Source organism: Leucoraja erinacea, chromosome 1 (genome assembly GCF_028641065.1).
Source record: "Leucoraja erinacea ecotype New England chromosome 1, Leri_hhj_1, whole genome shotgun sequence".
Lineage (NCBI taxonomy): Eukaryota > Metazoa > Chordata > Chondrichthyes > Rajiformes > Rajidae > Leucoraja > Leucoraja erinaceus.
Window position 1 is genome coordinate 136,135,975 of NC_073377.1, and position 144,179 is coordinate 136,280,153.

At 45.4% G+C, this 144,179-nt stretch overlaps 1 protein-coding gene across 2 annotated transcripts; it reads left to right on the forward strand.

Annotated features, from left to right (window-relative positions):
* The first annotated feature begins 328 nt into the window (after positions 1-328).
* Positions 329-66,029, forward strand: LOC129702248 (ubiquitin-conjugating enzyme E2 D3-like). 2 transcript variants are annotated; one of them, XM_055643924.1, is made up of 7 exons: positions 329-617; positions 11,971-12,034; positions 30,531-30,562; positions 30,643-30,720; positions 31,744-31,849; positions 36,068-36,161; positions 65,144-66,029. In XM_055643924.1, the coding sequence occupies exons 1-7, from the start codon at positions 594-596 to the stop codon at positions 65,187-65,189; spliced, it is 444 nt and encodes a 147-aa protein (XP_055499899.1). In that variant the 5' UTR covers positions 329-593; the 3' UTR covers positions 65,190-66,029. The 2 variants fall into 2 exon arrangements, with proteins under 2 accessions (XP_055499899.1, XP_055499908.1); XM_055643933.1 differs by lacking the exon at positions 65,144-66,029 and having other exon boundaries at positions 36,068-36,165.
* Positions 66,030-144,179: the final 78,150 nt, after the last annotated feature.

Sequence of the window (144,179 nt, forward strand, 5' to 3'; positions counted from 1 at the left end):
TTGGTCTTCGGGAACTGATGGACATCTCCAGAGGGACGGGTGGACATCTCCAGGGGGGGACATCTCCTCCATTGCTGCCAACGACCGACCACCCGCCGGTTTCTCGAGCCACCGGTTACTTTGACCACTTCTGGCCAGCGGGCGGCGCTCGGGCGTAGCGCCTGCGCATTGGGGTTTGTCGCCAGTCCCGGCCGCAGCGGCGGCGGGCGGAGTGCTGTGGCGGAGGGGTACAGCCCGTGTGCGGAGTGCGGCGGCGGCCGGGCGGTTTCCCCCCAGCCCGATGGGTGCGCGCGCAGCCTAGGCGGGAAGTAGTTCCGGCGGCCGCCATCTTGTGGTGAGGAGCAGCGGCGGCGCTGAAGCGAGTGCGGGGACCGAGTGACCGACGGACAGACAGAGACGGAGTGTGGCCTCGGGCCGCCCGACCCCGGCCGCCGGACAGCGCAGCGGAGCCGCCGCCGCCCAAGCCCGGCACGTCCCGCCCGCCGCGGCTCAGGCCGCTCAACATACGCACACACAAACGCACACACTGAGCAGCAGACGCCCGCTTTCAACACATCAACCCCGAGCCTGAGCGGGAGGCGCCGGCCCGCGGGATGGCGATGAAGCGGATTAACAAGGTAGCGAGTGAGTGGGGCGCGGCCGCGGGCCACAGGCCTGGGATCGGGGAGGTGGGCCCGGGCCTCGCCGGGGGAGGGGGGGGAATGACGGAGTGCCAAGCCCACGCCGGAGGGCGCGGCCGGAACCGCCGTCGGGCCCAGAGGAGCGAGTACCCCTCTCCCCTCCCGGTACCAGGCCCGCTAAACACCCCCCCCCCCCCCCCCGTGTCTTCTCCCCCGCCCCCAGGGCTGCCTGTCCCCTTCTCCCCCCTTACGAACAGACTCACCTTCACACACACCCCTCCCATCCTCACTCACGGGCTCCTCTCACCCTTCACCCCGAACCCATACATCCTCATCCACGGGCCCCTTTCACCTTCACACCGCAACCATCACCCACAGCCCCTCTCACCTTCACCCCCCCCCCCAATCCTCGCCCACCCCACAATCCTCACCCATGGGCCCCTCTCAGTTTAACCCCCCCAACCCTCACCCACCCCCATCTTCACCCACGGGCTCCTCTCGCCTTCACTTCACCCCCAACCCTCACCCTATGCTCATCCTCACCCACAGGCTACTCTCACTTTCACCCCCTCCCCGGGGTCCTCTCTTGCTTCAGGCCAATTCTCTCACCATCTCTTCCCCCACCCACCCATGGCATGACCTGTCTTTGTCACATATCTCTAGTGAACAGGAAATGTCATGACCCTGAGATGTTAACTTTCTTTCTCTCTCCACAGATGCTGCTTGACTTACTATGTATTTCCAACATTTTATTTCTTCCATATTTCTGGCATCTGTGGCATGTTAGGGAATCCTTTTGTAGTAATAACCAGACTGAAACAACACATTATTATATCGGAGCCAATCATATAAATCTTCAAACTTCCTCTTACATCAGGGCTGAAGTATAGAGTTCAAATGTGAAGTGAGATGATATCTCAGTTTGTGGAACTTGTTCCTGCTGCTTTTGGTTGCTCAGTGTTAAGGACTATGATTAGGTGCTGAGAGTGTTTGTGGATGACATGCAAGGATGGGTTCAGTATGATCAGTACATTGACCCCAAGTCTACCTGCCTGCCTATGAATGCTTGAACATTATTTGTAGGGGGACAGGTTTCAATTTCTCTTTGGTGTAGTCTGCCGGAAGGTTTTCTAAAGATTGTATGAGATCTTGTATCTTAATTTAATCTTTCTTTAAAGTTGGAAATGTCAATTTTTATGGAATGCTAGGTTATAAACCCTTGCAAATTGGTTACAGTTTGAAATTCTATTTGATAATTGTGGAAGAGCCATTTAAATTGTTTTATTGCAAGTTTTTAATCTAACATGGAAGCTAGGATTTTGAGGGATAATATAGCAAATATTTTGATTTCTCATTCTGTAGTGAATTTTGCCTGTTACATCAAGAATAAAAACACCAGAGGGTGTGCCAGATTGTTCAGTTCGATCATGGCTGATATTTTTCGTCTGTGCTGCTTCCATGACTAATATGTCCTCTAATTTCTTCCTCAACATTTCAAGGAGCTGGCTTGAGTAAACTCAATGACATGCTTCTTGTAGTGGAGGGTTGAAGGGGGAAATTCTGAAAATTCACGACCCTCTGGAAAGTAGAAAAATGTTTTTTGATCTCGGCGCCAAAAAACTATTATTTTAAAGTGACCCCCGACTATAGGGGCAATAATGGCAAAAGTCAGTGTATCTATTCGAAGCCTGCTATGAATTTATATTCCCCCGAGAACACCTCTCAGTTTTGTGCAAAGTATAGAGCTATATCTCAGCTTATCCACGGTTTCCTCAACAAGTATATACAGTGAACCCTTGTTTTAACAGACCCCTTTATAACTGATTTTGGATATAGTGGACAGACTTGTTGACACGATGCCGGCTCCCTGGTTGTTTAGAGCCCAAGCATCAACCCCATCCTCGACTCGCAAGGTACACCAGCGTGCCCTTCTTTGTCCACAGCACGGTCTGCTGACACGGCTATTGTTACAGCTCACGTTGTAGCCCCTGGGGACTGCGCTTTCTTTGGGCCACTATCAATGACAGACGTGCTCGGTCACCGTGGAGCTCCTGCCTTTCTTGATGCCGATGGTGGCTTTGTCACCACTCGCTCCCCGCTGCCGCCACCTACCGTCGCTCTGTCCACTTGGCCTCATACCCCCCCTGAAGTCGCTGACGTACTCCGCCTTGTAAGTGGCAGCTGGTAAGAGTGGAGAAAGCATCACTGTGACAAAGTGTCATGTCATTGGCAGCGGCCTGAAGAAAGCGCTGGCCCTGGGCTTACGGCGCCGCAACAACAGTCATGTGAAAGGGTGAAGCGCCCATTTTAAATGAGCCTTTGGCTCCTAGTTTTAAACGTGCTGGAGTTACTCGGCAGACTGAAGAAGAAATGTCCAATCATCACCTATCCATGTCTTCCAGAGATGCTGCCTGACCTGAGTTACTCTAGCGCTTTGTGTCTCTTATGTATTTACCAACATTTGCAGTTGGTGTTCCAGGCAGTAACGTACTCGGCTATAATGGACGATTCCCCCCCCCCCCACCCCCCCATGGTCCCTTATAAAAAGTGTTTACTGTAAATACTTAAAGGAACGGTGAAAGAAAAAGCAAAGTGTAATGGATGTTTAAAAACAGGACTCTCTGGAAATATTCTGACTGATTAAAGAAGTAAAGAGAATGAGGAAGTAGCATTTATACTGCACTACAATTAGCTGAAAAAAACACGTTGAACAAGTATTATCATTCCAAAGTATTGGAGTATAGGTAAGGTATTTGGGCCTTTGTCCTGCTTCGCTTTCCCCAAATCACTTGATTTAGTCAGATAGAGCTCTAGGGACTAGTGGAATCAAGGGATATGTGGAGAAGGCAGGCACGGGTTATTGATTGGGGGCGATCAGCTATGATCACAATGAATGGCGGTGCTGGCTCGAAGGGCAGAATGGCCTCCTGCACCTATTTTCTATTTCCTTCAGTTGCAATCTTGCCACTGCACACAGCTGAGACTATACAGGCTACTGTAGTAGTGTTCCAGACATTTGCAGCCCATCAGGGTACTGGGTATGTTTTCAAGCAGGGTATGAAAACATTTGCTTTCCTTGCATGGTTTAGGTTTATTATTTTCACGTATACTGAGGTACAGTGAAAATCTGTTTTGATACTACATAAAGACCATCAAGTCAAACGAGTATTGTACGTAGAGAGAAGAGGAAAATATAGTCCTCAGCATTAGCACAACAGTTCCAGAGACAGTCCAATGTCTGCAATGGGGTAGTGGTGAATCAGATAGTACCCTAGCTTATGAAGGGACCGTTCAGAAACAAACTGTGATGCAACCCAACAGTAAATTTTCTGCAGTCAGACCCGTGTGATGTGAGGCTCACAGTCACGGGAAGCTGACGCAGCTGTTGCCGATGCTACCTTTCTATTTTCATGTCCACCTTCAAGTAAAAAAGTACCCCCTTCACCTTGTACCTAATCCCTCTAGTTTTAGATACCCTCGTCTGGCTATTCACCTTTTCTCTCATGCCACTCGGGAATTTATAAATCTCTACAAGGTCACTCCTCAAGCTCCTATGGAAAAATGTCCTCGCTTGTCCAGCCTCTACTTATAACACATACCCTCCAGCCTTTGGTTACTAAAACATTATTTGTACCTTTTTCAGTTCAATGACATCCTTGTATAGCAAGGTGACCTGAACTATACATAGTACACCAAATGTAGCCTTCCCCACATGTTGTACAGCTAAACCCTGGCTTCCCAAATCCTGTTCCAATACCCCCACAAATGAGGCAAGTGGGACTGGGTAGCTGGGATATTGTTATCCGGTGTGGGCGAGTTGGGCCGAAGGGCCTGTTTCCACACTAACTCCATGACTCTCTAAAGCAAAATCTTGCACCGCATTCAGCTGTAGATGAATAAGAACACTTGCATCAGAATACTATTCGTTGATTATGTTTTGGATGAAAATGTGTTTGGCATAGAGTGATACAGTGTGGAACAGGCTCTTCGGCCCAACTTGCCCACACTGGCCAACAATGTCCCAGCTACACTAGTCCCACTAACTGGCGCTTGGTCCATATACCTCCAAATCTGTCCTATCCATGTACCTGTCCCTCAACTGTTTCTTAAATGATGGCATAGTCCCAGCCTCAACTACCTCCTCTGGCAGCTTGTTCCATACACCCACCACCCTTTGTGTGAAAAAGTTACCCCTCGGATTCCTATTAAATATTTTCCCCTTCACCCTGAACCTATGTCTTTGATTCCCCTACTCTGGGCAAGAGACTATGCATCTACCCGATCTATTCCCCTCACGATTATATACACCTCTATAAGATCACCCCTCATCCTTCTGTGTTCCATGGAATAGAGACCCAGCCTACTCAACCTCTCCATGTAGCTCACACCCTCTAGTCCTGGCAACATCCTCGTCAATCTTTTCTGAACCCTTTCAAGCTTGAAATATATCTTTCCTATAACATGGTGCCCAGAAGTGAACACAATATTCTAAATGCGGTCTCAGCAACGTCTTATACAACTGCAACGTGATCTCCCAACTTCTGTACTCAATAATCTGACTGATGATGGCCAAAGTGCCAAAAGCCTTTTTGTTCACCTTATCCACCTGCGACTCAACCTTCAAGGAACCATTCACCTGTACTCCTGTTAACTTCAAATAGCCCTTGCTTTCCTTCTCTATCCTCTCCCCCTTCCCAGTTCTCCCACCAGTCTCACTGTCTCTGAGTACATTCTATCTTTGTCCCACCCACTCTCATGACATCAGCCTGAAGAAGAGTCTCGACCCGAAACATCACCCATTTCTTCTCTGCCTGTCCCGCTGAGTTACTCCACCATTTTGTGTCCACATGTACTCTGGGATCCCTCTCTACAGCGCTATCTAGAGGCCTACATTTTACTGCCCTTGTTCGATGTCACAAAATGCGACACCTCACGATGTTCCTTTCCCCTCAAATAACCTGCTCAAGTCAACTTGAGCGAGAACTCTTATACCCTCAAAGCTGGCCTTACCCCAGTTGAGCATTATTAACACGTGGATCCTCTCCGTCCCTATCCATAACTATCCAACTGTGGTCAGTGATCCCAAAAGGCTCTTCCACAGACACTGCATTAACTTGCCCTTCCCAATACTAGATCCAGCGTTGCCCTCTCACATGTGGGGGCCTCTACATACCGGTTAAAAAAACTCCTGAATACTTTTGAGGAATTGCACCCCATTTAAACCCTTCACATTATGATTTTCCCAGTCTATATTGGGAAAGTTAAAATCCCCCACTACAACAACCTTATTTGACTTGCAGCTGTGTATAATCTCCTGGCACATTTGTTCTTCTAATTCCTATTGACTATTCGGGGGTCTGTTGTACGCCCCAACAAGGAGATCATCCCCTTTTTGTTCCTCAGCTCCACCCATAAACCTGAACCGTCTGAATTTTGTAGTCGGCAGGGCAGTACTCTGCATATCGCCAACTTGGACAATTTTACTTTTTTTTTTATCAAGCCAATTAAGCTACAAACCTGTACGTCTTTGGAGTGTGGGAGGAAACTGAAGATCTCGGAGAAAACCCATGCAGATCATGGGGAGAACGTACAAACTCCATACAGACAGCACCCGTAGTCGGGATCGAACCCAGGTCTCTGGTGCTGCATTTTGCTGTAAGGCAGCAACTCTACTGCTGTGCCACCGTGACCACCTCACTAGACGAACCGTCCGTAATGTCACCTCTGATCACTGCCGTAACATCCTCCTTAACCAACAATACAACCCCATCCTCTTTTTCCCTCACCCCTGCCTCTCCTGAAGCTCCTGTACCCTGGAATATTGAGCTGCCAGTCCTGCACCTCCCTTAACCAGGTTTCAGTCATGGCTACAATGTCCCAGTCGCTCGTACCTATCCATGCCCTGAGCTCATCTGCCTTACCCGTCAGGCACCTTGCATTAAAATATGTGCAGTTGAAACCAAACCTCCTTGCCTTTCATCTGCCTTTTCTGTCCACCAACCTTACCCACACCACCCTCCATGCCAAGCTCTAGCCTCTCAAGTGCCTCTGTCCTGTACAAGATCTCACCCCCCTGCCAATCTAGTTTAAACCCACATTCCAGCATTCTGGCAGGCAGGTTTGCCACTGCTACACGGGTGGTTTTAAACTGAATAAGGGGGGTGGGGTGTCGAATGGGATAGTGGAGGATGGAGTTAAAGGGAAAGGGTTTCTTAAATGTGTGAGTGTAGAGACAGAGGGGTGTAAAATGAGGGTAGAAGCAATAGGTAGCAAGGTGAAAAGTAAAAATGACAGGGCAAAAATCAAAAAGGGCCACTTTTCAGCATAGTAGTATAAGGGGTAAGAGTGTTGTAAAAACAAGCCTGAAGGCTTTGTGTCTCAATGCAAGGAGCATTCGTAATAAGGTGGATGAGTTGAATGTGCAGATAGCTATTAATGACTATGATATAGTTGGGATCACGGAGACATGGCTCCAGGGTGACCAAGGCTGGGAGCTGAACATCCAGGGATATTCAATATTCAGGCGGGATAGACAGAAAGGGAAAGGAGGTAGGGTAGCGTTGCTGGTTAGAGAGCAGATTAACGCAATAGAAAGGAAGGACATTAGCTTGGAGGATGTGGAATCGATATGGGCAGAGCTGCGAAACACTAAGGGGCAGAAAACGATAGTGGGAGTTGTGTACAGGCCACCTAACAGTAGTAGTGGAGTTGGGGATGGCATCAAACAGGAAATTAGAAATGCGTGCAACAAAGGTTAAACAGTTATAATGGGTGACTTCAATCTACATATAGATTGGGTGAATCAAATTGGCAAGGGTGCTGAGGAAGAGGATTTCTTGGAATGTATGCGGGATAGTTTTCTAAACCAACATGTAGAGGAACCAACGAGAGAGCAGGCTATTCTAGACTGGGTATTGAGTAATGAGGAAGTGTTAGTTAGCAGTCTTGTGCGTGGCCCCTCGGGCAATAGTGACCATAATATGGTTGAATTCTTCATTAGGATGGAGAGTGACATCGTTAATTCAGAAACAAGGGTCCTGAACTTAAAGAAAGGTAACTTTGAGGGTATAAGACGTGAATTGGCCAAGGTAGACTGGCGATTGATTCTTAAGGGGTTGACGGTGGATATGCAATGGAAGGCATTTAAAGACTGCATGGATGAACTACAACAATTGTTCATCACAGTTTGGCAAAAAAGTAAATCAGGGAAGGTAGTGCATCCGTGGATAACAAGAGAAATCAGGGATAGTATCAAAACAAAAGATGAAGCGTACAAATTAGCCAGAAAAAGCAGCCTACCAGAGGACTGGGAGAAATTCAGAGACCAGCAGAGATCGGACAAAGGGCTTAATTAGGAAAGGGAACATAGATTATGAAAGAAAACTGGCAGGGAACATAAAAGCTGACTGCAAAAGCTTTTATAGATATGTGAAGAGAAAAAGATTAGTTAAAACAAATGTAGGTCCCTTGCAGTCAGAAACAGGTGAATTGATCATGGGGAACAAGGACATGGCAGACCAATTGAATAACTACTTTGGTTCTGTCTTCACTAAGGAAGACATAAATAATCTGCCGGAAATAGCAGGGGACCAGGGGTCAAATGAGATGGAGGAACTGAGTGAAATCCAGGTTAGTCGGGAAGTGGTGTTAGGTAAATTGAATGGATTAAAGGCTGATAAATCCCCAGGGCCAGATAGGCTGCATCCCAGAGTACTTAAGGAAGTATCCCCAGAAATAGTGGATGCATTAGTGATAATTTTTCAAAACTCTTTAGATTCTGGAGTAGTTCCTGAGGATTGGAGGGTAGCTAATGTAACCCTACTTTTTAAAAAGGCAGGGAGAGAGAAAACAGGGAATTACAGACCAGTTAGTCTAAAGTCGGTAGTGGGGAAACTGCTAGAATCAGTTATTAAAGATGGGATAGCAGCACATTTGGAAAGTGGTGAAATCATTGGACAAAGTCAGCATGGATTTATGAAAGGTAAATCATGTCTGACGAATCTTATAGAATTTTTCGAGGATGTAACTAGTAGAGTGGATAAGGGCGAACCAGTGGATGTGTTATATCTGGACTTTCAGAAGGCTTTCAACAAGGTCCCACATAAGAGATTAGTATACAAAGTTAAAGCACACGGTTTTGGGGGTTCAGTATTGATATGGATAGAGAACTGGCTGGCAGACAGGAAGTAAAGAGTAGGAGTAAACGGGTCCTTTTCACAATGGCAGGCAGTGACTAGTGGGGTTCCGCAAGGCTCAGTTCTGGGACCCCAGCTATTTACGATATAAATGATTTGGACGAGGGAATTGAATACAACATCACCAAGTTTGCGGATGACACGAAGCTGGGGGGCAGTGTTAGCTGTGAGGAGGATGCTAGGAGGCTGCAAGGTAACTTGGATAGGCTGGGTGAGTGGGCAAATGCATGGCAGATGCAGTATAATGTGGATAAATGTGAGGTTATCCACTTTGGTGGCAAAAACAGGAAAGTAAAGATTATTATCTGAATGGTGGCCGATTAGGAAAGGGGGAGATGCCACGAGACCTGGGTGTCATGATACGCCAGTCATTAAAAGTAGACATGCAGGTGCAGCAGGCAGTGAAGAAAGCGAATGGTATGTTAGCATTCATAGCAAAAGGATTTGAGTATAGGAGCAGGGAGGTTCTACTGCAGTTGTACAGGGTCTTGGTGAGACCACACCTGGAGTATTGCGTACAGTTTTGGTCTCCTAATCTGAGGAAATACATTCTTGCCATAGAGGGAGTACAGAGAAGGTTCACCAGACTGATTCCTGGGATGTCAGGACTTTTATATGAAGAAAGACTGGATAGACTCGGTTTGTACTCGCTAGAATTTAGACGATTGAGGGGGGATCTTATAGAAACGTACAAAATTCTTAAGGGGACGGTCAAGCTAGATGCAGGAAGATTGTTCCCGATGTTGGGTAAGTCCAGAACAAGGGGTCACAGTTTAAGGATAAAGGGGAAATCTTTTAGGACCGAGATGGGGAAAACTTTTTTCACACAGAGAGTGGTGAATCTCTGGAATTCTCTCCCGCAGAAGGTAGTTGAAGCCAGTTCATTGGATATATTTAAGAAAGAGTTAGATGTGGCCCTTGTGGCTAAAGGGATCAGGGGATATGGCGAGAAGGCAGGTACAGGATACTGAGTTGGATGATCAGCCATGAACATATTGAATGGGCCGAAGGGCCGAATGGCCTACTCTTGCACCTATTTTTCTATGTTTCTAAACCCTCCCATGTAGCATTAGCAAGCCTGCCTGCTAGGATGTTGGTCCCGCTCCAGTTAAGGTGCAGCCCGTCCTTTTTGTACAGGTCACCTTTGCCCCACTGATGAGAGCAAATGTACTAAAGTCCAGGTTCACCACACAGTGTCACCACTTTCGAGAAATTACGCACATGCACCCCTTGGTTTCTCTGTTCTACAATACCCCCCAGGGCCTTGCCATTAAATGTGTAAGTCCTGCTCTAGTTTCTCTCGCCAAAATACAATACCGTACATTTATCTGAACATAAACTCCATTTACAATTCCTCCGCCCACTGACACCTTCACAGTCCACTCAGTGTATCACCAATTGTAGTGTCATCTGCAAACTTATGAACTATGCCACCTACATTCTCATCCAAATTGAGAATATATGTAATATCGGTAAATCAAAACTGCACAACACTTGTTACAGGCCTCCAGTCTGAAAACCATCCTCTACCATAACTCTTTCCTGCTTTCAAGCCAATTTTGTATCATTTGGCTGGCTCACCCTGGGTTACATGTGATCTAACCTTCCAACGCAGTCTGTCATGTGGTACTTTGTCAAAAGCCTTGCTGAAGTGTAACGTCCATTGTACTGCCCTCATTAATCTTTGTAATCTCTTCAAAAAAAAACCTCAAATCAATTTTGAGAGACACAATTTCCCACGCTGACTATCCCTATTTAGTGCGTGCCTTTCCAAATGCATGTAAATCGTGTCACTCAGAATCCCCTCCATTAACTTTTTCACCACTGATAACCGTGCTGTGATTCCCAGGCTTTTCTCTGTAACATTTTTTAATAAATCGGTTAGCCGCGGTTCAGTCTTTCTCACTTCATTTGTAGCTATCGATGATCAAATGTCTCTGAAAATCACACAAATGCTGAACGAACTCATCGGGTCAAGCAGCATCTCTGGAGTACATGGATAAATGACGTTTTGTGTTGCGAACCTTCTTCTGATGGAAATGTTCTCTGATCCATGTTCTCCCGAGATGCTGCCTGAGTTACTTTAACACTTTGTGTCCTTTTTTGTAAACTAACATCTGCAGTTTTTTTGTTTCTGCTATTATACTTCTGCTTTGGCCAGCACTCATTTTCTAGTTTTCCTTTATATCCTGGGATAAACTTGATCATGTTCCAGGAATTGATCTACCTTTATTTGTTTTGAGCCCTCCAGCTTCCCCTTCTGCTATATGGACATCACAATTAACATTCCGTTGTGAATTTTGAGTTTTGCAAGCAGATCTTGGAAGTTTTTGAATCTGCCTTATTGCCCTTCCAGGTCGTGGTTTTTGCAGTTTAGAATCAATGTACAAGTGTACATTGTATGGTTTTATATAATGGATATTTTTCTCAAATCCTGAAGGTTGAGTGGAGTCTTGATAGAAGTGTATTAAATTATGGGAGACAATCAAAAACTTTTTTCCAAGATGGAAATGTCCAACACTAGCCTTAAGGTGAGAGGGGCAAAGTTTATAGATGTGTGGGGCAAGCTTTTTTACACAGAGGGTGGTGAGTGCCTGGAACACTGCCAGGTGGTGGAGGCAGATATGATATTGGATTTGAGGATTTTAGATGGGCACACGGTTGTGTTGGGGTATGGGGTCAAATGCAGGCCGTTTATCTTAGCATCATATTCAGTGCTGACATGGGTGGAAGAGCCAGTTCTTGTGTTGTACTGTTTTCCATGTTCTAAAGGCAACATTTTGTATTTATTCTGCAGTAAATATATTCCACATACCTTTTGCTATTCATGTCACATTTGCTCACATACCTGTCTATCCATTTGCCTAAGTTACCACATGTCGTCATGCACAGGATAACTAAGCATGCACCACGTGTATATCAAGGGGTAAATAATGCCTGGAGAGCAGCACTCCTATAGGAAAAATAACCTGGTGTGGCTCAAAAGTGACCACGAAACTGGCAGAACCTGTGTTTCACTAACTGTTTTATATTAATGTTGATCGATTTTTACTGTATTATGTTAAAAATATGTAACGTGTAAGGTAATGTCCACCAACTACTTTTGACGATTCTTTTTAATTCCTGAAACCAATTGTTTTCATTGTTGAATTTAGGAGCTTCTAGACTTGGCTCGTGATCCGCCAGCACAGTGTTCTGCAGGTCCAGTTGGAGATGATTGTGAGTATTTAAAATGAACTTTTAAAACAAAAGACTGCATTAATTTGTCATCTTATAAATGTATGATCATACATCGTGCAGTAATTGAAGTTGATTTGGAAATGGGAAACTTCTCAATGGATATATCCCATACTTAAAGTGCCCTGATTTCATCAGGTATTGTTCACTCATCTTTCACACTTGGGCTCACTTAGAATCCTCACCAAGTGTGTGGCTGAGATGAACACCCTAACTACTGACCTTCCCTGAAGAATAAACAGCTTTTGCTCTTGAAGATGTAGCATTTTTGAAAAAACATTGGTCAATGCTGACTGGTTTTTTAAAAAGATCTCCAAATATAATGCATGCAGGGACATTTTGAAATGAAGAAGGCGTTGGTATTGTGGTCTCTTGAAGAACATTGAGGGAGGCAAGAGAAGAGATTGTGGGAGCCTTGACAGAGATCTTTACATCTTCTCTAGACACAGGCAAGGTCCCAGAGGACTGGAGAGTAGCTAATGTTCCTTTATTTAAGAAGAGAAGTCTAGCATCATGTCAGTGGTAGGGAAGCTAATGGAGAGGATTCTTCAGAATGGGAGTTACTCCCATTTGGAAGAGAATGAGTTAATTAGGGACAGTCAGCATGGCTTTGTACATAGTATGTTGTGCCATACCAACTTAATTGAATTTTTTGAGGAATGACGGGTGATTGGTAAGGATAGGGTGATGGATTTTGTTTGTAAGGATTTTAGTAAGGCATTTGATAAATCCCCCATGGTAGACTGATCCACAATATCAAGATGCGCACGGCATTAACAGTGACGTGGTTGTATGGATTCGGAACTGGCTTACTGGCAGAGGTTTGTGGTGGATCATCAATATTTAAGCTGGAGGTCTGACTAGTGGAGTTCCGCAGAATCCGTGCTGGAACCTCCTGTGTTGGGAGAGTGGGCAGAGAAATGGCAGATGCAGAGCTGCCAAGTAGTACGGATTTTATGTATTTTGTACAGAAACGCGATAAGAATACGGATGTACGATTTTGCGTTGTTAAATATGGAGTTTCAGGCCAGGGTTCTTCTTCAACAGGAAGGAACTGAAGATCTGGCATGATATTCTTCCGATTTAAATCGACATTGCGATTTTTTTTTTGTTTTCCTATTTGTCAATTTTTTGTTGCCCGATTATTTGGCGGCCAATCAACCGCTGTCCCTAAGTGGGTAGCATCCAATCACCAACCGGCTTCCCTTAAAATCCCCGTCCAACCAGCCACTGTCTCCAAGGGCTTTGTGTCCAGTCACATAATGGGCTGTTCACTCGGCGGCCAATCAGACGCAGTCTCCGAGGGACGTTGCGGCCAATCACTGACCAGCTTCCCTTGCTGAAGCAGAAGATGGCTGCAGCCAACGCTATTTCTCTGCTATTTCTCTGCTGTTGCCACACAGTGCTAGGCAAAGAGGCATTTCAGGTAACATTCTTTGTAAAGATTTGTTTACCTGTATGTAGTTATTTATTTCATGAAATATTATCTTTTGGGGGTTATTTTACTTGTTATGTGTTAAAAAAATTCTAAGCTTCTGTTAAGTAAACTACCAGCAGAAAGCTTTGAGAATCTCTTTCAATTTATTGAAAATGCAGGAGCCCCCCTGAACCCACACTGGGGGGGGGGGGGGGGGGGGGGGGGGGGGGGGAGGGGAGAGGGGGGAGAGGGGGAGAGAGAGGAGAGGGAGAGAGAGAAAGAACGAGATATAGAGAGATTCCAGCCTCTTAACGTTTCCCCAGGCCATGGGGAAACGTTGCTACCTAAAGACTTTCAATGATAAACGTCTGGACAAATGCAAGAAAGCAGCTATGACATATAATACACAGTAAACTATTACAAATACACAATAAACAAGTTATGCATTCTTGTATTCTTACATTGGTATGACCGCACATTACATTTTAAACATATTTCAGCAAAATGGCACCGTGTAAAAATACTGATTTCCTCAGCAAAATACTGATTTTCAGGGACCAGATTAATGAAATGCTCTGACCAAACTTGATGAACAGTGTAGCAAAGTGTGGAGTCATGCATTTTGGTAGTAGGAACAAAGGTGTATATTATTTTCTAAATGTAGCAACATTACAAAATTTTGAGATTTTAAAAATCAAGTCTGCAATTTATCCCATCAGATAAAGCATAAAAAGAAGTTTAATTTGACCCCTAATTCACTTTCATATCTTCAGTATTAAAAAAGTTATGGCCATTTCCATACTCGGAAATTAGCATCTTATTCCCTATTCCTTTTCCATTGACATAACACAAAAACTGTGATCGAGGACAGTCAAAAGCCCATAACTTTCTTAAAAATTAAAAAAACTGAATGAAATGCTCAGTTATTATAGATTGAGGCATTCTGAAATCAATATAAAACATCTTACTTGTATGACCTGAAATTAAAGCATATAATTAGTTAACCTAATTGGAGCTAATTACAAAATTGACTGTTGTGACGGAAAGAGTAATAAACTCACAGACTGCCTTGAAAATTCAAAAATGTGATATTCTCAAGATCAGAACTTTAATATTATTGTATTATATGCTATAAGTCCGTAACATAGGTAAATATATTACAATTTCTAGCAATAGGCCAAGTCTTTATGGAGAAGATCAGTTGCTAGCTGGCACATTGGCATATCATAATCAGTAGCCAGGGCTCTCACTTAACTTTTTTTCCCTGTTGCCAGCTTCCACTTCAGAATTAACGTAAAAATTTCAACTGAAATATCTCCAGACCAAATTTGTGATGTATATGACTGACTGTAGAAGTAAAACCTGAAAAAATCCAACGTACAGTTGTGAATGTTGCTCATTAAATAACTACAGTACTGATACTCCATATAAAGAGCATTGATTTGCTGTTAAAATGAATTCTGTAATAGCATGTCAACGGCAGCAGTGACAATCGAACACTGCGGTTTAGAGTTTCACGTGTTCACAATTTAATCCATCTTTATGGATTAAAACAAATAATAACATTGGGATTTAAAACACATTTGATTGCAATCCGTTCTCAAACATAGGCAATTTTCGCTCTGAAGACATTTCCAGCACAGTAGGGGAGGCTGTGAATCAGTGCGGGTTGTAGGGGGGGGGGGGTGTGAGAAGGCAATCGGTGCGGGATGGATGGATTGAGGCTGGGGAATTAGTGCGTGTTGGTTGGAATAGGTAAAATTGTGAGGGAAGAGCACGGGGGATGTCTGTGGTGTTGAATGGGGGGATCAGTACGGGATTGACGGGAGAGGGATCAGTAGAGGATTAATGGGGGGATCGGTACAGGATGACTGGGGGCAGACAAATGCTGGAGAAACTCAGCGGGTGAGGCAGCACCCTATGGAGCGGCAACGTTTCGGGTCGACCCTTCAGACTGAACACCCATTCTTCTTTCTTGAATGGGGGGATTAGTACAGGATGGATGGGGGGGACAGTACAGGATGAATGGGGGGGATTAGTACAGGATGAATTGGGGGCGGTTAGTACAGGATGGATGAGTGGATCAGTACAGGATAAATGGGGGGGATGAGTACAGGATGAATGGATGGATCAGTACAGGATGAATGGGGGGGTCAGTACAGAATGAATGGGCGGAGGGATCAGTACAGTATGGATGGGGGGGGGGGGGATCAGAACTGGATGAAAGGGGGAATCACTACAGGATGAATGGGGGATCAGTACCGGATGAATGGGAGGGGCAGTACAGTGTGGATTGGAGGGTCTGTTCAGGATGAATGGGTGTGATCACTACAAGATGGATGGGATCAGTGCAGGATGAATGGGTGGGGTCAGTGCAGTGTGGATCGGACGGTCTGCCGGATGAATGAGGGGGAATACTACAGGATGAATGGGTGAATCATGTAAAAGATGAATGGGGGGGATCAGGACACGATGGATGGGGGGGGGGGGTTCAGTACATGATGGATGGGGGGGAGACAGTGCAGGATGGATGGGAAGGGAGTACAGGATGAATTGGGGGACCAGTGTAGGATGGATGGGGAGCGGCAGGAGAATCAATGCGAGGTGGATAGGGAGATCAGTGCAGGATGAATAGAGATGGGGGGGGGGGGGGGAGCCACAGAGGATGTCAGTGAGGATTGAATAGAGGCGGGAATGGGGGTCAGTGTGGGATGGACAGGTCTGACGATAAGAGGGGTGGAGGGGGAGGAAGGAAGAGAGGGGAGGTGGGGAGGAAGGAAGGTCAGCGCTCATCGGACATGGACCGCTGCCTTGGCCGTCCCTGTCCACCGCCAAGTGCCGCCGCCAAAGAGGGAGGCAGTTGGGAGCTCCTCGCCACCTCCTCTCCTTCTCCGCCAGCCAACAGGAAGGTGCGGGGTCGAGCGGTGCAGCTGCTTTAGATGGCAGAAGGAGGCCTCCTACTTACTCCCTCCCTCCTCCCAGCCTCGCAGTGCAGGAGGGTTTGTTTTGAAAGCAGCGGCCGCTATCAGGGAGGAGAAGGAGGAGCCGCCGCTGCTGCTGTGTGGGGCCCGTCATTCACTCTGACCCTCCGTCAACCTGCACCCCGTATCTTTGCCCCGCACGACATGATCGCTGACGACAAGAAACGTCACACTCCTTTTCTCCTGAGATGCTGCCTGACCCGCTGAGTTACTCCTGCTTTTTGTTTCGGTATAAACCAGTATCTGCAGTGCCAAGCCGGGCATAATGACTCGGCATTTAGGTTGCCCGGCAGCCCTTTGGGTGGTCATTGGCACCCGGGCAACCGCTAATTTCGAGCACTGGTAGCATCATCATCCTCAGATTGTAACCAATAAGCAACTCTGTACACCTTGTTTTTCCTCAACTTTTCAATTTTGGCATTGTAAACACAAGTATTTGCTCTTCAAACCACGCATGACAAGCCTTTGTGCCCACTACTTTCCCATTAAGAATGTCCTGTAGATCATCACATTTGGAGTAGTACAAATTCGGATAATCTCTGTGAATGCTGTCTAAATCAGTCTCTTTTGCTGGGCATTTGGATTGACAATTTTGCATTTCTTCTTCGGAGACTTTTGTTTAAAATGTAAAGGGGAAAAAAAAACACTCAACAGCTTTAACAGAAACAAGTTATTATTTGCAGTTTTAGAAAAAGTTAGAAATGATAAAGTTAAACGCTAAAACAAATAGTGAATTTAGAGATAATATATATAAGCATCTGGATAAACAGGGTCTGATTAGGAACAGTCAACATGGATTTGTGCCTGGAAGGTCATGTTTGACTAATCTTCTTGAATTTTTTGAAGAGGTTACTAGGGAAATTGACGAGGGTAAAGCAGTGGATGTTGTCTATATGGACTTTAGTAAGGCCTTTGACAAGGTTCCTCATGGAAGGTTGGTTAAGAAGGTTCAACTGTAGGGTATAAATGCAGGAATAGCAAGATGTTTCAGCAGTGGCTGAATGGGAGAAGCCAGAGGGTAATGGTGGATGGCTGTTTATCGGGTTGGAGGCAGGTGACTAGTGGGGTGCCTCAGGGATCTGTGCTGGGTCCTTTGTTGTTTGTCATGTACATCAATGACCTGGATGAAGGTGTGGTAAATTGGATTAGTAAGTATGCAGATGATACCAAGATAGGGGGTTGTGGATAATGAAGAGGATTTCCAAAGTCTACAGAGTGATTTAGGCCATTTGGAAAAATGGGCTGAAAGATGGCAGATGGAGTTTAATGCTGATAAATGTGAGGTGCTACACCTTGGCAGGACAAATCAAAATAGGACATACATGGTAAATGGTAGGGAATTGAAGAATACAGTTGAACAGGGGGATCTGGGAATAACCGTGCATAGTTCCTTAAAGGTGGAATCTCATATAGATAGGGTGGTAAAGAAAGCTTTTGGTATGCTAGCCTTTATAAATCAGAGCATTGAGTATAGAAGCTGGGATGTAATGTTAAAATTGTACAAGGCATTGGTGAGACCAAATCTGGAGTATGGTGTACAATTTTGGTCGCCCAATTATAGGAAGGATGTCAACAAAATAGAGAGAGTACAGAGGAGATTTACTAGAATGTTGCCTGGGTTTCAACAACTAAGTTACAGAGATAAGTTAGGTCTTTATTTTCTGGAGCGCAGAAGGTTAAGGGGGGACTTGATAGAGGTCTTTAAAATGATGAGAGGGATAGACAGAGTTGATGTGGACAAGCTTTTCCCTTTGAGAATAGGGAAGATTCAAACAAGAGGACATGACTTCAGAATTAAGGGACAGAAGTTTAGGGGTAACATGCGGGGGAACTTCTTTACTCAGAGAGTGGTAGCGGTGTGAAATGAGCTTCCAGTGGAAGTGGTGGTATCATTTAAAAATAAATTGGATAGGCATATGGATGGGAAGGGAATGGAGGGTTATGGTATGAGTGCAGGCAGGTGGGACTAAGGGAAAAAAAGTTGTGTCGGCACGGACTTGTAGGGCCGAGATGGCCTGTTTCCGTGCTGTAATTGTTATATGGTTATATGGTTAAATACCCAACAAAAAATTCATATTCATCAGTTTCATCTAATCAATCTAAATTCAATTACTAGATCTAAACATCTATCCATTTCTTAAGAAAAGGATATATTTTTTTAATAACCTAAGTATCCAAATAACAAACTAATCCCATTCACAAAAGAATTCACAATATAACATGATTTTTAAATCTCACTGTCATGAACATATATGCCAAATGGAAGGAATTAAATTAATCTAGAAACATCCACTCTCAATATAATCAAAATTATTATTTTTTGCACAATGCATCTGGCTAAAACTGTGGTGAATATTGACTATGGATAGACGATTACACAAAATATTGACAATTTAGATGCTCGTATGACATGATTGTCCCCAAAAAATGAGGATTTAAATCACCTTGCGAGTGGGTGTTTCTGGAATGCGATCGATTGGAACGTTGCCGTGAATTTAAACCCCATATCGACAGGAAAGACACTGCCGGTTCGTATGGGGCCCAAATAATATTTTCGCGTCGTAAAATTAGATAAAAGCCACCCCAAGAAGCAAGATTATATGTGAAATAAACGACTTGGCTTTTATTTTGTCCTGATATTACGATCCGTCACGTTGTAGGCGTTGAGGGCGTTCGAAGTCGCCTTTTATAACTATTAAATTGTCCAGCGCTTTTTTAATTAAAAAAACCGGGAACGGAAGTCCGATAAATTTTTCTTCATCGACTAGCAGCCCGAGGAAATCCCTCTCCGACAAATAATACAAACCTTCATTTTTATCCCGCCCCCCCCCCCACCTCAAAGGCCAAATGGCCAGTGGCAGATCTGCAGCGCCGCTGAAGGTAGGTTTTGTAACATCGCTACTAAATGGGGGTGAGAATCCAGAAATCGGTGCAACGGAACTTGGGAGTGCTGGTGCAGGATTCCCAAAAAGGTAATAGGTAGTAAGGAAGGTAAACACAATGCTAGCATTTATTGCAAGAGGACCAGAATACAAAATCCAAAACAAAAAAAAAGAATACAAATACCAAAAAAATGCAAAAGAATGGATGGGTGGGAACAGTGCAGGATGAATGGGTTGTGGCAGGAGAATCAATGTGTGGTGGATAAGGATATCAGTGCAGGATGAATAAATGGGGGGAGGGGGGTAAATGGGGAGAGGAGCACAGGGGATGTCAATGAGGACTGAATAGAGGCGGGAATGGGGATCAGTGTGAGATTGAGAGGAGGGGGGTCCCAGGATAAAATGGGGGGGGGGGGGAGAGAGAGAGAGAGAGAGACAGAGAGAGAGAGAGACAGAGAGAGACAGAGAGAGAGAGGGACAGAGGGGGAGAGGGAGATGTATAGAGGGAGAGGGACAGATGGGGAGACGGGGTGGGGAGGAAGGAAGGTCAGTGCTTCTCAGACAACACCGGCATTATTGCCCCACTGCCTTTCCTTCCCTGCCCACCGTCAAATGCCGCCGCCAAAGGGGGAGGCAGTTGGGATCTCCTCGCCACCGCCTCCCCTTCTCCGCCAGCCAACAGGAAGGTGCGGGGCCGAGCGGTGCAGACGCTTCAGACGGCGGAAGGGGGTCACCTGCTCTCCTGCACTCGCTTCCTCTCTCCCTCCTGGCCTCGGCGTGCGGGAGGGGCAATTTTGAAAGCGCCGCTGGCGGAGTAGCAAGCGGCGGCCGTTATCAGGATGGGTGGGGGACGGGAGGAGGAGCCGCTGTTGCTGCTCCGATTCTCCATCACCCCGCACCTAGTATCTTTGACCCGCACTACAGCTTGTTGCCGTCGTCGACACGAAATGTCACGTTCCTTTTCTCCAGCTGCCTGACCCGCTGAGTTACTCCAGTTTTTTGTATCTATCTTCGGTATAAACCAGCATCTACAGTGCCAAGCCGGGCAAAATGACTCGCCGTTTAGATTGCCTGGCGGCACTTTAGGTGGTCATTGGCATCCGTTAATTTCGAGCCCTGCATCGTATCTGAGGAAGGATGTGCTGGCTCTGGAGAGGGTTCAGTGGTTACTGTGCAGCCGTTTTACCTCCATCTTCATCGCGCAGACAGCGCTCCTCCGCTTTCCGCTCGAGGGAAGTTCCCGAATACTCGCTAGATAGCGGAAATTTTTTCAGCGTATTGAAAAGTTTTCCGCGGGTAAAATTTGGTCAGCATGGGTCTTACCTCTTAGTGCAATGGTGTGGTTCGCTATTTACAGGCAATCGAGGGCAGCCGTAGGCAATCTCTTTCGCAGACCGGGCATTTTGATTGGCTCATTGGAGTTTTCAGGACCGGTAGGGAAATGCCCGCAAACTTTATTACACTTCTTAAAAGTGTGTCCACTCATTCTCCTCCCCCCCCCCCCCCCACGTTCTCTAAAGGATTTACCGTTACTGTGCAGCCGTTTTACCTTCATCTTCATCGCGCAGACAACTCTCCTCTGTTTTCCCTGGCCCCTGTCTTTGCGATGTGTTTGTGTGCGGTCGGTCGATGCAGCTTGCGGTTTCAATGTGGATGGGTTGATTCAGCTCACGGTTTCACCCCGGATGGTCGATCAAGCTCGAGGCTTTCCAGGTGAGTGCCCTCGAGTTGGAAGGTCGAAGACACTCTTTTTAACACGCTGATTAGGTCTTCCAAGTTGGACAGGCCCTTTATTCTATTCCTATGACCTTATGATCTACTGTTTGTGATATATATATAAATGACTTGGCCATAAATATAGAGGGTGTGGTAAGTAAGTTTGCAGATGCCACCAAGATTGCTGGGGTCATGAATTGTGAGGAAGGCTGTCGTATACAGTGGCTTATAGATCAGCTACAGAAATGGGCAAGGAAATGTGAGATGGAATTTAATCCGAACAAGTATGGGGTGTTGCACTTTGGGAGGTCAAATGTAAGGAGAAACTATAAAATTAATGGCATCACCCTTAAAAACATTGATGTACAGACGGATCTTGGGATCCAAGTCCATAAATCCCTGAAGATGGCAACACATGTAGATAGAGCGGTAAAGAATGCTTATGGTATGCTTGCTTGTAACAGTCAGGAAGTCGTGATGCAGCTTTATCGGACTTTGGTTAGGCCACGTTTGGAGTTGTGTGCAGTTCCGGTCATCCAATTACAGGAAGATGTGGAGGCTTTGAAAAGGGTACAGAGGAGTTTTACCGGAAAAATGCTTGGTTTGGGGGGTATTAGCACTTTGGGAGGTCAAATGTAAGTAGAAACTATGCAATTAATGGCATCGCCCTTAAAATAATTGATGGAGAGGCTGGACTTGGATTGTTTTCTCTGGAACGCCAGAGGTTACAGGGAGACTTGATAGAAGGACATAAAATTATGGGCAGCATAGATAGGGTAGACAATCAGAACCTTTTCCCCGGGATGGAAAAATTAAATACTAGAGGGCATAGCTTTAAGCTGATAGAGGCAAATTTTAAAGAAGTGCAGGGCAAGTGTTTTTACACAGTGGGTATTTGGGATGTGCTATCGAAGGTGGTAGTGGAGGGAGAAACGATAGTGGCATTTAAGAGATGTTTGGATGGGCAGGTGGATATGCAGGCAATTAAGGAAAATGCATTATGTGCTCATTGATTTTATGTTCGGCGCTCATTGTCGGTCAAAGGACCTGTTCTTGCGGTGTCCTATGTTCTATAAAAACTGCTTACAAATTGCTAACTGGCCATTGTTCCGTGATTTGGTGCCCAGTATTACTAATTTTTAAATATTTGACTCCTGTTAAGCCAAATCAGTCCTATCTAATCTTCCAGAGCAGACTACCATGTGGAATCTAATCAAAGGCCTGGCTGAAGTTAATGCAGTCACTGCCCTCATCAACCTCCTTGGTTACTTCGAGAAATTTGTGAGACGCAATTCCCCATGTGCAAAACCATGCTGACTATCACTTATCACCCCCTGGCCTTTCAAATGCAAATAGATATCCTTCAGAATCCACTCTTGCAACCTTCTTAACACAGATGTTAGGCTAGTAGGTCCCAGGTTTTCTTTGCAAACCTTCTTAAATAGAGGTGCAAACTAGGACATACTGGCCCAATAAATGGTGGAGCCCCGAGAGTGTTTTAGAACAGAGACATCCAGAAGTGTAGGTCCTTGGTTCCATGAAAGTGCTGAGTCAGATGGATAGTGTGGTGAAGAAGGCATTTATCTTGCATGCCTTCATGGAGATGGGTATAAAAGTTGAGACATCATGATGCAGCAAGTCGTTGATGAGAGTACTATGTAGTTTGGTTATCCAGCTTTTGGAAGAATGATATTAAGTTGGAAAAGATGCAGAAAACATTTACCAGGTTGTTACTAGACATAGGAGCTTGAGTTATAGGTTGGATGGGCTGGGACTTTATTCTTTGGAGCGTAGGAGGCTAATGGGGTGATTTTATTGAGGTGTACAAGATCATGAAGGGTGTGGATAAAGTGAACGCTCTTCACACTCTGGGTGTTTTTCCCAGGGTAGAGTAATCTAAAACTAGAAAGCATCAGGTGGCGCCAGCAATGGCTGCCTCGTCAACAGTCTGCCTACCCTTTCCTTCTTTGTATGTTAAATGTATGTTTTTAGTGTTCTTTAGCATGTTTTATGCGGGGTGTGGGGGGAGTTGGGGGAAACTTTTTCCAATCTCTTACACCAACGGAGATGTGATTTTTTTTCCCATATCGTTTCACCGTCCGCACTGCGGCCGAACACGTAACAATAAAAGACCTTTAAACCTTTGACCTTTGAAGTGAGAGGGAAGAGATTTAAGAGAGACCTGCACAGCTTTTTCCACTCGGAGGGCAGTCCATCTCTGGAAAGAGCTGCCAGAGGGAACAATAGAAGCAGATCCAATTATGACGTTTTAAAAGACATTTGGACAGACATACAGTGCCCTCCATAATATTTGGTACAAAGACCCGTCATTTATTTATTTGCCTCTATTCCACAATTTGAGACTTGTAATTGAAAAAATCACATGCGGTTAAAGTGCACATTGTCAGATTTTAATAAAGGCCATTTTTAAACATCTCGGTTTCACCATGTAGAAATTACAGCAATGTTTATACATAGTCTCCCCCATTTCAGGGCACCGTTATATTTGGGACACAGCAATGTCATGTAAATGAAAGTAGTCATGTTTAGTATTTTGATGCATATCCTTTGCATGCAATGACTGCTTGAAATCTGCAATTCATGGACATCACCAGTTGCTGGGTGTCTTCTCTGGTGATGCTCTGCCAGGCCTGTATTGCAGCCATCTTTAGTGTATGCATGTTTTGGGGGCTTGTCTGCTTCAGTTTTCTGTTCAGCATATAAAAGGCATGCTCAATTAGGTTCAGATCAGGTGATTGACTTGGCCACTCAAGTATTGACCGTTTTTTACTTTTGAAAAACTCCTTTGTTGCTTTACCATATGTTTGGGATCATTGGCTAGCTGCAGAATGAACCGCCGGCCAATGAGTTTTGAGGCATTTGTTTGAACTTGAGCAGATAGGATGTGTCTATACACTTCAGAATTCATTATGCTACTACCATCAGCAGTTATATCATCAATGAAGATAAGTATGCCAGTACCTTCAGCAGCCATACATGCCCAGGCCATAACACATAGTAACATAGAAAATAGGTGCAGGAGTAGGCCATTCTGCCCTTCGAGCCTGCACCACCATTCAATATGATCATGGCTGATCATCCAACTCGGTATCCTGTACCTGCTTTCTCTCCATACCCCATGATCCCTTTAGCCACAAGGGCCACATCCTTAAAGTTACTCTTAAATATAGCCAATGAACTGGCCTCAACTACATTCTGTGGCAGAGAATTCTAGAGATTCTACATTCTGAGGGACTTGGGACTTCCACACTCCACCTGTACGTGGATAAATAGCTTCCTGTCGGGTCGCAGCCAGAGAGTCAGAGTGGGCCATCATACATCCACGGCCCTCCGCCTCAGTACCGGCTCTCCACAGGGCTGCGTACTGAGCCCCCTGCTCTACACCATCTACACACATGACTGCACCCCCGCCCACCACAGCAACACCATTGTCAAATTTGCGGATGACACTACGGTGGTGGGACTCATCTCCGGGGGGGGGACAAGTACGCCTACCGGGATGAGGTGGAGCAGCTGACAGTGTGGTGTGAAGAAAATAACCTGCTCCTCAACACCTTAAAGACATAGGAATTAATAATAGACTTTAAGAAGAATAAAATGGACATGGTACCATTGACTATCAGAGGGGACTGTGTGGAGAGGATGGCGGATTTCCGCTTCCTGGGAATCCATATTGAGGAGGACCTGACGTGGAGCGTGAACACCACTGCGCTGCTGAAAAAGGTCCAGCAGAGACTGCACTTCCTGAGGGTGCTCAGGAAGAATGACATCACTCAGAGACTGCTGCTGTCCTTTTATCGGTGCTCCATTGAGAGTATACTAACATACTGTGTATGCGTGTGGTACACCAGCTGCACAGCGGCTCAGAGGAAAGCGCTCCAGAGGGCCATTGACAACGCCCAGAGGATTGTCGGCTGCCCTCTCCTTACCTTGGAGGACTTACACAGTTCCCGCTGCACCAAAAAAATCCCAGAGTATCATAAAGGACATTTCCCACTCCGGACACTCCCTGTTTGAACTGTTGCCGTCAGGCAGACGGTACAGATCTACAAGGACAAGGACGAACAGACTAAAAAACAGTTTTTACCCCACTGCTATAAAAGCACTAAATGTAGCCGCCAAGGAACGCAGGGGCGAGACATACTAAGGGACTGTGGTACACTGTGAAATCGACAGAAGGATGGAGGGTTGGGTGTTTATGCGTGCTATTTTCGTGATATTTATTTAGTTTATCTTTTAATATTTTACCTTGTATGCATCGTTAGCTTTTAGAAATGTTTGAATGGTGCACTGACTGGCTGACATTTTTAAATTTTGTTGTACATGGTTCATGTTACAATGACAATAAAGAAACTATTCTATTCTATTCTAGATTCACTACTCTCTGTGTAAAAAATGTTTTTCTCATCTCAGTCCTAAAAGATTTCCCCTTTATCCTTAAACTGTGACCCCTTGTTCTGGACTTCCCCAACATCGGGAACAATCTTCCTGCATATAGCCTGTCCCTTAAGAATTTTGTACGGTTCTATAAGACCCCCCCTTAATCTTCTAAATTCTAGCGAGTACAAGCTGAGTCTATCCAGTCTTTCTTCATATGGAAGTCCTGACATCCCAGGAATCAGTCTGGTGAACCTTCTCTGTACTCCCTCTATGGCAAGAATGTCGTTCCTCAGATTAGGAGACCAAAACTGTACAATCCAGGTGTGGTCTCACCTAGGTTAACACCCTTACTACCGTGTTTCATAGATGTGGTATGCTTTGGATCTTGGGCAGTTCCTTCTCTCCTCCAAACGTTGCTCTTGCCGTCACTGATATGTTAATCTTCGTCTCATCTGTCCACAAGTTCTTTTTCCAGAACTGTGGTTGCTCTTTTAAGCACTTCTTAACAAACTGTAATCTGGCCATCCTATTTTTGCTGCTAACCAGTGGTTTGCATCCTGCAGTGTAGCCTCTGCAGGGCTCTCACTTAACTTTTTTTCCTATGTTGCCAGCCAGGCAACCTAGGCAGCTTTTTAGGTTGCCAAATGACAGTTTAGGTGGTCATTTAAGACGGATTGCATGACGTGTGAGATAATGTGCTCAGACGAAGTGCGTAGTTACCAGTCAGAATTATGCTCAATGAAGCATTCGCATATTATTTCTGCTTCAAATAAAGTCACAAACTAAATGTATTCACCAATCAAGACATGATATATACCACATGACATGCAGCAAAATTATAATACAGTATCTCAACTCTTTTTATATATTGCAATGAATGCAATTTATTTTATTTCTTTCCACTTTCAAATAAAAATGTGGTTGGATTATTCAGCGCATGATCAACCTCGGTGAGACCAAGCGCAGGCTTAGCAATCGCTTCGCACAACACCTCTACTCAGTTCGCTCTAATCAGTCAGAAGAAGGGTCTCAACCCGAATGGTCGCCTATTCCTTTGCTCCATAGATGCTGCCTCACCTGATTTTCTCCACCTTTTTTGTCTACCAACTTGATCTCCCGGTGGCTCAACACTTCAACTCCCCCTCCCATTCCGAATATCAAACCTTTCTGTCCTGGGCCTCCTCCATGGTCAGAGTGAGGCCCACCACAAATTGGGGGAACAACACCTCATATTTCGCTTGGGTAGTTTACACCCCAGCGGTATGAACATTGGTTTCTCCAATTTCAGGTAGTCCTTGCTTTCTCCCTCCTTCCCCTCCTGTTCCCAGCTCTCTCACAACCTACTGTCTCCGCCTCTTCCTTTTTCCTGCACACCACACCCCCCCCCCCCCCCCCGACATCAGTCAGAAGAAGGGTCTCAACCCGAATGGTGGCCTATTCCTTTGCTCCATAGATGCTGCCTCACCTGATTTTCTCCACATTTTTTTGTCTAGAATAGCCTGAGTATAGAAGTTGGGATGTAATGTTAAAATTGTACAAGGCATTGGTGAGGCCAATTCTGGAGTATGGTGTACAGTTTTGATCGCCTAATTATAGGAAGGATGTCAACAAAATAGAGAGAGTACAGAGGAGATTTACTAGAATGTTGCCTGGGTTTCAGCAACTAAGTTACAGAGAAAGGTTGAACAAGTTAGGGCTTTATTCTTTGGAGCGCAGAAGGTTAAGGGGGGACTTGATAGAGGTTTTTAAAATGATGAGAGGGATAGACAGAGTTGACGTGGAAAAGCTTTTCCCACTGAGAGTAGGGAAGATTCAAACAAGGGGACATGACATGAGAATTAAGGGACTGAAGTTTAGGGGTAACATGAGGGGTAACTTCTTTACTCAGAGAGTGGTGGCTGTGTGGAATGAGCTACCAGTGAAGGTGGTGGAGGCAGGTTCGTTTTTATCATTTAAAAATAAATTGGATAGTTATATGGATGGGAAGGGAATGGAGGGTTATGGTCTGAGCGCAGGTATATGGGACTAGGGGAGATTATGTGTTCGGGACGGACTAGAAGGGTCGAGATGGCCTGTTTCCGTGCTGTAATTGTTATATGGTTATTATATGGTTATATGGTCTACCAACGGGGTCCCATCACTGGCCACATCTTCCCATCTCCTCCCCTGTCGGCTTTCGCAAGGGACCGCTCCCTCCGTACCTCCCTGGTCAATTCGTCCCAAACCACCCCCCTCCTGGCACTTTCCCTTGCAACCGCAGGAAATGCTACACCTCCCCCCCCCTTGACTCCATTCAAGGACCCAAGCAGTCTTTCCATGTGCGGCAGAGGTTCACCTGCACCTCCTCCAACCTCATCTATTGCATCCGCTGCTCTAGGTGTCAGCAGCTCTACATCGGTGAAACCAAGCGTAGGCCTATTTCGTCACCAAACGTCACCTATTTCCTTCGCTGGAGGAGGATGCGCAGGCCGTGGGAATGCGCATGAGCAAGGCAGCTGGCAATGCCGGCGGATGAGGAGCGGTCGGAGAGTGGAGAACCGGCGACCCGGATACGGATTGGCACCTGGGCAACCGTTAATTTCGAGCCCTGCTCTGTATTTCCGTTCATGAAGTCTTCTGTGGACAGTGGTCATTGACAAATCCACACCTGTCTCCTAAGAGCTTTTCTGATCTGTCGGACAGGTGTTTGGGGATTTTTCTTTATTGTAGCGAGAATTCTATTGTCATCAGCTGTGGAGGTCTTCTTTGGCCTGGCAGTCCCTTTGTGATTAGTAAGCTCACCAGTGCTCTCTTTCTTATTAATATGTTCCAAATAGTTGATTTTGGTAAGCCTAAGGTTTGGCTGACATCTCTTAACAGTTTTATTCTTGTCCCTCAGTCTCATAATGGCTTCTTTGACTTTCATTGGCACAACTTTGGTCATCATGTTGATAAACAGCAATAAAGGTTTCCAAAGGTGATGGAAAGACTGGAGGAAAGACTAGGTGCTGAGAGCTCTCTTATACCTGCATTAAGGAGGCAATTTAACACACCTGAGCAATTACAAATGCCTGTGAAGACATGTGTCCCAAACATCATGGTGCCCTGAAATGGGGGGACTATACACTGCTGTAATTTCTACATGGTGAAACCAAAATGTTTAAAAATGGCCTTTATTAAAATCTGACAATGTGCACTTTAACCACATGTGATTTTTTTCTATTACAAATCTCAAATTGTGGGAGTACAGAGGGAAATAAATAAATGATGGGTCTTTGACCCAAACATCATGGAGGGCACTGTATGTATGGGATTGGATTAGAGGGCTATGGGCCAAATGCAGGCAAATGGGACTGGCCTGGTATGCCAACTTGATTAGTAGGGATAAGATGTGCTGAAGGGCCTGTTTCCTTGCTGTACAACTCTTACTGTACAGGCAGATTTCTGTTTGGGTATGTTCAGAATTATTAAGTCTGGCATACATTTACCTGTATTATTGTATACATAAAATATGAATACATTATTTGTCCAGTTTGGGAGTCCATTACCTTTGAAGATAACTCCCTCCATTGTGGGCATCAATATGTGTACAAATATAGTGTTTTGGTCTTGGTGACAGAATAATTCACATGACTCCTGCTGTTCCCTATCCACCAAACCTAGTTCATATTAATTTTATGAAGTACAAGGAACTGCAGATGCTGGAATCTTGAGCAAAGCACTGGTGGAACTCAGTGGGTCAGGCAGCATCTGTGAAGGGAATGAATAGGTGATGTTTCAGGGTGGGATCCTTTCTCATGAATGTCACCAGCAAAGATTATAGAGGAGCTTTGGTCACCAGTCCATTCCCTCCACAGATACTGCCTGACCTGCTGAGTTCCTCCAGTGCTTTGTTTTAATTTAATCTTATTTTCCATAGAGGCTTTAGACGTATTGTTTTGTCCTTTGTCCACCCATCAAACAATCAACCCCCCCCCCCCTCACCTGTGACTACCTGTCACTTGCTAGGCTTTGTCCTGCCTTGCCTCCCAGCTTTTTAGCTGTCAGAAGAACTGCTCTGACCCCAAAACGTCACCTATCTATGTTCTCCAGAGATACTGTCTGACCCGCTGTTAATCCACTTTTTTTTTGTAAACCAGCATCTACAGTAGCTTATGTCTATATGATATATGGATATGGTCTTGCATTTTCTGTGCTTCAGATGTTCAACAGAAACATTTTTCATTTCTATCATAATGATTCTTTGTACATAAGGCTAATTAAAACCCTCGAGGGAGCAATGGTATCTTGACATGGGTAATTTAGAACTGTGATGCCAGTTCACAAGATCAGACTTTGGAAAGACTACCTGATGCAGTCTTTGGTCCTAGCTTCTGCACTGTACGTGGATTTCACAAACATAAATTTGCCTCGATAGTACACCGAGTTACATTATGGAGATTGATTTGTAAAATTGCGGCTTTGAAATTAAATAAATAATGTTGCAGCTGTTGGCATTATTTTTTAACCTGGTGACAGGTCTGTGCTTCCTATACTGGGCAGTCAGTGGTGTCCTTGGAAATGTTCTTATATTTTTCTCAATGTGTGTTTGCTGGATTGGCCTTGGAATTTGTTCCATTGTAAGGCTTCAGTCTTAAAATTATCCATTCAATTACAGAACATTCCTGTATTCTGGCAATGACTTTGTTAGACATTGATTGTGCTGTGTTGAGTGGTTACTTAAGGTGGCTCCTGTTGGGCCATGTGGAGAAGAGAACATTGTAGAACCCTGTAGAACATTGTCTGGGATGAAGTTTGTCAGCATGGCTTTTGACCAGAATAAAAGCAGGAACTCAGCCGATCAGACAACATTTGTGGAAAGGGATACAGAGTTAACATTTTAGGTTGAAATTTCTTCATCCCTTTCTACAGATGTTGGGTGTTTCAAATTTTCCTCAGCATTTTTTCATTTCAGCTGCCTGTAGACTAAGCTTTAACTGTAGGATGCAATTGTACAAACACATTCATTTGTTTTTAGTTTACCTGTTGTGGATCTGGAGTTTGTAATAGTCCAGGCTTATTTGTATTTCATACTAATGATCCCTTTTTTTTCTCTTTATTAGTATTTCACTGGCAAGCAACAATCATGGGACCTGTAAGTATTCGTTCAAAGTTTGATATATAAATGCTATTTGTTCAGGGATTGTATAATTAATTGTATTTACCTCTCTGTAGAATGACAGTCCGTATCAGGGTGGAGTCTTTTTCTTGACAATTCATTTTCCTACGGACTATCCTTTTAAACCACCTAAGGCAAGTATGGTTATTGTCATCTATTAAAATTAATCGTCAAAGTGTTAGCTTTTTAAAAACTATTTAAGCACTGACAGATTGAATGTTTTAAATGTAAGCAGTTTGGGGACTAATGGTTCTCCTGGGCATGGGAAACCCCTCCCGCTAGACACTGACTCACACCTGAATACCTGCCCCTTGGACATTTTTATAAATTAAAAAATTACATTCTGCGTGTTACCGTTTCCTTCATGGAAGCACGAGCTATAAAACTAACGTTGTGGTAGCATACTATTACATAATTTGCATCTACCTTTTCAAATCATTTCTAGATACAGTAAAACTGCGAGCCCAACACCCTTTGGACCTGGGAGACACTTTCTTAATTATGTTTTGCAGTATTATACATTTTCCAGTCAAACTGTTGAGTTTAAAGGGGATGTGGGAGTTTCTGGCCAACCAAATATTGGATTATTGAAGCTTACAACTGTTGGTTGTAATTGTTTTGTTTTAACATGGTCAAACAATAGGCATCTCAACAAGAGTAAGGTGATTGACTAATCTGTTGTGGAGCTGAGGTGTGTTTGTTTGGACACCAGAACCTTCCTCACCTCTTCACTCTATTGATGGTTAATTGTAAGTTTACAGTTACTTGCTCAATTCTTCAGAATCACCAGATCAGCTCAGATTCAAAAATGTATATTTTTGAAGTTGTAGCAATTGAGTTTTGCATGGTTTTGGTGTTTGACTGGTTAAAGTCAATTATATTGACTCTATTATACTGAATCATGTTCAATTGGTTATTTCAATAAAATTAGGTAAACCATGTGCATAGTGAGGTGCAAGGAATTGTAGGTACTGCTTACAGAAGAAAAGTTTGCCTGAATCTGAAGAAAGATCCAGACCCGAAACATTGCTGATCCATGTTCTACATAGATTCTGCTGAACTCACTGAGTTACTTTGTTTTTCTTGTGTTTGGGCATTGTGATGTACATTAGTACCAATGGAATATTATTCTGTTTTTTTGTTTTTTTTGCTTTCAGGTTGCATTTACAACAAGAATTTATCACCCAAATATTAACAGTAACGGCAGCATCTGCCTTGATATTCTCCGGTCGCAATGGTCCCCTGCGTTAACTATTTCTAAAGGTACAGTGACATTTTAATTTGTTTGAAGTTCTTCATCTGTTTTGCACATGCCAAATCAAGGGAGTGTCTTCTAAGATCCTCACAGATTTTGGGATATAAAATTGATCATGTGGTAGTCATCCAGGCCATTGGCTATGTTCTGTGTTTTGGTTCATTGCGTATGGTTGTTGCTGCAGGGCTAGATTGTATTGTCCGTCACTATTTGCTCTTGCAAGGGTAGTGGTGACCCTGCACGTGGAACCGTACCAGTCCATTGCTGCGGTTTTGATAGCAATACAAGTCTCACAGAAGTCTAAAGAAGGGTCTCGACCCAAAATGTCACCCATTCCTTCTCTCCAGAGATGCTACCTGTCTCGCTGAATTACACCAGCTTTTTGTGTCTTATCTTTGGTTTAAACCTGCATCTGCAGTTCCTTCTTACACAAGTCTCATAGTCCTTGCTCAGGGAATTGAGTGCTTCCCAAGTATCCTGCCTCAATCCCTTCATAATTTTATACACCTCACCTACGCCTGCCTGCAGCCTCTTCTGCTCCAGGAAAAATAACAGCTCATTTAATCTTTTTTCATCGGCTGTAATTTTCTGGTCTTGGCAGCTTCATGCTATATCTCCTTTGCCACCACCAGTGCAGTTGGTTTTCCCTTGCTGCCGTGACCACATTTGCACTGCGTGCACCTGTGCTTTCGTTTGATGAGTACATCTCACATAATCACCTTCTCTTGTAATCTGTTGCTTGGATGGCAAAGGTAAGCATCCTGTATACCTTTTTAAACCCCTTATTGATTTTACCTCTTACCTTAAATGATCTTTGCATATTTCAATGTCATTTTATTGCTCCATACCACTCAACACTTTAGTCATTGTACTTGAACAGAGACCTAATTACAGTTGTTTCTGTCTACTAACACTCTGCCTGGCAGAACTTGTCCTCACCCTCAACTTCTCTTTTAACTCCTCTCATTGTCTCAAATTAAAGGTGTCGCCATGGGCATTCACATGGGCCCCAGCTATACCTGCCTTTTTGTCAATCATGTTGAACAGTTCTTGGTTCGGGCAGTGTTCTGGCACCATCCCCAACTCTTTTTCCACTACATCGACAACTGCATCGGGGATGCCTCATGCACCCGTATAGAATTCATTGATATCTTTAACAGACGACAGGGACGACAGATGGCAAAATGGGCTAAGTGTTCGGCTGGCGACCGGAAGGTAGCCGGTTCGAATCCCGCTTGGAGTTCATACTGTCGTTGTGTCCTTGGGGCAAGACACTTCACCCACCTTTGCCTGTGTGTAATGTAATGTAATTATGTGAAGCACTTTGGGGTCAATGCAAGTTGACTGAAAATGTGCTATATAAATAAGATTATTATTATTATTATTAACTTCAACGCTGCCCTCAAAATCACTTGGGTGACCTCTGACGCCTCTCTCTCCTTTCTCGATCTCTCTGTATCCATCTCAAGGGACAGACTATCGACTAACGTCTACCACAAATTTACCGACACCCACAGCTATCCGGACCCCCTCTGCCTCTTGCGAAGACGCTATCCCCTCCTCTCAATTCCTCTATTTCTGCCACACACGCTCCCAAGATGAGGCTTTATAGTCCAAGACATTGAGATGTCCACTTTCTTAATAAATGTAATCTCCCCCACCCCTGCTCTGCTGCCGTGTCATCAGAGCAGAATTAGGCCATTTGGCCCCTCGAGTCTACTCCGCCATTCAATCATGGCTGATTATCATTCCCCCTCAATCCCATTCTCCTGCCTTCTCCTCGTAACCTTGACACCCTTACTAATCAAGAACCTATCACTCTCCACTTTAAAAATACCCCAAACGGCCTATGTCAATGAATTCAACAGAATCACCACACTCTGACTAACGAAATTCCTCCATGTGTTTCCGAAGGTATGTCCTTTTATTCTGAAGTTGTGCCCTCTGGTCCTGGACTCCCCACTAGTGGAAATACCCTCCACATTCACTCAATTCAGGCATTTTGTTATTTGGTGAGTTTCAATGAGATCCACCCTCATCTTAAATTCCAGCAAGTTTCGGCTCAGAGTCATCAAATGCTCATCATGCGTTAAGCCATTCATCCCATGGATCATTCTCGTAAATCACCTCTGGACCCTTTCAAATGCTCGCACATCCCTCCTCTGATATGGGGCCCAAAACTGCTCACAAAACTCCAAATGCAGTCTGACCAGTGCCCTATGGAGATGATCGGGTTAATGTATGATGGCCGTTTGATGGCTCTGGGCCTGTACTTGCTGGAGATTAGAAGGATGAGAAGGGACCTCATTGAAACTTACCAATTATGGCGCTATTATATGCCTTCTCCTTTACTTTTATGCTGCCTTTATCTTCTTTGTCAGCTCTCAGTCGCCTCATTCTCCTCTCAGCATCATTCTTCCTGTCTGCGATGTCTTCTGAGTTACTCCCAAAAACTCCTGCCATTGCTGCTCCACTGTCATTCCTGCTAGGATCGCCTTCCAATCAACTTTACCATCTTCTCCCTCATGCCACTGTAGTTGCCTTTACACAACAGTAATACCAACACATCTGATTTCATCTTCTTCTCAAACTAGGTTGAATTTTATCATATTATAGTCACTACCTTTTTCTTAAGCTCCCCAATCAAATCTGATTTGTTACACAACACCAAATCCAGAATTGCCATTTTCCTAGTGGGCCCAACCACAATCTGCTTTAAGAAGCCATCCCGTAGGCACTCCAAATTAATTCTCTTGTCATCCAGTACCAATCTAATTTTCCCAGTCTACCTGCATATTGAAATCCCTCATGACCACCGTAAATTGCCTTTCTTCCATGCCGATTGTATTTTCTAATGTTGTTTACATGCTGCTATCCTGGCTACTATTGGGAGACCTGTATATAACTCTCATCGGGGTCTTTTTAATCTTGCAGTTTCTTAGATCTACTCACAAGGATTCTACATCTTCTGATATTATGTCATCCCATGCCAAGGACTGAATTTCATTCCTTACGAGCAGAGCCACCACCTCTGATCACGTCTTTCTCTTTGATAGGATGTATATCAATACACATGGATGAATTGGATGTTCATCTCTCAATTCTGATCCTCTTTCAGGCACATCTCTGATGCCCACAAACGTCGTACCTACCAATTTCTAACAGCACTCTATCTTTCGTATACTGCGGGCATTCAAATATAACACCTTTAGTTCACCACCCCTCTTCGCGAATTGGCCCGCATTTTGCCTGGTCTTGGACTCTTAACCCTTTGTAAACTTTCTGTCCTGTTACCTCCGATGTAGACTTCAGTAACCTCTCCTGTGCTGTCCTTCCCTTTAACATCATCCATACGTTCCCAATTTGTCATTGATGGATCCCTCATATGTCTCCTCTTCGTCCTGTAATTCTGCTCTCGTTCCCCCTGCCCTAGAGCAAGGATGGAGTTTCCCTAATCCTTGTAATTTCCGCATCCAACAAATCATCCTCTGACATTTCCGTCATGATCCCACCGTCTGTCACGTCTTCCCATCCCCACCCCATTCCATCATCCGCAGAGACCGCTCCCTCTGCAACTCATCCCTTCCTATCCAAACCACCCCCTCCCCGTACTTTCCCTTGCAACCGCAGACGATATCCCTATACTCCACCCTCACCTCCATCAATGGATCCCAAGCAATTCACCTGATCTCCCATTTGTTGACCATTTAAACTCCAATACTGACCTCTGTATCCTGAGCCTCCTCCTGGACACATGCTAACTGAAGGAACAGCACCTCATATTCTGCTTGAGTTGCTTACAACCCAATGGTAACTACAAAATTCCTCCCCGTCTCCTTCTACCTCAGTCACCCCACCGTGTGCCCCACCTAGACATGCATATAATTCCCCCTTCCACCTACATTCCCTCCTCCGTCCATTGTTTGGGTCAAGGGGAAGGGATATGCATCGGTACATTGTTACCAATTGATGTCACAGTGTTTGTCTGTTTCACCGATTTAATGCATAGCTCAGTAAATGTTCTTCAAGTTTTAACATGTTGGGAAATGTTCATTTCAGCCATGATTAGTGTACCTGCAGTAGCCTTCTGGATAGTATGCAACTATATGGAGATTTCCCAAGAATAATTGGTTACATTTCATAGCTCCTTTAAATAATGTTGGAGGAGCAAGGCAAATGATTTTGGTTGAGGAACCAAACTGAATTTCTTTCTATATCTATTTCAGTTCTATTGTCCATTTGTTCACTGTTATGTGACCCAAACCCTGATGACCCACTAGTGCCAGAGATTGCACGTATCTACAAAACAGATAGAGAAAAGTGAGTAACCGTTCAATATAATGTTTGAATGAAGTCTTTGACACTGGTGTTTGGTTTTCTCTATCTTATCTATATCTATATTACTAAAACTCTGTTCTTGACCGCTTTTGGCGATCTGTGCTGCGATTTCCGAGAGAACGCCACCACCTACGGCCGTCATTTATGGGGCGGTTGCAATGGCCACCTCGCTCAGAGCCCCCCGCCACCGCATGTGTGCCAAGGATTTTTCCCGCCGATGAAATATGACAGAGATATTAATGTTTTTTTTACAAAATTCCCCATTTTCTCTGCTGCTCCTGCTGGTGGGATGGGGGAGGGACTATAAAACCAGGAAATGGTGTGCCCCAATCAGTCTCTACAACATGGAGGTCTGCCTGCAAATGATTTTGGGGGGGTTTGGTTGAAGTAAAAAGGCACTCTCTATCTCTCCCCTCCTCCTCCCCTCCCCCTCTCCTGTCTCCTCTCTTCCCCCCTCCTCTCTTCCCCCCTCCTCTCTTCCCCCCTCCTCTCTTCCCCTCCTCCTCTCTTCCCCCCTCCTCTCTTCCCCCCCTCCTCTCTTCCCCCCTCCTCTCTCCCCCCCCCTCCTCTCTTCCCCCCCCCCTCCTCTCTTCCCCCCCTCCTATCTTCCCCCCCTCCTCTCTTCCCCCCCTCCTCTCTTCCCCCCCTCCTCTCCCCCCCCCCTCCTCTCTTCCCCCCCTCCTCTCTTCCCCCCTCCTCTCTTCCCCCCCTCCTCTCTTCCCCCCCTCCTCTCTTCCCCCCCCTCCTCTCTTCTTCCCCCCCCCCTCCTCTCTTCCCCCCTCCTCTCTCCCCCCCCCCCTCCCCCCTTCCCTCCTCCTCTCTTCCCCCCCTCCTCTCTTTCCCCCCCTCCTCTCTCCCCCCCCTCTCCCCTCCCCCTCCCCTCTCCCTCTCCCCCCCCTCTCCTCTCTCCCCCCCCCTCTCCTCTCTCCCCCCCCCTCTCCTCTCTTTCCCCCCCCTCTCCTCTCCTTCTCCTCCCCCCTCTCCGCTCTTCCCCCCTCTCCTCTCTTCCCCCCTCTCCTCTCTTCCCCCCCTCTCCTCCTCTTCCCCCCTCTCCTCTCTTCCCCTCTCTCCTCTCTTCCCCCTTCTCCCTCTCCTCTCTTCCCCCCCCTCTCCTCTCTTCCCCTTCTCTCTCTCTCCCCCCCCTCTCCTCTCTTCCCCCCCCTCTCCTCTCCTCTCTTCCCCCCCCTCTCCTCTCTTCCCCCCCCTCTCCTCTTCTCCCCCCCTCTCCTCTCTCTCCCCCCCTCTCCTCTCTTCCCCCCCTCTCCTCTCTCCCCCTCTCTCCTCTCTTCCCCCTCTCCTCTCTCTTCCCCCCTCTCCTCTTCCCCCTCTCCTCTTCCCCCCCTCTCCTCTTCCCCCCCCTCTCCTCTTCCCCCCCCTCTCCTCTTCCCCCCTCCCCTTCCCCCCTCTCCTCTCTTCCCCCCTCTCCTCTCTCCCCCCTCTCCTCTCTTCCCCCCTCTCCTCTCTTCCCCCCCCTCTCTCCTCTCTTCCCCCCTCTCCTCTCTTCCCCCCCTCTCCTCTCTTCCCCCCTCTCCTCTCTTCCCCCCCCTCTCCTCTCTCCTTCCCCCCCCTCGCCTCCTCTCTTCCCCCCCTCTCCTCTCTTCCCCCCCCCCCTCTCCTCTCTTCCCCCCTCTCCTCTCTTCCCCCTCCTCCTCTCTTCCTCTCCTCTCTTCCTTCCTCTCCTCTCTCCTCTCTCCTCTCTTCCCCCCCTCTCCTCTCTCTCCCCCCCCTCCTCTCTTCCTCTCTTCCCCTCCCTTCCCCCCCTCTCCTCTCTTCTTTTTCTCCCCCCCTCTCTCCTCTCTTCGTCCCCTCTCCTCTCTTCCCCCCCTCCTCCTCTCTTCCCCCCCCCCTCTCCTCCCTCTTCTCCCCCCTCTCCTCTCTTCTCTTCCCCCCTCTCCTCTCTTTCCCCCCCTCTCCTCTCTTCCCCCCCCCCCCTCCTCTCTTCCCCCCTCTCTCTCTCTCTCCCCCCTCTCCTCTCCTTCCCCCCTCTCCTCTCTTTCTTTTCCCCTCCTTCCTCTTGTCTACCCGTTTTTTGTTTTTTTTCTTTCCCCCCTCCTCTCTTCCCCCCCTCCTCTCTTCCCCCCCCCTCCTCTCTTTCCCCCCCTTCTCTTCTCCGCTCTCTCCCTCCTCCTCCTCTCCCCCTCCTCTCTCTTTCCCCCCCCCCTCCTCTCTTCCCCCCCCCTCTCCTCTCTTCGCCCCCCCCCCCTCTCTCGCCCCCCCCCTCCCCCTCTCTCCCCCCTCAAATCAGAGATATTAATGGGTTTTTTTAAATCACCATTCTCTCTGCTGCCCCTGCTGGAGGGAGGGGGAGGGACTATAAAACCAGTAAGAGGTGTGCCTCACTCAGTTTCTGCAAGGTGGATGAAGCCAAAGGGGCACGTCTCTCTGAGCTCTGAATAACACTGAACAAATGTCTACTCAACTGTGAGTCCCCTTAATGTGGTTTGAAAATGAAAATATGGTTTGTTTGAAGTAAAAAGGCACTGCCTGCAAATGGTTGTCTGGGGAGTTTGGGTTGAAGTAAAAAGGAACTCCTGCAAATGGTGGTTTGGGTGCTTTGGCTTGAAGTTAAAAGGCACTCCTGCAAATGGTTGTCTGGGGAGTTTGGGTTGAAGTAAAAAGGAACTCCTGCAAATGGTGGTTTGGGTGCTTTGGTTTGAAGTTAAAAGGCACTACTGCGAATGGTGGTTTGGGTGCTTTGACGAAGTTAAAAAGCACTACTGCAAATGGTGGTTTGGGTGCTTTAGGTAACTTCCTGTTTGCACTGTATATTGATTTTAGATAAAACGCTACCACTTATGGCTGTTATTTTTGGCCATCTTACTCAGTCCCCCTCCGCTCAGCAGGTGCAGAGGATTCTTCCCATCAATGAAAAATAAAAGTGTTATTAGTGCTTAAATAATGTTGAGAATCTCTCGCCTGTCAATCACACTATGAAGGCCACACCTTTTCCAGTGGGAGGGGGAGGGGTTATAATCCCCGGAAGTGTGGGTGTGGCTCAGTCTCTGCATGATGGGGGAGGGAGAGGTCACGACTGCCTGAGCTGTGAACCAACTGAACACACTGAAAAACAGAGAGTGGTGAATCTCTGGAATTCTCTGCCACAGAATGTAGTTGAGGCCAGTTCATTGGCTATATTTAAGAGGGAGTTAGATGTGGCCCTTGTGGCTGAAGGGATCAGGGGGTATGGAGAGAATGCAGGTACAGGATACTGAGTTGGATGATCAGCCATGATCATATTGAATGGCGGTGCAGGCTCGAAGGGCCGAATGGCCTACTCCACCTATTTTCTATCTTTCTATGAATGTCTACTGAACTGTGAGTTTGGTGTTTTGTGTGGTTTTATGGTGGTTTCACCCTGCTTGAAATGGTATGAAACTGCATTTGAATGTGGTGGCCTTGCACCGTGCATGAAACTGCATTTGAATGTGGTGGCCTTGCACCCTGCATGGTATGAAACTGCACATGAATTTGGTGGCCTTGCACCCTGCTTGAAATGGTATGAAACTGCACTTGAATTTGGTGGCCTTGCACCCTGCTCGATGTGGTAAGTAACTGCACTTGAATTTGGTGGCCTTGCACCCTGCTTGAAATAGAATTTCAAGGAATAGGCATGAGTCAACTGCCAGCCCACCAGCCGTGAGCGAGCTGCCTGCACATCAGGCTTGAGGGACTGAGCTGTCACCCCAAGAACTCATACCAGCGCTCCAGAAAGCCCCCCCACAGGCCACCAATATTGGAATTGGTGGAGAGGTGGAATATTGCGTCGGGGGACCAGCCCTCCCGTGTGAACATGGGTCCCAACGGGTCCCACTTAGTCCAGTATGTTACTAAAACTTTCATCTTGTTTGTTTGTGAGTCAGTGTGTCTGTCTGCGAGTTATGCTGAATTACGCCAAAACCGGACACGATGGCGCTACAATTTATAGACTACCTTACTTACCATTGCCCTGTGGTGTGTTCCATCAAGTTTCTTTCAGATTTATGGTATATTTTATTCACATTTTAAACTTTACAAATTTATCTTTTCACTTCTCACTGTAAAAAATCCAAATCCACAATGTTGCAAATCACAGGGGAAATGAGCTGCCCCTGCGCTGGAGGCTGGTGGTGAGTGGTGGAATATTGCGTTGTGAGAATGGGTTGCGTTGCGTTGGGGGAACGGGTGAGTGGTGGAATATTGCTTTGGGGAATAGGTTGCGTTGGGGGACCAGGCCTCCCGTGTGACAGGGACCCAACGGGTCTAGTTTTTATATAAAATGATTACATGCATATAATGTATAAAGGAGTCTTTCTATTTTTTTTTTATTTTAGAGGATGTTCATCACTAGTGTTGCCATTTTAAGATGCATTGAGAACTGATTCTCCATAAAGTTAGTTTTGGTTTATTCCCATAATAGTCATAGTCATCCAGCATGGCATGTTAATTCGGCCTAACTTGCCCATGCCAACTAAGATGCCCCATCCACACTAGTCCCACTTGCTTGCGGTTGGCCCATATCCATTTAAAAGTTTCCTATCCATATACCTGTCCAAATGTCTTTTAAATGTTGAGATTGTACCTGCATACCTACATCTCTGCACTCTTTCCAGCTTAAACCTCCAGTGAATGCTCATCTTGCGAAGTTCGACTGATCAGCTTGTGTTCTGTGGCATTTTATGCAGTACTTTTATTTATTCAGACCATATTCATCCTGTACTGATTCCCTCATTCATCCTGTAGTGATCCCCCATTCATCCTGCACAGACCGTCCGATCCACACTGTACTGGACCCCCCCACCCCATTCATGCTGTACTGAACCCCCACCCCATCCATCCTGTACTGATCCCCCCCCATTCAAGAAGAATCGGGGAACAGTCTGAAGAAGGGTCTCAACCCGAAACTTTGCCTATTTCCTTCGCTCCATAGATGCTGCCTCACCCGCTGAGTTTCTCCAGCACTTTTGTCTACCCCCATTCATCTAATCTGAATGTCCGGTAATGTGGCGTTTTGACACCTTTAAACATATTACCAAAAGAACATTTGCTGCAGTTATGTCCTTTGGCCATCTCTTGTCAGTTAGTGTAATGTTTAACCTGTCAAATGGGTATAGTCGGTTTTAACAGCTATTATCATAAAATGCCTTTAGAAATTTCCTTGCAACCTGTATATTTTGTTGTGGATAAATTATGTGGGAAGTGAGAGTGTTTCTGTACCAATAACAATAACGACCCATGCTATGGTCATGTCATGGTAATTTTCGGTCCTTCACAGAAAACATGCTTGCATCAACCTGTAGTGTGCATGGTTAAGCATATATGTTACGATGGTCCAGGATTTATTGACACAGATTGATCATACGCTGAATAATCCAACCACGTTTTTGTTTGGAAGTGGAAAAAACTAATGGAAATTGCATTAATTGCAATGTGTAAAAAGAGTTGAGATACTGTATTGTAATTTTGCTGCATGTCATTGCGGTATATATCATGTCTTGTTTAGTTTGCGACATTATTTGAAGCAGAAATAATATGTGAATTGAGCATAATTCCGACTGGTAACTACGCACTTCGTCCGAGCACATTATCGCACGCGTCCTGCAAACCGTCTTAAATTACCACCTAAACTGTCATTTGTCAATCTAAAAAGTTGCCTAGGTTGCCCGGCTGGCAACAGGGAAAAAAAAGTTAAGTGAGAGCCCTGTTATTGTCCCTGAAATGTGCAGATAGTCTGATCAATCACGCAAGTTGGTTCAGAGTTGTGTAATGGCTGAAATGAGCAAGGCTGGTGAACTGTAATGGTCTAGTTAGCCTTGTGGATTTTACAATAATCTAATTGTCTCATTGTTCCTCAGTTTATGTAATGAGTTGAATTCTTTGACCTCTGGTGGAATAAAACACTCGTGAGTCTGGACCACTGATGAAGAACATAGTTGGGGTACAGGAGCACTGTGGTTAGAAGCTGGAGAGGCTGCTACTGAATAAAGGGCCTGTCCCACTTGGCGATTTTTTTCGGCGACTGCTGGCATCATTGACTGACATAGAAACAGAAAATACGCGCAGGAGGAGACCATTCATTGTGATCATGGCTGATCGTCCCCTATCAATAAACCCTGCCTGTCTTCTCCCCTTATCCCTTGACTCCACTAGCCCCTAGAGCTCGATCTAACTCTTTTAAATTCATCCAGGGATTTGGCCTCCACTGCCCTCTGTGGCAGGGAATTCCATAAATTCACAACTCTCTGGGTGAAAAAGTTTTTTCTCACTCAGTCTTAAATGACCTCCCCATAGCAGGTCACTAAAAATTTTGCAGCTTGATGACGTATTGACTCGCGATGTTTTTTCAAGTGTCGCAACTTTTCTTGTTGCCGCTGGATTTTGAAATGTTCAAATTCTTTTGGCGACCCTGATATGACGCCGGCAGTCATTGAAAAAAATCGCGACTGCCGGCAATGTTATTGCCTCCATTCGGAATAAAGAGCAGCCCCCCTGAAGCAAAAACACTTGCTTTCTCATTTCATTTCCCAACCATGAGAATGAGGAACAAAAATGGGCCCTTCGAGGCTCTTCTGCCGATCATCGAGATTATGGCTGATCTCTCTTAGCATCACTTTCTACACGCCTTGATGTAATAAGCAGAACCCTGCAGCTCTGCTTTGAATGAACTTTCCATGGCTCTCCAACCATGGACCTCTCTCTGAATGAAGACTTGTCCATGATTGTGTCTCAATGATAAATGGCTTTACCTTGTACTGAGAGTTAAAATTATAGTTACACAGCAAGGAAAGAAGCCCTTCAGCCCACCTTCATGCTGACCAAAGTGGCTTCCTGAGCACGTCCTTTTTGCCTGCAAAAAAAAGACCAACTGCTAGAGTAACTCATCGGGTCAGACGGTTTCTCTGGAGAACATGGATAGGTGAAGTTTTGGGTCAGGACCCTTCTTCAGACAATAATCTAATGCTCTCACTGTACTTTGATTTGTTTTAAAATCCAAGATTTATGTGATTTCATTCATAGACCTCTGGGATTACACACCTGTGATTGTGTGAGAAGGAACTATAGATGCTGGTTTACACCGAAGATAGACACAAAATGCTGGCGTAACTCAGTGTGACAGGCAGCATCTCTGGATAGAAGGAATGTGTGACGATTAGCGTTGAGACCCTTCTTCAGACTGACTTGTGACTCATTGATACAGAACTGAGTTGGGATATGGTAGCACGGTATTTAGAAGCCAGAGGGTGGCTGCTACTGAATAAGAGAATTAAGGTTCATAATGTCAATCTCCCCCCCCCCCCCCCCCCCCCATTCTCCCAAAATGATGCCTGACTGGCTGAGTTAATCCAGCACTTTGTCTTTTTTTGTAAACTTGTATCTGCAGTTCATTGTATCTGCTTTTGCCTGCGTTTGGCCCATGTCCCTCTTAACCATTCCTGCATATGTACCTGTCCAAATGTCTTTTAAATGTGATATTTGCACTGCCGCACCACCTCCTCTGGCATCTCGTTCCATATATCGCCATCCTCTGTGTTGGCGACACTCCCCTCTCGCTTTACACCTAGTTTTAAACTCTCCTACTTTGTGACTCTTGTGTCTTGACCTCACAGGGAGGGCCTGAGACCTTCCTCCATGCAGTTTGTTGAGTCCTTTAATAACTGACAATCCAGGATTCACCTGTTAATTTGCTTGAGGCTGGTTATTGGATATTGTATGTCTGTCCTGGGAATGGTATGTCACAAAAGGCAGCAGCTGATTTTTCCCAGCAAATCGGGTTTCCACCACTGTCACCTCCCAAAGTGACTGAGCTGAGGTTGCTCTTGAGTACAGGTGTGCCAGGGGGGGTCATCTCCTCTATCGTGACTCGGTACTTGAAACAAATGACTGAAATAAACATGCATGCTGAAGCAGTGAGCAGGTCAATTAGCATCTATGGAGGAAGAAATACTTTATGTTTTGGGTTGAAAGAAAATCAAAGTTTTAAGTTGCTAAGAAGGTGAGCAGAGGGACAGAGGGGACAAAGGAATATCTGAAAAAGAGAGACCAGGAAGTGACAGTAAGCAGTTTAAGTGACAGTAGGGAAGGTTAGTGTTAGTGTAGTATTTCTAAATGTAGGCTGTAGAAAAGGTCCAGTCGGTCAGGGTGTGCTAATGGAGAGAGGAAACGGGCCTAATACTTGCATCACAGTGGCCAGTTCTGAACAGGTGGTATCACTGAATCATTGTTTGGTTGTTCATGGACTGACAGAATTGGAAAGCATAGAAGAGGGTTTAAAGGAGATCAAATTTACATTGCATGGTTTCAAGAGTTTAAATTCTGCCTTATCTCTCATTGCTTTTGGTAACAAGGCATTTCTCTCCTCTTTAATCCTGTGCCAATTCTTAATCACCTCTTTGATTATCACCAGTAATTGGAACCTGCTTAAAAGGCTGCCTTTGCATTTTTAGGTGTTTTGTGAATTGGGTTTTCTTGCCTGTGGATACGGAGTTATTCTGTTAAACAGTCAAGTCAGAACATAATTTTACATACTCAAGGTTGGAAAATTACATCAAGTAAATCTCGATTTAAGTATGGGAAAGATTCCAGTGGGTTTTACTGGGAGTCCTAGAACAAATTTGAAACTGATGTTATAGCATGAAATAGTTAAAATGAGCTTTGCTAAGTTGCCTGCAGACTTCATGATCATTGTTCAATGGCTAATTTGACCCATCAAATAATGTGCCTAATTAGTTAGCAAACAAAAACTGATCTTACTGTCCTACACCTTCCATGAGTATTTAAAGTATGCTGCAGTCTCTGCTTCCGATTCATTGTGGGATCCAGGATATCCTTGTACACACTTTCCCCAGCATTTGTGTTCAGTCTTTCCCCAGTAAATGCGTCATTATTTTAGCTGCTTGTAGCTGAGTTACCTTAAATTGGATAATTCAATGTTCATACCATTGGGATGCAAGCTACCATGAGGTGCAAATTATGAGGTATCGTCCCTTCAGTTTGCATATGTCCTCGCTCTGGCTCCGTGTCTCATACCGACCTCTCTGTCATGGTCCTCCATTGGCAGAGGAAGGCCACACACAACTGGAAGAACAGCACCTCATAATCTGCTTGGGTAGGAGGTGGTTGAGGCAGGGCCAGTCTCAACTTTTAAGAAACATTTAGACCGGTATATGGATAGAGTACGTTTAGAGGGATAACGGGCCAAATGCAGACAGGTGGGATTGGTGTAGATGGGGCATGTTGGTCAACGTGAGGGAGTCACTGTGGTGGATGTTCATGTTAAAATGTGTTTTTTGAGTGATCTATTGCTTTTAATTGTACGACTAACCTGGCCAATGAAATTCCTCGTATGTTGCAAAACATACTTGGCGAATAAAGTGTGATTCTGATTCTGATATTGGGTGAGTTGGGCCGAAGGACCTATTTCCACACTATAACTCTATGACTCTAAAGCAAAATCTTGCACTGCATTCAGTTGTAGATGAATAAGAACATTTGCATCAGAATACTATTCATTGATTATGTTTTAGATGAAAATGTAAACATTGGCGTAGAGTGATACAGTGTGGAAACAGGCCCTTCGGCCCAATTTGCCCACACCGGCCAACAATGTCCCAGCTACACTAATCCCATTTGCCTGCGCTTGGTCCATTTCCCTCCAAACCTATCCTATCCATGTACCTGCCTAATGTACCTGGCATGATTCACAGATTTGCAGATGACATTAAAATATGTGGTAGAGATGGTAAAGATGGTTATCATGAATTACAGTGGGATCTTTAGTTTAGTTTAGAGATACAGCGCAGAAGCAGGCCCTTTGGTGCAATGAGCCCGCATTGACCAGGGATAATGTTGCACATTAATAGCATCCGACCCACACTAGGGATAATTTACAATTTTACCAAGCCAATTAGTTTACAAACCAGTACGTTTTTGTAGTGTGGGAGGAAACCAAAGATCTCGGAGAAAACCCTGCAGGTCACAGGGAGAACGTACAAATTCCATACAGACAGCACCCATAGTCAGGATGGAACCCTTGCCTCTGGTGCTGTAAGGCAGCAACTCTGACCCTGTGCCACCTCTTGATCAGATGGGCAGTAAGTGGAATGAGAAATGGCTAAAAGAGTTTCATTCAGAGATGCGTGAGATCAAACTAGGGCAGGACTTTCACAAAACTAATTGGTAGAGCCCTAGGAAATGTTGGTGAGTAGAGGGACACAATTCCCCAAACATGGCATTCCAGGTAGAAAGCGTGTTCAAGAAGACTTGTGGCACGCTGGCCTTCAGTTAGGGAATTGAGTATAGAAGTTGGGACATTATTTTGCAGTTGTACAGTACATTGGTGAGGCGGCACCTGGAGTGTTATGTTCAGTTTTGGTCACCCTTCGACAGGAATGATGCCATTAAGATGCAAAAAGTACAGGGAAGATTTGCTAGGATGTTGGCAAGACTCATGGCCTGAGCTATGAGAAGAGGTTGGGCAGGCTTGGACTTAGTTCCTTGGAGTGAGGAAGCTCTGAGATGAACTTAGATGTATAAAATCATGAGGGGGATAGACTACATGCACAGTCTTTATCCCAAAGTAAGAGAATCCAAAACTAGAGGTCTATGTTCCCCCAGGCTAGTTATGTATATGCCCCAGTGCACGCTCTCATCTGAAGGTGGCAGCTTGATATTTTGACTGACAGACCTCCACGCTGACCATCAATGGTGAATAGTGCAGGGAACAAAGCTCTTACCCATTTCTACTTGATGCTAATTGGGGCGTGAATCCCACCATGCTTTGTGAAGTCAATAACTAGCCGCTTCATCCTGCTGACATTGAGGGATACGATATTGTTCTGAGTACTATCTCCTTTCTGTACTCTGCCTCTTCACTGTTTGCGATTCGGCTCACCACATCTGCAAACTAGTATATAGAGTTAGAGCCAATTTTGGCTATAGTCATGAGTGTACAGGGGGTGGAGTAGGGGACTGAGGATGCACCATAGCAGTGTGTGCTTGTGGGACTGGAGGTGTTAAGAATGGGTGAACATGGAAGAGGACTGACTTTGGTGTCACCTCTCTTCACTTTGTGGTCTGTGAGTTAAGGTTTAAATCCTCGTGGCAGAGGTCAGTGCTGATGATGATCACATTTCACTAGGACTGACAAGGAGTATCTTGTGATATGAGTTTGTGGGGGAGGGGTTGGCTAGGGTAATAATAAAAGACACGTGGGATGAAAAATATATAAATGTTTCTTAGTCGCTACAATTTGGCGAGGATGCAAAGGAATTAAAAGGATTTTTTCTCCAAGACGCATCCTTTCCCCCCTCCTCGCGGCCTACCAGCTGGATCGGAGCGGCCTTTCCTACCGGAGACCGGACCAGAGCTACTACAGCGGCGATACCTACCTGGATCGCCGTTTGGAGCTCCGGAGTGTTGGGCTTGCAGCATCGACATCATGGAGCTGTGGTTCGAGGAGATCCCTACACGGGCGGCGCTGACCGATCGCGGAGTCCTGGGACCCTTTGCCGAGGGCCGCCAGGAGCTGCGGACTCTGGTGGGAAGCGGCCGTTTTGGAGGTCCAAGCCGCTGAGGTTAAGGCCTCCAGTCCCGACGTCGAAGAGCCAACATACCGGCGAGCGGGCCTGAGCGGCGGGCTGCCCATAGCAGCGACTGCCGAGGGCTCCGGAGGCCCCAACCACGAGTGAACATCGAAGAAGAGACTGACTTTGGTGCCTTCCCTCACAGTGGGAAACCTTTGATTCTGCTGTGTGGGGATGTTTTATGTTTAAATCTATCGTGTGTTGTGTTCTTTATTTTAGTGTATAGCTGTATGGTGATCACATTTCACTGTGTCATCTGGCACATGTGACAAGTAAATGTATCTTGTAGATATTGAGTTCCGTCTTCAAAATCATACAGACGAGCATGAGAAGACGAGTTGGCTCAACCCATAATAAAAGACACGTGGGATGAAAGCTTACAATATATAAATCACTGCCCGTTAAATGCTAGACACTCTTTGACTACATATATATAGACTACATTATTCGAAGGCAAAATTAAATAGGATTTTTCCAAATATTTCCCCTCTCTGTGATAAATGTCAATTTCAAGAAGCCAACCTATACGCATACCTTTGTAACGTATAAAAATTCAAAATTTTTGGGCGGACATTTAAAAAATTATTTCTGAAGTTATCAATATCCAACTGGACCCAGAGCTAAAATGAATAATATTAGGAGTATCAGAGCTTAGCACAAACTTTACAATAAGTCAGAGACAATTTCTTGATTACAGTCTAATAACTGCAAAAACATTAATACTAAAATTTTGTATTACGGAAATGACAGACCTTGCATTTGGAAAAACTAAGATTTGTCTTAATTGACAAACCAGAATTATTTGTTCGAATATAGTCTCCGTTTATTGAATTTTTGAAAAAGTGAATTGGTTTAACACAAAATCAGGGTTGAAAACTGAGTTTGGGATTGGATGAATAGTGATATTCAACATTTCCTGGATCTATCTCCACAATCTTGTTATTGGTAGTTTCCTTTTGCGTCTCCTCTTTTTCTCTATTAGTTTCTCTCATCTTTTTCTCTCTTTATCTTTATTCTTTAAAAAAAAAAGAATGTATAAAAAACTGAAGCTATGTAAGAAATTTGTAATTAAATTGTCACTTACTATTATTTGTATACTTGCTTCTAATGAAAATATATTAAAAAAAATAATAATCTTCAGTTGCTGGGAATCTGAAATGAAAACAGGAAATGCTGAGAACCCTCAGCAGATCAGTTACCGTTTTAGATTGAAGACATTCCACAGACATTCCCTTTGTCCTATCCAGTTCTCACACCATCTTCTCTGCAAATTACATTTTCAACATATTTCTAGTTCAAATGAAGGATGTTGGGCCTGAAACATTAAATCTGCTTCTCTGCACAGATATTACCTGACTTGTCAGTTCAGCATTTTCTCTCTTCATCTTCCATTGCCTCTCCCCTTATTCCCTTTGCATGGCTAGAACAATTACTGATCGTTTCTTCATAAAAAGTATTTGTATATTGAGTCCATGAAAGGAGCTAGAGAGAAAACGGGGAATTACAGACCAGTTAGCCTGACCGGTGGTGGGAAAGATGCTGGAATCAATTATTAAAGAGGGAATAATGGGGCATTTGGATGGCAGTAAAAGGATTAATCCGAGTCAACATGAATTTATGAAAGGGAAATCATGCTTGACTAATCTTCTGGAATTTTTTGAGGATGTGGCAAGTAAAATGGATGAAGGGGTGCCAGTGGATGTAGTGTATCTAGACTTTCAGAAAGCGTTTGATAAGGTCCCGCACGGGTCACTGGACTAAAATTAGAGCACATGGTATTCGGGGTTGGGTGTTGACATGGATAGAAAATTGGTTGGCAGATAGGAAGCAAAAGAGTAGGAGTGAACGATCCTTTTCAGAATGGCAGGCAGTGGCGAGTGGAGTGCCGCAAGGCTCGGTGTTGGGGCCGCAATTGTTTACCATATATTAATGATTTGGAAGAGGGAATTAGGAGCAACACTGGCAAATTTGCCGAATGTACAAAGCTGGGTGGTAGTGTGAACTGTGAAGAGGATGTTAGGAGGTTGCAGAATGACCTGGACAGGTTGAGTGTGGGCAGATACGTGGCAGATGCAGTATAATATAGATAAATGTGAGGTTATTCACTTTGGCGGCAAAAACAAGGGGGCAGTTTATTATTTCAATGGGGTTAGGTTAGGCAAGGGGGAGGTGCAGCGAGACGTGGACGTCCTTGTACACCAGTCACTGAAAGTTGGCGTGCAGGTACAGCAAGCAGTGAAGAAAGCTAAATTGAATGTTGGCCTTCATAACCAGAGGATTTCAGTATAGGAGTAAAGAGGTTCTTCTGCAGTTGTATAGGGCTCTGGTGAGACCACATCTGGAGTATTGTGTCCAGTTTTGGTCACCTAATTTGAGGATGGACATCCTTGTGATTGAGGCAGTGCAGCGTAGGTTCACGAGATTGATCTCTGGGATGGCGCGACTGTCATATGAGGAAAGATTGAAAAGACTAAGCTTGTATTCATTGGAGTTCAGAAGGATGAACTCTCTTATCTTATAGAAACATATAAAATTACAATATAAAATATCTTATAGAAACATATAAAATTACAAAAGAACTGGACGTTAGATGCAGGAAAAATGTTCCCAATGTTGGGCGTCCAGAACCAGGGGCCACAGTCTTAGAATAATGGGGAAGCCATTTAAGACTGAGGTGAGAAAAAAACTTTCACCCAGAGAGTTGTGAATTTTTGGAATTCCCTGCCACAGAGGTCACTGGATGGATTAAAGAGAGAGTTAGATAGAGCTATAGGGGCTAGTGGAATCAAGGGATATGGGGAGAAGGCAGGCACGGGTTATTGATTGGGAACGATCAGCCATGATCAGAATGAATGGCCTCCTCCTGCACCTATTTTCTATGTTTCTATGATTAAATAAAATTCTGAAAATTCCCAAAGTCTGGAAAATAAAACAGAAAAGCTTGGAAAGGCTCAGCAGGTCAGGCAGCTTCTGTGCAGGGATAAACAGCTATGTGTTTTTATTTGCTGTAACTGCCACCTACTATATAGCATTGACTGTATAATTAAACATTTGTAGCTAGGTCCTGTAGCTTAGTATGAGATTGTTGCACCACCTATCACAAAATCTGCAATATATTATTATGGCAGTGGCATGTAGATAGAAACAAAGCACGGGTTTTTCTGTACACGTTGTTGCCAGTGTGTTTTTCAAAAGTATACTATGCCTACTCACACACATTCACGAGACTGATAAGATAATGAATATATCACGTGACACAAATCACACCATTCTGGTACTGAGTTCTTAAAGGTACACAACACTGCTCTTCCCTTAGAATAGAAAATAACTTGTAAATTAGCCAAACAAGAACAATTTTATAAATTTAATCTGATGACTGGTTTATGCACTCTTTCTGATCTCCTGAGTGGTTTAGGGGGGAGCGTCCTGTTGTGGTTCTGAATGAGAGTCAGTTATGGTTCTGAATGCGAGTCAAGTTTCGGATCATTTACCTTTGTCTCCATATTCTTTGGAACTTCGGATCTTACATCTGAACTTTGAATAATACCAAAGTCTGACAAATCTGCTTATTCGTCTATTCTTTGCTCTTGAGCTGGTTCATCCCTTGCTGGGATCATGTGGTTTATGTGCACACTTCCTCCAATCTCTACCAAGTACCTCCTGGTACCACACACTTCAACTACTGTTCCCACCTCCCATTTATTTGCTTTGTAAGGTGAGCTGAGAACACAAACCTATGTATTGAACCTACGTTCTTTTTTACTTCTACCATTATGACATTTCTGATCAGAGTGTTTGTGTTCAGCCTTAGGTTAAGTAAAACTAAACTCAATCTAGTTCCGAGCCTCTTTTCGTGAGAAGGTCAGCTGGCGTGAATCCTGTGGTAGATTGTGGCATGGTATATTTTGAGCAAAAAATTAGCTAGCCCCTGTGACATTCAGGAAATTTTCAAACAGTGTAGCACGAAATTGTGGGTCATTGTCAGTGTCAAGCTCTACAGGTAAGCCATGACACGCAAAGATAGACCCCAAAGATTAGAAAGATGAGAGGGGATCTTAATGAAATATAGAAGATTATTAAGGGATTAGACATGCTAGAGGCAGGAAACATGTTCCCGATGTTGGGGGAGTCCTGAACCAGGGGCCACAATTTAAGAATAAGGGGTAGGCCATTTAGAACAGAGATGAGGAAAAACTTTTTCACCCAGAGAGTTGTGAATCTGGAATTTTCTGTCTCAGAAGGCAATGGAGCCCAATTCTCTGGATGTTTTCAAGAGAGAGTTAGATAAAGCTCTTACAGATAGCGCAGTCAAAGGATATGGGGAGAAGGCAGGAAAGGGGTACTGATTTGTGGATGATCAGCCATGATCACAGTGAAGGGCTCGAAGGGCCGAATGGCCTACTCCTGCACCTACTGTTTATTGTCAATGCTGTAGCCATACTGTGGCAGGAGAACTGCCCATCGCTGCATTCTCGGGGCTGCCTTTGTAGGTATTGCTAACAGAGGACCAAGCATAGTGAGAAGTGGCTTATGATCTGTAACTGGGGTGAATTTCCTACCCAGCAGACTCTGATGAAATTTCTTGATCCCAAAGATGATACTAAGGGCTTTCCTGATTTGTGAATAATTACGCTCACTCTTGGTAAGTGTGCATGATGCCAATGGTATAGGTTTGTTCATGTTCCATTACACGTGAAATCACAGCTCCTACCCCACAACTAGATGCATCACAAGTTAACTTCAACTCACGATTTGTATCATAGTGAAGCAGTAATACATCACTGGTCAAGCTTTTCTTACCATGCATCATGAGCATTTTGTTGCTCTTTAGATCATTCCCAGTTTTCATATTTTTTCAACAACTTGTGAAGAGGAGCTAGCTTTGTTACTAACTCGGGTAAAAAGCACGAGTAATATACTGTACCATACCCAGGATGGAACGAAGTTGAGACTCATTTTGTGGTGTTGGGGCATTTGTTATAGCTTCAGTTTTTCTCTCCACTGGTTGTAGTCCACGTTGATCCACTTTCAAACCAAGATACACTACTTATGTCTGTAAGAATATACATTTGCTTCTTTTCAACTTTATATTGTGATCATCAAGCCGTTTCAACACTTCGCTGAGTATCTTCAGATTCTCATCCTTAGTAGCAGTCGCAATCAGTAAGTCATCCTGATTGCTCCAACAATGTGCTATTCCTTGCCGAATGTTGTCCATTGTAGCTTGGAAGATATTTGTGGTGCTGACTTTGTGGTGCTGTGGGTGTAGGAATACATGCCCGTGTGTGTTTATTGTGAGGTACTGTTGGCTCCGCCAACCAACATTTAGCCGCAGAGCTGCCAAGTAGTACGGATTTTCCGTATTTTGTACGGAAATGCGATAAGAATACGGATGTACGGATTTGCTTTGTTAAATACGGATTTTTTTTTAAATCGGCCCGACTTCCTGTTTCATCTTGCTGTTTAAAAAAATGCAAGGATATAAGTAATACTGTACCTCTAAAAATTATAGTGGATTAAATCTATTAGTATTTTAAATGTCAAGATCTGGATGATTATTTTTGTAAGCTTTGATCTGCCTCTCCCGCTCCAGGTTTACACAGCGCTGTCAGTTTAGCGCGTGGGAATTTAAACTAAGAGCTGTCTGGTTCTAAAAATAGTGCTACCAGCTGGAGCGCTATGGGTGTTATACATAGCGCTATGGGTCACAGACTGTTCAGGGAGGGAGGGAGGGAATAAGAGAGGGTGGGAGAAAAAAAGGAAGGAGAGGGAGGAAGAGAGGGATGGAAAGGGGAAGGGAGAGAGAGAGAGGGAGGGGTCAAACGCAGTGGACAGGTTCCTCTTCGGGTCGAATCCAGGTGTGTGTTTGCTCACCCTTTGTGCCATCGTAGCTCTCCTTGAACATGGCAACATCAGTTTCTGCAACAACTAATCCAGTTGTGTTTGTGTTTCGACTTGGAATACAGAATTTCAGTCTAGGTTCAGTACACGGAGCCAATATTTGCATATCAACTTTGGCCTATTGACATATTTTACGACAACTAAGTCAAGTCAAGTTTATTTGTCACATACGCGTACAAGATGTGCAGTGAAATGAAAGTGGCAATGCCTGCGGATTGTGCAAAAAACTACAGAACAGAATAGAACAGAATCAGTATTTACATATTATGGAAAAAAACAGCAATTTTAAAAAGACACAACACAACAGTAAATTGGTACAGTAAATTAGCCCCTGCTGAGAAGACACTCCGTCTCATCCTCTCTGTTTTCACAGCATGCCAACAGAGGCATTTGCCTGACCGTAGCAGCTGGAACAGTCCGTTGCTGGGGTGGTAGGGGTCCCCCATAATGTTGCTGGCTCTGGATCTACACCTTCAGATGTACAGTTCCTGCAGGGGGGCGTGGAGTTCCCATAGTGCGTTCGGCCGAACGCACTACTCTCTGCAGAGCCTTCTTGTCCTAGGCAGAGCAGTTCTCAAATCAGATTGTGATGTTGCCGGACAAGATGCTTTCTACAGCCCCCGAGTAGAAGCACTGAAGGATCCTCAGAGAGACTCTGAATTTCCTCAGCAGTCTGAGGAAATGAAGTAGCGGGTACGTCGGAGCTCAGGGACGTCTCTTAGTGCTAACGGCAAGTACTAGGGAGAGCTCGCTAATGGCAGGTAAGCACGGGAAGACTCGTGAAGATTTTTCAACATGATGAAAAATGTCCACGAGAGTTCCGAGTACCGACGAGTGGCCATTACCTTAATCTCCGAGTTCGAATCAGGGCAAACTCGGGAGAACTCTTGGAATTAACTCGTACCGTGGGACAGGGGTTTACGTCTTCCTTTCCAGACCCACCATTGGCAGTGTAGATCTGTACCATTCAAGTTCATCACTCTCTGAATGTTCTTTGGAGTTATGAAACCCATATGTTTTGTTTTGTCGAGCCTTTTGTTTTGCTTTGTCCTGTGATGGTGCTCTGCATGCTGATGCAATATGGCCTTTCTTTTGACAGTTGCAGCAGTTCTTCAACTGGCACTTGTTCGGTTTGTGTTGACTATTGGATCGATAGCACCTATCTGTGCTTTCCCCAGAACTTAGCTGTGAAGGCCTTTTCCCTGTCTTGTCATGCTTTCGTTTTGAACTGCCTTTTGACTATGCCAATATGTGTTGGTTGAAACTCATCTTCACTTTGAGATGCCATCTCCTTGGCCAAGGCAGTTTTGCATGCCAAATCAAAGGTAAGGGCTGGTGTGTTCAGTAATTTTGATTGGATTTGCTTATCCAGCAATCCACATACAAATTTATCATGCACAGCTCAATCCAGAAATGTCCCAAAATGGCAGTGTAGAGACAAGTTCTTCAATGTGATAAAGTACTCACCCACTGTTTCATCAGACTTCTGGTTTCTTGTGTGAAATTTGTAACTTTCTGCAATTTCTATGGGCTTAGGGTTGAAATGAGCACCAAGTGTAGAAACAACAGAATCAAATGAAACATGTCTTGCTTTCTCTGGGGCTAGAATGTTGGTGAGAGTTGCATAAACTTCAGGACCAATTTCAATTCATAGAATGACCTTTTTGCACCCCTGGCTTTGTGCTCTTACCTGCACTTGATCACCATCCTCGGTTTCTTCAGCTTCATTAATGTAATTTGCATTAAAATACATTTCCATTCGCTCACAGTTCGAAGTAAAGGTTACCCTGTTCTTGTCGAAAGTCCCAAGTCGGCCGATGTATCCCAAGGACATCATCTTGGCATGTAAATACACCACAAATATAGCCTGGCTATCTCTAGATGATTCGTACAGCTGCTGTTTTACACTACAGTCCCATGCATAGAAAGATCTGCTGTCTATCGTGTTCAGTTCACGAACAACTCCATATTTGCTGTTTAAAATGTTAAACAATACCTCTTACTGCAAAACAATCCTGCACTGAATTTAAAGATTTTCACAAACGCCATCCGATCTTCATCGCCATTTGTAAGATATTACGGCAGTAGATAGAAACAAAGCGCAGGTTTCCAGTGTTGCCGATGTCGGTCTATATTTTTTTAAAGTACACTGTGCATATGCATACATATTCACGAGACTGATAAGGAAATCAATATATCACATGCCACAAATCACACCAGTCTGATACTCAGTTCTTAAAGGTACACTACAAAATCCCATGGTTCCAAAAATTGTGAAACATTTAGTAGGTATGATTTTTATACTTGTCGACGTTAATCAGTCTAACAAACTAGCAAAAGGATGAGGCAGTGGTAGAGTTGCTGCCTAGCAGCGCCAGGGACCCAGGTTCATTCCTGACTATAGGTGTTGGCTGTATGGAGTTTGCACATTCTTTCTGTGTCCCTAGTGTGTAGGATAGAACAAGTAAACGGGTGATCATTGGTTGGAGTGGATTAAGTGGGCCGAAGGGCCTGTTTCCAAGGTATATCTCTAAACTAAACTAAGCAATGGAATATATAGAACAGTATGCAAAGCTCTTGGGCGGGGAGCCTGCAAACATTAAAACCCAAGGTTTATAAACGGAAAACTTACGTATTGTGCTAAATGTTGCTAACTGATGGTACATTAAGATACCGAGTATAAACAACTGCAAGGAGAGAAAAGGGAGCAAGCAGGCTTTTGTGGGAATGTGTATTGAACAATCGGTTTAAGGCCCTATGCATGCAACATCCCAATAATTTTTTGTTTGGCTCAAGGATTAGACACTATTCCACAATGAGAAGTGAATATTATAATTGTAGATCATTTTGCTGCAAGTAATAGATTAACAATTTTGATCTATATTTTTCTACTGCAGTCATGGGTAGTAGAATATAGTAAAGGATACTCCTATTTCATAATTCAGAAGCTTGACACATTTTAAAAAGTCATTTGTCTTGGTATATCTAGAGGCTTGTAGGTGAGCTTAATAAGAAGATTAAATAGCACAGACTAGGCCAGCTTGGTCTAATTATTCCATGCAATTGTTTGTATACAGTCATTGGAGCTGCTTCCTACTCTTTATCTAATTCTTTCTGTTTATCCTTCTGATCCTTCCTCTGTCGTGTTTCTCCATCTTCTTCATTACAGCTGTTCAACTACTCAATTACCATCTCATTTTTATGATCTTTTATTTAAAATAAAAGTGTTTTTTTAAACACTAACTTCCCCTCCCATTCCCACACTGACCTTTCTGTCCTGGGCCTCCTCCACTGTCAGAATGAGGCCCAACGCCTCAAAAAAGCAGCATCTCATATTTTGCATGGGCAGCTTACAACCCAGTGGTATGAGTATTTACTTCCATAACTTCAAGTAACCCTTGCTTTCCCTCTCTCCATCCCTCCCCCATCCTACTTCTCCAACTATGTGTTGGAAAGAACTGCAGATGCTGGTTTAAATCGAAGGTAGACACAAAATGCTGGAGTCACTCAGCGGGGCAGGTAGCTCTCTGTCCCGTTGAGTTAGTCCAGCATTTTGTGTCTACCTACTTCTCCAACTAGTTTCATTGTCCTACTGATTAGATGTTACTGATTGTATGCCTCATTGTTGCCTTCCCTTCAGCTAACAATGATCCATTCTATATTTTTCTTGAACTTTGTCCACTTTGATCTGTGTTTTCACATCTTACCCTTCCATATCTCTACTTCTCCTTCTCCTTGACTCTCAGTCTGAAGAAGGGCCCGAAATGTCACCCATTCCTTCTCTCCAGCAATGCTGCCTGACCGCTGCGTTACTCCAGCATTTTGTATTTTATCTTCGGTGTAAACAAGCATATGCAGTTCCTTGCTACACACGTAGTGCAGTAAACTACTGATCATCTTCACTCGGGGGGGGGGGGGGGGGGGGGGGGGGGGGGGTTGTATCGGGTCTGGAATGAACTGCCAGAGGAAATAGTTGAGGATGCAGAGGGGATGCAAGGGGATATAGAAAAACCAAGTAGATGAGAACCTGGTGGAATTTGAAATGGGAGGAAATGAGATCATCCACTTTGTTTTATTTTTCAAATAGTGACAGATTGGATAGTATTAATAGTCAGAGCTGTGCTTGTACACAAGTCACTGAAATATGATATGTAATTGTACCGAGCGACTACCAAAGCAATGGTATTTAGCTTTATTACCAGAGAATTTGAATATAGAGTAAAGGAGTCTAATTGCAATTTATAGAGGGGCCTGGGTGAGACCACGCCAGGAGTATTATTCATAGAGCTGTATAGCATGGAAATAGGCCCTTTGGCCACCTTGTCCAGTCTGAACGTTAGCATATTGTAGCAATGTTTCAAAATTTTGAGATTTAAAAAATCAAGTCTGCAATTTACACCATCGGATAAAGCATAAAAATAAGTTTAATTTGACACCTAATTCACTTTCATATCTTCTTCAGTATTAAAAAAGTTACGGCCTTTTTCATACTCGGAAATTAGCATCTTGTTCCCTATTGCTTTTCCATTGACTTAACTCAAAAGCTGTGATCAAGGGCAGTCAAAAGCCCATAACTTTCTTAAAAATTAAGACTGAATGACATTTTCAGTTATTATAGATTGAAGCATTCTGAAACAAAAATGAAACAATCTTACTTGGATGACCTGAAATTAAAGCATATAATTAATTAGTTACCTAATTGTAGCTATTTACAAAATTCAAATTACTAGATCTAAACATCTATCCATTTCTTAAGAAAAGGCCATTTTTAAGAAGCCTAAGTGTCCAAATAACATTCACACAAGAATTCACAATATAACATGATTTTTAAATCTCATTGTCATGAATTTATAGGCCAAATGGAAGGAATTTAGTGTTTAATTCCTGTAAATTAATGGCCATTTTAATCATCTTGTGAGTGGGATTTTGTGGAACGCGATCGATTGGAACGTTGCATTTGCGGTGAATTTAAACCACATATCGGCAGTAAAAATACTACTGGTTGGTATGGGGGCCTGTCACCTTTTCGCAACGTGAAATTGTTAGCACGTTTATATGTAAAAGTAAACGCCGTGCCTTGCTTTGTCCCCTACGTGAGAACCGTCCCGTTGTCGGCGTCGACGGCTTTAGAAGACGATTTTAATTTTACTCCTATTAAATAATCCAGCGCTATTTTTAATAAACTTAATAAAACGGCAGTCGGAGCGATTTTTCTTAAGCAACTAAACAGCCTGACAAAGATCAATTTGAACAGGCTGGATAAAAACGGCATTTTAAACCCGCTCCCCTCTCAAAGGCGCCAAAGTCGCACACACAGCCAGTGACAGAACTGCAGCGCCGCTGAAGGTAAGTTTTGTAACATACTTGCATATTGGGCCATTTTCCTGCAATTGGCCTATAAGGAGGTTGCACACAGTCGAGATCACGACCCGTGACCCGTCCTGTTACCACATAACGCGAACTGGAGTACACGCTATGAACTGCAGGTAAGCATTTACTATGGTTGCCAGCACAGCAGGCCCTTCTTCTGGCCCAGCATCCGGACTGGTTGCACACTCGCGGACCCCGGGCTGTCTATCCCCGCGGCTAGGGGTGGGGGGGGGGCCGGTGGGTCAGTGACTCTGGGTGGGCGGAGGGAGCAGACCGTCCCCAACTGCTGCAGCTGACGCTGCCCGGAGCCGCTTCACCCGGCAATCAAATTGCTCTGAGTTTGAGTTCGCTTTATTTAGCAAAGGCTTATCGAGATGGTGCTGTCTGGACACGACAATGAATGTCGCTATTAGTCACGGATTGTAAAAGACGCTACACCATGAGATAACACCAGTTTAAACCTTATACCTTCCCGCTTTCAATGACAGCACCCACAATTATTTACAGAGCAAAAATTGACCATTTCGGCAGTTTTTAACAGGTAAGAAAGTACGTGTTTCGTGTATTCACAGTGTATGCCGATGCAGCCATGTCCTCCACATGGATTGAGCTGCTCCGTGTGTCACGCCCTTTGACCCGATGACCTTAGGTGCAACCCTCCCTATAGCCCTGTCGATATGTGTCAAAATGTCTTTTAAAATACATTATGTACAGTATGGCCAGAGTGGGTCCCACCGTAAATTGGAGGAGCAGCACCTCATATTTTGCTTGCGTAGTTTATACCCCAGTGGTATGAACCAAAGATCTTATAGCGGAGCAAGATAGGCTACTCCTGCTAAATGCAATGGGCTGACATGTAGTACGCTATGGAGGGGATCCTGGGCATTTTTCCCATCCCATTTTAGTAACCTGAGCCTACCTGACCCGACCCGACCCGACTCGCAGTGTAATCAATGTTGCGGGGCAACAGTTTGTGTGGGTTAGATTCATAAATCTGTCAGTTCATACTTCTTGTCAATAATAATAATTATTTTATTTATAGAGCACTTTAAAAACAAACATAGCTGCAACAAAGTGCTGTACATCACTAATCATTGACAAAAAAGTTAATACACACCAAAAATAACAATCAAAAGAAATAGTAGGAAAAGACATGTAAAATAAAGAAACATCAAAAACACCACAAACAGAAGCAAAGCCTCAGGCATGGTCAAAAGCCAGGGATAAAAAGTCAAGAATAAAATTTGACTCTGGTAATTGTCTTTTTTAATGTTTTTTAAATCATTTCTTTTTAAATGGTTCACAAGCAGCGTTTGAGTTGATTTTGTAGTAACCGGAACCGACCCGACTCGCAGGGTAATTGACATTGCGGGGGAACTTTTTGTGTGTGATATAGGGTTAGATTCATAATTCTGTTAGTTCATAATTCTGTTAATTCTTGTTAAAGAATAAAATGTTTATAAACACACATACATGAAAATTATATAAATGTATATAATCATATAACACACACAATTATATTTCTTCTGATCCAATAATGAACTTTATTTCAGACTAGACAAGGGACATTAAATAAGAAACATTGTAAACCTCCCCGCAACTTCACACACACTAGGCCTTATCCCCCTCTCCCGCTGCCCCAGGCCGCGCACTCCCTCTCCCGCTGCCCTGGAGCCCACACTCCCTCTCCCGCTGCCCCAGGCCGCGCACTCCCTCTCCCGCTGCCCCAGGCCGCGCACTCCCTCTCCCGCTGCCCCGGACCCCACACTCCCTCTCCTCGCTGCCCCGGGCCGCGCACTCCCTCTCCCTGCTGCCCCGGGCCGCGCACTCCCTCTCCCCGCTGCAGATCCAATCTTTGGTCGGAAGCAAGATGGCGGAGCAAGATGGCGGAGGCTGGTTGCTAAAATGAGTCATATAATCACCCATGAATCTGCCCATGAGCGTACAACACGTTTGCGTGAGAGTAACCCATCTTGCTTCGCTATAAGATCTTTGGTATGAACATTGACTTCTTCAATTGCAGGTAGTCCTTGCTTTCTCCCTCTTTCCCCTCCCCTTCCCAGCTCTCCCACAGCCCACTGTCTCCGCCTCTTCCTTTCTTCTTCCCGCCCCTATATCAGACCTGAAATGTCACCTATTCCTTCGCTCCATAGATGATGCCTCACCCGCTGAGTTTCTCCAGGATTATATCTACCTTCTTATGTACAGTCTTTATTTCTTTATCCAAGAAATTATGAACTTGCCATAGGATTGCAGTAAAGGTTTACTAGATTGACTGCTGCATGGTGTATTTACTGTAGGAGTGAGTGGGCTTGTACTCTCTAGAACATTGAACAGTGCAGCACAGGAACAAGCCCTTCAGCCCACCATGTCCTTGTTGAACATGATGCCAAAATAAACCAATCTGCTCTGCCTGCACATGATCCTTATCCCTCCATTCCCTGCATACCCATGCGCCTATCTAAAAGCCTGTTATACACCACGCTCATATCTGCGTCTACCATCACCACTGGCACATTCTAGGTCCCGCCAATTCTAAAAAAACTTTAGGGTGAATATTGCGTCTTTAGGGTTATATTTTAAGTAAATGGAGTGATATGGTGAATGGGTTGAAGGTGGGCTGTGATCATGATGGAAGGTGGAACAGGGCAGGGTCTGCATTTGTGTTTAATATCTCTTGCAATTAATGATAGCTTATTACTTGCAATATTCTGGATCTAGTCATTTGAAACTAGAGCCAGAATATCCACATCCTAGAACATCCACATCCCTCTGACTTGCACAATCTTGCCAGATAAATAAGCAAAGGATCTTTGTAAATAAGTGCTGCTGTTATTTTTATTTTTTCTGCCAAAATGGACAGTTTACCTTTTCTCGGGTTATACCCCTGATCTTTGCACATATCTCTTTGTAGCTGCCTTTCTTCCTCTTCACAACAAATGTGTATTTTAGTGCAGAATAAATGAACCATCTGTGTGGCACATTGCTGCTTTGGGGCAGATGTAAAAACGTAGTTTGGACGTTCAGATGTGGAAGTTGTTGGAACAAATACAATTTAGCACTGTAGTGAACTTGAATGGTCATGCAAAGATCCATCTGTAAATGAAAAGAATTTGCAAAATTCCAGGAATCAGGGCTGCAATAAATTAGTGCTGCCTTTGTTTTTGTTGTTGGAATGTACTTTTTATTTTTTTTTTAAGATGCAGGTAGTAGTAATTCGGCCCACTGAGTCTTTGCTTTCCCTTGGAGCACTCCCATCAGTCCTATAACTTATTATTTCCCTGCTGCCTATTCTCATTTGACCATTAACTTCCCCTGGATTTCACAACAGTGTTAATCAGATAGATGCCAGGAGTAGCATGGGGTACAAGCCGATGAGATCAGTTTGGGTATTGAGGCCACTTTGCTGAAGAATGGAGCTGGGCTTGATACCTCGAGTTTAGAATGAAAACTGCATCTTATTGAAACAATGATCATTACGGGTTTGGGCTAGAGGCAGGAAATGGTTCCCGATGTTGGGGATATTCCAATGGGTCTTCACAGTTTGAATATAAAGGGTAAGCCCAGTTTAGAACGGAAAACTGCCTCACAGTTGACATTGAATCTATGTTTGGGAGCATTGGAAAGGGAGTAGAATCTTGATTGGTATTATGTTTGGCGTAAATATTGTGGGCTGAAGGGCCTGTTCCTTTACATAGGGCAAACCCAGATGTTGGGGAACACAAGGCACCAGAGGTCAGCATCAACTGCTCTGCAACTTTGTCACCTATTGGGATTGTGTTTTGGTATTTCACTGATCTCAGATGTAGAAACTACGTTCACAAAAGCTAGATGCGCAAGCAAGGTGGGTCATGGAATGCAAATGGCATTTAACCCTGAAACATAGGAAATGTTGTGCTTTGTGAGCAATTTTGGACTTCATATCTGAGGTGAGCAGGATGTTCTGACATTCATGGCAAAAGGAGGGTAGGAGCCAGAGAGTTGTAAATCTACACCTGGAATATTGCGAAGTTTTGATCCCTGAAAGGATGCCATTAGCAGAGAATGACAGATCCTGGGATGGGGACTTTTATGAAGAAAGACTGGAGTAGACTTGGCTTGTACTCGCTAGAATTTAGAAGGGGGGGGGGGGGGGATATGTGCTAAAGGGATTGCTGCTAGTGGAAACTATAGAAGTGGATTCAATGAGAAAAAACATTTTTCACAGAGAGTGGAGACTCTCTGGAATGGGGGGGGGGGGGGGGATACAACTTTCACGTCATTCGATCAGATATATGAATAGGAGGGGTTTAGAGAAAAAACATTTTTCACAGAGGATATGGGCCTACCTCCAATACCATTGGTGCTCTAATTTTGCCCACTAAATCTCAGGGGGTATGTGAGAGGCCAGGATACTGAGTTTATCAAATGGCTTTCTGAAAGTCTAGAGGGCCGAATAGCCTACAATTATTTTCTATGTTTCCACTGCCAACCAATTTTCCCCGTCAATCCTACCTCATACCATGTTCTAATTTTGCCCACTAATCTATGTGGCCTCTTATCAAAGGCTTTCTGAAATTCTAGAAGATTATCCACTGGCACCCCTTCATCATTTTACTTGTCACATCCTCAAAAATTCTAGAAGATTAGTCAAGCGGGATTTCCCCTCCATAAATCCATGCTGACTTGGATCAATCCTTTTACAGCTATCCAAATGTGCCGTTATTACTTATTTAATAATTGACTCCAGCATCTTCCCCACCACCGATGTAAGGCTAACTGGTCTATAATTCCCCGTTTTATCTCTCACTCCTTTCTTGAAAAATAACTACCCTTCAATCCACAGGAACTGATCCTGAATCTATAGAACATTGGAAAATTACCACCAATGTGTCCACAATTTCTAGAGCCACCTCCTTGAGTACCCTGGGATGCAAACCATCAGGCCCTGGGGATTTATCGGTCTTCAGTTCCATCAGTCTACCCAATACTATTTCTCGCCTAATGAAAGTTTCTTTCAGTTCCTTTGTCTGCCTAGATCCTCTGTCCTCTAGTACATCTGGGAGATTGTTTGTGCTTTCCTTAGTGAAGGCAGAACCAAAGTACCTGTTCAACTCTTCTGCCATTTCCTTGTTCCCCATAATAATTTCCCCTGGTTCTGTCTTCAAGGGACCCACATTTGTCTTTACTAATCTTTTTCTCTTAACATACCTAAAGAAGCTTTTACTATCCTTCTTTATATTCTTGGCCAGCTTACGCTCATACTTCATCATTTCACCCCGTGTTGCCCTTTTGTTACCTTCTGTTGTCCTTTGAAAGTTTCTCAAACCTCTGGCTTTCTGCTACACTTTGCTATATTATACACCTTTTCTTTTAGTTTTATTCCTAACTTCCCTTGTCAGCCACAGTTGCCTCATACACCCCTTAGAATCTTTCTTCTTCTTTGGAATGAAATTATCCTGCATTTTCTGGATTATGCCCAGAAATTGCTGCCATTGCTGTTCCACCCTCATTCCTGCTAGATTCCTTTTCCAGTCGACCTTGGCCAGCTCCTCTCTCATGCCTTTGTTTCAACTGCAACTCTGACACTTCTGATTTAACCTTCACCCTCTCAAATTGCAGATTCAAACTTATCATATGTTCACTACCTCCTACTTTACCTTGAGTTCCCTTATTAAATCTGGAGTTTCCTAACAGTATTACATACTTTTCTATGTAATGAAGAGGCTCGTGGTCTGAATATCGGGTGAATGTTGATTAAAAGTTAAATGATGAGGGGGGAGAATAGCTTGGAATGAAAGTGGAATCCTACTTCAAGGAGGTTCAGCGATGGAAACAATGTGTTGGAATTAAGTAACTGGTGGCCTGATAATACTGTTTTTTGTCCATTCTGCATGGCTGTGGTGCAGACATATCCTGGGTGCCCTTAATTTTCCCTTCACTTTTGGTTAATAGATGATTGAGTCTTTTCCTCCCCAACCCCCCTCTCCCTTCCCTCAACCACCACCCCTTTATATGTTGGTGCTTAAATGTATTCTATTGCCTTGATGTGCTAGTATTTATGGTTAAATTCAGAGGTTCAACTTGATGTAAAGTGTTTGTCTTTAATTGAAATCCATCAAAATGTAAAATGATGCCTCTTTTGTTTACTTACAGGTACAACAGATTAGCACGGGAATGGACTCAGAAATATGCAATGTGATACCTGATACCTTGGAGTTCAAATATCTTGCATCATAGCTGGAATAAACTTTTAAATGACTGATTTATGATTTTCCTATTTGGCTGCCCCCTTGTAAGATCACATCTTTCATGCCCCTCGTTCCACCTCCTAACCCTCCTGGCCCTCTCCTTGCCCTTCCTGCTCCACCCCATTCACATGCTCTTGTGAGAAGGCAGTTTAGTACTTTGTGCTTGGAACGACCACTCTGGACTTCTAATGTAGTTTCATCAATCATCTGAAATTTTGACCTCCTTTATATATGGAGCATGTGGTAAGTGGCCAATACCTTCATAATAACTTGGTTATGAGTTTTAAAACATTCTCATTGAAATAACAGTCCTGATTTATATGTGAAATTAAATGAGTCATCTTCATTATTAAGGGATTGCTGCATTAATGGGACAGCATCTTTCATTTTCCCCAAATAAAATGGTATTTGAGTCTATTTACTTCATGCTCATAACTTTGTTATGGATGCTGGATTGGTTCAGAATGTTATAACGTCGGCATTAATTAAAATATATGCTGTATTTTATGCATGTTAATAAAAGGAATGACTTAAGGTTTTTGTTGGTTTTACGCAGAATAGAAATGGAAGTTACTGTCTCTTAATCTTCCTCCTCAAGCGAACAAACAAATCATTTTGTAAATTTCATTTACAGTACTGCTTTTTTTTTAAAATAAATACAACTATCAGTTGATCTGTTTTCCACAACACTTTTACATGGCACTGAGTTATGGTTTTCATCTTTCGGTAGACTGATCAACTCATAGCTTGTATTCATTGGGTTTTTCTTTTAATAAAGTTGCATAAACCATTGTTTGAGCAGCCTGGATGAATGGGGTACAACCTTTTAAGGTACAGCTATGATAAAGTGATAATATCTTTAGTTGATAGCTTTTAAGGTTACTTATGAAAACTGGGTGTGACCTTGAACGGCTTGTCATGGTGCATTGGAACAGTTTTGCCAAACAATGCAAGCCAGTCATTTTTAAATGCTTTAATGCTCTCTCTTGGTTCTTGGAGTATCCTATTATACATTGTGTTCATGCCTACATAGGGCTACAATAATTATTTTTTTAGTTGAAAATTTAAAGAAAAATGTAGTTCCAGAAATTGTCATCTGTAAGCATAGTTTGGATTCGGGTGTAGATTGAACAACATGTAACATGCAGTCTTCTGCTGCTATATTTTATATACTTGCTCAAAGCTATATTATGGGATTGTTGATGATGTTTACAGTTAGTCTTGTTGAGAGACTGGCTCTTTATTATTAAATAATGATTTGATTATTGGAAGCCAGAAACTGTAACTTGAAATGAATCTGTTCCCATCTTCAACAGTCGCTCACTTTCTCCACATTTGTGTTTACAATCTCAAAGAATCTGTGATTTAATTTGTCTACAAGGAAGAAGGAAGATAATTATGAAAATCAGTACATGCTTCAATTTTAAATCTTTTTGGTGTGTAGATATTATTGGTATAAGAATTTGGAACATGATTTTTATATAAACTGTAAATCTCAAGGCAGTAATTAAAATGTTACTATAATAAAGATGCAGCAAGGGTTTCAAAGCTATCTAGAAATGCATTCTGGACTGTAGCAAAATTGGATTTTACTTTCAAACATTGTAAATATTTAGCCTTAATTTCTGGAGCTTTAATTTATACTGCTAATTTCATTTATTTCCTGGCAATTACTATGCCTATGGTTTATGTAAACTTAGTCCATAGTTCTTCTTTTCAACTTTATTTAATCCTACACACATATTTGTAGATATTGTAATCTATGGAAAACTCTTGGGGGGGGGGGGGGGGGGATTGAATGGGGTGACATGGTAGTTTATCAGGATGCTTGCCATAGCTTTGGGCAAATTGCCCAATGTGGTAAATATTCCCGTGCAAGTCCAGAATTCTCCCCGTACAGCAATACGGCAGCTTCAGTATTCTGAAATTTGATGCAACATCAAATGTGTAAAAACAACGGTAATGTCGTGGGTTTAAATTATCAGATTTGCTCTAACTACTGCTTTCCAGACTAAATTGTCGTCAGGTGCTGCCGGACTTTAATTACTTTAAATCTAAGATTTCTGCATTCCTCTTATCATTAACACGTTTTTCTCAATGCCAGAATTTTCTAGGGCTGAAATATATTTTCTTTTCCCTTCCCAAATCATCCTCCTAGATCTAGTTTAGCTGTAATCTTGTTCCAAATGTAACAATTTTGGGCCCAAATCACCAATGCTGCAGGTAAGGGGATAAGGATGGACTCTGGTAACTTGGGGAATATCTACGAACCTGGGGAATATCTACGAACCTGGGGAAGGGGTGGTAGGGAGGGGGGGTTTATATAGAGCAAGCTGCCAGAGGAGGTAGTTGAGGCAGGTACTATAACAACATTAAAATACTTTTGGGTGGGTACATGGATAGGAAAGATTTAGAAGAATATGGGCCAAAAGCGGATGGAGTATCTTGGTTGGCATGGGTGAGTTGGGCTGAAAGGCGTGTCTTTGCGTTTCATGACTGCCCTGTGACCTACGATATCAGTATTTAATTCAACATATTTCCATGCATTGACTCCTGCAGTGGATTTTATGCATGTTTATTTATACACTGTAAATAGAACACTACCACACAGGAGCAGGCCCTTTGACCAATAATATCTATGCCGAACTTAATGCCAAGACTATCACTTATCTATCTGCACCTGATCTATATCCCTCCATTCCCTATATATCCATATGCCAATCCAAAAATCTCTAAAATGTCTCACATCTGCCTCAATTACCACCTCTGGCAGCGCATTCCAGGCACTCGCTGCCCTCGGTGTTTTGTTTTTTTTTTAAAACACATGCCCGCACATCTCTTTTAACCTTTGCCTATCTCACTTTAAAGCCATGCCTTCTAGAGTATTAGACTTTTCTATCCTGGGAAAAGGAGTGACTGTCTACCCTATCTATGCCTCTCGTATATATGCTTCTATCAGGTCACCCTGAAAAATCAGGCATTCCAGCAAAAACAATTCAAGTCCGTCCAACCTCTCCCAGTAGCTAATATTCCCTAATCCAATAATAATTCTGCTAAACCTCTATACCTTTTTTTAAAAGCCTCCACATCCTGTAGTGGAGCAACCAGAACTTCACACAATACTAACCAAAGTCCTATAAAGCTGCATCATGATTTATACTCCAAGCTATGAAAGCAAGCATACCTTATGTCTTTACCACTATCTACTTGTTGTCATTTTCTGGGAGTCGGCCTCCCTAAAGTGCAACACCTTATTCTCAGATTAATATCTGCCATTTCTGTAGCTGATCCATATCCTGCTATATGCTTCAATGTTCCTCGCAGCCCGCGACCCCAGCAATCTTGAACAGGAAAGAACTGCAGGTGCTGGTTTAAATCGAAGGTGGGCACAAAATGTTGGAGTAACTCAGCGCGACAGGCAACATCTCTGAAGAGAAGGAATGGGTGATTTTTCAGGTTGAGACCCTTCTTGACCAGCCAACATCAGTCTGAAGAAGGGTCTCGACCCGAAACGTCACCCATTCCTTCTCTCCAGAGATACTGCCCGTCCCGCTGAGTTATTCCAGCATTTTGTGTCCCCAGCAATCTTGATGTCATCTGCAAATTTTCTAACTAATCTGCTTAATTACTGGTTAATAAGTTTGTAGATGATACAAAGATTACAGACCTCCAGCCTGAATATTTATTATCCTTCCACCACAATCCTCTGTCTTCTATCTGTAAGCCAGTTCCGCATCCTTACTACCAAGTCACTATTAATCCTGTGCATCTTAATCGTCTGGGTCAGCCGAGCAAGGGGGACTTTTTCCTCACTAAAATCCATGTAGGTAACATCAACCCAACTGTCATCAATCACCTCCAAAAACTTGATCATGTTAGTAAGACATGATCATCTGTGCACAAAGCCATTCTCTTCCAAATGAGAATAAATTCTATCCTATCCAGAAGCATCCTTTCCATTAGTTTTCACTGTGACGTAAGGCTACCCGGCTTATAATTCCCTGGATTTTAATACTTTCCTCCTTAAATAAGGAACATATTTAAGACTGGACATCTAAAGTCCAGTCTTGAGAGACATCGTCTATGGCTAGAGAAGACGCAAATCTCTCAATAAATTGTGATCAGTCCTCCAGGTCTTGAGGATTTAACTACCTCTGGGGCCCCAACACCGCCACCTCCTCCCATGTCAGTATTATGTACATTTTCTGGTTGCAATTGTTCAGACACTGAAATTGATTGGAACGACTGGAGGCAAACTTTACAATGGCAGAGGTAAGATAGCATGGGGAAGGGTCCAGACCAGTTTCATAATGTCACTGTCCTTTTTGAAAATGTAACATTGCTTGGCCAAGAACCTATTTGGGTTGGAGTGGCCTTCTGGTAATTGTAGACATTCAACTCGGGGCAGAGATGAGTGCAGCCACTGTGTCGAAGGAGAAGGTGTTTGGAGAAGCTGAAAGATTTGAAGATGGATAAGTTAATTGGACCAGATGGACTACACACCAAACTTCTGAAAGAGGTAGCATTATGGAGGCATTAATAGTGATATTTTAAGAATCACTAGTCAAAAATGGTTCCAGAGGGCTGGAAAATCACAAATGTAACTCTAATGTGTAAAGGGAGCAAGGCAAAAGAAAGGGAATTACAGGTCAGTTAGTCTGACAAGTGGTGGTAAGATTTTAGAGTATTATTAACAATGATATATTGCATTACTTAGAAGCATGTGATAAAATAGGCCAAAATGAGCATGGTTTGGTGAAGGGGAGATCTTGCCTGACAAATCTGTTGGAATTATTTTAGGAAGTAACAAGCAGGATAGACAAAAGAGAGTCAGTGAACATTGTTAACTTGGATTTTCAGGTCTTTGATAAGGTGCCACACGTGAGGGTGCTAAACAAGCTAGGAGTCCATGCTATTAGATGCAAGGTGCGAGAATAGATAAAAGATTAACTGACTGGCAGATGGGGAAGAGTGGGAAGGAAGGGAGGCTTTTTCTGGTTGGAGATCGGTGACTCATGATGTTCCTAAGGGGTCGGTATTGGGTCCACTACTTGTAAATGATCTGGATGATCATTAGACTATGATAATTGGAATAGATGGCTTTGTGGCCAGGTTTGCAGATGATATGAAGATTGGGGCAGGTAGTGTTGAGGAACTACCTGAGTTACTATCTCGTTTAAATCTATCAACTAATGAAAGGCCTGGATAGAAGCCATTCAGCCCTGAGCCATTCAATATGATCATGGCTGATCATCCAAAATCAGTTACCCGTTCCTGCTATTTCCCCTTATCCCTTGATTCCCCACGAGGTAAATCTAACTCTTGAAAACATCCAGTGAATTGGCTCCACTGCCTTCTATGGTAGAAAATTACAGATTCACAGCTGGGTGAAAAAGTTTTTCCTCATCCTAAATGGCCTACCCCTTATTCTAAAACTGTGACCTCTGGTTCTGGACTCCCCCAGCATGGGGAACATTTTTCCTGCATGTAGCCTGTCCAATCCCTAAGAATTTTATATATCTCTGTAAGATTGCCTCTCATCCTTCTGTAAGATCCCCTCTCACTCCAGTGAATACAAGCCCAGTCGACCCATTATTTCATCATTTGACAGTCCCACCATCCAGGGAATTAACCTCGTAATCCTACGCTGCACTACCTCAATCGCAAGAATGTCCTTCCTCAATTAGGAGACCAAAACTGCACACAAAACTCCCGGTGCGATCTCACCAGGGCCCTGTCCAGCTGCAGTAGGACCTCATTGCTCCTAAACTCAAATATTCTCGCAATAGAAACCTAGAAAATAGGTGCAGGAGTAGGCCATTCGACCATTCGAGCCTGCACCGCCATTCAATATGATCATGGCCAACTCGGTATCCTGTACCTGCCTTCTCTCCATACCCCCTGATCCCATTAGCCACAAGGGCCACATCTAACTCCCTCTTAAATATAGCCAATGAACTGGCCTCAACTACTTTCTGTGGCAGAGAATTCCTCACAGCTAACACAGTATGCAGGTACAGCAGAGAAGAAAGCTAATGGCATGATGACCCCAGCTTCGTGTCATCCGCAAACTTGGAGACGTTGCATTCAATTCCCTCGTCCAAATCATTAATATATATTGTAAATAGCTGGGGTCCCAGCACTGTGCTTTGCGGTACCCCACTAGTCACTGCCTGCCATTCTGAAAAGGACCCGTTTACTCCTACTCTTTGCTTCCTGTCTGCCAGCCAGCTCTCTATCCACATCAATACTGAACCCCCAATACCGTGTGCTTTAAGTTTGCATACTCTTATGTGGGACCTTGTTGAAAGCCTTCTGAAAGTCCAGATATAACACATCCACTGGTTCTCCCTTATCCACTCTACTAGTTACATCCTCGAAAAACTCTATAAGATTCGTCAGACATGATTTGCCTTTCATAAATCCATGCTGACTTTGTCCAATGATTTCACCACTTTCCAAATGTGCTGCTAACCTATCTTTAATAACTGACTAGCATTTTCCCCACTACCGATGTTAGACTAACTGGTCTGTAATTCCCCTTTTTCTCTCCCTCCCTTTTTAAAAAGTGGGGTTACATTATGAAGGCCAACATGCCATTAGCTTTCTTCTCTGCTGTACCTGCATGCTTAGTGGATGTGGAAAGGATGTTTCCAGTAATTGCAATTTGTTTATTAGCCAAGTATGTAAACATACAAGGAATTTGATTTGCCAACAGTCATACAAAAAAGCACCAAGATACATAATCACATAAAATTAAACAGACTTAAACAGCCACCACAACGACATGTGAGAATCCCCAGGGCACACAGTATAAGCGAAGACCCACAGCCAACAGTTCAATGTCCAGGCCACACACACAGAATTGTACCAACCACTGTCACTCTCTGCAGTCTGTGTCCATCCGAACAGTCAGAAAGCCGTCCACACTCGCACTAGATGTCCTCATGGAGCCATGTCCCTGCAAAGACTGAGATAACAGCACTCCCTCCGAGTCCTCACCAGTGCAGGCAGCTTGTCCATCTTGTTTTTTCGGCGACCTCGCATTCCCCACTGTAATGGAAGGCAAACAAACATATACCTTTTCTCCTGCAGTCGAGGCAATCGAAACTTCCGCAGACGGCAATCGAAGCTCCTGGGGTTGGAGCTCCCACAGTCGATCCCGAACAAAGGGACCGCCAGCTCCACGATGTTAAAGCCGCAGTGCAGATGGAGATACGATGAAAAAGTTGCATCCTTGTAGAGGAAAGATTAAAAAAGTTTTCCCCCACGCCCCTCACAAAATACAAAAACTAAAGATACACTAAAAATGTATGTAAGAGTAACAAAAGAAGAAAAATACGAGACAGGCTGTCGATGGGGCAGCCATATATTGCGCTCACTTGAAGGTTTCCCGGTAGTGGGAAAGAAGAGGACACAGCCCAGTTCTTCCACACCTCAAAAAAAGTTCCTGGGATTTTATGGTATTTCCTGAAAATTTCAAAAATGCTTCCTGCGTGCTATTTGGTGTTTTTCTTTTGCGGACACATGTTTACAAGGCAAAACAGATCTATGTGACAACACTGTATCTGCCTGCTTCTGTTACTCACTTGTACAGTGTTATGCAAGGCATTATGCACTGTGCACAGATGATGTAGCCTAGCCTGCATGGTATGCATATTGTGTGTTCAGTGCAGTGTGTGCCTGGAATACAGTGTCACAAAAAACTCAATACAAGGGTCATTGACAGTTCACCAGTTTCTTTACTGGTCTTTGGTTCAGACACTTTATGCAACATGCAGCTACAGTACAGTACATGTACTGGGAATGGAACTTTGGATTGTATGAAAGATGAACTGAAAAAATACATTTCATAATTTAACAATTTACTTGCAGAACTCAGCCATGAATTTCCTGCGAAGTTCAGCTGCCTCTGCATTAGCCTGCATCCAGTTTGAGCATTTCCTTGCAAGGATCCAACTGTGCCGCTTGCTGTTGTCCTTCTGTAATGTTAGTTTCATTAGCAGCAGTCCAAGCAAGCTCTCTCGTTTTCGATTTGCCCTGTGGTCATCCTTTATTAGTTTGAGTTGGCTGAAAACCCTTTTAACAGCAGCATTTGAGGAAGGAAATGACAACAACACACTGATTATTTTGCTCAAATTTTGGTGGACTTGGTTGGCACAGGCATTTTTCTGTGTGGATACTCCTCCCCAATACTCCTGTACTCAAGGAGGTGCGGGGCCCAATTGGGAGAAATATTCGTAGAAATATAAATAAATAATTATGAATGAGTCGCGTGTCGTGAGGAAAGTACCTCGCGTGGCTACAAGCGGCCTCCATCACCGGCCAGCAGAACTGACTGCCATCTTAGCGCCTTCTGCCGGCCCGCTCACCGCTGGCGGTGCTCTCCGTTTGAACAGTGAGGGGACCAGCTCAAGAGCAAAGATCAGAGAGCGGAGTGGGTCAGCGGGTGATGGATAACATCACAGCGGGCAGTGGAGCTTTCTACTGTGTCAGCGCGATCAAGGGATCAATTGAGGTTACTCGCACTGACATGGAGTAAGCTCCACCGCCCGCTGTCCTGTAATCCATCTGCCCGCTCTTGAGCTGGATGATCCCCGGCCGACCCCCTCCTTCTCAACGCTCCTGCCCTCCCCGCACCTTTACCCCTGGACAGACTACAATTTTGAGATCTTAAAAATCAAGTCTGCAACTTTATCTTAACTCTGAAATTGAAGATAGACAAAAGCTGGAGTATTCAGCATGACAGGCAGCGCAGCGACTCTGAAGAGAAGACCCTTCTTCAGACTGAACTGAACTCTCGTCGGTGAGAGTACTTGTGATTGTCTGAAGAAGGGCCTCGACCAGAACCAGAGCCCCTGCCCGTCCCACTGAACCACCACAGACAGGGAGTTGAAGGTAGACACAGGGGGATCCACCTTCAACTTCAGAGCCAAACAAAAAACACAGAGTGCTGGAGGAACTCAGCGGGCAAGGCAGCAGCCGCGGAGGGAACATATCACTTATCAGGAGCCGCCACAGGCCAGGACTCTTCCTTCCCCCCAGAACCCCCCCCCCCCCCCCAACAGAAAGGAACCCCCACCCCCCTCCCCCCCCCCCCCCCCCCCCCCCCCCCCCAACAGAAAGGAACCGCAGATACAACCATCGCCTCAAAACTGTAGATGCTGGAAAATCGAAGGTAGACAAAAATACTGGAGAAACTCAGCGGGTGTGAAGCTCTGTCCCACTGTGCGGGTTCACCCAAGAGCTCTCCCGAGTTTAAAAAAAATCAAAACTCATGGTAAACAAGTAGAATGAACGTAGCGGGTACGTCAGAGCTCGGGATGTTTCAATAAACAATAGGTTCAGGAGCAGGCCATTTGGCCCTTCGAGCCAGCACCGCCATTCAATGTGATCATGACTGATCATCCACAATCAGTAACCCGTTCCTGCCTTCACCCCATATCCCCTGATTCAGCTATTTTTAAGAGCCCTATCTAGCTCTCGCTTGAAAGCATCCAGAGAACCTGCCTCCACCGCCCCATGAGGCAGAGAATTCCACACACTCTGTGAGAAAAAGTGTTTCTTCGTCTCTGTTCTAAATGGCTTACTCCTTATTCTTAAACTGTGGCTCCTGGTTCTGGACTCCCCCAACATCGGGAACATGTTTCCTTCCTCTAGCGTGTCCAAGCCCTTAACAAATCTTATATGTTTCAATGAGATATCCTCTCATCCTTCTAAACTCCAGCGTGTACAAGCCCAGCTGCTTCATTCTCTCAGCATATGACAGTCCCGCCATCCCGAGAATTAACCATGTAAACCTACGCTGCACTCCCTCAATAATAAGAATGTCCTTCCTCAAATTATGGGACCAAAACTGCACACAATACTCCAGGTGTGATCTCACTAGAATTCTGTACAACTGCAGAAGGACCTCCATGTTCCTATATTCGATTCCTCTTGTTATAAAGGCCAACATGCCATTTCTTAACGCTAATGGCAGGTGCTCGGGAAGTGTGGTAACTCGTGAAGATTTTTCAACATGTTGAAAAATGTCCACATGTAAAATATACTCAAGATGTAAAAATTTGATACTTTTTAACACGTAGTCATACCGTAGTAGCTTGTGGGTTTACCGTAGTAGGACCTGGTGTCCTATATCACTATTGTATGTTCATGATGGAAATAAGAATACTCTGTATATTCATTACCTTTGAATTGTAGTTTTATGTAATCCTCCCATAATTTCTGAGTTCCATTTCACAATATCTATCAGACATACAGAATGTTGCAAGGTAATATCTTGCCCAAACTCAGTTGTATCTTTCTATCTCAATAAATATCACAAAATATGCCATTTTCAGCCACATTATGACAAAATATAGAATGTAGGTTATTTGTTATCAGTAATCCCATCCCAGAAACAACAGTACTTAAAGAACATTTGTTTTACTAATTTACGAGCATGTACCATAGGTTGATCCAAATCCAACAAAATGTTGTGATAATTGCATAAAATGTATTATTGTCTAAGAAATTTGGTGTGGAATGATAATCCATCTCAGTACTCATTTAGGCAAGTCCCAAGCTATAGATACTTTTCCCCCACCCCCAATCCCCCTCGCCCGATCTTCATTGAACCTACCATTTGACTAATCTTTTACTCAGCTGCTGTAACGTTTCCTTCCTATCAAAATCTCTGTGTAGCATCTCTGTCCCTATCTTCCAATTCCCACTTTGAAATAAAATACAACTTTCGACAAAAATTTTGCAGTAGGATCGCTATATAAATGCAAATATATGGTATTTTATCCTAGCATCCCCCCCTTACCACCACACAAGAAGCGTAACTTGAAGCATTTACATTTGGAGAAGTTCGATGGACCAGGAATGAAAATTAATAGCTATGAATCGATTAACAGCGAGCTACGAGGTTAGATTGACACACCTGTCAGAGGGCTAAGAAACAATCCTGAGTTGACGGCGTATTGTTTTAAGTGAGCATTTTGCAGCGACCTCACCTTATATTCTGGGAAAATATTCTTTCCACGGAAATCTCCTATTTCACTTTGAAATTATATGCATTTATAAGTAACATCAGTAACCACCTTGATGTTTGTGCATTTAGTACCGGGTATGCTTGAAACAATTTATTGTAAGGTACTGTATCTTTAAAAAAAAAAACTACATCAACCAGGTGTGAAAATTACACTAAATCGAACGATGATTGAAAATGCATGGGAATCGACTAATCGCGATCCTGCTGCGAAATGTTTAAGTCGAAAACTATATTTTATTTCAGTGGGAATTTGAAGATAGGGACAGATGCTACACAGAGATTTTAAGCTCTTCGGTGAACTCGCACAGTGCGACAGGGCTTGAGGCAGCATCTATGGAGCGAAGGAAATAGCCGGGTCTGAAGAAGGGTTTCAACCCGAAACGTTGCATTTTTCCTTCACTCCATAGATGCTGCCTCACCTGCTTAGTTTCTCCAGAATTTTTGTATACCACAAAACGTCAATGTTTCCGGGAATGCCGAGAGAGCTAGAGAGAGAGAGAGAGAGAGAGAGAGAGAGAGGGAGAGGGCAAAAGACAGAGAGATACAACGTGGGTCGGTAGGTAAATTGAATGACTAACCTGCTGCAGACCAAGAAGACGTTCTCACTCATGGTGGTGAGTTTTAAGAAATTCTCAATGTGTCATTAATGCATCAATATACATTCCTCGGTAAAATGTAATTATGTTTTGAAGAAGTGTTAATGATGCCGCGTGAATTGTATTCAAAGGAACGCAGCATCATTAATACTTCTTCTAAAACACAATTACACATTTACTGAGGAATGTGGATCGATGCATTGATGACGCATTGGATAACTACTTGTTAACTACTGGCTGTTAACACATCTGGCTGTTAACACGTGCTACAGTAGTTAACACATCGTTTGTGTCTGATAGCCGTACAGCGCTTGTATTCCATGTAAAAAACCATGTAAGTTTTGTAAAAAAATCCGTATGGCGAAAGTTTTTAAAAAAAAATCTTTATTTAACAATGCGAATTTGTATTTCCATATGAAATACGGAAAATTAACGCGGGGCCCCCCTTGGACAAATCGGTCCAATCGGCCTAGGGTCGGCCCTGCCTGTACTGACAAACTGACATTCAATGTGGGGTGCATAGTGTGTCCTCCATTCAGTGTTGCATCTTGAACTAATGCAACTTCCTTCAGGTATGGCAGTTTTTGGTACAATTGTGCCAAGGATTGTATGCTACTGCTGGGTCGAGACATCTCAGGAAATCCAGTTCCTGAAGATTGCTGAATCTGTTTCACACATTTCATGAGAAACTGCTTGCAGTGATTCTGGAACAATGTAATGTCATGGTGGTCTGTCCCAACATTGTCACAAATACTTTGAACTGTGCGTGAGGCCTTAATCACAGTGGTATGTGATGCTCTTCATCATTCACATTGAGCTTTAAGCGGTCACACATTCTGACATGGCAGCTCCAAAAAATCTGATGAAAGTCCCACCAACAACTGAAACTTATTGTTTGAGAACCGGCAGAAGAGGAACCTCACTCTGGAAGAGTTTATTGAATGTGTGCCAAGGTTATATGACAAACCCAAGGTATGCCAATGTGACCATATTCAGGATTGAGTCATTTGTATGTGTAGGATATTCAATATCAACTCCTTGGAAGTACAGTTTTAGAGGTTCATACTGTTCTAGTATTCGGTCTACGCACATTTTCATTAAAGGCCACTTGGTTTGTCCTGCCCTGAGGATATTATGATTGTCTATGTCAAGGAAATCCTGGAATTCTCTGAAAGCATCACACCTCTGTGAGGACATGCGGAAACGAGAGTAAATGTTCCTGCACAAGTCCTCCATTGACTTTGGTAGCTTCAACGAAGCACGAGCCGCACACAGATGAATTAAATGACAAGAGCATTTACTGAGAAACATAGACATAGAAACATAGAAAATAGGTGCAGTGTTCAAGTCATTCTTTCTCAAGCATGATTTTGTAAAGTTGAAAATGTGAAAAACCTGTGAAATATAACATCAATCTGAACGAAACTTGATACACTACACCACTATGGTGAATAAGGTGGAGCAGTTTTTTTAGCGCTATCATGTACCATCTTGGCGTAGTTCAGATCAGAATAAGCTGGCAAACAAACACACTCACTCGCAGACAAGATGAGAGTTTTAGTAATATACTAGACCAAGTGGCGCCCATTGGGTCACTGTCAGACAGGAGGCCTGGTCTCCCAATGCAACCCGTTCCCCAAGGCAATATTCCACCACTCACCCATAGCCACCATGGGAGGCCTGGACCCCCAACACAACCCGTTCCCCAATGCAATATTCCACCACTCACCCGTTTCCCCAACGCAATTATTATCATTATTAACATTATACTTATGGGCACCTTCCAAAGACTCTCAAGGACACCTTACAAAATTTAATAAGCAGATTATAAAACATATAAGCAGAATAAAACGAAAAAAAACAAAAGAAATAGTAGGAACACACAATTCAAAGAGAGCAGCAGCAGCTATTCGCGCCAGCGTTCACTCTCCCTTCCGGCAGCCATCTTGGAGACAAAACAAACAAAACACATTTTAACATTGAACATCCACCACAGTGACTCCTACACACTCCTCACTGTGGTGGAAGGCAAAATATGGTTCAAGTCCTTCGCCTTGCTCTTCGCCGGTCGTGGGCCACGAGCCCCCGTTGACGGGACGACCTTGACTCCTGTAGCCGGCATTCGGGCCCTCTGCAATATTCCACCACTCACCCATAGCCCCCAACTGCACAGCTCATTTCACCTTACTCACCCTCCCTCATTTTTAAACTTTGAAAAAAATGCAATCGCTCTTGCTAGCTAGCAGAACATAGTGTAGTGTGACTTTAAAAAAATGCAATTGCACTTGCTAGGGCTAGCAGTACTCAGTGTACTTGGATAGGCACATTGCTGCGAGCAGGGATACAATCCCATTGTGACGTCATAGCTGGTAACTGGATTGGAAAAAATATTTCTCAAAGTGGGGTTTTGTAAACTTAAAAATGTGATAACGTAAAATATAGCATCTATCTGAAAGAAACTTGTTGAAAACACACCTTGGACAATTGTGAGTAATATGGTGCAAGAATTGTAAAATTGTAGCTCTATCGTGTACCGTTTTGGCGTAATTTCAGGATCTCACTCGCTCACTCACTCACAGACATCCAATACAATACAATACAATACAATACAATTTATTTGTCACTTGAACCTCATAGAGGCTCAAGTGAAATGTTGTTTCTGCAGTCATACATACAAGAAAAAAAAACCCAAGACACAACACAATTTACACAGACATCCATCACAGCGCATCTCCTCCTCGCTGTGATAGAAGGCAAAAAAACTTATCTCTCCCCTGCACTTCCCTCTCCCCCCGATGTCAGAGTCAAAGTCAGAGCCCAAGTCAGAGCCCCCGGTGGGCGACAACAATTGTCCCGCGGCCATTAACGCCGCGCCGGGTGCTGCAAGGCCGCGCTCCGGGTCTTGTTGTTGGAGCCCCGGGCGGGCGCTAGCAAAGTCCCGCAGCCGTTGAAGCCACGCCGGGCTATGATGTCAGGCCCCGCTCCAGGTCATCCTCGCCCCGCTACTCGGGCGGGAGAAGTCGCCGTTGCGGAAGCCCCGAAAAGCGGTCTCCCAGCAGGGACCCGCGGGCTCCAGGTGTTACTGTCTACCAGACCTGCGGTTGGAGCCTCCGAATCCCCGGGGTCGGGTCGCAGCAGCGCGCCACCACCGCTCCACCCGCTCCGGACTCGGCCAGCTCCACGATGGTGAGTAGCTCTGCAGCTCCGTGACTGGAGCCCCAGGACGTTCCTGCTGGAGGCCGCTCCACGTTGCAGCCCCAACGGCAACGGAGACCCGACAGGGAAAGGTCCAGTTCTCCGTGCAGGGGAAAGATTTTAAAAGTTTCCCCCCCCACCCCCCACACACACACACATACCCCATCAAAAAAATAAAAACTACATTAAACCGGACAAACAAACATAATGGGAGTTTTAGTAATATATACTAGACCAAGTGGGACCCGTCGGGCACCTGTCACACGGGAGGCTTGGTCCCCCAACGCAACCCGTTCCCCAACGCAATATTCAACCACGCACCCATATCCCCCATGGAATGCCTGGTTCTCCACCGCCTTCCCCAGCACACCCTCTCCCTCTTGTTCAGCCTCACTCTGCCCCCTCCACCTCCTGTTCAGCCTCACTCTGCCAGGACTCAGTGTTCCATGATTGCAACATTGTTGCAAATGAGATCCCATTGTGACGTCATAGCTGTAACTGCCAGCAACTGGCATAGCACTTGAAGTTATTGGACTCAAAGTGGGATTTTGTAAAGCTAAAAATGTTAATAACGTAAAATATAACATTAATCTGAACGAAACTTGTTGAACACACAAGACAATTGTGAGTAAGGTGGTGCAAATTTTTTAGTGCTATCGTGTATCGTTTTGGTGTAATTTCAGGATCTCACTCACACACAGACAGACAGGCAGACTCACAAACAAGATGGGAGTTTTAGTAGTGTTTTAGTTGCCCCGTTCCCCCAACGCAATATTCCACCATTCACCCGTTCCCCCAATGCAACCCGTTCCCCCAATGCAATATTCCACCACTCACCGATAGCCCCCAACTGCGCAGTCCTCAAGCCCCAGCACTCCCTTCCTCTTCACCCTCCCTCTTCTTCCCACTGTCCTCCTCCCCTCCCCCACTCCCTTTCCTTTCCCCTACTCTGTCACTCCTTCCCTCCATAACCCCTCTCCCTCCTTGCTCCCCTACTCACCTCCCCCGTATCCCACCCCCCCAAAATAAAAATGTCCTTGCCCCGGGTGCCGCTCCTCTCCCTCCATGCGCTCGCCCTCCCCGTGGTGCTAGTGCTGCTCCTCGTGGCGAAGACTGGTGGGGTGGGGGGGAGGGTCGGAGCGGCGTGTAGCTGGGGGAAGGGGAGGGATAGGCAGAAGTTGCTTTGGCATGGGGGCCGCTCCTCTCTCTCCCTGCGCTGTCCCTCCCCGCGGGCGCGGTGCTGCTCCTCGGGACGGAGAGTGTCGGGGGGGAGGGAGGACGGTCGAAGCGGCGCGCAGCCAGGAGTGGGGGAGGGAGGAGCGCAGCCCTGGGCCCTGTCTGGGTCTGTTTCCGTGTCTGTGTCTAGCGTGCTTTTATCAGGGATAGCGAGTTTTTAAAAATGTAAATGAGATCCCATTGTGATTCATTGGCGCTTAACTCCCCACCTCATCCCACCCCCCCCCCCCCCCCCCCCCCCACACACACACAATGACCAGGCCTCCCTTGTGACAGGGGTGAGTACTGGCATATGGGGGAACAGGTGAATAGTGGAATATTGCGTTGGGGAACGGGTTGTGTTGGGGGACCAGATGCGCGAGTGAGAGAGAGAGAGACAGAGACAGAGACAGAGACAGAGACAGAGACAGAGACAGAGACAGAGACAGAGACAGAGAGAGAGAGAGATAGATAGATAGATAGATAGATAGATAGAGAGAGAGAGAGAGAGAGAGAGAGAGAGAGAGAGAGAGAGAGAGAGAGAGAGAGAGAGAGAGAGATAGATAGAGCGTTTTTTTTCCCACAGAGGGTGGTGGTGGAGGCTGATATGCTAATGGCATTTAAGAGACTTCTGGATCAGCGGGAATGGTGGGATATGGATCACGTGCAGGCAGATAAGGGTTGGTCTTGGCACCATGTTCAACGCAGACATTGTGGGCCGAAGGGCCTGTTCATGAGCTCCACTATATTCAGCTTGGAACGTGCCTTTCTTTGTAATAATTGTTGGGTTGCTGGATGGTATATCCATGTGTATTTATCAATGACTGGAATTAACCTGAATGGACCAGAGAACATTTCAAATGGTAGATGTGCTTTCTTACTACTTGCTGCCATCATGACCTGTAATGTTACTGACACCATAGCAAGATGGTGTGCTAGGAATGGGGAGTGAAAAAGGTTATGTGATTTTATTTTTTCAACTATGCGCTCTTGTTGGGCCTGATAAATAAACAGATGAAACTGGACGTTTAAAGTCGAACCAAAAGCTAAGTGTTTAAACACTGTGGGTGAGTGATTTGTACGATTTGTAGCAAAAGATGGCAAATGTTCTTAACCACACTGTGAAGACCAGCAGGGGCTAGGTGGAGGCAGAGTGGCCTCATTGTACCCATGTGGTCAAAGCTGTTATTAAACAGCATTGTAGTGGCGCCTGGTGGCGCACGCAGGTATCGAACCCAGCGTTCGGAAGCCGCGGTCACATGACTCGGGAGGGGCTGCTGGTTTTTTTGCGCGGTTTCGCTTTCGCGCGGCAGTTGAATGCTGACCACTGTTATGGTCTGACGTGTTGTAAGAACCTGTGAGCTAAGAAGCTATTTTGAGAATAATATAAGTTACAAAACTTAGTTGTCGTTCTTCCGGCCACCAAATTGGTGACCTCGACCTGTCCAGCCGTCGTTAGACAAGCAAAAGATCATGCAGGAGGACTACGTTCCTGCAGAATCGGCTGGCACGAGGCAGGGCTCACCGGTCTTCAAACTACCCTTGTTTAGGCTGGATCAACCTCAGGTGTGGTTCTCCCACGTTGAGGCAGTTTCATCTGCACTGCATTATTGCGGGTGACACCATGTATTTCCATGTGGTAGTTGCTCTGCCACAGGACTGTGGCTCGAGGCTGTTGCCTTATATCAGGGACCCGCCGATGATCGCCAAGTATGAAGGTCTGAAGGCCCTCCTGCTCCACACCTTCAGTCTCAGTCGCAGATTGTACATATGGACAGCGTCGGCGATCGGCGACCATCCACCATTATGGCAAAGATGTTAGCCCTGATGGACGGGCACCGCACATGTCTGCTCTTCGAACAGGCGTTCCTGGAGCAGACACCCGATGAAGTTCGCCTGATGCTCGCCGGAGCTGATTTCAGCAATTCCCAGCACCTTGCGGAGAGAGCTGCCGAATTGTGGGCCCACAGGCGATGAGATATTTGTGCCTTCACCCGCTCCCGTCACGGCGCAGTTGCAACCGAGACGACATCGGGAGGACGAGGAAGCCCAGCGCCGAAGAAGCATGGCCGCTTCCACCGGTCTACAGCCGACAATGTTGGTACCAAAGCCCGAAGATGCCTTCTTCTTCTGTCGTATGTCTTTTAGACCTGTAGTTCCGTTGAGGCGAGCCAGGCCAACGTGTCATCATCCAGGTCAATCAGACCTCGTTCACCATTCGGTGGCCGGTGTTTGGGGCAACTGATGACTATGTGCTCCACTGTCTGTGTTGGGTCCCCACACTCGCAGGAGGCACTGTCCACGAGGCCCCACCTCTTCATCGCTAATCCATAGCGTCCGATCCCCATGTGGTACCTTCCAGGTGTTGTTTAAATGACAACGTTCTATCGAGTTTCACACCAAGGTATGTGGGGACAGGCTGGGACTGTAACCGAGCGTTATCCACCATGACGTTCATCTCGTGGGTCGCTTCCCTGTTGTTGAGGTGGAACATTGAATATGTCAAAGATGCCGAAGCCCCTGTTCATTTCAGGGAAATGCCTCGGCCAATCGTCCATAGAGGTGAACACGATCGGCCCAAACAAACACCTCTACGTCCGTGATCGCCACTCCGGCCACCGTTTCCTGGTGGACTCCGGTGCCATAGCCAGCATCCTGCTGCCGAGTGCCCAAGATACCCGAGTCGGTAAGGTAGGACCCGTCCTCTCGGCCGTCAATGGGAGCGACATTCTCACTTACGGTACGCCGTCCCTGGACTTAAATTTAGACTCCCGCCGTATTGGTGAAAGTTCACCGTTGCTGACGTCACCCAACCGATATTGGGTGCCGATTTCCCGCACACATTCTCCCTGTTAGTCGATGTGCAAGGCTGACGCATGGTTCCAGTGTTGGACTGCGTAATCCGTCCAGGCCCCTACAGCAACTCGACGAGGTAGCTGAGATTCAGCAACCTTTCGCAGCTCTGCTCACCGAATTCCCAGGGTTGCGCACGCCCCGGTTCATCGGGACTGCGCCCCGTCATGGCCTGGTTCACTACATTCCCACAGAGGGCCCACCGGTTCACACGAGTCGTCCACGATGCATGTGCCTACTATGTTACGGGATTGTGCTTGTTTTCCTTCGTAGGGATGCTCACCACTTGCCGTTACAGCGGGTGTACGAAGGTCCGTACAGGGTGCTGAGGACTGGTACCTCGACGTTCACGTTAGACATGGGTGGCAAGGAGGAGTTTGTCTCCATCAGCCGCCTTAAGCCAGCACAGTTCAACGACGATAGCCTGGTGGCGGTGGCCACTCTGCGGCGTAGAGGACATCCGCCGGCTGTTTTGCCGCCCTCTGCACCTGTTACCCCCCGGTTATGTTCCCACCGGTCCCACCTGTTACGCCCGTCCCTTGTTCGCGTTTGTCGCGCCCCTCCGGTTCTGTTTTGCCGGCCCCTACTGTTACGCTCGCCCCGCGACCTCGGACTACGCGTTCCGGTCGAACCGTCCGGTTACCTGTGCGTTTCTGTACCGCGAATTCTGGGGGGGACCATGTAGTGGCGCCTGCTGGCGCACGAACTCGGCATTCGGAAGCCGCGGTCACGTGACTCGGGAGTGGCTGCTGGTTTTTTGCGCGGTTTCGCTTTTGCGCGGCAGTTGAGTGCTGACCGGTGGTTAGACGTGTTGTAAGAACCTGTGAGCTTATGCCCCTGTCCCACTTAGGAAACCTGAACGGAATCTCTGGAGACTTTGCGCCCCACCCAAGGTTTCCATGCGGTTCCCGGAGGTCAGTCTCCCTACCTGCTTCCACTACCTGCAACCTCCGGCAACCACCCACAGGTTTCCTAAGTGGGACAGGGGCATAAGAAGCTATTTTGAGAATAAAATAAGTTACAAAACTTAGTTGTCGTTCTTGCGACCGCCAAAGCATAAAACCTGTGAAGAAATCAATTATGTATCAAAGTAGTACAAAATATCACAAAATGCTGGAGTAACTCCAAACAGGCAGCATTTCTGTAGGTATGTTGCAAAACCTACCTTAAGCGTCGCTGCAGATCTGTCCAAGCCCGTGTGCGTGATTTTGGCTCCATTGTGAGGGGGGGCGGTTTTAAAACGCGATTTTCCCTAGGCTATTCAAATCGAGCTTGTTCAGCCTACTTAGTTGCTGATGGAAAATCGCTGGAAGATTCTTTCGCTGGAGCTATTTTTAAATTTAAATGGTTAATGTAATTGTTATAGTAGGTTAAAAATTATACTCTAAACCCGCGACCGCCGACAACGGGACGGATCTCATACAGGGGACAACGGCAGGTAGGTTGTTTATTTTTACATTAAAAAGGGCTTCTTATTGCGAGTAGCTAATTTGGGGGCCGATTAAAATCCCGCAGTATTTTTCTGGGCATTTGGGGTACATATCTACCGTACTGGGAACGTTCCAAACCAGCGCGTTCCACAGAGCTCCACAGGATCCCACTCGAAAGCTGATTTAAATGGCCATTAATTTACAGCAATTGAACACTAAATTCCTTCCATTTGGCCTATAAATTAATGTAAATGAGATTTAAAAATCGTTTTATTGTGCATTTTTTGTGAATGTTATTTGGACACTTAGGCTATTTACAAATGTTAATCTTTTCTTAAGAAATGGATAGATGTTTAGATCTAGTAATTGAAGTTTGGAATTAGCTATAATTGGGTAACTAACTAATTATATGCTTTAATTTCAGGTCATCCAAGTAAGATTGTTTAATATTTGTTTCAGAATGCTTCAATCTATAATAGCTGAAAATTTATTTTAGCTCTTAATTTTTAAGAAAGTTATGGCCATTTCACTGTCCTCGATCACAGCTTTTGTGTTAAGTCAATGGAAAATCAATAGGGAACAAGATGCAAGTATGAAAATTGCCATAACTTTTTTAATACTCACAAATATGAAAGTGAATTAGGTGTCAAATTAAACTTATTTTTGTGCTTTATCTGATGGGATAAATTACAGGCTTGATTTTTAAAATCTCAAAATTTTGTTACATTACTGATTTCTGGAGAGAAGGAATGGGTGTCGTTTGGGGTCGAGACCCTTCTTCAGACTGAGTCAGGAGAGAGGGAAGCGAGAGATATAGACGGTGATGTAGAGAGATGTGGAGCAATGAATTAAATAAAGATATATAAGCTCCCTGCAATTCTTTTAATAACTTGGAGGGGTGAGCCCTATAATCTTTGCGCCGCACTGTGTGGGAGTAGGGGCGGTTACAGCGGTCACGCGCTCCGCTCTATAATCTTTGGTCACGCGCTGATGTCGGGGCGCGCTAGTGTCACGCGCTGGTATCGGGGGCGCGCTGGAGTCACGCGCTGGGGATGGCGCCGCCGCTGACGCTGCTCGCCGCCGTGGTCGTCGCCGCCGTGGTCGTCGTCGGGAGCGCGGGCGGACCCGCGGCGCGCGTGCACGGGCTGGGCGGGCGCGGCTGGGAGATCAGCAACGGCAACGGCAGCGTGCACGCTCCCGCCACCGTCCCCGGCACCGTGCACGGCGCGCTCCTCAGCCGCAGCCTGCTCCGGGGCAGTCCGAGGGAGAAGGGGAGGAGCTGGGGGAGGGAGGGTTTGAGGGAAGAGGGGGGTGAGTTGAGGGAAGAGAAGGGGTTGATGGAGAGGGGTATTGATGGAGGGGGGTTTGAGGGAGGAGGGTATGAGGGAGGAGGGGAAGTGGGGGAAAGTTTGAGGGAGGGTGGGGTATGTGGGGTGCAGTGCATGTGGTTGGGGACGTGGAGGAAAAGGGAAATGTAAAAACATGGAAAATGGGTGCAGGAGTAGGACATTTGGCCCTTCGACCCAGCATCGCCATTCAATATGATCATGGCTTCCTACTTTTCATCCCCATATCCCTGGATTCCGTTAATAGCTCTATCTAATGCCCCTGTCCCATTTAGGAAACCTGAACGGAAACCTCCGGAGACCTTGCGCCCCACCCAAGATTTCCGTGAGGTTCCCGGAGGTTTTGATCACTCTCCCCAATGGTGGAAAGTGGTTTCCGTGTCGTCGAGGCTTCTTCTATGTTCCTGCGATTATTTGAAAAAAACCGAAACCGATCTCGACTAAAAATAGGTTGCCGTTTGGTCGAAGCCAGTGGAGTGGGGTTGCTATTTACAATACAGGCAGTCGAAGGCAATCTCCTTCGCTGACCGGCCATTTTGATTGGCTCATTAGGATCCTGTAGGATCTTCGGTTTCCAGGACCTAGAAGATCCGCCGGAAGGTAAAATTCCGGCTGACATTATTAAACTTCTTAAAACTGTCTTCTCCCCCCCCCCCCCCCCCTCTCTCCCCCCCCCCTTCTCTCCCCCCCCCTCCCCTCCTCCCCCCCCCCCTCTCCCCTCCTCTCCCCCCTTCTCTCCCTCCTCTTCTCCCCCCCCCTTCTCCCCCCCCCTTCTCCCCCCCCCCCCTTCTCTCCCCCCTTCTCTCTCCCCCCTCTCTCCCCCCCTTCTCTCCCCCCCTTCTCTCCCCCCTTCTCTCTCCCCCCCTTCTCCTCCCCCCCCCTCTCTCCCCCCCCTTCTCCTCCCCCCCCCCTCTCCCCCCCCCCTTCTCCTCCCCCCCCTTCTCCTCCTCCCCCCTTCTCCTCCTCCCCCCCCCTTCTTCTCCTTCCCCCTCCTCCCCTCTCCCCTCCTCCCCCCCCCTCCCCCCCTCCTCCCCCCTCCCCACCATCCCCCCCCCCCCTCTCCCCCTCTCCCCCCCCTCTCTCCTTCCCCCTTCTCTCCCCCCCCTTCTCTCCCCCCCCCCCCCTCCCCCCCCCCCCCCTCTCCCCCCCCCTCCCCCCCCCCCCCTCTCTCCCCCCCCTTCTCTCCCCCCCCCCCTTCTCTCCCCCCCCCCTTCTCTCTCCCCCCCCCTTCTCTCCCCCCCCCTTCTCTCCCCCCCCTTCTCTCTCCCCCCCCTTCTTTCTCCCCCCCCCCCCTCTCCCCCTCCCCCCCCCCCTCTCTCCCCCCCTTCTCTCCCCCCCCTTCTCCCCCCCCCCTTCTCTCCCCCCCCTTCTCTCTCCCCCCCTCTCGCTCCCTCCCTCTCTCGCTCTCTCTCTCTCTCCCTCCCCCCCCCCCCCTCTCTCTCTCTCCCCCCCCTTCTCTCTCCCCCCCCTTCTCTCTCCCCCCCTTCTCCCCCCCCTTCTCTCCCCCCCCCCCTTCTCTCTCCCCCCCTTCTCTCCCCCCCCTTCTCCCCCCCCCTTCTCTTCTCCCCCCCTTCTCCCCCCTTCTCTCCCCCCCTTCTCTCCCCCCCTTCTCTCCCCCCCTTCTCTCCCCCCCTTCTCTCCCCCCCCTTCTCTCTCCCCCCCCCTTCTCTCCCCCCCCTTCTCTCTCCCCCCCTTCTCTCTCTCCCCCCCTTCTCTCCCCCCCCTTCTCTCCCCCCCCTTCTCTCCCCCCCCTTCTCTCCCCCCCCTTCTCTCCCCCCCCTTCTCTTCTCTCCCCCCCCCCCCCCTTCCCCCCCCCGCCCTTCTCTCTCCCCTCTCTCTTTCCCTCCCTCTAAAGGACTCTGGCAGCCGTTTACCTTCCTCTTCATCACGTAGACAGCGCTACTCCACTGTCCCTGGCTCCCACCTTCGTGATGTGTTTGTGTGTGTGTGCGGTCAGTAGCAAAGATCCTGTAGGATCATTGGTCAGTAGATGCAGCTCACGCTTCGGTCAAGGCTTTCCAGGCAAGTGACCAAAACCTCTGGCGACTCATGGAAACCTTGGATGGGGCGCAAAGTCTCCAGAGGTTTCTATTCAGGCTTCCTAAGTGGGACAGGGGCATTACTCTCTCTGGAAAACATCCAGTGAATTGGCCTCCACTGTCTTCTGTGTCAGAGAATTCCACAGATTCACAACTCTCTGGGCGAAAATGTTTTTCCTCATCTCTGTCCTGAATGGCCTACCCCTTATTCTTAAACTGTAACCCCTGGCCCTGGAATCCCCCAACATTGGGAACATTTTTCCTGCATCTAGCCTGTCCAATCCTTTAAGAATGTTTATGTTTCTATAAGATATCCTCTCATCCTTCTAAATTCCACTGAATATAAGCCCAGTCGACCCATTCTTGGGAGGGATGTATAGGGAGGGTTTGAGGAGGAGGCGGGGAAGTGGCAAAAGGTTTGTGGGGGGAGTGTGTGAAGGGTGGGGACTATGAGACTATTTCGAGGGGGAGGTGTCGGTGGTGAGGGATGTGGGGCATGTGTAAAGAATAATCGTGAGGAGCCAAAAGAGAGAGGTTTCTCACGCACGTGTTCTTTGTGTTTGGGCTCAGGACCCATACTACAGGTTTAATGATGAAGCTTACCGATGGGTTGGGTTGGACAACTGGACCTACACTCGGACATTCACCTTACCCCCTGATGTGAGGTGCGTGGTACACTGCGGTCTCGCTGAACAGTAGAAGGATTGCCTCAGTATAGGGTATCTTGTGAGGGCGAGAGATAAGATGCCTTGAGCAAAACACACAGTGCTGGAGGTACTCAGCAGGTCAGGTAGCATCTGTGGATGAAATGGATGGATGATGTTTTCCGTTGAGACCCTTTGAATCATATTTTTTGGGGTTAGACATTTCCAGCAACAACAGTTCTTTTGTGTATAATAAGATGCAATGGTCCCACTGGGGCCATTTTTAGAGAGATTCAAGATTCAATTTAATTGTCATTTGGACCCCTTGAGGTCCAAAGGAAATGCCGTTTCTGCAGCCATACATTACAAACAAATAGACCCAAGACACAACATAATTTACATAAACATCCATCACATCGCTGTGATGGAAGGCCAAAAAAACTTATCTCTCCACTGCACTCTCCCCCCCCCGATGTCAGAGTCAAAGTCAGAGCCCCCGGCTGGCGATGGCGATTGTCCCGCGGCCATTAAAGCCACGCCGGGTGGTGCAAGGTCGCACACCGGGTCTTGGTGTTAGAGCCCCCGGCGTGCGCTCGCAGAGTCCCGCGGCCATTCCAAGCCGCGCGGGACGGTGATGTCAGGCCCCGCTCCAGGAGCTCTTCAACCCCGCAACTCGGGCGGGAGAAGTCGCCGTTGCAGGAGCCCTGAAAAGCGGTCTCCCTCCAGGGACCCGCGGGCTCCCGGTGCCGCCGTCCGCCAGACCCGCAGTTACAGCCTCCGAATCTCCGGAGGTCGGGCCGCAGCAGCAGCAGCGCTCCACCACCGCTCCACCCGCTCCGGACTCGGCCAGCTCCGCGACGGTGAGGTGAGTCGTCGGCACCAGAGTCCCCGGTCTTCTCCTGTTGGAGGCCGCTCCACGTTGCAGCCCCAGCGACAACGGAGACCCGACAAAAGAAAGGTCGGGTCTCTCCCGTGCAGGGAGAGATTTAAAAGTTACCCCCCCTCCCTCTCCCACCCCACCCCCACCCCCCCCCACACACACACCCCAACAAAAAATAACAAAAACTACATAAAAACATAGACAAAATAATAAAAACGCGGACGGGCTGCAGAGGCCGCTGCTGACGAGAGTCGCGCCGCCTATCGATTAGATCCTTTTTTAATTGTTTATTTAAAAGCGAAACAAAAAGAGATGTTGAAAAAACAGAAATACCGAGCTGATTAGGCAACATCTAAATGGGGAAACAAAGTGAAGACTTTGACAAAACTGGGAGAGTGGAAATTAAGCAAGCTTTAAGTTGGAAGGGTCCTTGAAAGTGACAACACATGTAGCTAGGCAGGTAAAGAAGGCGTACAGTATGCTTGCCTTCATCGGTCAGGGGATTGAGGATAAGAGTCAGGAAATCATGATACAGCTTTATAGCACTTCGGTCAGGCCGCAATTGGAGTATTGCATGCAGCTCTGGTCGCCCCATTACAGGAAGGATGTGGAGGTTTTGGAAAGGATGTCAGATGAGGGTAACCAGGTTGCTGCCTGGATTAGATAGTATTAGCTATAAGGAGAGGTTGGTTAAACTTGGATTGTTTTCTCTGGAACGTCGGAGGCTGAGGGGAGAATTGGCGAATGTAAATTTTGAAATGTATAAATAGGATAGACAGTCAGAATCATTTTCTACGAGTGCAAATGTCAAAGACTAGAGGACATAGCTTTAGGGGCAACATTTGGAGAAGTGCAAGTTGTTTACACATGGAATGTACTGCCAGGAGTGGTGATAGAGGCAAAAATGATAGTTGTGTTCAAGAGGCATTTAGATAGACACAATGATATGCAGGGAATGGAGGGATATGGATCATGTGAAGACAAAGAGGAGTAATTTAACTTGGCAACATGCTCTGCACGATCATAGAGTCACAGAGTCTCACAGCTTCGGCCCAACTTGCCCACGCTGACCAACATGCCCCATCTACACTAGTTCCACCTGCCTGCATTTGCCCCATATCTCTCTAAACCTGTCCTATCCATGTACCTACCTGCCTCAACTACGTCCTCCGGCATCTTGTTCCATACACCCACCAGGCCCTCGAGTCCTGGCAATATCCTCGTACATTTTCTCTGCACCCTTTCCAGCTTGACAACATCTTTCCTATAACATGGTGCCCAAAACTGAACAGAATGCTCTAAATGTGGCCACATTAACATCTTGTCCAACTGCAACATGACCTCCCAACTTCGACACTCAGTACTCTGACTGATGGAGGCCAATGTGCCAAAGATCTTTTTGATCACCCTATCTACCTGTAATACCACTTTCAACAAACTATGTACCTATAATCCTCGATCCCTCTGCTATACAACACTTTCCAGAGCTCCATCATTCACTGTGTGGGTCCTGCCCATGTTAGGGCTCGCCAACATACAACACCTCACATTTCTCTGTATTAAATTCCATCAACCCACCTGCCCAACTGATCAAGATCCTGCTGCAATTTCTGACAACATCTTTACTACAATACCACCCACATTTGTAGGCTGAATGGCCTGTCCATGTGCTGTACTGTCCAATGTTTCAATGTTTAGGCTGGCGAAAACAATAACCATGCAAAGTTGCCCAGGTAACACTGCATTTGTGCTGTCCAGTTAATTAAGTCTGATCTGTCTCAAGAAGATTAAATAGAATGAGATAAAAAATATGCTGACACAGAGATTAAAACACTGCTAGAAATCGGCAATGAATTGAAGGAAAACAGAAACCGAACATAACAGGCCTGTTAAGCTGCTGCAAGCAAGAATTTCATTGTTCCGTTTCAGTTAATGTGACCATTAAATACTCTTGATTTCTTCTACTCCCATCACTCTTTAGGCAGAAGACATAAAAGCTTAAAAGCACACGTCATAAGTTGAAGAACAGTTTATTTCTCTATGTTTATCAGACCTCTGAACAGTCCACCCATAAGATAGGGTGTAGTTCCAATCTTTCACCCAACCTTATTGCTGACCTTGCATTTTTAAAACTCAGCAGTTTCTCTAACTGTAACCCAATAACGCTGTAATACTATATCTCTTGTTGCACTACCTGCTGAACTTGTGTATGGCCTAATTGTATTTGTGTAGTATAAATCGACTGGACAGCGTGCATACAATTTTTTTTAACTCTATCTCGGTTCACGTGACAATAATGGTTTAGTTTAGTTTAGAGATACAGCGTGGAAACAGGCACTTCGGTTCACCAAGTCCACACCGACCCACAACCCCCCTTACACAAGTTCTACCCTATACACTAGGGACAATTTATAGAGGTCAATTAATCTACAAACCTGCACGTCTGTGGAATGTGGAAGGAAAACCAGGTGGTCACAGGGAGAACATACAAACTCCACACAGACAGCACCCAGAGTCAGGATCGAACCAGGATCTCTTGTGCTGTAAGGCAGCAGCTCTACTCCAGGCCATTTATTTGATAAACCGGTATCAAATTAAAATGAACGATGGAAGTACAGATGCAAAGTGCTGGAGTAACTCAGCGGGTCAGCCAGAATCTCTGGAGAACACGGACACAGATTGCTGGAGTAACTCAGCGGGTCAGGCAGCATTTCTGGAGAACATGGACACAGTGCTGGAGTAACTATTGTCTATTGTTTGTAACTCAGCGGCAGGCAACATCTCTGGAGAACACAGCTAGGTGACGTTTCGGGTTGGGATCCTTCTAGCTCCTATCCATGTTTTCCGGGATGCCACCTGTAGTTCCTTGTGTATATGAATGATGGAAGTACCCAATGTATCAGACAACATCTGTGGAGTAAGAAAAACGGACTTAATGGATGATGTTACATCAGAATTAGCCAATTCTGGCACAAACAAATTCTGCAGTGAATTCCGATGACTTCACAAATTGTGAATAGATTTACGAGGATTTTACTAGGCCAAAGTGGCTTTATAGGTAGGCTAAGTATTATTTTTCATGCAGGAGGCTTGAAAAGTGACTTTATAGAAGTTTGTAAGATTATGAAGGGGATAGATAGGGTGAATGCACAGAGTATTTTACCCAGAGTAGGGGAATCAAGAACTGGAGGACATAGGTTTAAGGTGAGGGGAGAAAGAGGTCCTTCTGGAGTTGTACAGGGCCCTGGTGAGACCACACCTGAAGTATAGTGTGCAGTTCTGTTCTCCAAATTTGAGGAAGGACATTCTTGCTATTGAGGGAGTGCAGCGTAGGTTCACGAGGTTAATTCCCAGGATGGAGGGATTGCCATATGTTGAGAGAATGGAGCGACTGGGCTTGTAGACTTTGGAATTTAGAAGGATGAGAGGATATCTTATTGAAACATATAAGATTACTAAGGGATTGGACACGCTAGAGGCAGGAAACATGTTCCCGATGTTGGGGGAGTCCAGAACCAGGGGCCCTAGTTTAAGAATAAAGGGTAAGCCATTTAGAACGGAGATGAAGAAAAAACGTTTTCACCCAGAGAGTTGTGAATCTGTGGAATTCGCTGCCTCAGAAGGCAGTGGAGGCCAATTCTCTGGATGCTTTCATGAGAGAGTTAGATAGAGCTCTTAAAGATAGCAAAGGGATATGGGGAGAAGGCAGGAACGTGTACTGTGTGTGGATGATCAAGCATGATCACAGTGAATGGCTGTGCTGGCTCGAAGGGCCGAATGACCCACTCCTGCACCTATTGTCTATTTAATATAAACCTGAGGGGCAACTTTTTTAAGCAGTAAGGAATGAGCTGCCAGAGGAAGTGATTGAGGCAGGTACTATTACAATATTTAAAAGACAGTCAGGTTTGCATGGATATGGGCCAAGCATGGGCAAGTGGAGTAGCTCAGTTAGGTCCCTTGGTGGGCATGGACGAGCTGTGCTGAAGGGCCTATTTCCTTGCTGAGACTATGGCTGCAGTGTGAACAGGCTAATGGTAAGCTGCTGATTCTCGAGATGATGTAGACGGCCAGTGGATCGGGAGGTCAGGGATGCAGAATGAATGCGACAGGTGGACTGAACTGGGGAGATCTGCTGAGGGATCGGCCACTTTCTCAGATGTCGAGGGAACCTCATTCTGAGCACTGAACTACAGAGAGATGCAAACAAATGCTTGAAAAATCTCAGCAGGTCAGCCAGTGTCTGTGGAGAGAGTTTATGTTGAATGGACAGGACTGACTTCGGGTTTACTATTGTCACTTTTACCGAGGTACAATAAAAGGTTTTGTTCTGCCCGTTATTTAAACTGATCAGATAACATTATATTTAATATAATCATGTCAAATTCAAGTACAATATGTAGAGCCAATGGGAAGATACAGAATATAGTTCTCAGCATTGTAGCGTATCAGTTCCAGAGAAAAAGTCCAATGTTCGCAGTGGGGTAAGTAAAGTAAAGTAAAAAAGTAAAGTATCCTTTATTGTCATTCAGACCGGAAGGTCTGAATGAAATTTCGTGCCTTGCAGTCATACATATAATAAAATAACAAAAGCACACAATAAGCACAAATTTAACATCCACCACAGTGAGTTCATCAGGCACCTCACTGTGACGGAAGGCAAAAGTCTTAGTCTTTGTCTCTTCCCTCCTTGTTCTCCCTCTGCGCTGAGGAGGAGAGGGGAAAGGGGTGAGGGGGGAAAGGGAGAGAGAGGAGGGGAAAGGGGAAAGAGGGAGAGAGGAGGGGAAAGAGGGGAAAGGGGAAGAGAGGGGAAAGGGAAAGAGGGGTAATGGGGAGATCAGGCTTCCGATGTTGTGACCCCGCCGGGTGATGGTAAATAAGTCAGTCCCGCGGCTGAATCCGAGCTCCACGAACCGGCCGGTTCAAACTCCGCGTCCCGGGGTGGTCGAAGCTGCCACCCTCCATTCCAACGAACGAAGCTGTTGTTGCAGGAGCTCCGGAAAAACAGGTCACCAACCTGTGGCCTGCGAGCTCCCGACGATGTCGCCCACTGGCCCACGCCGCGCCAGCCCCAAAGTCGGTGAATCGGACAGTATACTAGCTTATGGAAGGACTGTTCAGAAGTCTGATAACAGAGGGGAAGAAGCTGTTCCTGAGTCTGGTGGTGGGCGCTTTCAAGCTTCTGTACCTTCTGCCGGACTGGAGCGGGCAGAAGAAGGAATGACCGGAATGTCATCGAGTGATGCAACGTGGAAACATGCTCTTTGGTTCAATTTACCCACACCAATCAACATGTCCCATCTACACTAGTCCCACCAGCCTGCATCTGCCCCATATCCCTCTAAAACTATCCTATCCATGTACCTGTCTAACATTGTGATAGTACCCTGCCTCAACTTCCTCCTCCGGCAGCTCGTTCCATACACTCACCACTCTTTGTGATAAAGTTCAGTTCAGTTCAGTTTTATTTGTCATATGTAGGTTAACACAGGGTCAACGGTAAAATGAAATGTGTTTTGACAAGACAACGGGTCACCTCAGTTACCCAACAGGCCCCTTTTAAATCTTTCTCCCCTCACATTAAACCTAAGTCTTTGATTATGTTAGCTGCTTTCCTGAGGTAGCATGAAGTGTCGATGGAATCAACTGAAATGTTGACTCTGTTTCGTGCTGCATAGGTGTGGCTCGATATGCTGGTGAATTCCTGTTTCACCTGTTTTTTTATTTTATGTTTTTTAGAAGTTCATGACGGCAAGGTGTTATTTTACAGGGGAGGATGTGACTTGTCTCAACAGCCAGCAGAATTACAGAGAATTGAAGGGGCGAGAAGGCGGGGACAAGAGAAAGAGAGGGGAGAGAGAGAGAGGCCGAGCCATGATTTTTCCAGTCTACATTAAAAACTCCCAGAAGATAGACAAAAAAAGCTGGAGTAACTCGGCATCTCTGGAGAGAGGAAATGGGTGACGTTTCGGGTTGAGACACTTCTTCAGACTGTTAGGGATAAGGGAATCAAGAGATATAGACGATGTAGAGAGATAGAAAACAATGAATGAAAGATATGCAAAAAAGTAACGATGATAAAATAAGTTGTTTGGATAACAGGCCATTGTTAGCTATTTGTTGGGTGAAAACTCTCAGGTTTATTGCAAGAAACGAGGGAAATGAGAATTAGGTCCCTTCAGCTCTGGGGCTGTGCTTCGTGGTTGAATGAAACACCCATTAACTGATCCCTCTTCAAGCCACTCTTACCATCACCCTCCCCACATTGCATCACACCTCTGTGCCCCTCCCAGACCCCTCCATTTCCCTTCCTCACCCCTCCTCAGTTCCAGTCTCCACCATCCCCTTTCCTCTCCCTCCTGTTTCTCCTCTCTCCCTCTTTCTACTATCTCCCCATTACCCCTCTTTCCCTTTCCCCTCTCTTTAACTTTCCCCTCTCTCCCACTTTCCCCTCTTTCCCCTCCTCTCTCCCTCTCTCCCCCTTTCCCCTTTCCTTTCCTCTCTCCCTTTCCCCCCTCACCCCTTTCACCTCTCCCCCTTCCCCTCTCCCCCTTTCCCCTCTCCCCCTACCCTCTCTCCCTCTTTCCCCCTCTCTCCCCTTTCCCCTCCTCTCTCCCCCTTTACGTACCCTCTAGCCCTTCACCTTTCCCTGTCATTCTGACCCCCCTCATTTCATATCTGCCTACCTCACTTCCCCTTTCCCCATCCTCTCTTCACCCCTCATTCCATATCTCCCCCCCACTTTCCCTTTTCTTGCCCTCTTCCCTTTCCCCCTCCCAATCCTGCCCTCTAGCCCCTTTCTCCCCCTCACCCACTTACCCACCTCTCTCCCCTTACTTCCACTTCACCCCCCTCCCCCTCTCCCCCCCCCCCTCACTTTTCTCTTTATCTCCCCACTCACATCCCTTTTCACGCCCCCTCTAAGCCCTCCTGAGATCTGGAAGGCATTTAATGTTTAACTAATATCTGCTCATTACTTTTTATAGGAAGTGGAAGAGAGTAAATCTGGTGTGTGATGGGCTGGACACTGTGGCCACAATCCTTCTCAACAATGTCACCCTTGGCACAGCCAGTAACATGTTCCGCAGATATGTGAGTGGACCGGTGCAAAACTCATTTAACATTAACAAGCCAAGCTTGCAATTTTTAACTAATATATAAAAATTACAGTATAATTGTTGTACCAGTGGAGTATTTCGGCAAATACCTTTGGACAAATCATGCCAGTTTGCACCAAAGATCCTAGAGGAGCAAGATAGACCACTCCTCCGAAATCCAATAGGCTGACGTGTAGGACGTGATGCAACGTCATGGCCGCCATTTGTTTATGCCTCCCGCTGTGCACTCCGCTCTATCGTCTGGTGTCATCAGTGTTGTAGGGAACAGTGTTTGATTTAGCGCATCTATCACATCACATATTTTAGTTAATTTTATTGTCAATGTTTTCCCCCTGTTCCCCCATTTCCCTCCCATCTTTCCTCCCCAGCCGCCACCTTTGCGTAGTTTCCCTTGCATTGTATTGTGCAGTTTCCCTTCTATTGCTTTAACACACACTGTGCACAAAATTAAATTTAACATATATATATTTATATGAATGTGTGTGCCTGTGTGTGAGAGGAAAGTTAAGGGTCTGTCCCACCAACATGCGATTGCATGCGTCTAGCGCGACCAAACGTGGTCGCTTGAAAAATCTTTCACTGTGCTATATAAATAAAAGTGACTTTGACTTGACATATTTCTCTAGTTTCTTTCTTCAGATTTCCTCTAATTTGTTTAGCAACCTTTTTCTTTCAATCTGTGTGTGTGTGTGTGTGTGTATATATATATTTTTCAATCTGTGTGTGTGTATGTATATTTATATATATACATATACATACATATACACACACACACACAGATTGAAAAAAAATATATATACATTTTTCTTTTCAATCTCTGTGTGTGTATGTATATATACACACATATACATACACACACACACAGATTGAAAAATATATATATATACACACACACATATATATACGCACACACACATATATATATATACATATACATATATATACATAAATATATATATACACACACACATACACACACACATATATATACACACACACACACGCACACACACATATATATATATATATACACACACATATATATACACACACACACACATATATATATATATATACACACACACATATATATATATACACATATATATATACATATATATATATATATATATATACATATATATATGCACACACACATATATACACACATATATATATATATATGTATATATGTATATATATATATATATATATATATATATATATATATATATGAAATCCTAATATTGTGAATAAAGCATCCATGAACACAATGTCGAAATATTTTTCCATTCTATATTAGCGTAACACAATGTAGTGATACATACCTACATATTTAAATTCAGTCGAAGTTAAAGTTGGTCAAATAATATGGGGATCTTCTTGCTTTTTTTTGAGACATGGATTTTTAAAAATGTGAATGTCTCATAATGACACATTTGTGGGTCAGCCGTATATTGCACCAACCCCCACAATTTCAAATAACTCTAAATTGAACTTTATAAACAAGGAAAAAACGTTATATTTCCGTCATTTATGGTAATATTTACATAATTCACATCATTTTGTGCACGACATATACAGGGGGTTGCAGTGTTTTGAAAGTAATGTAAAATACAACATATTTCAGACAATGATAGCCCCACCCCTTGCTTACCCCAAAGAACAAAATTTCCAATTTATATACAATAATAAATAAATCGTCATTTGCACAATTTTGTGTGGCTAACGGGAGGTTCTCATACTTCCTCTTGAGTAACCTGCGTTGGGAAAACAGAATTTCGGCGTGTTCAGGATGTCAAATAGCGTTGGAACTGCATGCAATTTAGCCTCTCATTGGTCTGCCTGTTGGAAAACTAGTCAAGTTCAGTGTTCAGAACAAAGATGGCAGGTGGTTGACAAGTACACTAGACTTTGGTGGAGGAGATCTTGTCGACGAGTATTCTGGACCCGCTGAAATTACAGAAAATCTCATATTGGATTAACTAAGAAGGAAAAAATGTAGTTATAACTACATATCTGCAGAATGAATGATATATCATTTAAGTGCAATTGTTCAGTTGTGGGGAGATACCTGTATATTGAAGATGCATTTTGCCACTAATATGTCAATTTACCTTCAATGTAGAAGAGCTTATTTAAAACTTCTAATGTAGGCTGAGAGAGAGAGGGGAGGAAGAGAGTGAAAGGCAGATGGGGCAGAGACCGAGATACCGAGAGACAGGGAGAGAGGAGAGAGAGGGACAGGGAGAGAGAGATAGAAGGGGCAGAGAGAGATGGGGAGAGAGAAGGGGGGAGAGGAACGATGGCACGTTAAAACGTACAGCCGCCCCATTCTGACAGCCGCCGAACCCCGCACCGCACCATTGCACCCTTCTTCACAGCGGCCCAGTGATGTCTCGGCTCTGACAGTTCGAGGGATCTAATCGGTAACTACAGTAAGACCAGCCCCGGATCATTGCGCTACCCGACTCAAAACTGAGGTTAAAATCTCGTGATGGGTCTGATGTGTCTCTCTCCCCATCTCTCTGCCCCTTCTCTCTCCCCCTACGTATACACATACTAAGCACACATACATATGCACACATGTACATATGCACACATACATATGCACACATTTATATGCATATATGGAGAGGGAGAAGGGGGGAGAGGGAGAAGGGGGGAGAGGGAGAAGGGGAGAGGGAGAAGAGGGAGAAGGGGGGAGGGGAGAAGAGGGGGAAGAGGGAGAGGGAGAGTGGAACGATAGCACATTATAACGCGCAGCCGTCCCATTACGACCAAAGATTATGGAGCAGAGCTCCACTAGTATCTTTGATTGCGACCATCGCCGCCGCCGCCGCCGAACCCCCCGGCCCACCATTGCACCCAAAGATGATAGAGCAGAGTTATATAATCTTTGATTGCACCCTTCTTCACGGTGGGCTTGTGATCTTTGCTTATGATGTCTCGACAATTCGAGGGACATAACGGGTAACAGCCATCGCCTTCCTTCCCGGACACGAATCTGAGCTCGAAAAATCTCGTGGTCACTGGGCCTAATGTGTCCCACGGGCCATATTTTGGAGACCAATCCCTTACAAGATCAAAACCAAAAACGTACAGAAGTGTTAAAATTATTGTCTTTATTATTGTGGTGAGTAAAGATCTATTAAAAATAAGTCTAATAACTTTCTAAAGTACCGACAAACCTAGTTTCCCAATGGCCATTGATGGGAGAACAGAAAATAACATTTTCACGACAGAATAGCGACTGAAAATAATAATAATATGTTCTCACCTTTCGTTTTTATTGGGGAACTTAAAGAATGACAGGTCGGGTTGTCTACATTTACAATTAGAACAATTGATAGCAGAGCAGTGAGATGAAGATTTAGATAAGGACGCCATGACAGTGTGGGGGAAGCCCAATAAAATGGCGTCGACAATCACACACGTGATACTACGCGTTTTTCGAGGAGTGGTCTATCTTGCTCCTCTATAATCTTTGGTTTGTACTGATGTTCAGGAGTCTTTGCTCTCTATTTCCTCTACACCTAACCTGACTCCAAGAAGAAATCCCTCCACAGCTTCTTTGGTTCTGAAGTTTATTTGGTGTCTATAATTTGAAGAGAATTTCATTTATAAACAAGTCGAAAATACTTAACAATATAAAGACTGGACTTTGTAAAAAGTAAACCTTAACATTCATGCATGCTATTGGTTTTAATTTTGGTTTAATGATCCTTTTAGACTTTTGATTCTACTGACGTGATCAAAGAAAGGAACTACATTGAGGTCCGTTTTGTATCAGCGGTTTTGTATGCAGCGGAGCGGAATGCTGCACACAGCCAGTACTCAGTGCCCCCTGATTGTCCACCACCTCAGCAAAATGGAGAATGCCATGTCAACTTCATCAGAAAGGTGAGGCTCTGGTGGAACTGAAGATAGGTCCCCACTTGTAACTTCATTATCCATATTCTCTAGAGATGCTGCCTGACCCACTGAGTTACTCCAGCACTTTGTCTCTATCTTCGGCTTAAAGCAGCATCTGCACTTCCTTCCTACACATCACTTTCCGTGTTCTCCACAGATGCTGCCTGACCTGCTGAATGACTCCAGCATTCCTTCTCACAGATGTTGGTGGGTATGTGGTGCTAGCTGCCAGAGGAAGTTAGAATGTTTTGTAGATATTTTGTCAGGTTCGTGAATAGGAAGAGTTTGGAGGAATGTTGGCCAAACACGGGCAAACTAGCAGAGATGGACAATTAGGTTGGCATGGATGAGTCTAGCCAAATGCTTAATTTTTAATGCTACCAGATAGGACAAGCTGCATGCAGGAAGCATTTTCCCCCTGACTGGGGAGTCTAGAACCAGGGGTCATAGAGTAAGAGTGACCCATTTAAACTGTACAACTTCCGTTTCTGTCGTGCAGTACACAGACTCCGCCCCCCCCATCTTTGCACATCCCCAATCCTTTTCACTCGTCACTTTAATTTCATGTTTCATGTATTTTGTGTTTTATGACTGTTATAACAGTCCTTATCCCTCCTGGGATAAACAAATACCACTGACACGAGGGACAATGTCTTCATAGCACAGGAACAACCCCTTCGGTCCACAATATCCTTGCCGAACATATTGCTAGGTTACACTAATGTCCTCTTCCTGCAAATGATCCATATCTGCCTCCACCACCATCCCAGGCAGTATGTTCCGGGCACCCACCACCCGAGATATAAAAATATCTGCCCCGCACATCTCCTCGCCATGACGTCCCATCTTGGAGGGCTGAGGACCTTCACTTGTGGAGCTCAGACAAAACCAATCTATAGATTACTGGGAACACAAATAATTGCAGATACTGGTTTACAAAAAAAGACACTTAACTGCTGGAGTAACTCAGCGGGTCAGCCAGCATTTCTGGAGGACATGGATAGGTGGTGTTTTGGGATGGGACCCTTCCTCAGACATGATTTCTGGATGATAAGAGGATGATAGGATGCAGGAGTAACACTGGGAAATGTCTACTGAACGACCACACTGAATGGTGGGGCAGAGCCAAGGTGCTGAAAGACAACTACTCCCATTTCTTACCTTCTTATGCATCCGAAACGTTGGCTCATAAATAACAATACTTGACGATTTCCTGCCTGCATTCATTATTTGCTGGGACTTGACTGAAATGAATGCGTTACAATAATTTTAATAGCCATGGGAACACAGAGTTGAAACTTTGATTTAGTTTAGAAATACAGAATGGAAACAGGCCCTTCGGCCCACCGAGTCCACGCCAACCATTGATCACCTGTTCACACTAGTTCTACATTATCCCACTTTCCCATCCACTCCCAACACTCGCGACAATTTACAGAGGGCCAATTAACCTACAAACCTGTATGTGGGAGGAAACCAGAGCATACGGAGAAAATCCAACAGAGAGAACGTGCAAACTCCATCCAGACAGCACCCGAGGTCGGGATAGACCCTGGGTCTCTGGCTCTGTGAGGTAGTGGCTCTACTAATCATGCCACTGTGTCGCCCGAAACTCCACTGTGAGATTGCCTCTCTGCTGATGCACTGTTGGAGGTTCTTATGTGTGACGTCTAACACGATCCATACTGTGTCTTGATGCTTGATGCAGGAGCTGATGATGAGCTGGCATGGGGACAATGGCATCATCTTTCCTCTCCCCAGTCATGTATAGATAGCTGCTTTGACGCGGGAGAGAGCACAATTCAGTAGACATTGGTGTGATCAAATCAGTCCAATCACGTTGTAGGCTCTCTTAGGTTTGCCTTGAAATTGCAACAAGATAGAAATTGGGAAATCTTAAAACAACACATTAGTAAAGCAGGACATTGGAGCCAACCAGACATCATGAAGACGGCTGTAAAAATTCTTAAATCAGATAAGCTTTACGTTAGGTTTATTCACGTGCACCGAGCGACAAAGCTCTGATTTGCATGCAATTCCAGTTCGAAGAGAAAATTCTATACATTAGTACAATCAAATCAAACTCCAGTACAATAGGTAGAGCAAAGTGGAAGATACAGAGTGCAGAATATAATTCTCAGCATTGCAGCGCATCAGCTCCAGAGACAAAGTCCAATGTCCGCAATGGGGTAGAAGTGAATCGGACAGTACCCTAGCTTATGGAAGGGCCATTCAGAAGCCTGAGAACAGATGGGAAGAAGCTGTTCCTGGTGGTGCGCGCTTTGCTACCATCTTAATTTGTGGATGCAAGGTCAGCATTTAAATGTCCATGGAGACGCAACTGAGACTGCAATACCTGCAAGGATTGATGCACGGTAACACAAGCAACTTCAGATCCTCAGTAAAACGCAAAGTGCTGGAGAAACTCAATGGGCCAGGCAGCATCTGTGGAGGGAATGTATAGGCGACGTTTCATGCCGGAACCTTTCTTCAGACGCCCATTCCCTCAATAGACCTGCTGAGTTCCTCCAGCACTTTATTTTTTTTTCATTGAGTCGTGCTGCTGTTTTGTTATGATGGAGCCATTTCGGACCATTGATCAGGGTCAATGGTATTGAATTATATTAATCAATGAATCTTTTAATTATTATACAACAGGACAGCACAAGAACAGGCCCTTTAGCCCACAATGTCTGTGCTGAACATGATGCCAAGACTAACTGTTATCTGCGTGCACTAAATCCATATCCGTCCATTCCCTGCATATCCACTAACTAACATGAGGAATAGGTTTGCTTTATTTGTGCGGAGCAGTAGACTGGGAGCGTTGGAGCACTCTGAATGGTGCAGACTTCATGTGAACCGAGAGTTGGAAGCCTCACAATGCCCAGCAATCCTTTCCCGTTGCAGTGTTTACTGGCTCGTGGTTCTGGAGGCTGTAGTGCTGATGATTGTAGACCTATTTATAGAGGCAGAACTGGGAGTTCTTGTAGAGGCCGGGAAATTCTTTACAGCCATGTATAGAAGCCCTGTAAGCTGTTTGGAAAATATCAGCTGTATTTCTGTGGAAGGCAACCTGATCCATGGGGCCTGAGGACATATTTGGAATGATTCCGTGTCGTTGGTTTAATGTTGCTGTGGATCCAACACAGGATCAAAGCCTGCGGGTGTACATTAAACGCTCTCTTATATGGTGTCTCATCACTTCCCTCAGAAACATCTCCAAGAATTCATAGAGCAGTGAACATACAGCATTCGGCCCACTATCTCCATGCTGATCATGATATCAAGTTAATACAATCCCCTCTGCCTGCACATGATCCATATCCCTCCATTCATAGTCCGAGTTGTATAGCAAGTGGTAACTGGCACAACTTGTTGGCATATTGTACTTGTCCCATTTGCCTTCATTTGGCCCTTTGCCCTCTAAATCTTTCCCCTCATTATATATGTCCAAATGTCTTCCAAAAGTTGTAATTCCCTGCATATCCATGTGCCTATCTAAAAACCTCTTAAACACCACTATTGCATCTGCCTCCACCATCCCTGCCAGCGCTTTCCAGGCCCCCACCACTTTACATGTGAAAGAAAACATGTACCCCCCTCATCTCTTTTAAACTTTGCCCCTCTCACCATAACACTATGCCCTCTGGTCGTTGACATTTTCACCCTGAATCTATTCCTCTCATAATATATACTTTATCTGGTCTCCCCTCAACCTTGGATGGTTCAGAGTAAAAACAATCCAAATTCATGTGCCGTTAGTTACTGAAATGTTTCCAGTGTTTCAGTGGCACAGAGGTAGAGTTGCTGCCTTACAGTGCAAGAGACCTGTGTTCGATCCTGACTACGGGTGCTGTCTGTACAGAGTTTGTACGTTCTCCCTGTGAGCATGTGAGATTCCACCGGGTGCTCTGGTTTCCTCCTGCATTCCAAGGATGTGCAGTGTTGTAGGATAATTAGTTATTGTAAATTGGCCCTAGTGTGTAGGATAGAACTAGAGTGCAGGTGATCGCTGGTCGGCATGGACTCAGTGGGCCAGTTTCCACAAAACTAAACTAAACTAAACTAAACTAAATAGTCACTGAGACCATATACAAGAGTCGCCAGGTTTTGGCACCATTTTCAAAGTCCAAGTGCAGCTGGACATAAAGTCCCGTGAAGACAATGTGGATATGATTTCAAAAAGCAATTTTGCTGAGTAAACAGTATACCCGTGTTACTGAGCTGAATAGTTGATTTGAGTCGCATACACCAGACCTGGAAGCAGCAGCCCCCTGCTGGCAGTGAGCAGACCTTGCACATGCTGCCTTGGCAGGCCGCCCCTACCTCCACGCCAACAATGTGCCAGTCAACAGACGGCGGCAATGCAGTCAGGCATTCAATGTACATCTGAACCTCAGACAACAGGGCTACAACTTTATTCCTTGGAGACTGAGAGCTGATCTTATAGAGGTGTATGAAATCATGAGGGGATTATATAGGGTGAATACACACAGAAAGGGAATCAAGAATCAGAGGACATAGATTTAAAGTGAGAAGGGAAAGGTTAATAAGAATCTGAGGGCCAACCTCTTTCACACAAAGGGTGGTGGGTGCATGGAACGAGATGCCAGAGAAGGTAGTTGAGGCATCACCTAAAAAGAGACTTAGACAAGCCATGATCACAATGAATGGTAGTGCTGGCTCGAAGGGCCGAATGGCCTCCTCCTGCACCTATTTTCTATGTTTCTATGAATAGGAAAGGTTTATAGGGATATAAAGCCAAACGCAGGCAGGTGGGACTAGTGTAGATGGGGTATCTTGATTGTCATGAGCAAGTCGGGCTGAAGGGCCTGTTTCCACACTATATGACTCTGTGACCGGGCCATGCAACATCGATCGCTGCGGTTCTTGACATACAATACCACATTCTGTCAGCTGCGGTTATGTAGTATTATGCAAGAGGTGATGCTCGGCTGCCCCGGTAAGACTGCAGCTGTTTATCGACAGAGGTGTACAGGCTCTTCAGCCCTACTCGAGGAACGTTGAGGGAATACATGAAAGAAACCCGCTACGCGCATGCGTGTCATCCTTCAAAGCAGCGGTGTGAGGTCACAGATACCCTATATTGACCTAAAATAGCAAGATTATCAAAGAGATACCAGCTCAAGATTTGACCCTATGAGGGTGGGAGCGGAGGGCATGTATTCCCTCAACGTTCCTCCTCATAAAATACAGATCAAACTTCAAACTGGTAAGTTCTCGTTTAATCCTACTATTTTACTTCGGAGTCACGTGAGGGACTCCATGAAAAGATTTCAAAGCTCTGTGACCTCATGCCGTGGAAACGAGTCCATGCTTCACAACTGCCTTGGTAGTTAGAGAGAAATTGTTAATTATATTCAAAGCATTCATACCAATTATTTAATGGAAATGATAAATAATATCGAATTAATTGAAATCATAACCCTGTATTCTTCAGGGATAAATTATCATACAGAACTTAAAATTGGTCCCCGAAAACACGTTCCCATACTGCTAACTGGTTTGTTAACATTTCTGAAACGTATTCTCCAACAACCATCCTGCAATCCTGATGATTTGGTCCATGGATACATCAAGGCGTTTTGCTGCAGATGTAGCTGCAGCCCTGGTGGGGTGAAAATGAAATATGTTATTGTCCACTCCCGCCTATCAGACCATTTCGCGGTGGCAGAAATATGGGATATGAGTTACACTCTATGGTACAGTATCTTAAAGCTGATTAAACGCCAATTCCTTGCCTCTGATAGCCTTTTTTCTTACTGTATAACAAAACCGTACTTTACTATACAGAGGCATTGTCCTCCGGGTAGGCCATCAATTCTATGACCTGCCCCGCTAATCCTGGCCTATTTTGTTTAATAATACGGTCCTGGATCACAAACCTCAATCTTCGTGCCGCAATAGTGAAGCCATCCAGTCTTACTTTTAGCAATAACTGGAGCTTATACACTGTGACTAGCGCTATCAGCATACCATTTCTAGTTAGTTATCCAGATTTAATGCTGTAGCCGGCGACCAATTCCTTAGCAAGATCAAAGCCACACTTACATTCCAAATATAGTTATGTTACTGTTTCTTGCCATAAATAACTTGACAATGCACTTTCGGCATTATTCACAGTGCTGAAACACAGTCCTCCATATTGCAGGCTGGTAAGCAACTGTAGCACCCCCGGAACATCCTTATTTCTGTGGTCCAGAAAGTTATCATGGCAGTAATTAGTCCATTTTAATAGGACCTAAATACTGTTATAGAGTAGACCTTCTTCGTGCTGCTGTGATCATGTCCACAGTTCTATCGATAGCCCCATGTCCCATAGCGGTGTTATAGAGTCTACAACCTACTAAATCAATATTTTCTATGACATGGATAGCTATCCTCAGTTACTGGATGCACCAGCAACTTAGGACTACGGCTATCGTTATACATAGTTCCAGCACCATGTCCTGTACCCCGGGAAAACCATAGTTGGGTAAGCCAATCAGGTACTAAGACATCCCCAATGCCGATTCCTGTTGAATGTCCCTTCGTACCCCAAATTTATAACTAGACAAGGAGGTAATACATAAATGGAAAACCCCTCCCCTAGTGCAGTGAAAAACAGCATCTGTAGCTTCTGCCTCAGGATCTGGTATCAATGATACATACCTCGGTAACTGGTGATTTAACCCCGGATGCAATTCTAATATCCGGCCTTACCTACTTTACTGATTTTAGCAAATACCATCTATCCAACATCCATTTAGTACTTCCAATAATTTTTCGTGGCCTGGTGTCTGCCACTGATTTAGTATCCCTGGTAGATATGTAGCCCATAACCAAATATTCCTTTGGACACACCATTCCCAACTTTAATTTGCCAATTCATCACAAGCTGGTGATATCTTTCCACCCATATGACTTAAATATGCCATCACCGAGGTATTATATCTATCTACCATCTAGCATGCTGCAGTTTCATTCCTGAGCAATAAGATTTTTGCCCATGAAATGCACTTAACATTTCTAACCCTTAGTGTTATGTAGGTTAGCTTCTTATATATTCCATCTCCCCCATAGCTCGAGATGGTATCAGTTGTACCATAACCAATTGCACTGGCGTCTGTTTGTAATAGCACAGACGGGTTGTGAATAACTATTGGGTTTGGAGCAATACTAAACATTGTGTTCCCCACATTGTAATTCTTTTATAGCTTCTATCATTTTTTCCCATTGGCCAAAATAAATGACCTCTATAATATATGCACCCATTAAACTCTGTGGCTTTCCATATTAGTAAAGTCATTAACATATTAAATGTGTTAATGGTGTCAATTTTGACTTAAGTGGATGGATAATGAATCCCAGCTGTTCAAACAATAGTTTAGTGGCAACCACTGGCTAACATGCCGATTCATAAGTTATTCCCACAATAAGGATATCATCCAACTATACCATTACTCTATGATTTTGGTGTTGCAGCAGTCCCAACGCTGGTTTAAAATTTTTCCCCCTGTTGGATATTGAGTAGCAAGGATCTTAAAGATTAATACTTGCCATACAGTAGTCTGCTGAACACTAAGTCTTTAGCACTGCTAAAAATATCCATTTTTAAAATGAATATATTGCACAACATTGTGAAGTATTGATAATCCATAATAATACGGCAACCCCCATCTTTCTTATTTCTAATAAAGATATTTGAGACAAATCCTGTTGTTCAGGTTTGGTTTATTCCATTACCAGCATGTATATCTGTCCGGTATATGTTGTACTGGAGGGTTTTGTTTGTGTAGAAACTCTATCAGATATCCCTTAAAACTGCTAAGGATATATCTGTCCATAGATATATTACACCACGCTTCAACATGAAGTTGCAATATCCCTCCAACTTCCGTGCTCCCTATTAATGCTGGAGCCCCAAATTCACCTACCTCCATGGTATTGGTGGTAACCAAGTTATTTTTCTTGGTTTCATATGCGGTTGTGGAGAGCCTAATGGTTAATGTTACTTATGCATCTTCCACAGTGGTCGTCCCGGCCCAAACCCTAAACAGGACGCTGCTGCTGGGTACCTCTGCCCAATTCTTTGTAGTATAATACAAAAACACTACCTCTCTTAGGATGCACATGAGGTTAATGTCTTCCCCAGATAACCTTTGGATGCTTTAATCAGCCCCAAAGTGAAGCCTCCTCGCCAATTCTTTACCTGTTTAGACAGGTCTCCCCCCCCAAATAACGGGGTGTATAGCCCTTTGCTTACATAGTATAGCGAACTAGGGTCTAGAGCTGGCTTAATGGCCCTTCAAACTGCACATTCCAAAAAAAAATAGTGCTAATGGCATCCTTGTGGTCACTAATATTGTACACCTTATTTAACATGCGGGCCAAAGCTGTTATGCCCGCCATGAGACCTTTCAGAGTATTACGGATTTTCCCAACTCCTAACGGCCTTCCCAACATGTCTGCAAATGCACCTGTAACAATGGCTACATTAAGAGCACCACAATATTCCGGGGTATAGAAGCCTTGCCAACACTTCAGCAAAAATATTAGCTTGAAGTTGATGGGTGGACACACAGTCCTTCAATACTCACAGCCATCCTCTCGCAATCATTCTCCGTGAGTTCTGCTGGCAGTACTGCTCATCATGTTCGGCAGGTTGTTTTCCCCCCCTTCAATAGGGGACAGTGGCTCCATCACCTGCTCAGGCTTTACCCCGTCAGACCTTCCATACCCTCCTAAGAGGCGTCCGACATTTCATGCAGCCCATATGGGAAACTGCTGTGGGACTTATATTATTATTTGCCCACTGTGGCTACCTCCAATCCCGGAGCCTGCCAATATGGAGAATTTTACTCCAGCAAACCGCTCCAGCCGACTTACATGCTCTCGGGCACTCGTCGTCGCGGGTGCTTAATATATGGGACCGCTCCTGCCGACCTTGGTGCTCTCGGGCACTAGTCGCACGCGGTATATCCCACAGCCCGTCCCCATGCCTACGGGCACTGGACCGTTCCCCATGGTCCTGGTCCTCACGGGCACCTCTACCCATTTAGGGTGAAGTTTGGCACTCGCTCCCATCTGGGAGATGCTGGTGCCGACATTTATAGCTGGCTGCTGCTGGTCATTAAACAACAGCCCTTCAGCTCTATACTGACATCAGTCGGTGGCTCCCTGCTGTTCAGCATCCCACCAGTAACCACCTGTGGCTGTGGCCTGCCTTCCTTAGGTGGCTCCCTGCTGTTCAGCAACACACCAGTCTCTTCAGAATTCAGCAAGCACTCTGGAAAAAGCACCAAAAAAGGTAAGGGAAATTTGTTCTTACCTGTACTGGTTTTCAGCCTGCCGTTTTCGGAGGAACGTCCTTCCTCCCGCAGCCCCACAGACCCCGTAGCACAGGTCCATGGGCTGCTGTTCCCGATGTCAGCTCTCTCTCTCTCTCCCCGGGTGGTGCAGCTGCTTTAATCAGCTGCGGAGCGCCGAACGACTGCGTCTAAAAATAGACCCGACTTGGTCTAGAAACTCCCCGGGCCGTGTAGCTTTGTTTCCCGCCCGGCAGCAGTGTCTTGCCGGTGCGGGGAGCGACGTCGGGCACAGCTGTTCTGTGCTAAAAATAGCCGTTAGGGAAACCTCTCCGGAGGATTCCCCGCTAACGGCTGCTGCTAGCTGGTTCTGGCTGCAACATTTCTACAGTCTCCCTCCAGCTCCTGCAGCTTCTTGTATTTCCTACCTGCAAGGTAAGTGGAAAAATTTTGCAGTCTCTTACCTGCTTCTTTGCCTTTCTCTCTAGGGAGACGTTGTCTCCCACTTCTGACTCCGTCAATGCGTGTATGCGATATGACACGCATGCGCGTAGCGGGTTTCTTTTCATGGAGTCCCTCACGTGACTCCGAAGTAAAATTGTCTTATGTACGATAGAGTCACACAGCACAGAAACAGGTCCTTCAGCACAACTTGTCTGACGACCAATAAACCCCATCTAAGCTCGTCCCATTTGCCAGAAAAGGAACAATGAAATTATGGTACTTGCCTCAGCTACCTCCTTTGGCAGCTCGTTCCATATACTTCTGTATGAAAATGTTGTTCCCCAGGTTCCTATTAAATCTTTCCCCTCTCACCTGAACCCTATGCCCCCTGGTTCTGGATTACCTACCTTGGGGGGGAAAAAGCCTGCGTATGACCCACTCTGGATTGGTTTATGTATAAAACACATCCCCATAACACCGTGTCTTAACAAACATCTCCGGCCATTCAGTTATCGAGAATCTAAAGTTTGTAACTTGATTTGCACCTTCCCATTTTAGCAACAACCGCAGAAGGTTAAAGTTGGAATGTCCTAATTGTGTGCGGTTGCCTTTGTAATGGAACACAGTGTGCGAATATCAGTGGATTAAGACAATACAGAGAAGTGAATGATGATTTATGTTGCTTTTTTTGTATCATTTTCAGGAACAGTCTTCTTTCAGCTGGGACTGGGGACCATCCTTTCCTACTCAAGGCATTTGGAAAGATATAAGGATTGAGATGTACGAAATTTGCCACTTGACCTATCTCACCGCAACTTCTGTTTATGGTACGAGTATTGCCAATATCTGAATGATGACGGATGATAGCTTTCCATTGAACCTTCTATTATTTATTATGTTTCCTTCTATTATCTATTATCTATTATTTATTATGTAAAAGAATATGTGTGTTATGATTGTGTTTATAATTTGTTTGGTTGTTTTGTTGTTTGTCTTTTGCACAAAAGTCCGCGAGCATTGCCACTTTCATTTCACTGCACATCTCGTATGTGTATGTGACAAATAAACTTGACTTGACTTGACTTGACACAAGGTGCTGGAGTAACCCTGTGGAGGGAATGGATAGTTGACTTTTCGGGTCAGGACTCTTCTCCAGTCTGAAAGAGTGCAGCATATAGTTCTCAGCATTGTAGGGCATCAGTTCCAGAGACAAAGTCCAATGTCCGCAATGGGGTAGAGGTGAATCGGACAGTACCCTAGCTTATGGAAAGACCGTTCGGAAGCCTGATAACGTCGGGACGTCTTTGATTATGTTGGCTACTTTTCTGAGGCAGCGTAAAGTGTAGATGGAGTCAGTGGTGGGGAGTCTGGTCTGTGTGATGGACTGGGCTACATCTACATCTCTCTGCAATTTATTGAGGTCTTGGGCAGGGCTGTTCCCGAACCAAGCTGTGATGCAATCCGACAGTATGCTTTCTATGGTGCATCTGTAGAAGTTTGTAAGAGTTGTTGGAGATATGAATGAATGAATGAATGCATGATTGAATGAATGAGTGAATAAGTTTATTGGCCAAGTATATTCACATACAAGGAATTTGTCTTGGTGCTTCGCCCGCAAGTGACAACATGACATACAGTGACAGTTAGGAATTACACATAAAATATTAAACATTAATAATAAACATTATTGATTAAACATGTGAATTAAATAAAATACCAGTAAAAGGAGGCTACAGATTTTTGGTTATTGAGTAGAGCTACTACTCGTGGAAAAAAAAGCAGTTTTTATGTCTGGCTATGGCAGCTTTGACAGTCCGGAGTCGTCTTCCAGAGGGAAGTGATTCAAAGAGTTTGTGGCCAGGGTGAGAGGGGTCAGAGATGATCTTACTCGCTCGCTTCCTGGCCCTTGCAGTGTACAGTTCGTCAATGGAGGGAAGGTTGCAGCCAATAACCTTCTCAGCTGATCGGACGATTCGCTGCAGCCTCCGGATGTCGTGCTTGGTGGCTGAGCCAAACCAGACCATGATGGAGAAAGTGAGGACAGACTACAATGGCAGTATAGAATTGGACCAGGCGTTGGTGTGATTTCTTGGCTGTTGCATCAATGTGGTTGGTCCATGCTAGCTTGCTGCCCGACCCTCTGAGTTCTTCCAGCACTTTGATTTTTGCTCGAGATTCCAGCCTCTGCAGTTCCTTGTCTCTCCCATTTGGCATTCAGACAAACTTATTTCATTCCTGAGTCTTTGAAACTTCTTTCCTTGTGATGGTGGAAGCAGAGTCTTTGAATGTTTTCACGGTAGATATTTGATAAACAAGGGGTGAAAAGATACTGAGGTGATGCAAAGTTGAGATTTTAGTCAGATAAGCCTTAATCTTATTAAACGGTGAAGGTTGAAGGGTTGTGTTTGTAATCTGTAGGTTCTACACTCCTCATTGAACCAGGGTTGGAGCTAGTTATTGGATCAGTTAAACTGATGCACTGCTCCTTAGAGAGCACCTGACTATTGCTATTTTGTGGGAGGGGGAGGGGGCCCTTTCTAAGCGTGATTGTATTTGGGAATTTTCAGCTGGGGGTGTTCCCACAAAGATAGTTTACTTTCCAAACCTTTTACTTCCTGTTACAGCTTTTCAAATGCCACTTACATGAAGTCTGACCTCACCAAAAATGACCAGATACCCAGCAAAACAGGGTGTTTTGGCTTGAAGCGCAATTCACTTGCAATGTTGCCAATAAAGTGGAATGATATCAGGCAGCAAAGTTTCCAAAAATAGAACTGGAGAACTAAGGGTCCAGTATAAATGCAACTAAATTAGTGTTGGTAAAGGTGTGCAACTGGAGATATAACCAAGCTGGATAAACGATAGTTTCGGTGGACCTGAGCAAAGTTAGATACAGTGCATCATCATAGTAACACAGGAAAGCAGGAGTTGGCTTACATGACCCACTATTCAGTGTGACCGTGGCTGTCTTTGTGTTTTGCTGTTGAATGCAGGAGTTAAGGACATCACTTCCCTGCTGTACAAAGCGTTTGTTTAATTTAGTTCATCATTATTGTTTTACGTGAACCGAGATACAGTGAAATGCTTTTTTTGTTGCGTGCCATCCAGTCAGCAAAAAGACTATACATGAATACAATCAAGCCGTCCACAATGTACAGATATAGGATAAAGGGAATAACATTTAGTGCAAGATACAGGATACAGTTTTGCGTACAGTTTTGGTCTCCAAATCTGAGGAAAGACATTCTTGCCATAGAGGGAGTACAGAGAAGGTTCACCAGACTGATTCCTGGGATGTCAGGACTTTCATATGAAGAAAGACTGGATAGACTCGGTTTGTACTCGCTAGAATTTAGAAGATTGAGGGGGGATCTTATAGAAACTTACAAATTCTTAAGGGGTTGGACAGGCTAGATGCAGGAAGATTGTTCCCGATGTTGGGGAAGTCCAGAACAAGGGGTCACAGTTTAAGGATAAGGGGGAAATCTTTTAGGACCAAGATGCGGAAAACTTTTTTCACACAGAGAGTGGTGAATCTCTGGAATTCTCTCCCGCAGAAGGAAGTTGAGGCCAGTTCATTAGCTATATTTAAGAGGGAGTTAGATGTCGGTGTTTTTGGAGGAGAACCGGGTGGCAGCAGCCGTTATGGTCGCTGGCCAGCAGGAGGCGAAAAAATGAGTGAGTGGGGGGGGGGGGGGGGGTGGGAGGAAGGAACTTATTAAAAATGTGTACAGAAAAATGACTAAATTTAATGAGGAGTGGATGAGTGAATGTAAAGTGAAATGGCTAGCGAAATGGTAAAAATCTCGGCACGTTAACGTCTGGTTTTGGCGGAGTAACGAATCAAAGGCCAAAAAAATGACACACACACACAAAGTTTTAAAAGTATATAGATGGATGGGCCAAACGCAGGCAAGTGTTACTTGTGTAGATGGGGCATGTTGGTCGACCTGTGCAAGTTGGGCTGAAGGTCCGGTTTCCCCGCTGCATGACTATCAGTAGTGTGTTCCGGGCACTCACCACTTTGTGTAAACAAATCTCCTTTAAACTCTGCCCCTCTCACCTTAAAGTTTAAATAACATTCTCAATAAACATCTGTTGGAATCATCAAACACCCTTTATAAAGCCAATCTAATTCTATATATTTATACTATGATTTTTGAACTGTCTCGATGCCTTGCCCTTAGCGATGGATGGTGCAATTTTTCAGACATTTAGTGTGGAACACAGTTCTGCAGTTTCCTGTTTGTCTCTCCTTCCTTGGCTGTGTTTACTGGAAATAGAGATGGAAACATGTCCAATAACTGAATCACATAAAGAGCTTTGTCACAAATAAATGTTGTTGAATTATTACAAAAAGTGGCAAATCCCCCAATGTAAAGTAATGTATGTGTTTTCATCTGCAGATGAGACAAGACAGAGGTGGTCTGTGGAAATAGAGAGTTTTTATGATGTAGTTTCCTCTCAACTGATTAAAGGTGAATTGACTGCCAGCATTCCATCTCTCCACACACATCAAACGTACAAAATAGGTCTGGGCAAGGGAGAATACAGTAGAAGTAAAGTCAGACTCAACCTTAATCAGGTGAGATGTCAACTATCGGATGAACAAGTTGGAAAAATGAATAAATCACATAATTTAACCTCTCAACGCTATCGGCTACTGGCAGTCTGGACATTGTGTTCAGTTAGTTTAGTTTAAAGTCATACAGTCATACCATGTGGAAACAGGCCCTTCAGCCCAACATGCCCACTGCAACCAACATGCCCCATCTACATCTGCCTACGTTTCCCTCTAAACCTGTCCTATCCATTTATCTCAGTCTAAATGTTTTTTACACAATGTGATAGCACCTGCCATAACTACCTCTTCTGGCAGTTCGTTCCATATACATACCACCCCCTGTGTATAAAAAGTTGCCCCTCGCGTTCATATTAAATCTTTTCCCCCTCATTTTAAAGCTATGTCCTCTGGCTCTTGAGTTTGAGTTTATTATTGTCACGTGTACCGAGATACAGTGAAAAGCTTTGTTGCGTGCTAACCAGGCAATGCTTGATTACAATCGAACCATCCACAGTGTACATATACACGGTAAAGGGATAAAGTGATAAAAGGGTTGTGATTCCCGTACTCTGGGCAAAAGACCCAATCTATTCCTCTCATGATTTTGTACACCTCTGTAGGATCACCCCTCAATCTTCTGCGCAGCAACGAATAAAGCCTTAGCCTGTCCAACCTCTGAGGCTGTCGAGTCCTACAGACAATAGGTGCAGGAGTAGGCCATTCGGCCCTTTGAGCCAGCACTGCCATTCAATGTGATCATAGCTGATCATCCCCAATCAGTACCCCATTCCTGCCTTCTCCCCATGTCCCCTGACTCCGCTATCTTTAAGAGCGCAATCTAGCTCTCTCTTGAAAGTATCCAGAGAACCGGCCTCCGAGGCAGAGAATTCCACAGACTCACAACTTTGTGTGAAAAAGTGTTCCCTCATCTCCGTTCTAAAAGTCTTACCCCTTATTCTTAAACTGTGGCCCCTGGTTCTGGACTCCCCCAACATCGGGAAACTGTTTCCTGCCACTAGCGTGTCCAAACAGTTAATAATCTTATATGTTTCAATAAGATCCCCTCTTATCCTAAACTCCAGAGTATACAAGCCCAACCGCTCCATTCTCTCAGCATATGACAGTCCCGCCATCCTGGCAACATCCTCGTAAATCTTCTCTGTACCCTTTCCAGCTTAACAACATCTTTCTTATAACAGGGTGACCAAAACTGAACACAATATTTCAAATGTGGCCTCACCAATGTCTTGTACAAATGTAACATAACCTGTCAACTTCTTTACTCAATGCCTCAGCCCTTCTGCCGAACCAATCAAAATTGTGCTGCAATTTTTCATAACCATTATCTACAATACCATACATTTTAGTATCATCTGCAAGCTTACTAATTATGCCTTATACATTTCATCCAAATCATTGATTTTAGATGACAAACAGCAATGGGCCCAGCACTGAACCCTGAGGCACATCATTAGTTACAAGGCGCCCAGTCTGAAAAGCAAACGTCCACCATCACCCTCGGCTTCCTTTCATAAAGCCAATTTTCTATCTAGTCGGCTATCTCTCCTTGGATCCCAAACGATCGAACCTTCCATGGCAGTCTACCAAGCAAAACCATCGAATGGCTTACTGAAATCCTTACAAACAACATCCACAGCTCTGCCCTTATCAACCTTTTTGGTTATATCTTCAAAAATCAGATTTGTGAGGCACGATCTCCCACGTAGAACATAGAACAATACAGCACAAGAACAGGTTATTCAATCCACAATGTCTGTGCTGGATAATGAAGTCGATTTTCAAAGTCTACAGAGAGATTGATGCCAGTTGGAAGAGTGGGTTGAAAGATGGCAGATGGAGTTTAATGCTGATAAGTGTGAGGTGCTACATCTTGGCAGGACAAATCAAAATAGGACGTACATGGTAAATGGTAGGGAATTGAAGAATGCAGGTGAACAGAGGGATCTGGGAATCTGCACAGTTCCCTGAAAGTGGAATCTCATGTAGATAGGGTGGTAAAGAAAGCTTTTGGTGTGCTAGCCTTTATAAATCAGAGCATTGAGTATAGAAGTTGGGATGTAATGTTAAAATTGTACAAGGCATTGGTGAGGCCAATTCTGGAGTATGGTGTACAATTTTGTTCTCCTAATTATAGGAAGGATGTCAACAAAATAGAGATAGTACAGAGGAGATTTACTAGAATGTTGCCTGGGTTTCAGCAACTAAGTTACAGGGAAAGGTTGAACAAGTTAGGGCTTTATTCTTTGGAGCGCAGAAGGTTAAGGGGGGGACTTGATAGAGGTCTTTAAAATGATGAGAGGGATAGACAGAGTTGATGAGGATAAGCTTTTCCCACAGAGTAGGGAAGATTCAAACAAGGGGACATGACTTGAGAATTAAGGGACAGACGTTTAGGGGTAACATGAGGGGGAACTTCTTTACTCAGAGAGTGGTGGCTGTGTGGAATGAGCTTCCAGTGAAGGTGGTGGAGGCAGGTTCGTTTTTATAATTTAAAAATAAATTGGGTAGTTATATGGACGGGAAAGGAATGGAGGGTTATGGTCTGAGCGCAGGTATATGGGAGAATACGTGTTCGCCATGGACTAGAAGGGTCGAGATGGCCTGTTTCCGTGCTGTAATTGTTATATGGTTATATGATGCTGAAACCATCTCTTATCTACCTGCAAATAATCCCTATACCTCAATTTCCTGCATATCCATTATAGCACATCATTTCCTAAGACAAAGTCCAATGTCCTCAAAGGGGTAGAACCTATGGCTCGCATTCATGGTAAGCTAGACAAATAATTGAGAGACCGAGGAAACTGTCAAGGGTGGAAAGAGGCTTTGTGGGGGCGCTGAGACCTGTTAGGAAGAAACAAGGAACTGCAGATGTTGTTCACAAACAAAGACACAGAGTGCTGGCGTAATTCAGCGGGTCAGGCAGCATCTCTGGAGAACATGGACACAGAGTGCTGGAGTAACTCAGCGGGTCAGGCAGCATCTCTGGAGAACATGGATAGGTGACGTTTCAGGTCAGGACCCTTCAGACGGAGGTACGGTGGAACTGAGCATTCAAAAACTGCTCAATGTCCTGATGAAGTAGGTTATGAGCAAATTTCCAGCATATATTCCGTGAAGCTTTGTGTCAGGATAATGCGCATAATCCATATCCCTCCATTCCCTGCATATCCATTGCCTCTACAAATCTCTTAAGTGCCACTATCATATCTGCTTCCGCCATCAACCCTGGCAGCGCGTTCCAGGCACTCACCACTCTCGGTGTGAAAGAAACATATCACCTTTAAACTTTGGCCCTCTCACCTTAAAACTATGCCCCCATGTATTTGATTTTTTGCATCCATGTAAAACAGACTCTGGCTGACTTCCCTACCTATGCCTCTCATCATTTGATATACTTAATAGGTCTTTCCACAACCTCTGGCGTTCCAAAGAAAATAATCCAAGTCAGTCCAACCTCCCTGTAGCTAATACCCGCTAATCCATGCATTATTCTGGTAAACCTCCTCTGCACCCTATCCAAAGCCTCCACACCCTTCCTGTATTGGGGTGACTAGAACAGCATGCGATACTCCACATACTCTTCTTGAATTGTTTGCTTAACTCCAGTCTCAGTGGTTGATTTACTGCTGTGGCTGTGGGAATGTTGTAAATGTAAGAAGTGATAATCCGCTCTCTTTTCCAGAATGCTTCTGTTGATCCTTGGTGGCCCCATGGTCACGGCAACCAGACAGGTTACAACATGATGGTCACTGTCACAATCGGAGGAGAACGTCTTATTGAAAAGTCCTCCACGGTCAGTAAAAAGCAACCACATTTATACTTTACTTTTAACAATCTGCATTGTCTGTTGGGTGAGGTTTTGTGGAAGTGATGAATGTAATCTCTTATATAGTCTCTTATATAGTCTATATATATATCTATCTATATTACTAAAAGTCTGTTCTTGACCGGTTTTGGCCATCTGTGCTGCGATTTCCGAGAGAACGCCGTCGCCTACGGCCGTCATTTTTGGCCACCTTGCTCAGAGCCCCCCTCCGCCGTATCTGTGCCGAGGATTTTTCCCGTCGATGAAAAATGACAGAGCTATTAATGTTTTTACAAAATTCCCCATTCTCTCTGCTGCCCCTGCTGGCGGCAGGGGGGAGGGACTATAAAACCAGGAAGTGGTGTGCCTCAATCGGTCTCTGCAAGTGGTGTGCCTCAATCAATCTCTGCAAGTGGTGTGCCTCAATCAGAGCTCTGAATAACACTGAACAAATGTCTCCCCCCTCTCTCCTCTCCTCCCCCCCCCTCCTCTCTCTCCCCCCTCTCTCCCCCCCTCTCCTCCCCCCCCCGCTCTCCCCCCCTCTCTCCTCCTCCCCCCTCTCTCCTCTCCTCTCTCCTCCCCTCTCCTCCTCTCTCCTCTCCCTCTCCCTCTCCCCCCTCGCTCCTCTCCTCCTCCCTCCCCTCCTCTCCTCTCCCACCCTCTCTCCTCTCCCCCCTCTCTCCTCCCCTCCTCTCCTCTCCCTCCTCTCTCCCCTCTCCTCCCCCTCCCCTCCCCCCCCTCCCCCCCTCCCCCCCTCTCCCCTCCCCCCCTCCCCCTCCCCCTCTCTCCCTCCCCCTCTCCTCTCCTCCCTCCCCTCTCCTCCCCCTCCCCTCTCCCCCCCCTCCCCTCTCCTCCCCCCCTCTCCCCCTCCCCCCTCCTCCCCCTCCCCCTCCCCTCTCCTCTCCCCCCCCCCTCTCCCCCCTCTCCCCCCCCTCTCTCCCCTCCCCCTCAGATTTGGCTCCTCCCCTCCCCCCTCTCTCCCCCCTCCTCCCCCTCTCCTCTCCCCCCCCTCTCTCTGGCCCCCTCTCCTCTCCTCTCCTCTCCCCTCCTCTCCTCTCCCCTCCCCCCCTCCCTCCTCCTCCCTCCCCTCCCCCCCCCCTCCCTCCCCCCTCCTCTCTCCCACCCTCCCCTCTCCTCCCCCCCCTCCTCTCCTCTCCCCCTCCTCTCCTCTCCTCCCCCCCCCCCTCCTCTCTCTCTCTCCCCCTCTCCTCTTCTCCTCCCCCCCCCTCCTCTCCCCCCTCTCCTCCCTTCCATCCCCTCCCCACCGTCCCTCCCCCCCCCTAAACCCCCCTCCTCCCTCCACACACCCCCTCCCCCTCCCTGCTCCACACCTCTCCCCCTCCCCCTCACTTACCCTCTCCCTCTCCCTCCCCTCCTCCCCCCTCCCTTTCCCCCTCACCCACCCTCCCTCTTCCCTCCTCTCCACCCCTCATCCCTCTTGTCCCTCTGTGTCTCTGTCTCTCTCTCTGTCTCTGCCCCTTCTCTCTGTCTCTGCCCCTTCTCTCTGTCTGCCCCTTCTCTCTCTGCCCTCACTCTCTAACCTCGCCCCCCTCCCCCTCTCTAGATGTGACTGCAAGTTGGGGCCTATGCATCAGTAGATAGGGTGGTTATGGGGTAAAAGGGGCAAATTAATAAGATTAATATAATATCAAGGGGGGTAATTAGCGTGAGTGTGGGCGGGGGCGGGGGGGATAGTTAGGGTATGTGACGCTACCTTCCACCCCAGCCGTCTCATACAGCACATAATCCTTGGGGACGCTGCGAGTTGGTTGCCCTGCCAGCAGCATGTTCGTTATTTCGACTTTTTATTTGTTTTTTTCTAGTGTGTCCAAATGTTTGTTTTAGTGTCTCGGTATGTCTTCTGGGGGTGAAAAGGGGGAAACCGTTTTCTCAGTCACTTCCTCGCAGAGAGGCGATTTTTTCATGTCGCTTCTCCGCCTCCCTGGTGGGCCTAACAACTTGGATTGGTGCGGCCTCTCCCAGAGTTGGGCCCAGAGCTTCAGCAGCCGGCGCAGCGTGGACTTTTCCATCGCGGAGCAGGACAGGCCCTTGCAGGGGGTCGCCAGAAAGGAGTGGTCCGATCGTTGGCCTGGTGACTTTGGGGCTGTGGTCTGCGGAACTTCTAGCCGCGGGCGTGGTGTGGACTTACCCTCCCGAGTTTGGAATCCCTTGCCGGGAATCGCCGGAGAAGAGCTCCGACCGCCGGCCCGCGGCCTATAACATCCTGAAGCAGTGGTCTCCGGTAGGAATGCGGCCGATTCGAGCGCTCTAAGCAAAAGTGTATGCGACTACTCCCGAGTGTATTTGACCGTCCCGACGTCAGAGTTTGGATCATCCCGACGCGAGGGCCTATACATCTGGTCGTCCATAGCGGCGACTACGGAGGGTTTATGGCCCCGACCACGGATGAACAAGTGAGGAGGACTGATTGAACTCTGTTGCCTTCCACAGTGAGGAATGCTGTGGTGAATTCTAGTGTGTGTTGTGTGTTCTTTTTTAAAGTGTATCGCTGCTGACAAATTCATTTCACTGTGCCTTCGTTGGTACATTTGACTTTGACTTTGATCCTCCGACATTTTTGTCACCTCCAATGGGATCCCACCACTAGCCACATTTTCCCATCTCCACCTCTTTCCGCAGAGACTGTTCCTTCTGCAACTTCCTCGTCAACTTGTCCCTTCACATCCAAACCACCCCCTCCCCGGTACTTTCCCCTGCAACTGCAGGAGATGCAACACCTGTCCCTTTACCTCCCCCCCTCGACTCTGTCAAAGGACCGCAACAGTCTTTTCAGGTGAGGCAGAGGTTCACTTGCACCTCCTCCAACTTCATCTACTGTATCCACTGTTCCTTGTGTGGACTCCCGTATAAACACTAAACACCTCCACTCAATGCGCCTAAACCTACCTGATCTCCCGATTGCTCAACACTTTAACTACCCCTCCCATTCCCACACTAACCTTTCTGTCCTGGGCCTCCTCCAATCCCAGAGTGAGGCCCAGCGTAAATTGGAGGAACGGCACCTCATATTTCGCTAGGGCAGCTTACACCCCAGCTGTATGAACATTGACTTCTCTAACTTCAAACAGTCCTTGCTTTCTCTCTCTTTCCATCCCCGCCCCCTTCCCATTTCTCCAACCAGTCTTACTGTGTCCGACTATATTCTATCTCTGTAACACCCGCTCTCCTGACGTCAGTCTGAAGAAGGGTTTCGACCTGAAATGTACCCATTCCTTCTCACCAGGGATGCTGCCTGTCCCGCTGAGTTACTCCAGCATTTTGTGTCTACCATCGATTTAAATCAGCATCTGGAGGGCTTGAAATTAGCGGTTGCCCAGGTGACACTGACCACCCAAAGTGCCGCCGGGCAACCTAAACGGCGAGTCATTTTGCCCGGCTTGGCATGCTGATACTGGTTTATACCGAAGATAGACACAAAAAAACTGTAGTAACTAAGCGGGTCAGGCAGCATCTCTGGAGAAAAGGAACGTGACGTTTTGTGTCGGCCAGGGGCAGAAATCCCGGGGGGGCCAACCCCCCCCTGTTTTGAGAGGTGGGGGACACCCCCCCCCCCATTTTTTGTAATCCGGATTTTAAAACCCGGTGAAATTGCTGCTTTCCACGAGACAGTGGGGGTGGGATTGCTGATCGAGGGCGCCGATTGGACGAGAGAGACGTCGGTCAGCAGGCAATGGGGGCGGGACATGATGATTCAGGAAGATCATTGGAGGGAGGAGTAGGGAGGAGGTGGTGGGACTGAGGATAGAGCGCTGTGATTGGAGGAGGGAGACGTGGCATCCCTCATCCGCAGCCAGGATCGATCCCGGCTCTTCGGCGCTGTCCCGTCCCCACCCGAGTGCCCCCCACCCCACGGGTGGCCAGTGGTCGGGTGTCAGACGGGAGCTGTACCCCCAGGCCCACGGCCAGCGCAGAGAAGCAGCAGAAAACCCAGCTCAACTCTGCCTCTCCCGCTGGGTTAACCTACAGCCCTGCTTGGACTTGTGGGAAATATGGCCAGCGCGGAGAAGCAGCGCTAGTGTCCTGGCCGGGCTGTAGTGAACCCGGCGAGACAGGCAGAGTTGAGCTGCATTTAGCACACGATTGAACCTCCGAAGCCTCGCTCGCTCGCGCGCGTGTGTGTGTGCGCATCCGCGTGCGGCCGCCAAAAAATTGTGTGTCCTCTGTCCCCCCCCCCCCCCCCCCCCCCCCGGTCACCTCCATATTTTGATACTGATATCCGGGCCTGGTGTCGGCGACGGCTGTAATGCATGGGAAATATGCTAAATGTGGCGTGATGGAGGGTTGGAGCGAATGACGGGCCCCGCACAGCAGCAGCAGCGACGGCAGCAGCGGCTCCGTCTCCTCCTTCACCCACCCCCTGCCCGGCCTGATAGAGGCCGCTGCTTGCCTCTCAGCCAACGGCACTTTCAAAACAAACCCTCTAGCCCTTGTTATCCTTTTGCTATTAATATAGCTGTAGAAACCCTTTGGATTTACTTTCACCTAACTTGCCAAAACAACCTCATATCTTCTTTTAGCTTTTCTAATTTCTTTCTTAAGATTCTTTTTACATTCTTTATACTCCTCATGCACCTCATTTACTTCATTCTGCCTATAATTATTGTAGATCTCTCTTTTTCCAAGCCAATTGTCCAATTTCCCTTGAAAACCAGGGCTCTTTCCAATTTTTACTGTTTCCTTTCAACCGAACAGGAACATAAAGATTCTGTACTCTTAAAATTTCCCCTTTAAATGTCCTCCATTTCTCTTCTACATCTTTCCCATAAAACATAAAACAAATTGTCCCAGTTCACTCCTTTTAAATCATCTCGCATCTCATCAAAGTTAGCCTTTCTCCAATCAAAAATCTCAATCCTAGGTCCAGTTCTGACCCTCTCCATAATTATATTGAAACTAATGGTATTGTGATCACTGGACCCGAAGTGCTCCCCAACGCATACCTCCGCCACCTGTCCCGTCTCATTTCCTAACAGGAGGTCCAGCACTGCCCCTCCTCTAGTAGGTACCTCTATTCAAGATGGCGGACAGCGGGGGTGATGCGCCGTTGTGTATGGCCGCTCCTCCTGCTGTCCGTCCTTTCACCCTTATTTATTTTTATTTTTAGTCCTGTTCATATCAGGTGTTTATTGGAGGTCTTATTTTATGTGGTGGGTGGGGGAGGGGAAGGGGGAAATTATTTTTAACCCCAGTCCTACCTGGTCGGAGATGCGGTTTTTCTCCGAACCGCATCTTCGTCCTCTCTGTGCGGCCTAGTCGAACTGGAGCAGCGCTGAGCGGCGTTTCCTGCGGGGACTGCAGCTTCGACGGCGGTGTAGATGCTGGGACATCTACAAGGAGCGGGCGATGCCTTACCGGGTCGCCTTGCGGTAATCTCCGGGGCACTGTGACCGTTGACGGCACCGCGGAGCCTGGGATCCGAGATCGCCAGTGTCGGGGGTTTCGGCCGGCGCGGCCTGTGAACTTTGGTCGTTGCAGTCTTCGGGGGGGAAGCGGCCGCTTCAGTCCTGGCCGCTGATGGATGTTCACCGACGCCGATGATCCAGCTTCACGGCAAGAGGGCCTGAAGACACCGGGCTGGCTGAGGAGGCCAGATATAGGCCCCGACCTCGGGTGGACTATGAGGGGGAGAACTGGATATTTTTGGTGCCTTCCCTCACAGTGAATTCTGCTGTGGGGGGACGTTTCATGTTGATTTCTATAGTGTACTGTTTCTGTGTCTTTTTTCTTTTTCTCTTTTTTCTCTTTTTTTGATTTGTATGGATTTATTGCATTGATCTGTTCAATTAATTTAATCAATCTCTGTAAAGCACTTTGGTTCAAATACTGGTTTTGTTGAAAAGTGCTATATAAATAAATATTATTATTATTATTATTATTATTATTATTATGTATTGCTGAAAAAAAACTATCCTGCACACATTTTACAAACTCCAAAACCATCCAGCCCATTTACAGAATGTGTTTCCCAGTCTATGTGTGGAAAATTGAAATCTCCCACAATCACCACCTTGCGCTTACTACTAATATCTGCTATCTCCTTACATATTTGCTCTTCCAATGCTCGTTCCCCATTTGGCGGTCTATAATATACCCCTATAAGCGTTGCCACACCTTTTCCACTTCTCAGTTCCACCCAAATAGCCTCCCTAGATGAGCCCTCCAATCTATCCTGCCAAAGCATGACTTCAGAATTAAGGGACAGAAGTTTAGGGGTAATATGAGGGGGAACTTCTTTACTCAGAGAGTGGTAGCAGTGTGGAATGAGCTTCCAGTGGAAGTGGTGGAGGCAGGTTCATTGGTATCATTTAAAAATAAATTGGATAGGCATATGGATGAGAAGGGAATGGAGGGTTATGGTATGAGTGCAGGCAGGTGGGACTAAGGGGAAAAAACATTTGTTCGGCACGGACTTGTAGGGCCGAGATGGCCTGTTTCCGTGCTGTAATTGTTATATTGTTATATTAAATGGTTAAAGCACTGCTGTAATATCTTCCCTGACTAGCAATGCAACACCTCCACCTTTTGCCCCTCCAATTCTATCACACCTGAAGCAACGAAATCCTGGAATATTTAGTTTCCAATCACAGCCCTCCTGCAACCATGTTTCACTGATCGCCACAACATCATACTTCCAGGTGTCTATCCAGACTCTAAGCTCATCCACCTTTCTTACAATGCTGCTAGCATTAAAATATGCACATTTAAGAATTTAAGTCTCTTATTCTCTGTTTATTTCCTTTTTTTTCTTTCTCCTCTTGTGTCCGAGTGCTTCCCTTTTCTGCCTTCTGCCTCCCATTCTGTATACTAGCTTTCTCTATTTGAGTCCCTCGCCCCAACCATTCTAGTTTAAAGTCTCCCCAGTAGCCTTTGCAAATTTTCCCGCCAGGATATTGGTCCCCCTCGGGTTCAAGTGCAACCCATCCTTTCTGTACAGGTCCCACCTTCCCCAAAAGAAGTCCCAATGATCCAGAAACTTGAATCCCTGCCCTCTGCACCAGTCTTTCAGCCACGCATTTATCCTCCACCTCGCTCCATTCCTACTCTCACTGTCGCGTGGCACAGGCAGTAATCCTGAGATTGTTACCTTTTTGGTCCTTTTCCTTAACTCTCCTCCCAACTCCCTAAATCCTCCCTTCAGGACCTCTTCCCTTTTTTTACCTATGTCATTGGTACCTATATGTACCACAACCTCAGGCTCCTCTCCCTCTGATTTCAGGATATCTTGGATGCGTTGAGACACGTCCGAGACCTTGGCACCAGGGAGGCAGACCACCATCCTGGCCTCCCGACTGTGTCCACAGAATCGCCTATCCGACCTCCTAACAATAGAGTCCCCAATTACTATTGCCCTCTTCTTTTTGTCCCTACCTTCCGGAGCAACAGGGCCGGTCTCTGTGCTGGAGGCCCGTTCGCTGTCGCTACCCCCGGGTAGGCTGTCACCCCCATCTGTACTCAAACAGGAGTACTTATTTGCAAGGTGTACCGACATTGGAGTACTGACTTGTTCCTGCCTCTGCCCCTTGCCCTTCCTTAGCGTGACCCACATGTCTCTCTCCCGTGGTTTTGGAGTGACCACCTCCCTATAACTCCCCTCTATGACCTCCTCACTCTCCCTGATCAGACAGAGGTCATCGAGCTGCTGCTCCAGGATCCTAATACGGTCCCTTAGGAGCCCCATCTCGCTGCACCTGGTGCAGATGTGGACGTCTGGAGGGCCATCCGACACCATGACCTCCCACATCTGACATCCAGAACAGTACACTGCTCTGACTGTCATTCTCCCGCCTTACCCTGGATCCGATACAAGTATAATACAATAGAAACTGCTGGGAGAAATCAGCAGGTATCTGACTCACAACAGCTGCTCCCTCTTGACCTTTAAACTGCACCTTTATTATATAAACAAAAAGCACTGTACCTTTAGCCCACTGTACGACCCTTGGCTCACTGTACCTTTACTAAAGCACTGTAGCACTGTACCTTTAGCCCACTGTACCCTTAGCTCACTGTACCTTTACTAAAGCACTGCACCTTTAACCAAAAAGCACAAATGCTAACCTGAGGTTGCACCCAATCAGCTGCTTCCTCTAGTCTGCTTCCACCAATCAGTGGCTTCCACCAGAACCCTCCCTATGGAGTGTGGAACGTTACGGATTTTGGTAAGCCCTGACCCTCCTCCACTGCTCTCCAACGGTCCCGGGCCTCTGTGAAATAAAGCCCCGCTCCCAATTTAAGTACTCACCGCCCTGACCCTCCTCCACACTCGCCAACGGTCCCGGGCCTCTGTGAAATAAAGCCCCGCGCCCGATTTAAGTACTCACCGCTCTGACCCTCCTCCACACTCTCCAACGGTCCCGGGCCTCTCTCCAACGGTCCCGGGCCTCCAGGTTTTCCGGGTTTTACTTCTACGGTCGGTCATCTACATCCACAAATTTGGTCAGGAGATAGTTCAGTTGAAATTTTAATGTTAATTCTGAAGTGGGAATGATGGAAAAAGCGTTTATCAACAATTATTTTTACATTTGGTACTTTCAAACTGGGTATCTGCATTGCTGTTCACAACACATACATCTAATGTGAATGTCCGGTAATGTGGCGTTTTGACACCTTTAAACATATTACCAAAAGAACATTTGCTGCATTTATGTCCTTTGGCCATCTCTTGTTAGTTAGTGTAATGCTTAACTTGTCAGATGAGTATAGTCAGTTTTAACAGCTATTATCATAAAATGCTTTTAGAAAATTCCTTGCAACCTGCATATTCTGTTGTGGATAAATTATGTGGGAAGCGAGAGTGTTTCTGTACCAATAGCAATAACGACCCATGCTATGGCCATGTCATGATAATTTTCGGTCCTTCACAGAAAACATGCTTGCATCAATCTGTAATGTGCATGGTTAAGCATATATGTTATTATGGTTTAGGATTTATTGACACGTTGATCATACGCCGAATAATCCAACCACATTTTTGTAGGAAGTGGAAAGAAATAATAGAAATTAGAGACCCTTCTTTAGTTTGATGTCGTGGGGGGGGCACGATAAAGAATGGAAGAGGCGGAGACGGTAGGCTGTGGGAGAGCTGGGAATGGGAGGGGAAGGAGGGAGAAAGCAAGGACTACCTCAAATTAGAGAAGCCAATGTTCATTCCGCTGGGGTGTAAACTACCCAAGCAAATATGAGTGCTGCTCCTCCAATATGCGGTGGGCCTCACTCTGGCCATGGAGGAGGCCCAGGACTGAAAGGTCGGAGTGGGAAGGGGAGTTGAAGTGTTGAGCCACCGGGAGATCAGGTTGGTTATTGCGAACTGAGAGGAGGTGTTGTGCGAAGCGATCGCCAAGCCTGCGCTTGGTCTCACTGAGGTTGATCATACGCTGAATAATCCAACCACAATTTTGTTTGGAAGTGGAAAGAAATAATAGAAATTGCATTCATTGCAATGTGTAAAAAGAGTTGAGATACTGTATTATAATTTTGCTGCATGACATTGTGGTATATATCATGTCTTGATTGGTGAATATGTTTAGTTTGTGACTATTTGAAGCAGAAATAATATGTGAATGCTTCATTGAGCATAATTCTGACTGGTAACTACGCACTTCGTCCGAGCACATTATCGCACGCGTATTGGAAGCCATCTTAAATGACCACCTACACTATCATTTGGCAACCTAAAAAGCTGACTAGGTTGCCCGGCTGGCAACAGGGAAAAAAGGTTAAGTGAGAGCCCTGATCTGCAATTCTTTCCACACAATGTAATCTCTTTCTCTTGAGTAAAACCGGCACGGGCAGCGGTAGAGTTGCTGCCTCACAGAGCCAGAGACCAGGGTTCGATCCTGGCTATGGGTGCTGTCTGTGCAGAGTTTGTACGTTCTCCTCGTGACCCTGTGGGTTTTCTCTGCGAACTTTGGTTTCCTCACACACTCCAAAGGTTAATCAGCTTGGTATAAATGTTTTTTTTTTAAATTCCTAGTGGAGGATAGCGTTAATGTGCGGGATCGCTTATCGGTGTGGACACATAGATACATAGAAAATAGGTGCAGGAGTAGGCCATTTGGCCTTCGAGCCTGCACCGCCATTCAATATGATCATGGCTGACACGTTGGGCCGAAGGGCCTGCGCCCTGTATCACTAAACTAAAACTAATTTAAATATAACCTATATCGATACACCTTTAATGACATTTTAATTTCATTGCCTTTAAGAGGAAAAGAAGCAATTCCCGAATCAAACTCTGGACTGTAATGCTGACTTCTTTCCACCAACAGTTGAAACCTAGGATGTAAACAAGGCTTCAGTACTTTTGTTTAATGTTCTTGTTGAATGCCCAGCCCAGTTAAATACTCCGGCATTTAGGTTTTCACAGTCCTGTTGTCTTCCGTGTGAAAAAGAGTCTCGACCCGAAATGTCACCCATTCCTTCTCTCCAGAGATATTGCCTGTTCCGTTGAGTTACTCCAGCATTTTGTGTCTACATTCAATTTAAACCAGCATCTGTAGTTCTTACCTATACCTTTTAAATATGTTATGGTCATATCATCACCCTTTCAAGCAGCCAGTTTCACTACTTTTTGACTGCAACATTTGTACCACAACTCCTCTTTAAAGCTTCCACAAGTTAACTTAAATCTGTGAATCCTACAAAAATCGGCCGACTTTTAAAATCTTCTCTGTGAATCAGTGGACAATATTATCTGTGCCTTAAACAGAAAGTGCTGGAGGAACTCGACAGGTCAGGCAGCAACTGGGTGGGAATGGACAGACCGTGTTTTGGGTCAGGACCCTTCTTCAGCTTGTCAGGACCCGCTAAGTTTCATCAGCACTTTGTGCTTTGCTCAAGATTCCAGAATCTGCAATTCCTGGTGTCTCCATTTATCTGTGTGTGGTTGCGTTTGCGGTAGAGGTACTTTAGAGGTACTGCACAGAAACAGGCCCACCAAGTCCACACCGACCAGTGATCCACCCATACACTCGCAGTATCCTACACACTAGAGAAAATTTACAATTTTACCAAAGCCAATTAACCTGCAAACCTCTATGGTTTTGGAGTGTAGGAGGAAACCGGAGCGCCCGGAGAAAATCCACGCGGTCACAGGAAGAATGAACAAATTCCGCACAGACAGCACATGTAGTTAGGATTGAAGCTGAGTCACTGTAAGGCAGCAGCTCTACCACTGCACCAAGTAAGAGCTTATTGCTCCATTGTCGGTACATATGACAATGACACACTCTTGGCAGCAATGATTTTCAGTGGTATGGTCAGGATTAAACTTGGTGGAGGAGGGTACGAGATTCACGACTGGTCGGTAGGCGAAGCACGAGTTTGAAATCACTTTGGTTCTATTCCCTGCTGTCTTTGGTTCGATTCCCTGCTGTCTTTGGGTCTTTGGTTCTATTCCTGCTGCGGTCTTTGGTTCTATTCCTGCTGCTCTATTCCTTGGTCCTATTCCCTGCGGTCTGGTTCTATTCCCTGGTTCTGGTCCTATTCCCTGCGGTCTTTGGTTCTATTCCCTGCTGTCCTTGGTTCTATTCCCTGCTGTCTTTGGTTCTATTCCCTGCTGTCCTTGGTCCTATTCCCTGCTGTCTTTGGTTCTATTCCCTGCTTTGGTTCTATTCCCTGCTGTCTTTGGTTCTATTCCCTGCTGCTGTTCTATTCCCTGCTGTCTGGTTCTATTCCCTGCTGTCTTTGGTTCTATTCCCTGCTGTCTTTGGTTCTATTCCCTGCTGTCTTTGCCGATGACTCCATTCATTGATTTTGAGACTTGACCATGTTTCTCCAGGTCTACTTCAGGACAGTGGAGCTGATACAAGAACCTGTGCCTGGCTCTCCCGGACTCAGCTTTTATTTTAAGATAAATGGGCTCCCAATCTTCATCAAAGGTTCAAACTGGATTCCTGCAGATGCCTTTTTGGAAAGAGTGACGTTTGATGTGTAAGTTTTGAAAGTTTAAAGGTGAACATTAACTACAACACTGCATCTAATTAAATTAAAACTCTAAATAAAGTCATAGAGTGAAACAGCGTGGAAACAGGCCCTTCGGCCCAACTTGGCCACACCGACCAACAATGTCCCATCTACACTAGTCCCACTTACTTGCATTTGGCACATGTCCCTCTCTTAAACATTCCTAGCCATGTACCTGTCCAAATATAATTTAAATGTTGTTATAGTCCTGGCTCAACAGGTTCCTCTGGCAGCTCGTTCAATGCACCTACCACCCTCTGTGTGGAAAAACAAACTCTACTGACCTTCTGTTCAAATTAGGCGTAGAATGCATTGCGTTCGTCTGGGAGGGACCTGTTCTTGCCAGCGATACTGCCCGTCTTTGCTTTATAGCCCGTTGAGGTGTGCAAGCCTTGCCACAATCTACGGGTGCCCCTGCCATTGCCTAGGGACTCCAGCTTGGTTGGAACCCCCCCTGGGCATCCCTAGTGGCTCTGGGATGGGAATTCCACAACACTGCCTTATCTGCCTCACCACCACCCCTGGCAGCACTTTCCAGGCACCCACCTGTGTGTAAAAAAAACTTGCCACGCACATCTCCTTTAAACATTGCCCCTCTCACCTTAACAATCTGCCCATAAGATAGAGTATGAAGAACTGCAGATGCTGGTTTAACTCAAAGGTAGACACAAAATGTTGGAGTAACTCAGCAGGACAGGCATCATCTCTGGAGAGAAGGAATCATACTGCTCTCACCCCAACCATGGACTGTTTACCCTCCTACCATCCGGGAGGCGCTACAGGTCTCTCCGTTGCCGAACCAGCAGGTCGAGGAACAGCTTCTTTCCGGCGGCTGTCACTCTACTCAACAACGTACCTCGGTGACTGCCAATCACCACCCCCGCCCCCGGACACTTATTATTATTTATTCAAATCGTTTGCTATGTCGCTCTTCCAGGGAGATGCTAAATGCATTTCGTTGTCTCTGTACTGTACACTGACAATGACAATTAAAATCTGAATCTGAATCTGAATGGGTGACGTTTCCCTTTCCTTCCCTCCAGAGATGTTGCCTGTCTTGCTGATTTACTCCAGCATTTTTGCGTACCTCAGATAAGAGTATGAAGGCAGACTGGCGGAAAACGTAAAAACGGGTTTTCAGAGCATCCACTGGAATATACAAGACTAGTGAGTGTAGATAGACACAAAATGCTGGAGGCAGAGAAGAAATGGGTGACGTTTCGGGTCGAGGCCCTTCTTTGAGTGTATGCATGCATCCAAAAGACAGAATTTATAATAAGAATAAAGAAGTGGCAAAGGAATAAAGCACCAATGTTGTGTCTGTTATTACAGAAAATGACAGACCGGAGAAATCTGCAGAAATATTATGTTCGACATATCAGAGTTTGGAGGTTGGGGGCTTTGGGGATGGTGGACACCCTGGTTATCATCTTGCAAAATTCTTAGATTAAATTAAAGACTAGATGAGTGCGGGTAGATAAGAGTTGATCTTGACATCATGTTCGGCACAGACAATGTGGGTCGAAGGGCCTGTTCCTGTGGTGTACTGTTCTATGTTCTAAATAAAACATGGAAAAAGGTGAAATAGTACTTTGCACAAAATAGAATACAATCATGAAATCATACGGCACGTAAACAGGCCCTTTAGCCCAACATGCTGAGCAATATGCCCCATCTAAACTAGTCTCATTTGCCCACGTTTGGCCCATATCACTCTAAACGTTTCCTATCCATCAAAGAAGATTGATTTTATAAAAAATCATCAAATTATAAATAGTGAGAGATTTGTAGTGTTAATTTCAAAGGGACCTGGGCAAACGTGCACTAAATTTATTGTCAGAGGCACAAGAACAGTGAGATACAGGAACAATGGGCACAGTCACAGAGTCACACAGCGTGGAAACATACCCTTCAGCTCAACTTTCCCACACCGACCAACATGCTACACTAGTCCCACCAGCCCTCTTTCTTATAACATGGTGCCCAGAACTGAGCATAATGCTCCAAATGTGGGCTCACCAATGTATTATATATAGCATGTAGGACCATCATAGACTCAGGGAACACATTAATACGTCAATTATACACAACAGTGAAAAAAAATCAAGACATTAGTGTAAAACACAATTAGAAAACATACAGGTGCAACACGCCATTAGTATGCATCATATTTGGATGGGACACGGGCAAGACACAGGCAAGTAGGGCGAGGTTTGATAGGCATCTTGGTCGGCATGGACCTGATGGGCCAAAGGGCACATGTACAGCTCAATGACCCTATATACATTGTGTGGACATATGTTACGGCAATCTGCACTTGCAGACAATGTTGCAAGACGGGGAGGAACTGGGGCAAGTTGCAATCGTAAGGGATGGGGCACCGAGCAGTTTTTACAATTCGCGGTATTTCAATATGTGTTTATCATGGATTAAGTCAACTAATTCATAGAATCTTTACTGCTTGACCATGATTTAGTGTGCAGCTGAGACCACCATGTGTTCTAAGCTTTCAGGGTTATGCACAGTGACAGAAGTTAATGATCTCTTTAGAGCCCAATGATTTTTGAATAGATTTTGGGGCGGCACGGTGGTGCAGCGGTAGATTTGCTGCCTTACAGCGCCAGAGACCCGGGTTCGATCCTGGCTACAGGTGCTGTCTGTATGGAGTTTGCACGTTCTCTCTGTGAACTGTGGGTTTTCTCTGGGTGCTTCAGTTTCCTCCCACACTCCAAAGAAGTGTGGGTTAGTAAGGTAATTGGCTTTGATAAAGATTGTAAATTGTTCCTAGTGTGTAGGATAGTGCTAGTGTATGGGTGATCACTGTGTGGTGCTGAAGGGCCTGTTTCTTCGTTGTATCTCTAAACGTAACAAATTTACATAGCGATCTATTTATGGTGAGTTATTTATTTACCACATCCTAATACTTTCTCCTTGTGTAATTTACAGATTGCAGAACTTGCTGCAGTCCACAGTCGATGCCAACATGAATGCATTGAGGGTGTGGGGCGGAGGCGTATACGAACAGGATGCATTTTATGAACTTTGTGATAAACTGGGGATTATGGTGAGGAAGTCATTGGTTTGGTTTATTTGTGTACTGGACCAAGATGCCCAGAACGTTCTTTCAACAATCCCACAATCAAGCAGCCCTCAGCAACACTGTTTGTCTCACCAGCTCCTTGATCTTAGTCCTCCCTCTTAATTGTTCCTATAACTGCCTGATTCTTTTTTCCATTAGGTGCTATCCTTTTGAAAGGAATGATCAAATCTGCCTTGGACTCCTTCCCCCGTGCATCCCAAACAAACCTACTCACTGCTGAAAAAGTTTCTCATTGTTTTATAGTTTTAGAGATACAGCGCGGAAACAGGCGGGTCCGCACTGGCCAGCGATCCCTGCACATTAACACTATCCTACACCCACTAGGGACAATTTTTACATTTACCAAGCCAATTAACCTACCAACATGTACGTCTTTGGAGTGTGGGAGGAAACCGAAGATCTCGGAGAAAACCCAGGCAGGTCACGGGGAGAACATACAAACTCCGTACAGTCAACGCCCGTAGTCAGGATCGCACCCTGTCTCCAGCGCTGCATTCATTGTAAGGCAGCAACTCTACCACTGCGCCACCGCAGAATGACTGACCCTCAGGTCTCTATCCTTCCACCAATGGGAATGAGTCATAGTCACAGTGCTAAAACGTGGAAATGGGCCCTTCAGCCCAACTTGCCCACACTGACTAACATGTCCCACCTGCCCACGTTTGACCATATCTCTTTAAACCCGTCCTATCCATGTACCTAACTGTTAAATGTTCCCCATTGTACCTGCCTCAATTACCTCCTCTGGCAGCTCGTACCATACACCCACCCTCTGCGTAACAATGTTACTCCTCAGGTTCCTATTAAATCTTCCTCCCTCTCACCTTAAACCTATGTCCTCTGGTTCTCGATTCCCCTACTCTTGGCAAGAGACTCTGTGTTTACCCAATCTAACCCTCTCTCTTTACTCTTTGTCCAGATCCTTTGTGATTTTGAACATTTCTGTCAAATCAGCTCTTTGGCTGCTGCAAGTAGAATACTTCTAGCTTCTGCATTGCATCTCATCACTGGTCAGAGCATGGAAACAGGCCTTTGTCTTGGGAAACATAGAAATTAGGTGCAGGAGTAGGCCATTCGGCCCTTCGAGCCTGCACCGCCATTTAATATGATCATGGCTGATCATCCAACTCAGTATCCCGTACCTGCCTTCTCTCCATACCCTCTGATCCCCTTGGCCACAAGGGCCACATCTAACTCCCTCTTAAATATAGCCAATGAACTGGCCTCGACTACCCTCTGTGGCAGAGTTCCAGAGATTCACCACTCTCTGTGTGAGAAAAGCTCTTCTCACCTCGGTTTTAGAGGATTTCCCCCTTATCCTTAAGCTGTGACCCCTTGTCCTGGGAAGAACTGCAGATGCTAGTTGTTAAATCGAAGGTAGACACAAAATGCTGGAGTAACTCAGCGGGGCAGGCAGCATCTCTGGAGAGAAGGAATGGGTGACGTTTTGGGTCGAGACCCTTCAGACTGATGTCTGGGGAGTGGGTGGGACTGATATAGAATGTAGTCTGAGACAGTAAGACTGGTGGGAGGAACTGGGAAGGGGGAGGGGGATAGAGAGAGAGGGTGAACAAGGGCTACTTGAAGTTAGAGAAACCAATGTTCATACCTCTGGGGTGTATGCTACCCAAGCAAAATATGAGGTGCTGTTCCTCCAATTTGCTCTGGGCCTCACTCTGACAATGGAGGAGGCCCAGGACAGAAAGGTCAGATTGGGAATGGGAGGGGGAGTTAAAATGCTGAGCAACCAGGAGATCAGGTAGGTTTAGGCGGACTGAGCGGAGGTGTTCAGCAAAATGATCGCCAGCCTGCGCTTGGTCTCGCCGATGTTCAGAAGTTGACACCTGGAATAACGGATATAGTAGATGTGGTTGAAGGATGTGCAAATGAACCTCTGCCTCACCTGAAAAGACTGCTGGGGTCCTTGGATGTCGTCGTGGGAGGAGGTAAAGGGACAGGTGTTGCATCTCTGTGGAAGATGGGAAGATGTGGCCAGTAGTGGGATCCCGTTGCGGGTGGCGAAAGTGTTGGAGGATTATATGCTGTATGCGACAGCTGATGGGGTGGAAGGTGAGGACATGTGGGACTGTCCTTGTTGCGAAAGGGGGGAGGAGGAACAAGAGCTGAGCTGCGGGATATCGAGGAGACCCTAGTGAGAGACTCATCTAAAATGGAAGAGAGGGATTATATGCTGTATGCGACAGCTGATGGGGCTATGCTGTATGCGCCGGTTGATGGAAACAGGCCTTTTGGCCTACCTTGTCCAAAGTGACCAAGACCTAGTGGGCAAGTACGATTTGCCTACATTTGGTCCATATCCCTCTAAATTTTTCCTATCCATGCACCTGTCCAAATGTCTTTTAAAAGTCGTAATTTTATTCGCTTCTATAGCTTCATCTGACAGCTCATTCCCGATACGGACGACCTTTTGAGTGAAAAGGTTGCCCCTGAGGCTCCTCTCAAATCTCTCCCATTAATCTTCTGCCCTCTGGTTTTAGAATCCTCCACTCTGGGATAAAGACTATGAACATTCACTTTATCCATACCACTCGGGATCTCCAGCCTTTCCAGCTCCAGATCAAACTCCCAGCCTATCCAACCTCTCCCTATAACTCAAGCCCGCAGGCACAGGTAACATCCTCGTGAATCTCTTCTGCACCTGTTCCGACTGAATAACATCCTTCCTGTAGCTGGTTGACCAGAACTGCACATTTTACTCCTAGTGTGGTCTTATCAACGAATTGTTAAGCTGCATCATGATGTCCCAAATATTGTTTCTGTAAGTTTTAACCAGTACTCTGACATTGTCTTCATGTCCTTTTTATAGATTTGGCAAGATTTCATGTTTGCTTGTGCACTTTATCCAACTGACAAAAGTTTCCTTGCTTCAGTCGAGGAAGAAATTATTCATCAGGTAAGTGGAACAAATTCTTCACTGCTCCAATATATTCTTTAAAAAGGTAATGGTTTTAGAGGTATACAGCACAGAAACAGGCCATTCGGCCCATGCCATTGCCCTTTCCCTCATCTATGCTAGTCCCACCTGCCTGTGTTTACCCCATATCACTCTAAACCTTTCTCAGCCATGTAAGGTGCCCTCTATAATGTTTGGGACAAAGACCCATCATTTATTTATTTACCTCTGCGCTCCACAATTTGAGATTTGTAATAGAAACAAAATCATTTGGGATTAAAGTGCACATTGTCAGATTTTAATAAAGGCCATTTTTACACATTTTAGTTTCACCATGTAGAAATTACAGCAATGTTTATACATAGTCACCCTATTTTATGGCACCATAATGTTTGGGACACAGCAATGTCATGTAATTGAAAGTAGTCATGTTTAGTATTTAATTGTATATCCTTTGCATGCAATGACTGAAGTCTGCGATTCATGGACATCATCAGTTACATAGAAACATAGAAAATAGGTGCAAGAGGAGGCCATTCGGCCCTTCGTGCCAGCACCGCCATTTTCATTGTGATCATGGCTAATCGTCCCCTATCAATAACATGTGCCTGCCTTCGCCCCATATCCCTTGACTCCACTAGCTCCTAGAGCTCTATCTAACTCTCTCTTAAATCCATCCAGTGATTTGGCCTCCACTGCCCTCTGTGGCAGGGAATTCCATAAATTCACAACTCTGGGTGAAAAAGTTTTTCCTCACCTCAGTATTAAATGACCTCCCCTTTATTTTAAGACTGTGGCCCCTGGTTCTGAACTCGCCCAACATTGGGAACATTTTTCCTGCATCTAGCTTGTCCAGTCCTTTTATAATTTTATATGTTTCTATAAGATATCCCCTCATCCTTCTAAACTCCAGTGAATACAAGCCTAGTCCTTTCAATCTTTCCTCATATGACAGTCCCGCCATCCCAGGAATTAATCTCGTGAACCTACGCTGCACTGCCTCAATCACAATGATGTCCTTCCTCAAATTAGGAGACCAAAACACAATACTCCAGATGTGGTGTCACCAGAGCCCGATACAACTGCAGAAAAACCTCTTTACTCCTATACTGAAACCCTCTTGTTATGAAGGCCAACATTCCATTAGCTTTCTTCACTGCCTGCTGTACCTGCACGCCAACTTTCAGTGACTGGTGTACAAGGACGCCCAGGTCTCGCTGCACCTCCCCCTTACCTAACCTAACCCCATTGCGATAATAATCTGCCCCCTTGTTTTTGCCGCCAAAGTGGATAACCTCATATTGATCTATATTATACTGCATCTGCCATGCATCTGCCCACTCACTCAACCTGTCCAGGTCACACTGCAACCTCCTAACATCCTCTTCACAGTTCACACTGCCACCCAGCTTTGTGTCATCCGCAAACTTGCTAGTGTTGCTCCTAATTCCCTCTTCCAAATCATTAATAACCATATAACCATATAACAATTACAGAACGGAAACAGGCCATCTCGGCCCTACAAGTCCGTGCCGAACAACTTTTTTCCTTTAGTCCCACCTGCCTGCCCTCATACCATAACCCTCCAATCCCTTCTCATCCATATGCCTATCCAATTTATTTTTAAATGATACCAACGAACCTGCCTCCACCACTTCCACTGGAAGCTCATTCCACTCCGCTACCACTCTCTGAGTAAAGAAGTTCCCCCTCATGTTACCCCTAAACTTCTGTCCCTTAATTCTGAAGTCATGTCCTCTTGTTTGAATCTTCCCTATTCTCAAAGGGAAAAGCTGGTCCACATCAACTCTGTCTATCCCTCTCATCATTTTAAAGACCCCTATCAAGTCCCCCCCCTTAACCTTCTGAGCTCCAGAGAATAAAGACCTAACTTATTCAACCTATCTCTGTAACTTAGTTGTTGAAACCCAGGCAACATTCTAGTAAATCTCCTCTGTACTCTCTCTATTTTGTTGACATCCTTCCTATAATTGGGCGACCAAAACTGTACACCATATTTGCCTTGTACAATTTTAACATTACATAACAGCTTCTATACTCAATGCTCTGATTTATAAAGGCTTGCATACCAAAAGCTTTCTTTACCATCCTATCTATATGAGATTCCACCTTCAAGGAACTGTGCACGGTTATTCCCAGATCCCTTTGTTCAACTGTATTCTTCATTTCCCTACCATTTACCATGTTGTCCTATTTTGATTTGTCCTGCCAAGGTGTAGCACCTCACATTTATCAGCATTAAACTCCATCTGCCATCTTTCAGCCCATTCTTCCAAATGGCCTAAATCAGCTCAAGAGAGGGTCGGGGATCATGCCAGCAACCAGCTCAAGAGAGGGTCAGCGGGCGATGGATAACAGGACAGTGGGCGGTGGAGCTGACTCCTTGTGTCAGTGCGAGTAACCTCAATTGGTACCTTGTTCGCGCAGATACAGGAGTAAGCTCCACTGCCCACTGTCCTGTATCCATCGCCCGCTGACCCACTCCGCTCTATGATCTGTGCTCTTGAGCTGGTCCTCTCACTGTTCAGACAGAGAGCACTGCCACAGGTGAGCGGGCCGGCAGAAGGCGCTGAAGTCCCAGCAGCCGCTCGCAGCCACCCGAGCTACTTCCCTCCCCGGACACAATGCGGTGGCTCCGCACCCGGAGCGCCGTGGCAGTAGTGAGTGAGTGGGTTACTGGCATGATCCCTGACACCCTCCTTCTCAATGCTCCTGCCCTCCCCGCAGCTTTACCCCTGGCCAGATTCCCCACACGCTGTGAAAGGAACTCTCCCCCCAATTGGTCCCTTGAACTAGTATTGTCATTCAATAATATCACAACTGATTCAACTTGTCCCGGTGTGCTCCCATTTTTCCCACCATCTCTCCACCTGTCGTCACCCACCACCCCCCACCCATTCAGTCATTCAGAATGAAGGAGATTTGGAAGCCTTGGGCACATTGAATTGTTACTTTCTTTATAACCATATAACAATTACAGGACGGAAACAGGCCATCTCGACCCTTCTAGTCCGTGCCGAACACGTATTCTCCCCTAGTCCCATATACCTGCGATCAGACCACAACCCTCCATTCCTTTCCCGTCCATATAACTATCCAATTTATTTTTAAATGATAAAATCGAACCTGCCTCCACCACCTTCACTGGAAGCTCATTCCACACAGCCACCACTCTCTGAGTAAAGAGGTTCCCCCTCATGTTACCCCTAATCTTCTGTCCCTTAATTCTCAAGTCATGTCCCCTTGTTTGAATCTTCCCTACTCTCAGTGGGAAAAGCTTATTCACGTCAACTCTGTCTATCCCTCTCATCATTTTAAAGACCTCTATCAAGTCCCCCCTTAACCTTCTGCGCTCCAATGAATAAAGCCCTAACTTGTTCAACCTTTCTCTGTAACTTAGTTGCTGAAACCCAGGCAACATTCTAGTAAATCTCCTCTGTACTCTCTCTATTTTGTTGACATCCTTCCTATAATTAGGCAACCAAAATTGTACACCATACTCCAGAATTGGCCTCACCAATGCCTTGAACAATTTTAACATTACATCCCAACTTCTATACTCAATGCTCCGATTTATAAAGGCCAGCACACCAAAAGCTTTCTTTACCACCCTATCTACATGAGATTCCACTTTCAGGGAACTGTGCACAGTTATTCCCAGATCCCCCTGTTCAACTGCATTCTTCAATTCCCTACCGTTTACCATGTACGTCCTATTTTGATTTGTCCTGCCAAGATGCAGCACCTCATACTTATCAGCATTAAACTCCATCTGCCACCTTTCAGCCCACTCTTCCAACTGGCATAAATCTCTCTGTAGACTTTGAAAATCTACTTCATTATCCACAACCCCACCTATCTTAGTATCATCTGCATACTTACTAATCCAATTTACCACCCCAGATCATTGATGTACATGACAAACAACAGTGGACCCAACACAGATCCCTGTGGCACCCCACTAGTCACTGGCCTCCAACCTGACAAACAACCATCCACCATTACTCTCTGGCATCTCCCATTCAGCCACTGTTGAATCCATCTTGCTACTCCACCATCAATACCCAACAATTGAACCTTCTTAACCAACCTTCGGTGAGGAACCTTGTCAAAGGCCTTACTGAAGTCCATATATACAACATCCACTGCTTTACCCTCATCAATTTCCCGAGTAACCTCTTCAAAAAATTCAAGAAGATTAGTCAAACATGACCTTCCAGGCACAAATTCATGTTGACTGTTCCTAATCAGACCCTGTTTATCCAGATGCTTATATATATTATCTCTAAGTACCCTTTCCATTAATTTGCCCACCACTGACGTCAAACTAACAGGTCTATAATTGCTAGGATTACTCTTAGAACCCTTTTTAAACAATGGAACAACATGCGCAGTATGCCAATCCTCCGGCACTATTCCCGTTTCTAATGACATTTGAAATATTTCTGTCATAGCCCCTGCTATTTCTACACTAACTTCCCTCAATGTCCTAGGGAATATCCTGTCCGGACCTGGAGACTTATCCACTTTTATATTTCTCAAAAGTGTCAGTACTTCCTCTTCTTTGAATCTCATAGTTTCCATAGCTACTCTACTTGTTTCCCTTACCTCACATAATTTAATATCCTTCTCCTTGGTGAATACCGAAGAAAAGAAATTGTTCAATATCTCCCCCATCTCTTTTGGCTTTGCAGATAGCTGTCCACTCTGACTTTAATGGACCAATTTTATCCCTTGTTATCCTTTTGCTATTAATATAGCTGTAGAAACCCTTTGGATTTACTTTCACCTAACTTGCCAAAACAACCTCATATCTTCTTTTAGCTTTTCTAATTTCTTTCTTAAGATTCTTTTTACATTCTTTATACTCCTCATGCACCTCATTTACTCCATGCTGCCTATAATTATTGTAGATCTCTCTTTTTCCGAACCAATTGTCCAATTTCCCTTGAAAACCATGGCTCTTTCCAATTTTTACTATTTCCTTTCAACCGAACAGGGACATAAAGATTCTGTACTCTTAACATTTCACCTTTAAAGGGCCTCCATTTCTCTTCCACATCTTTCCCATTAAACAAACTGTCCCAATTTACTCCTTTTAAATCCTTTTGCATCTCCTCAAAGTTAGCCTTTCTCCAATCAAAAATCACAACCCTAGGTCCAGTTCTGACCCTCTCCATAATTATATTGAAACTAATGGTATTGTGATCACTGGTCCCGAACTGTTCCCCAACGCATACCTCTGCCACCTGACGCGTCTCATTTCCTAACAGGAGGTCCAGCACCGCCCCTTCTCTAGTAGGTACTTCTATGTATTGCTGCAAAAATATCTTCCCTAATAAGCAATGCAACACCTCCAACTCTTGCCCCTCCAATTCTATCACACCTGAAGCAACGAAATCCTGGAATATTTTAGTTTCCAATCACAGCCCTCCTGCAACCATGTTTCACTGACCGCCACAACATCATACTTCCAGGTGTCAATCCAGGCTCTAAGTTCATCCACCTTTCTTACAATGCTCCTAGCATTAAAATATACACATTTAAGAAACCCACCCTCTCTTATTCTCTGTTTATTGTCTTTTTCTTCTCTCTCCCCTATATTTTGGAGCAGAGTGCTACCATTCTCTGCCTCCTGCCTCACACACTGACTGCTAGCTTTCCCAATTTGAGTCCCTCCCCCCAACCATACTAGTTTAAAGTCTCCCCAGTAGCCTTTGCAAATCTCCCTGCCAGGATATTGGTCCCCCTCGAGTTCAAGTGCCCTTCTGTACAGGTCGCACCTTCCCCAAAAGAGGTCCCAATGATCCAGAAACTTGAATCCATACCCACTGCACCAGTCCCTCATCCACTCATTTATCCTCCACCTCGCTTCATTCCTACTCTCACTGTCACGTGGCACAGGCAGTAATCCTGAGATTGTTACCTTTGCAGTCCTTCTCCTTAACTGTCTACCTAACTCCCTAAATTCTTCTTTCAGGACCTCTTCTCTTTTTTTACCTATGTCGTTGGTACCTATATGTACCACAACCTCAGGCTCCTCTCCCTCCCATTTCAGGATTTCTTGGACATGTTCAGACACATCCCTGACCCTGGCACCAGGGAGGCAAACTACCATCCGGGTCTCCTGTCTGCGTCCACAGAATCGCCTATCCGACCCCCTGACTATAGAGACCCCTATTACAATTGCCCTCCTCTTCTTTTCCTTACCCTTCTGAGCAACAGGACCGATCTTTGTGCCAGAGGCCCGGCCGCTGTCGCTGCCCCTAGGTAGGCTGTCTCCCCCACCCTTACTCAACCATGAGTACTTATTTTCAAGGTGTACAGCCACCGGGGTACTCACCAGTCCCTGCCTCTGCCCATTGCCCTTCCTAACTGTGATCCAGTTTTCTGTCTCCCGTGGTCTTGGAGTGACCATGTCCCTGTAACTCCTTTCTATGACCTCCTCGCTCTCTCTGAGCAGACAGAGGTCATCGAGTTGCTGCTCCAGGTTCCTAACACGGT

Bases quoted from the DNA above. Each gene is read 5' to 3' on its own strand.
- LOC129702248 (XM_055643924.1), top strand. From the start codon at position 594: ATGGCGATGAAGCGGATTAACAAG. The intron at 12,035-30,530 runs GTGAGTATTTAA...TCTCTTTATTAG, and splicing joins AGGTCCAGTTGGAGATGATT to TATTTCACTGGCAAGCAACA. The intron at 30,563-30,642 runs GTAAGTATTCGT...ACCTCTCTGTAG, and splicing joins AAGCAACAATCATGGGACCT to AATGACAGTCCGTATCAGGG.